General features: G+C 40.6%; 2 protein-coding genes across 9 annotated transcripts; both read left to right on the forward strand.

The window, feature by feature from the left end:
- Positions 1 to 20,820: 20,820 nt before the first annotated feature.
- Positions 20,821 to 96,029, forward strand: ANO1 (anoctamin 1). Of its 7 annotated transcripts, none has more exons than XM_032188865.1 (27): positions 20,821 to 20,956; positions 54,651 to 54,829; positions 57,940 to 58,266; positions 60,260 to 60,358; positions 61,447 to 61,598; positions 62,917 to 62,971; positions 65,363 to 65,414; positions 68,489 to 68,544; positions 70,229 to 70,270; positions 73,418 to 73,482; positions 74,081 to 74,215; positions 75,288 to 75,448; positions 79,550 to 79,632; positions 81,361 to 81,372; positions 82,206 to 82,277; positions 84,092 to 84,160; positions 85,253 to 85,327; positions 86,196 to 86,397; positions 87,072 to 87,183; positions 87,881 to 87,938; positions 88,047 to 88,147; positions 88,603 to 88,748; positions 90,058 to 90,210; positions 90,948 to 91,000; positions 92,489 to 92,673; positions 94,496 to 94,601; positions 95,593 to 96,029. In XM_032188865.1, exons 1-27 carry the CDS (start codon positions 20,899 to 20,901, stop codon positions 95,851 to 95,853), a joined length of 3,069 nt encoding a protein of 1,022 aa, XP_032044756.1. In that variant the 5' UTR covers positions 20,821 to 20,898; the 3' UTR covers positions 95,854 to 96,029. The 7 variants fall into 7 exon arrangements, with proteins under 7 accessions (XP_032044756.1, XP_032044760.1, XP_032044758.1 ...); XM_032188869.1 differs by having other exon boundaries at positions 84,092 to 84,139; XM_032188867.1 differs by having other exon boundaries at positions 84,095 to 84,160.
- Positions 96,030 to 110,364: 14,335 nt separating this feature from the next.
- FADD (Fas associated via death domain) lies at positions 110,365 to 112,860 on the forward strand. 2 transcript variants are annotated; one of them, XM_032188669.1, is made up of 3 exons: positions 110,365 to 110,400; positions 110,927 to 111,357; positions 111,776 to 112,860. In XM_032188669.1, exons 2-3 carry the CDS (start codon positions 111,057 to 111,059, stop codon positions 112,060 to 112,062), a joined length of 588 nt encoding a protein of 195 aa, XP_032044560.1. In that variant the 5' UTR covers positions 110,365 to 110,400; positions 110,927 to 111,056; the 3' UTR covers positions 112,063 to 112,860. The 2 variants fall into 2 exon arrangements, with proteins under 2 accessions (XP_032044560.1, XP_032044559.1); XM_032188668.1 differs by lacking the exon at positions 110,365 to 110,400 and having other exon boundaries at positions 110,857 to 111,357.
- Positions 112,861 to 130,302: the final 17,442 nt, after the last annotated feature.

Here is a 130,302-nt window from a genome sequence, read left to right on the forward strand (position 1 = left end):
TCCATATGTATGTTTCTTCCCCAGTTGAAAATCTTTGATAGAGATTTTGTTTGCATGTTTTCTTTGTGTCTGTGCATTAAGTCATCATACGAAGTTTAGAAATAGGTAATATGAAAGAGATTTTTAGGACATTTCATAGTTGGCAATGATTGAACCAAGATCTGTGTTTCACTTTAGTATCAGAGATATCTCATCCTTGCTAAATAAACTACAAAGCAGCCAAGAAACCAATCCTACTCCTGTGTGGTCACGCACCCTTTTATTTTAAGGCACCCCTTCTCCCCCAGTCATCTTCAGTGAACTGAGATTAGCACAAATATAGGTGCATTTCAGCTGTTTACCCCTTATCTGCTCTCAACAATTACAATATGCTAGCTGTGTTTATCCAATATTCCCCTTATATCAAAAAGCCTCAGTGTCTTTATTTTGGTTTGAAATTTATTAAATTTTGATCTTGCTAAAGCAGGCAGTTAATTTCCCCATTACTTTAAAAGGCTGCCACAGGTGTTTCAATTTTTGGTGAGACCAATTCACATTAAAATCAAATGAAACTCAGCTGTCTGCTGGGGGTGGAAAGACCTGACTGAACCTTTCTGTGCTGAAGGTATGTTGATCCTTTCTGAAGGTGATCTGGCTGATTGAAAGAGGGCATGTTTACTTTGTCATACTATAATGTTTTATTTATTCTACTAGAAAGTTTCTTCAATTTTAATAGCAAGTTTTATTTAAGGAAAAAAAAATGCCAATAAGAATTTTAGTTTCCTTTTGGACCTGAAGACACCTGCCCTTCACAAAGTAGAAGGTAGGTAAGAATTCACTGAGCAGAGAGGCTGTTAGGCTGGATTAAGGATGGTTTTCTGAACATGTGGGTTTCTTTTTATTACTGCCTGTAGTTTGGAGCAGTTACTGACTGTGAAGAATGAAAATGATAATGTAGAGCTGTATACATGTGAAATAAGTAAAAACAAACATTTTTCTCTGTCAGCCTGTAGGCACCAAGTGTTGTCTTGTATAGGCTTTGGAAGAGTAGTTACTGGGCACCTCTAGGCAGTAACTGAAATAACTTCTTTCCTTTCTGAGGGTAAGTTTGCCTTAGTGTGTCTATTCCTGGTGTGACTCAGCTGAAAGCTGTAGACTCTTACCTAAGGAGTCTGTAGCCTCTGTTTATGCCTTTGAATGTTTATGCATTAGTCCTCTAAGAGTGCAAATCCACTTGGAGAGCAAAGAGTGTCAGCAAATACTTTTGTTTGTTTTGGTATGGTGTCTGCAGCATAGTAAGAATGACAGTGGCTCATCAGATTTAAAAATTTCCAAAACATAGTTATATTCGGTCTTTTAAAATTAAATATGCGTATGTTCTCATTTCCTTAGGGAAATGCTCTTAAAAGGAGGCTTCTTTGCAGTGGGAAGAGAAAGCTAATTTCTAAGGCACAGTAAATACTGAAGAGGGAACAGTAACTGTCACCTAAACTTCAGACAATATTCCTGTATAGCAGTTTGATATTAGATTTATTAATATCCCAAATTCTGCTTATGAGCAGTCGGACTGACTGAAGGAAGTATGGGATTATTTTGGGAAACACACAATGCCAGTATCTCCTTCTGACTATATTATGTGTGCAACAATGATGCTTCCAAATTTAAGACTGAGCAAAGACTGAGTATAGGAATCCATGCTTGGGCAACTCTTCTGCCAATGTGAATACATTTTAACTTAATAAGGATTTCAGATTTGGGTTTGGGGAATTATTGACCTAGAATAGAAAATTCTTTGAGCTGTAGTTGATTTAAAGTTGTTGGTGGTTGTTGTTGTTGTTGTTGTTGTTTTTTAAAAAAAAGAGAGAAAACATTTGAGCTGTGTGAAGTTCAGATAGCAAAATATGAAAATATATTCAGTTCATCTAGTTCTGCAGTTTATGACTATCAGAAGATGCAGACTTACTAGGTAGTTTAGAGGAGTTAGTGAACCTCAAAATAATCTAAATTCAATTTTGAGTTCTAAAGCTGATTTGTCTCCCAGTCTTGGAAGGACTGAACAGAACAAGAATAGAAAAAGATACAGGCAGGGAGAAATACTGAAAGTTGTATATTATGTGAATAACAAACCATGTCCTCTGAGTGTTACCCTGCTCTCCCTTTCCCTGAAAACTTTGCTGTACTCTTAAGATCCCTTTGAGACTCAGGATATGGAAACTCCCATGGACTTGCACTCAGAGACAAGAATAAGAATCTTGAGTAGTTTGTGAACAAAAAGGCCAGGCTTCTTTCTTAGCTTCATTCTAAATAATGATCACATTTTAAACCTACTTCATGCAAATTCAATTTCTTTAATTCAGGCCTAATCATGCTGTAATGAAAGCTTTTCAGATGCGCTGTTTCCTGCAGTGTGGATGTTGTCATCTGCTGTTGATAGAACTCATGAAAATGAACATGCAATATTTTGATGCCTTTGGCTAAAGGTCTTAACGTTGTTTGTCTGTAGCTTGAATTGACTGGAAATGTTCCTGGGCTCTCAATTAACTACTGCATAGCAACTGTTGTGACTAACATATGATAACATCCTTATCTAGGGTGATACAGGTGGTCCTCCCTGGTGTGTGTGGTACAGCAAGAGTAAAATTCACCTACGTAATCAGCAAAGCTACCTTGCCCATCACACCAGTTCATGAAATGGTTTCTCAAGGGACTGGTGACCATCCTAATTGTCCTGACCTTCCAAAGTACAGGGAACTTATCTTGGATGTTGATTTTGTTCTAATTTGCGTTCATAGCTCTGTGTGCTTCTATATGTATGTTTGTGAATGTGTGTGCATATTATAAAATATACTGTTATACATTCTTCTCCCACTGGGAAGATGATGAGAGAACAAGTGTGTGACAGATGTTAATCGTGTTGCTTAATTGCTGCTGAAAAGCATTTGAATAAAGCAGCAATGAATGGGGTACAAGAGCCTAGGGAAAAGATGCACTTCTGTGTTAGACCAGTCTATGATGTGCTAAACCCCGCTATTGCCACTGACTCACACTCCCAGGCAGAAGCTATCCAGAAGGAAAATGAGAAAGAAGAGACCTCAGAAGGAAATGTCAGGGTAGTCATTTTCTCATAGGACTCTTCTTGGCAGCTGGAGATAGTGACTCTATAATAACATGTTAGTCTTGAAGGGGGATTCCTCCAGAACGGAAATGTCCTTACAAGGACCATTGCCCTAACTGTATTCAAGCCTGTGGGAAACAGTTACCCTATGACGAGTTCTTCTAAACTAGATAGGATTTATATTTATTCTTAAATTATGGTTTATTTTTGGTAACTCCCCCACTGTGACTTGACATCCCAGAAACAAGACCCTTCAGATTCTCACAAGCCAGTAGTAACACTGCTGACAAAACTTGTTCAGAGTTGTCTTTGTTAGCTCTACTCACTTGATAACTTTCCATTCTGCCGTTCCCTTCTGTTAATTCGGAAATGGCTGCTACATATATCAAAAAGGTTAAAACCGTCTTGTTGGAGATGTATTATCTAAATCAAGAGAAACAAGGGAAAGAGCTATCTGCTTACTCTGATTATATTTCTATTTTATGAGGCTTGGATTTTGCAGACTGAGACAGGTGTTGAGTAAAAGTATCTTGAAAAACAGACCCAGATTGTGGATGTAATTCTGAGTGCACAATATAAGTTTTGGGGGTACTTGTTTTGCCTAGAAGCAATTCACTCCCCCAAACTTCAATTGTAACTGTCCTTAGCAATGTGATGGTAATAGCTAATATTGTATGGAGCTGATTACTATGTTTTTTCCTTCCTCTGCAGACCTTGCAATCACAGTTTGAGATCTAAGAATGAGATCAGATTAATTTCTAATTGCACACTTGCACAAGAAACAACAGTTTGCCTTTAGTGATATTTCTTAATCTCATTGACCCCTGGAACTCTATTAATGCGAAGCATACTCATGTAATGGACCATTCTGCTGATTATGTGTAATGTACAAGCAGATGCTAGCTCAATATTTCAGTTGTACTGCCTGTTCGGATTTGGCAGTAACAAGTGGTAAAATCTGCTGCTATTAGATGAAGAGTGATTCCAAGCACACACTGAGAAGCTGACACTTTTCTAGGCATTCAAAACAGAAGCACAGTTTAATATTGTGTTCAGTACTTGCCCTATAACTTTTCCAGTTCTCACAGAAGGGTAGAAATTTGGTGACTCCTGGTGTTACATTTCTCACCGGACTCATTTGTTGTATACACTCTTGGAAAAGCTGATAAATGAACAACTTGGGAGCCTTTTTTCTTTAACTGATGAAATGAAATTCTCTCCCAAGCAAGGGACATGCTGGGTTAGGTACTTATCTGCACCTTCTTTGAGATCCAAGCAGGAACAAGAGTGATCCTCTGCCAGCCCTCTGCTAAGCAAAGGGAAGTACTCCAGGGAGATGCTTCATAAATGATGTGTTCTGATGCCTGTCCCAGTATGCAGGCCAGAGATTGCAAAGCCTTAGATAAGCAATTTGGATTCCATTGCAATCGTAATAGGCACACATCCTAGAGGAAAATGCTCCCACATCTCGAGTTTTGTATCTGAATTCAGGTATTATTACTGTCCCTTATGTCTGAACTTAGTGGCTGCAGGACTAGCTCCTGTACTCTACCACCACAACAAATAATTGCATTTCAATAACCATATTTTTCAGAAACAAAACTGAAAATCTTTCTGAAATGAAACCAAACCATATGCTTTAATGCTTGCATTTGGTTTGGAATCTAGAGTTCAAATTCATACTAATAGCCAGGTAATCTTCAGGTTTATTGTTATAGACATGTTTTTGCATCCCTGTAAGCAAGAACAATTAAAGCAAGTTAAAATCACTGAACTCCCTTTGTTATTGGAATTTAAATAAACAAAACAAAACAAAAAAAAAACACACACCTTGTTGAATTTTAAATTTTCAAAAAGGGGAAAAAAGGGAGGAGAGGGGGCATTTTACATCTAAGGACACTGTTTTTTTCCTAATCCTGAATTACTTGCCTGGTAATTATACAGTCATTTATAGAGCCAGGTGATGTCAACTATTAGCAACCTATTGATAGACTTGATCCTTTATGCAAAACAGCAAAAATACCTACAAGTTTCAATGGAAAGGCCTGAGTTTTTTACTTGGTCAGAGCATGCCAGAATGATGATTCTCTAGATGGTCTCTGGCAAGATTCCAGATCTGTGTTTGTGTATGTTAAGCTCAGATGTCAGTGCCTTAATGCAGGGGTCTGGAGATGAACTTTGACAGTGTTTTTGTACAGGTACAGTCTCTGTTTTGAAATAAAATACCTTATTGTCCTGTAAAATCCAGTGAGAATCATGCTAGAGAGTTATTTTTGCTGCCCCTAAAATACTGTGCTTTGCATGAACCTTGAATGAGCAAGGTCTTATTGGGTGAATTCTTTCCTCAAGCTTCCACAATTGTTTTTCATTCCATTTTTACATTTATGGTATATTCATATAAAAATATTCATACATTTTGTTGTTTAACACTGCTAGAAACCAGACCTGACATCCAACACATGGACAAGCACTGACGCGTGTCTTGTGAGATCAGCTTCTTCCTTTTGAATAAATGCCATTAATGTGTTGGGAGTCACGCAGTGATTCCTGTCTGAACACTGGAGAAAAGGACAGAACTTTTAAATGCTATATCTGTGTCTAGGCACAGATTGCAACAGATAACTAACCTAGAAAATGGGATGCAAACATCTTACACAGACTAGCCTAGTCACTGAAAATTGCCTAATCTGAGATAAATCGAAATCTTGGTTACAAAGCTTAAAAAAAACTCAGGAAGGAATGCCTGTTGGACATAATACTGTCTAATTTCTCCTTTGCCAGCTGTGAAATTCATCTCCTTATTAAAAAAGTCAAAGCAAAGTTTATGGAATAAGTTTGCATTTAAAGCTGTTTTTCTGTTCATTTTCAGATGCATTTGGAGACATGACCTGTTATAATACCACTTCCATTAAACATTGGAAGCTTGAATTTTTGGAGAAAAAAAATCACACAAACATACTGCTCCTAATCCAAACAGAGGGGTTATGAACTGAACCTTCAAACAGAAACTTTCAATATTTGGCTTCTCAGCTCAGTAGCACCAATATAGTATGCCAACCATCATGTACTGTAATTAATAATTGTTGTAAAAAAAGGTCTTTAAGGCAGAATACCCACTGCATATAGCTTGACTGCTTTTTTAACCAAATAAGGTAATAGGGCATTTCACTGTTTATAATAGCTACATGAAATACGATGTTTCAAACTGTTAAAGAAAACACATTTAAACTTTTCCTGCCCATTTCCAAGTTTCTCTAACTTCTTAAAAAAACTGTCTACGAGACTCTGGCAGATTTATAGAAACCTCCATTTTTTACTTTTCAAAACACTTTAACAAAGCTTCAGAGATGAGCAACATATCACCCAAGTTCTGGCACTTATACAAGGATTGTACACACTGAAGTTCAGAAAGAGTAAACATGCAGAAATCAATTCCAGAGACTGACAGAAAGCGGAACTAATTAAAGAGGCCCAAGCAAAAGAGATCATTTTTGAAGACAAACAAGTCAATATTTATCACATAAATAAAGTCGGTGCTGCAGTGAATCCGGTGATATTTATAAATATACATCTGGCACAATAACATTTTAGTAATTATGAAATGACTGCTAATAAAATATGTGTAAATACTTGAGCCCTACAGTAGATGACTCTCAAACTACTTTAGGATCATATCAAAATTTAAACATTATATTATCTGACATCATCCCGAAGTTCCTTAATGACCAAACATTTGTTATTATTCCCACTTACCATTGTAACTTTATTGTCTTAACTGGAATTAATTTCATTATATCAGTGAAAGGAGACAGATTCAGGCCATGAACTCCTCATTAAATGTTTTCTTTTCCTATGTTTCCCTTACCCTGCAAGCCCAGTAGCTATTTAACAGAGCTACTTTGGGCTCTCCTGGTTGTCATGCCAGTGCTATCTGGTGCTGATTACCCCTTCATTTTGCTGGAAGTGTTCTTGGCATCAGACCCAGGCCAAATCCCCAGGATTTTATTCTCTGCTACCAGTTCACATTATTTTCTGAACAGGAAATTTGTCAGGGGTTTTTCACTTTCACTGAGCAAGGTCAATGAAGTGCTTACAAGATGAAAGGGCGTCTTTTTCAATCATGACAGAAATCCCAAGAGGTATAATTTTTAAATCTTTGCATCACTGAGGGTGATGCTGATATAGTTCTGCCAGCTCAGGTTGTTCCCATCAGCTGAGTGTTTGATGTTCAATAGCAGCAAAGCCGTGAACCCTCAGAATGGTGAAATTACCACTGGCCCATCCTTTTTTTTTTTTTTTTTTCTTCCACATACAGGTTCATTGAAGGAAAGGAGTACAAGTTTATTACTGTTTGAAGAGGAGGCAAATATTGTCTCTGTCACTGGAAATGGACTTCTGCATATTAGTGCCAAACACAGAGGGTGGGAAAGTGTGTTTGTATAGGGGAAGTGGGAAGGGGAGAATGTATGCTTGTGTATGACTTGCACGAGCTCTGTGTGTTTCTGTATTTACTTTTATTACCTTTCCCTGGTATATCCCTGGTATATTTTGGAGTTCATTTTATTTGAGGTCTCTAAGTGCTTTTGACTTTTGCACATACCAAATGCATTCAGGAAATGCTGATTCCTTTTAAACTACATCTCTAGAGCTCATGAGTAGAATTCAGGTCTGCAGGTCAAGGTTCCTTTTGCCATCAATACGAATTCAGTATGCAAAATGGGAAATCTGCAGCAAACCTCCAGAGTATAGGATTGGCAATGTTAAGGTACTTTGCTTTAGCAGCATTATCTTTATCACATCAACAGCATCTTTTCATTAGTTCAGTTGTCTTGGGTAGAAATTTAAATATAACAGAAAGAAAACTATGTTGTTGTCGTCATTTGACTTTATTTCTATTTGGTTAGTAACAGAATTTCTCATCTGCAGGAAAGCTCCATGCCCGAAAACTTGACATCCAAGATGTCAGAAGCATCAGTATTTACAGCAGGGCATTTTCTAACTTTTCTGACTGATTCCCATTTGGGCTCTAGTGCAACCTTTTCAGTTTTGTCCTAAATGGACAAGTAGAGCTGCCTCCCACTCCAGACTATCACTAGCATGTGTGCTGTCTGTGGTGAGATGGTTTCATCTAATTCAGATGAAAACACACATGCACACACACAAAATAATTAAAACAACAACAAGAAGAAACCACAACACTTTTTCTTTTTCCTTCAGCTGATTTAGCTGAGTAGTTTCTCAAATGCTTGGGGAACTTAGTACAGGGGAAGGAGCAAGTGCAGCAATAAAAGGCCCAGAGTGTACAGACAAAGCCAGTGTTGCCACTGAGAAGTATCCATGTGGAGCCATAATCATGATATCATTTCAATATCATGTATGTCATGTATGGACTCACCTGCTTTCCTTAAACAATGTATTCAAATGTCCAAAGTGTTGATTCATATGCCTGATGAAGATCTATTAAGTACTACACATGGATGAGAAACAGATGTTTTATGTGAATGTTAAAAATTCCAGGACAGCTTTTGCAATGACAGAGATTGCTCTGGTGTCCCTGGCTAGCTTCCCTGGTGTTGTCACATGTATTGTGTATTGTTTGGATATGCTGCAGAGATGGATGCTTCGGTCATGTTTAATGTAAGGCACCTTTCAAAGGTAAGATACACGTGTAAAATATCCGTAGATACTAGAGGGAAAGAACATGAATGAAAGGAAAGCAAAAAGAATGAAATGTATTTATCTACAGGAAGAAGAGGAGGTAAATATGAAAACAACTGAAAGAACAATGACTTTTTAAAAGTAAGGAAAACACAAAGAAGTCAGTGAATATTGATTATTAAAGCCCTGAACAAAAGCTTCAGGTGATATTTAACTGGCAGTAGCAGTGAGTGAGATGACTGTCAAATATTCAAGCAACATAACGCAGGAGCAGTTCTGTTTGAAGAGATGATATGGAGTTCAGCACAAGTAAAACTTGAGCTTTTGTTAGTCCAGGAATTAACACTGCTACTAGCAGTCACAGAAGAAGGAAAAGGAAAAAAAAAAAAAAAAAGTATCATAACCAGTTGGAGATGCACAGTGAATACACCACTATTTTCAAAATCGAGTAAAAAAATAAAATAAAATAAAAGGTGTGTGTGTGGGGGGGGAATTTGGCTTACACAACATTTAGACACTCCAAAACTCCTCTCATTGTCTCCAACCTACCAACTGGTTCAGGTTAAGTGGCTGATGAAAAAGCCCCCTCTTGCACGCCTACAAAGTTTATTAAGCCTAAGACATCCCTGATTTAAGGGGCTGGTAAGAGCAGTTGGATGTCACTGTTCTAAAGTTGGGAAAACACAGCTTCAGTCTCAGGTTTGCTGGAGTGATGGTCTTTTTTTTTTTTTTCCTGGTAACTGGGCCTGTTGTCAGTAATGTCCAGGGTAAACGTTTAGACATGAGAACTAAAACAGACAAGTTAGCTGACTCATATCCACAAGCAAGGTAGTTAATGGTGTGAAAAGGATTCACATCTCTTGACTCCCTCTTCTGTGTTTTATCCACAAAACCATTTTTAAGTCACAGGATACTTCTGAGTTTACAATGAGTTTAAAGAATACATTACTACTTCTTTTCAGGACATCTATATTTACAAAGCCAAAAGAGCTTTCTCAATCTGGAAACCATTAATTAGCAGTTCCACCTACGTGAAGTAGGAAAGAAATAAGAAACAATATTTCCATGTCTACAGAGTGGAGGTTATCAGGGCAAAGAAACCTGAGATATGTGATTATGCTGCAGTCATGTTTATACCTGTATGCAGTTAATGCAGAGGGAATTCTAGTAAAGATCCCCCTTGCCCAGCAGCACCCTGCCCCTGGCCTCCCCAGCCCTTCTGCCTCTGGTTCTGCACAGACACCTCTAGCTTGGTTTGGGGAGAGGTAATTTGGAAGAACCAGTTATTCCATCTGCAGATCTCATGAGTTGAAATCTGCTAATAAATCCATCTTAAATGTGGCAGCCAGATGAACATTGAGTGTGAAGAGGCAGTTTGTAAGCTATCTGAACAGAGAGAATGGGGAAAACAATTCTGTGCAGGTCCAAACATGGTGAATTATCAGGAAAATCTTAATAGAGAGATCTGTGTCATTGTAGAACCATTTTCCCAGGCAGAATAATAGAAGATTAAAACCTTCATGATTGGATCATCATCATATGAATGGTATGATTGTCCTAGGTATGGTATGACTACATTACTAGCCCATTTTAACTCTATACAGGATTGTGCAGGACTCAGCTGTGATTTAAAATGAGCAAAACCAGGTTGTTGCCTGAAAACAACATATTTCCTCCTTGTGACTGTTATCTGCTTAACTGAGGATTCTGTCCAAGTGAGCTCGTACTTAAGGAAGTTTGCTTTGAGACCTCAAGTTCACCTGGAAAGTGTTAATTCCTTTGAAAACCAGTTCTACCTCTGTTTGTTTGGGCTGGGAAGAGGGAATGGCTAGCTAGATGATTACCTTGAGAATGAGAACATAAAATCCAGGAAGAATGTGAGTCCACCTAACAAAACGGGAAACACCTAGGGAGGAAACCTGCAGTGTCTGAAGTCAAGAAAGAAAAAAATGAAAAAGTCAGAAAGAAAGGTACTCTGTCAGAACCATTCACTGAAGTCCCAGAAGAGTTGTGCACTAAAACATCATGTTCCTTTGAATTTAGCTATATTTTATGAGCAATAGTTGAAAAATGAGTAGCAACTGATCTTTCACATATGTAACCTTACGACCTGACATGGGATATTTCAGTGGGGCTGGAAAGCACAGCAGAAATTCAGCAGTTTGAAACGTGAGCACTTGGATTTTAAATTGCCCTTTTGTCACATCACAGTTCTGCTCTCAGGATTTGCATCGTGTTGGGTCTCCAGCTCACCCTCTGCATGGGGGTAAATTCCACTTTTTTTTGTATGTGCAGATGTGTGTACTTCAACTGATGATATTATGCTACTTTATTCATATCTTAATTTGTATTTCAAGACCTCCTCTTTAGTCATTTTTACTGAGCAAATACAAAGAAATCAAAAGGGGACTAGAAATTTGAATAATGCAAACATCACAGATATTTCAATGTTAAAAAAAATGCTAGTGGTTCTTTGGCTCAACTTTGCCTTTTTTGGGGGTGGGGTGGGGTGTATTCCATATTTTTTTCTTCTTAGAAGCTGAATTACCTCTTTATAAGACAAAGGAAACAGTATTCCATTTTATGAGTGACCCATCTGTGGTGGGAAATAATCCACTGTCTAGCTAGGAAAAGAAATGAGGCAGCATAATATGCACATGCCAGGAATTTACTTTCCAAATCATTTCAGCTGAAGGAATGACAAAGTATTGCATTTCTTCCATTTAATTTCAAAATATATCTCATTTGAAAAAAACAAAACAAGAAAAAAAAACCACTATTGAGTTGTAACAGTTTCCTTTAATTTACTGTATGTGAACAGTTTATTTCTTGCTCTACTAGCTTGTTGGTGCCCCCTTGTGTTTAAAAGAACATGATAAATATCTATTGTATTTGTCAATCTTTTAAGACACAAGATTCCTCCTGAAGAAGAACTCAAATAACTATAACTGATCAAGGTATGGATACTAGTGCAGAAGAAAAAACAAAACACAAACAAACAAAAAAACCTTTCAATTCTTAGGAATTGAAAACAGACTTTTAGCTTGCATTTCTTTTTTCAGAATAATTTTTAGATATTTTCAGATGTTTCAAAACCACTGATAAAATAAAGATATTGATAAGTTTATAACAACTGTATTTTTAAAGTATTTAAACAAATGACCAAAAAAAAAAAATGGGATTTTTTCTCTTTATTCTGTTCAGGTACATTGTTCTCATGTATACAATCAATGAATTAATTGATACTCTTTATTATATGATGGTGAAAGACATCTGAGGACTTGTTTTCAGATGCCATTATTGTAAGGCATATGGGTTTTTCGGTGTGCAACAAGAAGAACAACTATGTCTTTCAACCCCAGAATGAACACAGATGGATTCGGATCAGCAGGCATGCTGCCAAATATGTGTTTTGCTGGGGTCCTGGTTAATGGCAGAAAATAGCATTCATCTAGTCTGTTGTGATTTAGGAGCATAGGATGAGGCACGTCAGCAAGCCAGGAGCCGGAAGAAAACTACCAGACTGTGGCATGAAGTTATTAGAAGAGCAGTGACCAGACACAGGGTAAGTGGGTGGCAACCATCCTAGCAGAGTACAAGAATCCAGAAAACTTGTGAGCTGTTAAAGGAAAACCCTGTGTTTTGAGAGGAAATATTCAAAAGCTGGTTTTGAGATGTTTATGAATCACCAGAAATTTTTGTACCTGCTTCCCATTTTGATCTACATAAGCAACGAACTTCCTAAAACCTCTCAAATTCAATTTTCACCTGTGGTCAGCATGAGGCTGCTGTGCTTTGAATTCTGGGGGGCAGCTCACCTCTGAAAGAAAATGACTGCCTCTGGTACCTCTTGGATTCCAACCCTGACAAAAATAGTATTGATCCATTAATTGCAGGTGCATTCTGTTTGACAGTCTTGAAGATGATCTACAAAAATTCTCAAATGACATATTAACTCTATTAACTCCTGAGTGGTGCAATTAAAGGGATTTATTAAGATTAGGTGGAGAAGGTAGCATTAAAGCCAGAGAAGTGGCCTGGACGTCACACCTACTCTGACAAGCAGCAACAGCTGATCGGTGATGTTCTACCTCAGCTTAGTCATGGTGAATAAGACGCCATGAGTGTACGAAGACTTACTTCTACCCATTCTCATCCAACCCTCTCCTCTTGTCACCCAGCCTAGCCCATACTTACTAGCTCCGGTGTCACTTTGGTTTTGCTGTCCCTTCCTGCTTTGCTGGACTTCCCACCCTGACTTATGCTGACGGTGTTTTGAGGAGTAGCAGCGGGAAAGCACCAGACCCAGCATCGCCCATGTGCTCTTAACACACCAGTGTGTGCTGAGGGCTGTCAGAGATGCACTTTGTGTACAATAACAAGTGACGTGACTTTGTTACTCTTAATTATCTGCCCGGACATAGACAAGCTATCTATATTTACAGATGTATTGCTGGAAAGTATGCTGTGTTCAGTCTGACCAGGAAACAATCACTGCCGCATTATTTTATTTATATGGATTTGAAGCACAACATAAAAATGTCCATATTCTTTCTTGTATTCATTTATGTTCAAAACTATGTACATGAACATAAGCCAGTTCTCAAAGATCAACCAAAATTCACAACAACAAAATTGACAGCCATACCTAATTAACAAGGTAAGCACTCATCTACTGTGTGTTATGTTCTGTCTTGCTAAGATCTGCAAACCCTGCCCAGGATAAATACATGTGAAAAATACTCTTTTTTAAAGTTTTCCGATATATGTTTCTCTCAGTACCTGTACTACAGAAACACAGAAGCTGAAGGCTGAAGAAGTGAGCACAACCGTTTCTCTAACTAGCTCATCATCTTTGATTTTTTTCATGGAGGTCCTTGGATATTTGTGTTATGGAAAATACTGGTGAATCTCTCTGAATTTGCATTTGACTCACAGCCCTGGGATGGACCCTGAGCATGTTGTTCTCCTGTTTCCAGGGAATCTTCAGAGGGCCTGGCTGAATTCATGATTCATGTGTTTAAAACACAAGTTCCTTGGAAATAGAATGAGGATATTAAAATAGATAATGTAACCAATTAAAACAACAACAGTAGCAAAAGCCTAGCAAACACCTGTGACCAGCAGTTGTAACTGAGTATATGTAAGTGCATAATTTAAATGTACAATTCAGTGATAGTCCTATGTGTAAGTTCAGTGTTGATGAAAGGACCTTCTAAGGTCTGTATGCTACCTGGGAAATAATTGCTAGTCATAGACCAGTGAGACTTGTGCTAAGTAATCAGATTCTGAAAAAGCAACCATGTGACATTGAGGTGCTTGAGCGAGTCCAGAGAAGGGCGACGAAGCTGGTGAGAGGTCTGGAGAACAAGTCCTACAAGGAGCAGCTTAGGGAGCTGGGCTTGTTTAGCCTGGAGAAAAGGATGCTCAGGGGCGACCTTATTGCTCTCTACAGGTACCTTAAAGGAGGCTGTAGCGAGGTGGGGGTTGGTCTGTTCTCCCACGTGCTTGCTGACAGGACGAGGGGGAATGGGCTAAAGTTGCGCCAGGGAAGTTTTAGGTTGGATATTAGGAAGACCTTCTTTACCGAAAGGGTTGTTAGGCATTGGAACAGGCTGCCCAGGGAAGTGGTGGAGTCACCATCCCTAGAGGTCTTTAAAAGATGTTTAGATGTAGAGCTTAGCGATATGGGTTAATGGAGGACTGTTAGTGTTAGGTCAGAGGTTGGACTCGATGATCTTGAGGTCTTTTCCAACCTTGAAATTCTGTGATTCTGTGATAATGTTATCCAAATATTAGTTGTATATGACCTGGTACTGTTATAACTGCCCTTAACTCATTCACACAAGTCCTAACCTACTACTTTTTGTGAAGTATTGCTGTAAAATAATGGTCTTAAATTACCAGTTGCCACAGCATAAAACCCTCTTGTGATGGGATCAGGTACGCAGCAATGGCAGCAGCTGGGGCAGAACTAAGGGAGGCCCCAGCATCCTCCCAGCTGTGGAAGCAGCTGGGTAGAGAGGGGCAGCCCTGTTCTGCAGGGAGATGGGAGCCATAGGAAGGATATCAGCAGGGAACAAGGAGGCTTCTGGCTGCTTCTCCTGTGGCACCTGGGCTGGCTGCAGGAAGGGGAAGTTGGTCTGGGCTCCTGGCTGCCTGGGAGGTGAGTGCTGGGGGGCACAGGTACCGGGACTATAGGGGCAATCTCTGTTCCTCCAGGGAGTAAGTGCCTCATGGAGTTGTGAGAGGAGCCCTGGGAGGGCAGGTGGCTGTGAGGAGGGGCTGGAAGCAGCAGCAGGTCCTTCTAGAAGCATTATCAGATCTCTGAGCTCTCATTGTTATAACATAATGTCAAAAATGTGCCTTGTAGTGGGCCATCAGCCTATGCAGGGTACTACTTCTACTGCTTCTCTGCCCTGTAGATGTCTTGAATAACACAGGAGCTATGGTCTTCTAGTGTCCAAGCTACTTAAAGAGTGTTAGTTCGAATCATTGTTAAGTGTCTCATTGCATCTCAAAAGAAAAAAAAAAAAAACTTTGCTGCTTCCTCTACAGATGGTACAACTGTGGCAGGCTCACAGAAGTTGGAGTGGATCACAAATACTAAATGCATGTCAAGGGAGATGCTGGCTCCTATAAATGTAGAGTGACATGTCGAGTCACAGGTAAATATGTCACCCTTCTTCCTCTGTATGATTCAAATGGCAGTTAAGCTATGAGACTCACTTCTAGGAAGCAATTTTCTACTTTTTAAACTTCATTGCTTAAGACCAAAGATATTGAGGCAGGTCATAGCACGCAACTGCAGATTGCACAAAAACATTTTAGGCTGATTCTTTTGCTTTGGACTGTACACCACAAAAAGGAAACAAGAAAGATCCATGAAAATTCTTCTTAATCTTCCTATATCAGTTACTTCAAGCTTCAGTTCAAGAAGGTAATCAATAGCTGCTGTTAACTGTTAGCCACAGAGATCAAAGAGAAGGGAATGTACATCTTCATGTCAATTGCAAATGGCTATGGATCGATGGACTTGTGCTACAGAGGAAGGGATGGAGATGAGAAACTGATGCAAGGATCATTATATGTACATCACTAGATTTCCCGGAAGCTTAAAACAGATGATGGAGATCTCATAAAAATGAACCAGGAAAACTAAGATCAGAAGTAGCTTGAGTCCATTTGAATCTCTCTTGGGATAGAGACGGACTGAACCCAAAGACAAAGGGTTAAAGAAAATGGAGTGGGCTCTGCTTTGCTTCCCCACCCCTTCGGGCAGTGCAGCTGGGATAGTGCCACAGCTGTCATAATTTCCTTCCATCAGTAGCAAGGGGAGAATTTGAGACCGACTGTGACTCACATGGTCTGAATCAAATCTTTTCCCTTGCTGTTTCTGTGAACACGGTTTACAGCATCTTCTAATTTAATTTCAAAGTCCTGGCCAGGATCTTGGGTGGTGTTGCCTCCAACTGTAAATTGCAGAGGGAAGCAGTGGGAGGTTCCTCAAACTTTTGTAAAATGACACTTGGAAACTTCAGCAGCATTAATGGGAAAACCCTGCATGTATCCATAATGGCTAAGAGCAACTAGTGAAAGCGTTTCATGGGGAAATGGCAAAGGGAGTAGTTCTCACATGCAGAAGCAGGGTGTTTTGTCTAGAAGTTTTTTCTGCTCTTGTGCAGAAGAACTTAATTTTTCATTTTGCTTATATTGTCTAAAATTGCAGGAATTGGTCATCCCAAATGTATATTCTTGACTTAGGGAATGTGTGGGGACCCTGAATGTGCTTCTGCTGTTGGCATAGGCAAAAAGCTATGACGTAGTGGATGACTTCTGCTACAGACACATTGTTTAATTCAGTCCTTAAACTGCATTCAGATTTGACCATACATTTGGCATACCAGATATTACCACTTACAAACCATAATACTGTTCTCACTCACCTTTGGCAAAATGTTAAAACAAAACAAAAAGCCGGGAGTATTGAATATAACGTTTAATATAAGCATGTACAGAAGCACTAGGAAGATTGAGGCATTGATAAAATAATGGTTTAGCAGTATTTGCTTAATTCCAACACAACTACGCCTGACTTAAATGAGATCATAACAAATTATTTGTGTTTTAGGTGCATGAGCTCTATATAAAGGCAAAGCGTTATATAATCAAGAGACTTGCCATACTCTGTCAGATCCGAGGTCCATCCAGCCCAGGACCCAGTGTCTGTCAATGGTAAGTAGCACGGAAAGGAGATAAGAAACAGAACATCCTTCCCCACAAATGCCTTTCCAACAACCAGGGGCTTAAGAGCTTACACGGCTGAAAATTATATCCAGACTGCTTTGTACAGTAGACACCACTGAACCTATTTTTCATGAATGTTTCACATCCTTTAGAAAAAAAAAAAAAAAAAAAAAAAAAAAAAGCTATGCTTCTGGCCACACTTGTACTGCATGAAAATCTCACAATGCTTGGCATCCATAGTTTTGCTGTATTTAATGTTATTGAATAATTTATGTAATAACACTATGCACTCAATATGTTAGATGGAAAAAATACTACCTCCTGATCGTCTTAACCTTGCCACCTGCTAATTTCTCTGGGTATGCCTTAGCTTTTATAGTATGACTCATCATTCCCCCTTTTCCGCCTTGCCTGTGATTTTAGGGCTCTCTAGAACCTCATTCTCTACCACACCCACAGCATGTCCATTAACTTGTTTTTTTCTCTTGTACGTGTGGATGACGGGCAGGGATCATGCTGTGTAGGGTGCAAAAGGGAAGGGGCAAGGGTACGCTGGTGCAGGAGCTTTTTCCACCATCATGTGATTGTGCTCGCGCCTTTTCAGGCGGCTGCCAGGGATGTGGGCTCTTATCTCCGGGTGCTCCAGCCGAAAGGAGAGCTGGAGCATTTCCCTGCCTTCACTGCGCGCCCCACAAAGGTGTAAGAGAGTACACAAAAATAGTTTGGAGGCAGAGAGGGGCTGGTGGGCTGCCATTTGGGCCGGCAGGGCTGGTGTTACGCACAAGCATTTCTCCAGTGAACAAGCACCCGGAGCCTTTGCTTGTCTCCGGATCACAGGAGGTGAGAACTGAATTATTATTGTTATGAAGGTACACAGTACATTCTGCAGGAGCAAACTATAAATATTTCCAGCAAATGCACTTACTATAGGTGTGGGTGCCAAGTAGCACTGTCTCCTTCCTAATTGTTAAGAAAGAATTTTTGTTTTATTGCATAGACAAGTAGATCCTCTGTCTCTTTGCCATCCTTCTCACAAGTATGCGTTGAGATGGCACAATGGGTTTATCACACACTAAGGAAGAAAACTGTAGCTGGAGCCTCTGTCTCCTATCAGCCCAGCAGCCTATTTTAGCTCATGGGGCTCTTGAGAAGACAAATCGTGTTTCCTCTGCTCTCGCACATGGTCTGAGTGGTCCCACTGCTCGATTGTCACCTCCAGTGAAGGAGTGGTCCAACTGATGTCAGTCCAATGCCGACATCCCTGCACTGCACAGGGAGGAGCCCAGGGATTCGTGGCAGGTCCATGACATGGTGTGTGGACATCTGGAGGAATGAACATTGGGCAGCCTCCATCCAAGGAGGCTTCCCCTTTCTCCTTACTGTGTGTCCAGCCATAGGCTTCTCCAAAGCATTCAAAGGACCTGCTTGAGCTTCTCCATTGGGGTTGGAAGGAAAATTCTCCTGCCTGGTATTACGGCTGGCTGTGGTGTAGCCTCTGCAACACATGGAGGTTGTCCATTTCCATGCAAATCTGTGCCAGACCAGCCCAGGACCTTCTAAACTAAGGGCAGGCAATCACTGTGTTTTGATTTTCAGGACGCTTTTTAGACAGTAAATGATCATTAACACATAAACACCTGCAGTGAGGCAGTAGTGTTAGGTCTACTGCTTTTTTTTTTTTTTTTTTTTTTTTCTCCATGCATGTGGCTGAAGTATAAATTTAATTTCTGAAATGCTCCCTAAACCCTGTTACTAAATGAGGTCATTGATCAGCTGGCCTGCCTTTGGCTGGGCTTGCTGTGGAGAGTGGTGGGAAGAAAAGGCCACTTTCTGATGAGGACGTGGGCTCTGTGACCAAAGCCTGCTGTGCCTGCCCTGAGGTGTGTGTGTCCAGGCTGGGTTCCTAGCCCAGCTGTAGCCAGTGGCTGCTGACAGAGCCTGGGATCATTGGGAGATAGGATGGTGGAATCCAGCATTGTTTCCAGCTTTCTTTGTGTTTCACGTTCATAAGACAAATATATATGTTGGGCTTGTGCCCACATTTGGTTCTGCTGCAAATCTCCGTCCAAAATAAATTAATTGTAAGCAAAGGAAAAAGAGCACTCTCTCAAATGCCTTTGATCTCCAGTTAAGCAAGCCAGTAAGCGAGGCTTCATACAACACGATTCACTCATCTGCTCTTCTGCTAATAATAAAATGAGTAAAGCGCATTTTAAAAATAGTCTAAATCCATACTTTCTCAAAAAAGCACAAAAGTTAAGAAGGAGTAAAAAGATGTGAAATCTAGACTAAAAGCATCCTGGCTTGGCTTCAGAGCCTCTGGGGATTATAGCCCATGAAGAAGAAATCTATATGTGTAAATTCCCTTGTTTATGTGTTTATCTCAGCATGTTTTCTACCTGTCATGTCAAATCTCCAACATTCCCAGGAAAGATTATTTCACAACTTGAAAAATGCAGTCCCATGGAGATACTGGAGCTGCAACTTGCTACGTTTTGGGTAACAAAGGAGAGTAGAGAGTGGATCGAGGACCGCAGCCTGAGCAGGAGCTGTGTCCGGTCCCGGTTGTGCCTTGCGCAGCCCCCCAGGGGCTCCTTTCTCAGGAAGGCAAGAAGAGATTGCTCGGCTCCACAGGCCAGCACAGCTCTCTTGTAGCCTGGGTCAGAGAACCACCAGCAAGATGTGGCTCAGCCGTGTCCCTTCTGGGGCTGCCCCAGGGAGCGGGAGCACAGTGCTGATAGATGCCAAGGGGTTTGTGCCCTGGGAGATGAAGAAGTCTGGGATCTGGGATTTTTCCTGGTCTTGTGCAAATCCCATGGCTATCCAGCCAGAGGTGTAAAAAGTGAGTGGCAGCTATTCTACATCCTGCACTTAAAAATAAGTAAATAAATAAATGAAGAGTAGGAAGATGGTATTTTGTGAGGTCCCAAGTTTGCTGGTGTGTACCGTGATATTCCCAACACCCCTTGCACGCTGGGTCTGGGGAGGGGAGGCAGCTGGATGCTGCCAGCAGGTGCTGTCCCACCGGGAAACGCGTCCCGTGCGGCTGTATGAGCACGGACAGACGGAGGTGAATGCCACCACACGTGAGGCAGTGGGAAGGGGCGCGGGAGCGAGCTGGGGAGAGACCCAGCTGTGCCTTGGGCGGGGGGAGACCTGTCAGCGCGGCAGCCCCAAATGACGGCATCTCTTTGGCAGGACACCGAGCCATACTTTCCCCCCCACACTTTTTTTTTCCCTAACAGCAAAGCGCACGAGCTTTTACCACGGTAAGAAACGGGCCGGGGTGGGTGTACCCAGCTCCGCTTCAGGCAGCGCAGGGACGAGGGACTCAGCCCCGGGACTCCCCAGCGCCGCGCCCGGGGCGCGCTGACCTTTGGCGGCCGCGCTGCCCCCGCCCGGCCGCAGCAGCAGCAGCAGGAGCAGGAGCAGCAGGAGCAGGAGCACGACCGGCACCGGCAGCACCGCCAGCAGCTGCCGCCGTCGCTCCGGCGCCCGGTGCCCAAGGTCAGGGCGGCAGCGGCGGCCGCTCCGCAGGTAGGCGCGGAGCCCTGCGCGGGCGGAGCGGGGAGGAAGCACAGCGGCGGTGTGAGGCGGGGTGCCGGAGGGCTGGAGGCCGGCCGGAGGGCTGGAGGGCCGGCCGGCTCCCTCCCCGCCGCTCCCACCCCGCGGAGGGCCGCGCCGCGCTCCCGCCGCCCGTATTTAAAGGCGGCCGGGGGGCGCTGCGCCCTGCGGTGCCGCTCGGCGGGGGAGCGAGCCCTGCCCGCAAAAAAGAGAGGGAGGGGGGAGGAAAGGGGGGGAAAAAAAAATAGAGGGAGGAGGAGGAAGAAGAAGAGGAGGGAGCCTGGGAAGTTGAGTTTGGTACCAAGCGGCAGCTGGGCTGCGGGGCTCGGCGGGCGATGGATAAGGATGAGATCCACCTGCGCAGGCTGCCGGCCGCCGCGCCCTGGGGACCACGTAAGTCCGCGGCGGGAACGGGGTGTAGGGAACCCGGGGGGCCGTGGGGAACGGGGCGCCCCGTTGTCCATCTCTCGCCAGCCTTTCGGAGGGGAGCGGGGGTTACAAATCCCGGAGTAACCTCAGCCAAGTAGCAGGGAAGTAAGACAGCTGTCTCCCCGCCCCGACCCCTGAAAGCGTATAACAGCATAAAGTCCCCTTTACCTACATTCATGTAGCAATTAACAGCTCATCTGCCCCGGGATGCCAGTCTAATTATGAAAAACTGCTGGGATGCGAAGTAGATGAGATAAAACCTCGATTTGATGATTGCTCTTAATTCACACTGTGCCGCGGAAGACCGGCAAAGAAAGGTCTTAACCAACTGAAACGGGTCTGTCTCAGGTTGTCAGTAATGTTTTTACAGAACTGGCTAAATCGTGTATCTCTATCATTAACTAATGTGTGCAGCAAAATAAATTATATATATTGGAAAGGGAAAATACATTCCTTGGCTGAGAAGTTACAGAATGTTTAGAGCCAAAGAGCAGATCGTTTAAATGGTAGGGGGTGGGAATTTCCTTGGCTTCCCTCTAGAAATAAATCACAGCTCGGTGTCTGCGTGCATGCATGTGCACCCACATATGCATTTATATAAAATCTTCACGCACACGGACTGTGTATATAAAATCTTCATGTGCATTGGAACACAGATTTTTACAAGCGCTATTTACTGAACACATTTTTCTACTAGTTTAGAGACTATAAAACTAGAACTGAGATGCTAACCAGGAACATGCTGTAACACACTTGATTATCCAGCTGAATTGTATACAAATGAAGTAAATTTAGCATGGCACCATTTATAAATTCCATGCTTTACAATCAAAATTCCAAATCTAACTATTTGCAGCTAAGAATAGCATGGGGAGCCCTTTTCTTTACTCCCTCTTTTTTGGATTCCCATGAAAACCGTTATCCTAGAGTCTACTCATTAAATGGCCAAATATTTAACTGGACTTCAGCCCACTTCTAAAAGAAATGCTGTACACTCATCAAACCGTAGGGTTTCCAGAGTGCTCAGAATGAAAAGAGAACTATTTCTTTAATGTCTGACATGAAACAGCTGGGTTTTGTATCTCTGTACCGGGGACGGGGTTTCTGACTGCCACTGCCTGTCCCATGTTAACTTATTAGTTAAATTAAGGAGTTTGAACTCTTCAAAGCCGACCATAGGGTAGATTCTGAAATTGAGAGCCGGGAAAGCCCAAGGTGCTGAGGTGTTATCGCAGTACATTAAAGGAGGTATCAGCAAGAGGGCTGAAAGATAGAAATGGCACTAGAAAGCTCTACCATTACTCATGGGGCAGGTGGCAATTTATCATGAGGCAATCACGGCGATAGGACAGGAGTCCTGGGAAGTTGTTGGAGTGACGTTTTATCTGCGAGAAACTTTACAGAATGGTTTGCAGTGATATTCTCTATTTAATTTACTGAATCACCTATTAGCAGCACAAACACTGTGTACCAGCTTCGTTAGTAAGTTCAAGGAGCAGTTTTGTTCTCGGAAGCGTGTATTTGTTTTTCTGGTGATAACTTATCCAAAAAAGCTTGTTTGTAAAAGCCATTTATAAGATGAAACTCTTGTCTAATTACATAATGGATCCATGCATTGCAGCATAATCAATTAGCCCCAGCTAGTTCTTGGGCAAATTTTGCATGTATTGCTGGAGAGGCATGTGGACACCCATCCTTGATGTTTTTACATGGTCTTTATACTCAGAAAGCCCTGCTGCAGACAGCTGAGGAAACCTGATGGAATGAGGAGCTGGGGAAAAGCTGGATTCAGTGAGAGGGTGACAGAAGGGAGGAAGGTGAAGGGGAATCTGTAGCCCCCTTACTCCAGATAAATACTTGGAGTTAGCTACAGCCAAAACACTGTTTTGCATTTTGCTAGCAATAATTGGCCACAGTAACCTTGGTACATTATTTTTGGCTCTATTGGTGGCATGAAAGGACAGGTGTGCTTGGATACATCCCTGCCCTATAGACCCAGACATCACTGTTGATGTCTCCCAGCTTATTTGATGCTAGTTCCTTCCTCACATCCTGGGTCAGGGAGTATGTGTGACGATGAAGGGGAAAGGGTCAAAATTGGGGTGAGCTGGGGAAAGGTACTGGCATGCTGGCTGCTGGAAGGGCCACGGACATAGCCTGTCACTTCAGGGAGGGTGCGGAGGCGCTGGGACTGGTGCTCACGACGCAGCGTGGCATCAGCAGGCACATCTTCACTCCCTGCATTTCAGCAGTTAAAAATTCCCCGAGCGAACACTTGACCCCTTTGAAAAACAATGGGATTTTTTATGTAGTCATGCTATTGTCCCAAAAAGTGAAGCATTTTCCTCTTTTTTTTCTTCATGAGACATCACCTCTGAGCAGGGACTTCCAGCACAGCTCCATAGCTTCTCCTATGCATCGCCCAGCTTCCCGTGGTAGCACTGCAGCTATTTCCATTACCAGTGAAAATGATTAAGCATATTAAGCTAATAATTAATCAGAGATGACAAGGGACTAATAACTGTATTGATTTAATTAGGACTTCTTTTCCAGCTCTGTAACTCGCAGTCACGCACATCATTAACTTAATATTTTAATTTGTAGTAATAACTTATTAATTTCTGTGGATGAGTGCAGGCGCTGGGGAGGTCACGCTTGTGTGGTTGGGATGTGCAACGTGGTGCCAAAGTAGGGTGCCAAAACAGAAGGCAGGAGAGTGACCCTGGGAAGTAACAGTGTTTATTGGCATTGAGGAGGGAAAAATGTCCCTTTTGACTTTAATTGTACCCTTTGGCTTTTGGTGATTTTGAGAAAAGGAAATGCTTAGGGATGTGCTGTGGTTGGAAAATCCGGTTTGCTTTAAATTAGCATCACTTTGGGGAGAGGGAAGAGCAGAGGGGACTGGTGGACAGGACAGATTTCAGGACTTTCCTGTGTGAAAAGCTGAGGGGTGCTGAACTTGTTCATCTCTGCCCCCTGTTTTAGTGTTAGTGGGGATGTGCAGCACCCACTGGGGTACACTTGGCATCTTTCACAGTTGGGTCCCCAGCAAGCCACCCTCTGGCCCCTGCCTGGTCCAGGAGGCAGCCCTAAATACCCGGCTGTCCCATGCCACACAGCTTTGTGGGGAGGGTTCCAGAGAGCCTTTGCAGGGGGCTCAGAACTCTGCTCCTGGTACTGAGTCTCCTGTCCATCCGTTCACCATTCTGTCAAAGGGCTGAGCCCTGCATGCTTAAGCTCTGTGTGCTGCAGCGGGGTGAGAAGATCTGGGCAGGCACTGAGAGGCTTCGGAGAAGAGGCTGCTCAAAGCACCCAGCCCCATATTTCGGCATGGCACTGGGAGTCTGGAGCACTTCACTTCACGTAGTTCGGTCACTGTACAAGTGAACCATCAGCCTGGTGAGCTCCGTGAACAGAAGCCACCACTTCTTTTCTTATTTTTTGGGATCACTGTCAGGGATTCTGATAAAGTACCTCTGCATACGCCATAGTGTTTTAGTACATGAGCCCAGTTAGGTGTGAAATAGTTCTGCTTGCTTTCAGAGGTCACAGAGCAATTCCTCTGGAGGGTGCTGGTAAGGGATTATTTGCCTTCCTAACCTCACCCACATTTGCTGCGAGGCTTCACATTACAGCAGGGCTCACAGCTCCCTCGCAGGTAGAGTTGACCCCCAGGAGTGGCAGCACAAGTGAGCAGCTTTGGGGACCGGGCAGCCTGCGTGCCGTGGTGGGACCCCTCACACCGCTAGGCTCAGCGGTGCAAAGTCACCCCGTGCCAGCTGCTGGATCGAAGTCACGGAGCGGGGTGATGTCAGTGGTGGTGTGCAGCTTTTTTACAGTACTTTGAAGAGCAAAAAGGCAGCGGTGCCTCGGTTGTCACCATGAGGTAATTTATGGCCCACGCAGGCCTGTTAGAGACCGCTGACCTGCCCTGCAGGCGCAGGAAGCAAATCTGCCCGCGCTGAGCTGCATTAGTCACAGCCCCCAGCCTGCGTGCTGCCAAGGGAAGCAGATTTGTATTTATTTGGCTTAGCCTTTGGTTTCCTATCTCTCGCCCCTCTATTTCTGAGAGCAGTGCCGCATCCCGGTGGGAGGCAAGCCCGTCCCCGTGCCCCCTCGCCTTCCTCCAGCCGCTATCTGAGGACAGCTGAGCTGTATCTCTGACGGCATCCCTGCTCCTTGCTCACCCCATGTCCTGCTCTGCCACGCCAACTTGCTTTGCTGCCTGTGGTGGCTTGTCCTCAAAGCTGCGCTGCCCCCCCTGCTGCCCCATGTGCCGCTGTTTTCCCTCTTCTTCCAGCTCCCCCAGTTCCTCTCTCGGAGCCTTCTCCTGGCAGTCTGTTCTTCCAGACACTACAAAAACTATTTCCAGACTTGACCCGATGAAAAGATAGCAGTACCGCTAGATCCCATGCCATCTCCTTGCAGTATCTTTGCCTGCTTGTCTTATCTGCATACCTGATTTGTTCTTGGCAGCTCTGCGTCTGTGCTAGAGCCTGTTTGTGCGTTCTTTCTCCTATGAGAGGAATATTAATAATATACTTAATCACTGAATTTGTCCTCTCCGACTGCAGTCCAGAAGACACAACCTCTTTTTTGGTGAACTGGCATGCACCTATGACTTTTTATTCATGATTGTAAGTGTTCTGAGGGAGTTTAAAAATATGAAATCTGTTATGAAAAGGTTAAGTACTTTACAGGCATTAACTGCTCTTTTTACATTTTATAAACTATTTAACTTATATCTTGGCATCAGTGGTTACAAGTTCTATGCTTCTGGTTCCTGGTCCTGCTGTCTCACCTCACCTGCTATTTGTATCCTGCTTAGGGGGAAACTTGATGAGTATACAGAGGAGAAAGAACTTTGTTTTCTAAACACATTGCAAATATTTGTTGCCTCTTGTACATCTTCATTGACGTCAGGTGATGTCCTGCTTGCAGAACAAACTTGGAATATGCAGTAGGCATCCGTGTATTGATAAGGAAGGTTCACCATGGAAAAGTGTCCAGGGAGAGAAAAACACGTTTTACAACACTCAGTTATTTAAAAAAAAAAAAAAAAAAAAGGCTGGCAATTGAATTACGTTTCCAGTGCACATTCAGGATGCATTTTGAAAAAGTAAATAGGGAAACTGAGCAGTTACTGACTTCAGCAACATCCTGGAGGTGAAAGTCATGAACACTGAGTCTTCTGAGCTCACTTGAGAACTCTTCTTTTGAAACATGATGCTGTGGGAGTTCGGTGGTTGCTCTAAAGAAGAGTAACAGGAGCCAAGGTGGAAGTTCTGGGGTGAAGGAAGCATCACTCAAAATTTTAGCTTTTTACTCTTTGGTGTAAAAAAAGTGGCAGAAAGGGGTCCAGTGCAGTGTTAACAATCAAAGAAAAAAACCTGTGCTGTTATTTATGTCTGCTCATTTGTAGTATAGCATCTTGGCTGGCGATGTACCGCAAGATATGTCAATGAGTGTGCTTTGCGATTCTTCCCGGATTTTGGCAGGCAGGGATTCAAAATATGGTATGACTTTATGCTTCTGGTATGATTGCCCAGAAGAAATCTACTGCAGACTGCAAAAGATGGAAGCTTTTATGCAAATACCATTAAATTCATCTTGCTGTTTTGCTGCACTATTGTCTTGAAAAGGTTTTTTAATGATGTATGCATGCTATTTTGGCAACCCAGCAATAGGAGGATAAAGAAGGGTTGTGTGGGCGTACTGCATTTGCTGCTAGGTTTTTTGGAGTCAAGCATCCAGCTCCACATTAAATCATATATTTGTTTTTGTTTAGCATTGGCATGGTCTACTTCTATGGAGAAACTGGCCCAAGGCTCAAGACCTATTCCCTTGTGTTTAATGCTGTTGATGGATGGCATGGGTATAGTAGTATGGGATGTACCAGAGGGTACCAAGATGTATCCAAGGGGAATTAGCAGCTGTGGAGCCACTTGAAGGACAAGATGAACCAGACCATGTCTGAGCAGCCGTACTGTGTGCGGTGGAGGCGCCCATTCCCCAGCCTCGCTAGTGGAAACTACTACATGATTGTCTGTATCCTGTGTTCTCTGGCACTGGCACTGAGCCTGGTCTAAAGAAGGAAAACGTCTTTCTGTGTGTAGTCTGAACACTGGTATGTGGTCAGCGAACCTCATCCAGATGCTTGTATCTTGCTGCATACTTTTGAATGTTCTTTTTTTTTTTGATGAATGGCAAGAACAGGTTTCTAAAAATAAATTAATGGTTTTCCCTTTTTACTTCCTGTGACTTAATATACTTTATTTATCTATATAGCCACTAGTCATCATCGTTCTTCAGCTCACAGGAGTATAAACAGAGATGAGCCTGCGACACAAATGAGGACATGGGGCTGGGTTTCCCAGGTTCCCAGCCAGGTGCAGGAGTTGCAGCTGCAGCCTGGGGATGGAGTGGGCTGGCTCCAGGCTGATGCCGCGGGGCTCTCGCGGGAAGCCTGCAGCAGGGAGGTGAGACACTGCCTGAAGCAATAAAACCCGAGTGAGACTCCAGTTTATTCCCCCAGCACTGCCCCTGCTGTTGATCAGGCCAGCATCCAAACCAATGGTTACTTGTCACTTAATCAGCTTGAGCAACATACTTTACATTTAGACTCCCAGGGCATGTATTCAATTCATCATGCTGCTGATACCGTGTCCCAAACAAATCATACATTTTCATCAAACAGATCTGAAAATCAATTAATGTTATTGGGGTTTTCGGGAAATGATCACCTTTCTGTGGTGATTGCCTACTAAAACTGAAGGCTGCTCTGTGCTATAGTAACATAACACAGTAATTCTGTTTACTTGTGAGAAATTGCAGTATCTCACTACATATATACATGAACACTACTGTATATAAAACATGCTGAGCATCATCTTCCTTCCCAGAACGTACTTCGGTTGTGCCTCTTTTTGTTGCAAAGCAGCACATCTGTATGTTAAATATTTGTTAAATGTTAAAGACACCTTGTGAGGTGTACAGGACAACTTCAATCTGTGCTGTCTTGAAGTTGTGTGTATACACGTAATGCAGTGTGTAGGTATGGCTCGTAGGACTGACATGGTGTCCTGTGCAAGAAGTGCACTTGCTAGCAGGCAGAATAATGCAGGGTGAATGTCAAAATATTCCACTTCTGTGCTCTTTTATCAGAATTACAGGTTGTACAGAGAATGTGAATCTAGTAATCGTTCATTTTCATTTCAAATGATTAAATACATTTAGTTTAGCTCTACTCAAAGTCCATGCAGCATATTGGGATGCAACATTTGACCTTCTATGTAGTAGAAAAGAACATTTATCCTCCTTCACTCCCCTGCTCTCCCCTTCCCCTCCCTCCCATGTATCTTTTCTGATCTTGCCAATACACGCATTTTTGTGTGTTTTGTATGTCTGTATCACTTCTTCTGGGTAGTTTTGCTTCCTTCCCTTCTCTTCTCAGTAACCATGCTTATCTAGCTTCACCCACTGCTGCCCTTGGAGTCGCTGTGGGACTGCTTGCTGAACATGAAAGCTTCTCTGGGGACTGTTATGTGGGATATTGCAAAAGCTTTCTGTGCATCTATCTTAACTGTTAATTAAAAGGACACAAAGCTTCAGAAAACAGCAAGCTTCCCCCTGGATCCATGTTTGCAGTTCCTCTAAGTTAAACCAAAGTGTTTCATAAGAAGACGAGGGTTCTGAGCAGCCTGGTCTATTGGAAGGTGTCCCTGGCCATGGCAGGGGGGTTGGAGCTGGATCACCTTTTGGGTCCCGTCCAGCCCAAACCATTCTGTGATTCTGTCAGTACTGAGTCCAGAGTACACTGCTGCAAGGTCACAAGTTTCTAGGGATATGGGGATCAGAGCAGGGTTGTGTTTGCCAGCTCCTTGAGTCCACAAGTGAACAGTCTGCCAGGGTTTAGCATTGACACTGGTGGGGGCATGGATTTGAAGTGTTATTTTGAAGTGTTTGAAGTGTGTATTTCTCTTTACAATTGCTGTCAATAACCCCTTTGGCAGATAGCTGAGACTGGCTAAAAGGCCAGAGAGAACAGCTTCAGGTACATTATGAGGACATACCTCAACTACAAGGACAACTACCGCAGGCTGGTGTTTCAAATTCAGTCACTTTGTAGAAATATTTCATTCCGCGTGCCCCAAGACACAAGAGTACATTTGGGCTCTCAGAATAGGAACAGATCCTGTTTCTGAACAATTGTGAGGGAGGATGTTCAGCATGTCCTCCTTTAGCTCACATGGTAGGGAAGCCAGGCTGAGAGGCAAAGGCTGCACACAGACACCCTGTCCTAGCACTTTTGTACGTCCTTTAAAAGTGCAGAGTATTTCTTTACCCACTGATCTTAAAGGACTTCGTAACCTTCAGTGAGCCTTTGGGAGAGCCCATTGCCTTCTTTCTCATCACTTTCATTTGCTGTGGCAGAACTTTTGTTATATGCCAGGAAAGAGTATGTTGAATTTAGGGGTTTGGCAGGTAGCAAAAAACAAGAATAGTTATTTTAGTTCACTTGAAATGGACTCATCTAAGAGAAGTAATGCTTGCCCAGGACACAGCCACATGAGTTGTGTGGGTGGGAGTGGGAGAAATGGAGCAGTGTGGGTCTGCGTGGATCAAATGGGATCAGATTGTCCTGGGTGCTCCTGTGCTAAGAACTGGATTTTAGTCTGTTGGGCCGTGCTTGGTCACTCAGCTGTTTGTTCTGTAGGGGGCTGCTGAATGTCAGCCTAGATAAAATAATTTAATTTTTAAACATAGAGTCTAGAGCTTTTCTTCAAGAATGAATGACTAAGAGTCTAAGGTCATTAGTGGCCAGAGAAATCATGCACATTGGTGGCATTCTTACATGGCCGTAATAGCCTGTCTTTTGTGTGCCGCAGTTACAGTATTATTAATTAAATATGAGCAATTTAAGTTTATCTGGCAATATAACTGAGTAGTTGGATAATAACAAAACCCACGTACTGATTACCAATGGAAGCAGAAACAGATTTTAGTTTAGATTTTAAACATCCTGGTATCATACCAGGGGCATAGAAATCAAATCTGAGCCTTTTAAAGCTAATAGTTTCTAAATGGCAGATGAATTAATTTATTTTCTAAACTTTCTCCTTGTAGCATCTTGTTAACAAACTTCCAGTTAAAACAGCAAGACTCATTTCCAAAACAAAATCTTTGTTGTCTTTATAATAGAAATTAATGAAGGCTTTTCCTTTTCTCTTTCTCTTCAGTATGTTTTCTCAGAATAGTTCATAGGGACTATATCCTGCAATTTGCTGTGCCCTCTGGCCCTCATCCAGTGAAGCACTTAAGCATACAAATAGCCCTGGTTTTGGTGGAAAGCAGGCAACTGAAAGACCCTCCTGTGTGTCCTGATGGCATCCGTGCCCCTGGATTTTTGAGGGAAATCTGCATTGTGCTTACCACTCTGCATGGTGTTTTCTCCACCAACCAGTAGCAATATTTTATCATACAGTCCTGCCTCTTCATTCAGTCATCTCTCTAAGGGATTTTAATAATTACTTAGCTGAAGAAAGACATGGGAGATCTTCAAAGGTTGAGCACAGTGAAGCACAGGGCCCCTTGCCTCTCTGGGAGCTTCTCATGAGCTCTGCTCTAGGCCTTAGGGGCTTTGCTGTTCATCTTCATTTTGGAAAGGAGGAGGGGTAGTTGTGGAGTGCAGTATCTCACTTGTTATGGCAGTAAATCTTTAAAGTAAAATCCAGTCGAAGCAGTTCTTGGGAGCTTGCAATTGATTCCAGTCCAGCAATTACTCTGTATTGACTGGCTTGAGCACGCACTCTGTCAGCAGCAAGAGTTTTGTACAGACTCACTTGCGGGAAGCTTTCACATTTTGCAGGTGGAAAATAAATTCAGGGACTATTTCAACCTTTGTGTGAACAACCAATTTATTTTTTTATTTTTTAAAGAAAAGTCATTTAAGTCTCAGGCACTGTGTGAAGGGTGTGCAGAGGCTGTCGTTTAGTAATTGAAGGAGGAAAATAATGATTTCTCATAGCTAGATAATTGCAGAGGAGGGGCCCTTCTCTTGAGTTTGGTATTGCTGTTGGACTAACGTGGGGAGCTAACTTCAGCTTTTAACAGGTTTGATACCGTTGCTCTTCTTACTGCTTTGCACCACATCCTTTTCCCAGCTGCTTTCCTTTTTATTCTTTTTATTTTTAAGATTCCAAAGGGGGAGAAAAGAGGTCACAGAAATGGAGACTGAACTGGGGAAGGAAAGTGTTTCAGATGTCCACAGGCAGGAAATTTGAACTCCTCTGGAACCTGAATGAGTTCTGGAGCAGTCTCGTTATTTTTATATATTTATTTCCCTGTTTGGCTGTTCAGCCTGCTTTTCCCACGTTATCATCAAAGTGGCCCCAGAAGGGACAGTTGTGAAACAGAAACTATCTATGAGTAGAGAAACAAAAACAGAGCTTTTGTTAAGCTACAGATGCCTCGGTTTTAGCAAAAACAAACAACTTTAATTGCTGTAAGTATTTGCAAATGCTGCTGCTCTCCTCCAGAAGTGTTTTAATATGGGGAAAGTGGGGAAAGGCAAGAAGAGATGTCAGGGACTGCTCTGTCTTGTTGAAACTTGGGTTCAGCCAGTGCACTGATGGTGGTTTCTCTCTCTCCCTACTCTCTGCCCTGGCCTGAATGCAGATAGGTTTGTTGCAGTGGAACTAAAAGAAAAAATAGTTTCTTCCCCTGGTTCACATGAACTGCTTTGAACTGGAACAGATGTGGATGTACAGAACTATCTGCTTACAGCAACTGTTCCATTTATAACCACAGATTTTCTATTCAGGTCTCTTTATCATTTTAATTTATTTTGTGTTTCCACATCCTTTTCCACAATAAAATATTCTTAACTAAATGGGTTTTCAGTTCACATCCAAAGCCCTTGCAAGCACTCTTCCTTGTGTGAACTTTCTATGCCAGTGTTATTCTTCCATGACTTTTTGCTCATAATGTTGGCCTCTGGAGGCCAGGTCAAGTTTGGATTTGTGGTATTTGTAAGATGTGGTTGAGATTACTGGTTTGTTACCAGATTAGGATAGAATCTGGAGTCTGATGTAATGGTGATAAAATCTCACAAAAGGTGTTTTTTGTAATATCTAACTTTAATGTGACATTTCCATTAGGTTTCTGCTTTAGGTTTTCTATTAGATTTCTTTTTTTGAGCACAAAAGTGTGCATGCAACCCAGACCAAAATTGTTTCAGTGAGTACAGATAAGAGATTCAAGTTCAACCACAAAAGTTCAGGCAATGGCATTGTTTTCATTTGGTGTTTCTCATGATCTCCTGCTTTGGAGCAAGTTCCTTCACTGTTCGATCTGATTAAGTGTTCAATAATTAATTCCCCATCCATTCCATCAAGTAAGGAGGGGAGCCCTGCAGTTCCCATTCACTGAGACCCAGGAACGTGTCCTGAGATGGAGAAAAACTACATAGCCACGGGCAAAATCAATAGTGAGATTTGGTTAAAACTAAGCGGTAATGCTTCTCAAGTTCTGCACTCAGTGGAGCAGACCATGTGGCCTTTATTACAAAATTAGGGATTCATTTTTTTAGAGTTACTTCAGTTTCTCTGTTCTCTAATTTTCTATGGAAACAACCGGTTGTTTGCATATTGGAGACTGTACGTGTCAAGTTCTTTGTTTTAATTTGACGGTTTCGGCCTTGACGCAGAAAACAAAAATTTCATCAAAGTCGTGGAGGCAGATAGGATTTTAATCTAAACCATATTAAAAGCTAAAACTCTCCACGAGCACAGAGTTTTTTTTCCAGCCATGAACTGAGTTCTGTGCTACCTTGGAGGATGCTGGAGGTTTTTCTTCATAATCTGAAGACACTTTTCTCTTCTGGTTGACTCCATACCAGATGTGAAGCTGAACGGCATGGTCCCATTAAGCAATGTTTTGGTGCTTGGGTACTCTGAGGAGCTGTTGAGAAAGGCAGGGTGTCCTAGGCAGGGTGTCTGTTACAGCAGTGGGTAAGAAGCATGTGGCTTTTGCCTGGTTACCTTTGCAGCACTTGAGTTGCATTAACTTAAACAGAAGCTGATGTGGTGTAGACAGGTTTCTCATGCTCATCTTGCGGTTGCTCAGCCTTGCTCACACTTCACGTGGTTTCTTCCAGTCTCAACTCTCCTTCCATCTATCCTTACGTTTTATTTCTGTTTGCATACAAAAACCTACATGTAATGGGGAGCATGAAGTGGGCGGTAGGCAGACCTGCTAGAGCTGTATTGTCCCCGGCATTTGTCTGCTGGGGACTTGGGAGCTGTGCATGGATGTGGGAATTATCCTCCATCAGTAGTGAAGGGTGTCCTTCTGTGGTCCTCTGATGGCACAGGGCTGCAGGGTCTGGCGGTGGGCCTTCTCGAGAAGAAATGGAGATAAGATCATGGTGATGTTGCATGCTACTCTTGTTTGTTATGTCAAAAGCTATGCGATTTGGTTTGGTCCCATCTGTCCAATAGTTGTAGCTCGCTTTATTTACTTTTTTTCAATTTTCATGTAAAGTCTCTTCTAACAAAAAAAAAAAAATACAGCTCTTCAACTGCATGTATTTTTTTAATCTCTTTGAATGTTTTTGTTTATACAATGTATGGGCATCACATAGAAAACCCCTTCCATATTGCCCTCACAGCAGATCCTTCCTCCTGAAGCATCCTTGTGCCACCCTTTTGCAGCTTTAACGAGAATTAAAACTTCATGGGAGTGTACCCATTCCCCAACCACATCAAAGCTGTGGTTGAAGTCCAGTTTTCAAACAACCCTCAAAGTTGGCCAGGTCTGAATTTTCGGTTTTGATTTGATATGTTATACAGAGACCCTACTTGCAACATTCCGTGAGGGATGAGGAGCAGACACAAAGCTCCCAAAAGCTATTTGCTGTCTGGACTGAGGCAAGATCTTGTTTATCCATTCCTGTAACTTGTCCACATGGGTTGTTTTATCCCCTCTTTCACCAAAGCACCATGTAATTTGTCTGGTTTTAATATTGACCAGTAGTAATTTTTTAATGTGAAGAATGTGCAGTGAAGGAAGACCAGTTTACAATTATTTGATAGATTGGTTCCATTTTTGTTTGCATCTGCTAGTTTTATTGACTCTATTTTTAAGGAAAAATAATTATGTGGAGTCTGGTTTTAGTCGAGGGCTTTTCTGTTTTATGTGAGGAACAAAAACCTGCAGCATCAAAAGAATAAAATTAGGTGGGAAAAAAAGTGTTATTTTCCCTTCAACAAATAAATCAAGTGCTTCCACCATACAAGAACATACAGCAGTGTAACAAGTGTGGGCACTAAGGATAAGCAGACACATCAACAGAGGGAAATCTCTGACAAGTTTTAGGTATGTCACTTGGACATGGGATGTATCTTAGGAGACAGTCTGTCACTTTTATTCCCTAATAACTTTTGACAAGAGACAGATAATACCGCAGAGTTTATTTTAAGGTAGATTGTTTAATTTTGTGTCTGTTCTCTTTCTTTTTCTTTCCTCTGGATATTTTTCCTTTTTCATTAAAACACACATGCACACTAAACAACAAAAAAAACACCCCACCCTGGCTCTGTGAGCTCAGAGGCTGTACAATCTCTGTCTGCAGGAGAGAGATGACATTCCTGACCTGTTCCTGAGGTTCACATAAAGGTTTTCCTTTTCTTGTCCTTTCTCTTTCCTTCTTCGGCCAGTTGAGTGTGGGGGTGAATACCCCTCTGCAGAGCTGTGTGCTGCTGGGGCCAGCTGCAGCCCTCATGCTCCTGTGAGCCCCAAGCCATCCCTGAGCGGTTTTGTCTCAGCTCAGCAGGGTCCCAAACCAAGCGGTTGTTCCACGGTGGACCGGATGCTTAAAAACATAGATTATCCAAAGGGTGCTTGTGAAAAGGAGACTTAAACATTCAAACTGAGTGCGCTGAGTGCAGCCAGCATGTTGCCATCGGCCTGTGTGGGGCTACTCCAGCCCCACACACGGAAAACCCCGAGGGGTGCTGGGTGCCCTCATCCATCGCTTCCCACGGCCTCAGGGCGCCCGGGGGGCAGTGAGTCAGAGGCAGGGCCAGGCAGCTGTGCTGCAGCAGCAGCTCACTGCCCTGCTTGGGTCGAGCACTCAGGACCAGAAGAAACCTAAGAGTCCTCTGGGGACCAACACAGGAATGTAAGGGCCATCCAGAGAGGCTGCACCTGGGAAGAAGGGTTTTGTTTCTTTGTTTTTTTTTTTTTTTTTAAGGTTTTGAAGTAGGTAAATGTGGATGATATTACTCTGTCTCTTCTAGGTTCCCATCTTACACAGACTGATGTGTTATGCATCCATGGCACTGCAGGTAGTTAATTAATACTCACTGAATTTGAAGGGTGCAGAAACTGACGTGTTCCTGCAGGCTGGAGGATCCCCAGATGATGAACTTGGGCCATAACGGTTGTAACTGTAGTGTTTCTGAGCCAGTATATTAATCAAGTGTCTTGGTTCCCATTGTCTGTGGCTTGAGAAGCAGGGCTCTTACCAGCCTCAGCTCACCCTGGCCACGTGGCCAGCCCCGGTGGGTTTGCCTCTCACAGCTCTGCATAGATTATACTCTGTTCTCACCATCCTGGTTGGTCTAGATGACCTTAAAGGTCCCTTCCAACACAAACCATTCCATGATCCTCTTGCAGAAGCAAATGATTGTTTCTGGCTCTGGGACGTGCAGCTTTCTCCTGTCCTCGGGCTTGGTGGCATTATTGCTTTTGACACTAACTTAAATAATATTCTTACAGTTTAAAAGAACTATCCCGTCATTCCTTGCTAGCCACATGTAAAACTTAAACCCAACCAAAAAGTTGGGATAAAAGTAAACAGATGGGTGTGTAACGGGCAATTGCAGAAAGCTCATTTGTTATTTAAGGTAGTTCAAATGACCCAGGAAGGCTGCAAAGGCCTTCTAGCTTGAGCAAGTGCTCTCCATTTGAGCCTATTGATGTTTTACAGCTTCACCAACATGGGGAGACAGGTGTCTTGTCGTCTTCACTTCTACCCCTTCTTTTTGTTTCACAGCTCTCTGTAGTGTCTTCTCTAATAGCCTCCTGTAGTCCAGTTACCCCCATCCAAAAGGTGGATCATGCTACGTGAACATCTAAAACCTGCTGCTGTACTAAACCTTTCCAAAAGCAGCGAGGAGAAGGTCATCGTTGAAACTTGCTTTACAGTGCTTTATGAGGGAAAACTTGTCGACTGTTCACTTTTATTTTTCTAGTGAAGGGAAAAAGTCAAGTAAAGACCTGTCTGCAGCAAGTGTAACTGATAGTCACCAAAGCATGTGTTACAGTTTGGAAATGTCTGTGAGAGGCTGTCACTGAGAACGGGCCTAAAAGGGGAGCCTGAAAGAAAAATTAGAAAGAGGGTGGAATGTTATTAAAGCTATAATTATAAACATAGGAGGCGCCCTGATTTTTTATTTTATTTTATTTTTTCAAACTCCCCAGTGAGCAGGGCTTGCTGCCTGTGAGTCTGCAGCAGGGGATCCAAGAATTGTTTGTTAGGGAAGAGAGGAAGATGCATGTTCTCTCACCAGATTTACACACTGAGATAATGAATTTGGACAATAAGAGTTATAAACTGTAGGATTTTGTAAACCCTCCTGTTAGTGTTTTCCATTGACTGAAGTTGAGTGAAAGCACGCAGGTAATAGAAGGAAACACCAGCTGCCCCTTCGCTGGAAAGTGTTTGACTCCTGACTCGTCCTGAAATGAGAAATCCTTCTCCTACTCCCTGCGTCACATAGCGTGTGAACGTGTTCTGTCATCCAGGATGTGGATGCAAATGTTTTGGAAAGGGCTTTAGAAAAGTATTTCCACCTCTGTTTTCCTTGGTACCAGCTGCTGTTGCACCCTGAAAAGGAATATGAGAGCTGATTCCTTTGCCTCTTAAGGCAAGGGCATGTTAAACCAATGTTTGTGGTGGTATGTGTTCAAATCTCATATGCCACTTGTTTGGGTGGCTTCAGAAACTTTGTGTGTGCAGATTGGCAGAAAGGCTTCACCGAGGTCAAGGGATGGGCCCCAGCAGTCAGGAAGATGTCCCTGTGCCAGGAAAGGGCTTCACACAGACCTGCACTGCATGCGATTGCCACCATCTACATCCTGCCATTGGGGCTGAGAGGCTGGGACCTGTGATGTGACTCGAGTATTCCAGCGTTGGTGCCAATCCTTGCACTTGCACAAACACACCCCTTCTCCAGGAGAAAGCTGGAGGGTGCAGGTGCCTCCATGTGAAGCAGAAGCAGCAGCGGGCTCGCAACGGTCGCTCCATATAATAAAACACTTGGGCAGCACTGGTGTGCAGCAGCTGTTTCGAGAATAACATGATGGAAATGTGTGGGGACGTTTTGGTGGCAGTAAGCCCATGTGTGCTTGCAACTGAGAGTGCCCTATCTCCTCTTTGACACCCCGCCCTGTGCCCTCGTTTCAAATGTCCTTAAGGTTGGCTACATTAAAGAGCGCCGCTGGTTAATTTGCTTTACTTTTACAAGCTGCAGTTTGTGGAGCACGTATGTAATGCAGGGCACGTGAGAAGGCTGGGTCTGCTCATGTCCTGTGCTTGTCCCTCGGGCAGTTACGTGTCCGCTTGGTCTCTGCTCAGCAGTGTAATTAAATACTTTCTTGCGGATGGCTTTTGTGCTCACTTATTTAACTCAGTTGTTGTCTTAGAAAAACTTATGATATCTTTTTAGTTAAGTCAAATGTGACGTTCTGGTGAAGGGTGTTAAAGAATAATTTAGTTGCTAGATGGGAGTATAATAACTTACATTTACAGGATATGTTTAGAGTAGCTCGCATGACTCCAAATTTCTGTCCTTTTGTGTTGTGGTGTTCCTCACCTTTGCTGTTACTGGAACGTGGATGCTTTGGGAACGCTTTTTCAGCTTGGTCCTACAAGTTAGTTGTTAAAGAACCACACCTCTCCAGTCTGAGAGGTCTTCATGTAGCTTCAGCAAGGCAAATGGTCTGCTGAAACATGCCCAGGTTTGTGTTTTCCTTCATGAGGCTAGGTGTGCTTTGTCCTTAATTTTACTTACTTTCAGCTTTTGTATAAGGAAGGCCTTGTGGTCAAGTGGACAGAGCAGGAACCAGCAGTCTCATCTGGGTTGCACCCATGACACAAATTGCACTGAATCAACATGCATCTCAGCCAATCCACGCTGCAAACTGAATGGTTAAGGATGACTTCTGCAGAGTTTTGCATTTGGACTGAGCTTACTTGAAGTGCAAGTGGTTTTAAAGCTGTTTGAACAGGGGGAGTCCTAACTGAAGAGGGCTTTTTTTTTATTTAATCTGTGTTTGTGTTCTGCTCCACCATGTATTTATTTTAAAATCTGGTTGTGCATCAACACATTCTCAATCTGAAATGTAGATCTCGGACTGAGATGTTTTAAATGTTTGAACTGAATCCAGTTTTAAAGTACCACAGTTATCTAAGAAGTACATCGAAATTTCCTTCAGTATTCATTTCTCATTATTATCTGTTCTGTAGTGCTGACTGTTTTTCAGTATAATTAGCCTATGTGTCACTGTAAGTTCTCTTTCTTATCTTGTATCAGATGTGCTGTCATGTTTACAGAGAAGAATATCATCCAGTATCTACGAAGCTAAGTTTTACTATGTCAAAAATGAACTTTTGCCCTGCTTCCATGATTTTAGATGTTGAATCTATGTACTATCAAGTCACACAAAGTACTGGTGCAATTTTATTTGAACATGTGCACATGTGGTTTGCGCTTCTATCATATTCAGCAAAGCACCCAACAAAGAGCTAACAGTAGCTCTACTCTTTTATGTCAAAATTAGGCTGACTGTAGCAGGACAGTTAGTAAAAGATCTGCACTAAAGCCTGCTGATATCGTACTGCCCAGAAAAAAATTAAAAAAAAATCTCTTTGAAAGACCTAATATGAGTATATTTTACAATTCTACGTTTTGTGTTATGTGACTGTGGAGTTTTGGATCTGGTACTAGCAGCCTTACACTTTATATTGTTAAATTGCAGACTTCTTGTTGCTTATATTCCTCCCATGGGTTGGGCTGGGAACCAGACAACTGCAAACTATTCCATCTGGGTAGGAATAATTAGCAGATTAACTAGCAGTTCCTCAGAAAAAGGTTTAGGAGTCACAAACCAAATATAAATCCGCATTTATTTTTTTATTTTTATGGTGGAGGAGATTGAATGATGTAGGCAAGAGATGATATAATTCTTCTGAGGGATGAAAAAGCATCAGCTGGAGTTATGTACACAGTTTGGGGCATCTTTTTGTGAAAAAAGTGTGGATCATACAGCCTAAAGCTGAGAGAAGAGCAGCAAAAAATAAAAAACAAACAAACAAAAAACAACAACAAGAAAATACATCTCAAAAGACAATAGTGCAAGAGCAGCATTTGTCACTGGTTGCACAAACTTCCATTTGGTTTTCTAGGTAGAATTGTTGTATGTAGGGGAATATTCATTATTCTTGTCCTATTCTGAGGTGCTGTATGTTAATGCTGACATTTGTTTGGAACTTGTAGGGAAAAGTCCATGTTACAGGAGGGGAAAGGAAGCAGCGGGAAACCCTGTGTGCACACATGACGGCCTGCATGCCAGCTACTTCAGGAACTCCTAGGTCATCATGTCCAAATCTTTGCTATTTCGGGCAACCACATCACAGAATCCCATTCATAAATTTCTCAAGTACCATTATAAAAATAGTTTGATTTTTTTTTTTTTTTTTTTTGCCTCCATTGCTCTGACTTGAACCTCATGCATGTTTGTGATTCAGAACCTCATCTCTGGACCATCTTTGAGTGTTTTAAACATTACTGTAGCCATACGTGTACTTTATTTGTTCTTCATTTCTCTTTGGCTGCCTGACCATCTGGGGGGGAGGGGGAGGGAAATGAGGGTGATGCATGGAATCCATCTAGATAGTTTTCTAGCTTAACATATACAACTTCTTTCATCATCTTCTGCAAAGACAAGCTTCTCCCTCCATCACTGCCACTCAGTCATTTTTGCATCCATTTAAATTTGAATTTGTGTTTCTGGAATAGGGGTGATGAGAGCTGCAAGCAGTATCCCAGAGGAACACTGCTGTTGCTCTTTCATCTTTAACAGAAATATTTCGTTCAATACAGTGCAAATTGTCATTTGCCTTTTTTTCTGAGCTGTGCCTCACAGAAGGATTAGTTGTGCTGTGATTTACTAACTTATAAGGAAGGAGTCCCAAAGTATCTGCAGTGATAGACAGAGCTTCCATGTGATACCCCTGGAGAAGATTAGGAACAGCCTGTGATTGAGCAGAATCCACATACCACTGTCCTGAGAGCCCTGATGGATTTGTAAAGGAATTAGTCACAGGAAAGATATTTTTGTGGGTGTTCACTGAAACTAAGTCCTGTTGCTTTTGGGTGCTGGGTGACCAGGCAGTGGATGTGCAGTTTGATCACAAAGTGTTAGCCGTGGGTTGTTTTGACAGTGTTTGTATACATGCTATTCTATTCTGAGAGCACTCCTGTGACCACCAGATGTTCTCAACATTGTCTCCCAAGAACAATACAGAGGTGGCTGTGGGAGCAGAGGAGTATTGTGTCGGCAGTCTTACACCATCATGAGGAGTCTCAAGCCATCCAGCAACCTGAAGTTGCTCTTGTGGTAAAACCAATCCCTGCTTGGTTTACAAAGACAAATAGGTTTGGAAGGTTGTCTCCTGGTAGGTGAGAAAGGAGCTGATGTAGCAGGTGAGATTTTCTAGAGACTGAGTAAGAAAAATCTGAATTGGGTTTTGGAGGTGAACATCATAAGGCCGCAGTATAAAGACTCGGAGGATTCACAGCTAATAAACCTCACTTGTTTCAGTAGGGGGAATCACACATCCGTGTTGTGAACAGTAAGTTCAGTTTCTGAGAGGAGGTGTTACTTATAGGAGGTTAGGCAAGAGATCAGATTTAGAAAAATGAAGAACTGCTTGATCATGTATAGCTTATCTCATAAGTGGTTGTATTTCATGCACTCTGAAAAGTTTAAGAAATGCAGTGTCCCAATGGACCTGGGCGCTACCAGTGTGCCTAGTTTGGACCCATTCAGTTCCTGATGAAGCAACAGGGCTCTGCTCTGAAGGGCAGAGTTTTAAGAGGTCATTGCTAGATGGAAATTTTTATTTGCTGAATTGAATCAATATTTTGCAATTTGTAAATTTTACAACTGTTCGATGTGGCTGGATTAATGACATACAAATGGGTATCTGCATGAGAACATCTCCTTCCCTCTCTCTCTCTCCCCTCCCACTCCCCCCCCCCCCCCCCCCCGCCCCATTTTCCTAAGGCATACCTTCACTTTGGTTGTGCTGCTGTGAAGCATTTCCATATTTAAACAGTACTCCAGATTGTTTATTGAAGTGGGTAAGCGATATACCATCCAAACTTCTGGGAATTACACCACAGATTTCCAAAATAAACAGGCATAAGGAGAGAAGCCAAACGGGATACAAGTACTAAAAATCCTCAAGATTAGCAAGATATGCCCCTATCTGTCAAACAAGCAAGTAATTGTTTTGGTATGAAAAACAGCATTTCAGATACAGATTTTTCTATTGTTGGCTGATACTGGTGTTTGGCTTAAATCTTGTTTAAAATATCACAGGATCAGCTTCTAAGAGCCTAAGGCCTGATTAGCAAGTTTAGAGATTATTTTAGGAAGCACTTGATATTTTCTTGTCCAAGGAGATCCTGATAGGGTGCTGTAAGACTTTCTGAATAGACTGGAGTAGGTGCTATGCATCATTTACGCGATGAACATTATGTTCTGCAGTGACAGCATTAGTATGTAGATACATTTGTATGTGAGAGCTAGCACTCCACAGCTTTGGGTCTGGTCAAGTCATTCCTAAATGTAATCTTGTTCCAATTTTCATTAGAATTAGAGCATCTAGCTTTCTATGTAACACAGTTTTGTTGTGGATTTTAAGCCTCTACTATTGCCTCTACTAATCAGGAAGACTTTGTGTTCTCTGAAGTTTCCTTGAATCATCTTGTTGGACAGCATTGTCTGGAGTTGCCTTGTAGTGGCATTTACTGTCCTTCCTGTCTGCGGTCACTAGGGCATCACAGGCAAGAACCAGCCCTGCAGGTAGGCAAGGAATAATGAATATAAATTGTTGATCTGAGTTATAAATACTTCCTGGAAGAATGCAATTAGAGATGAATGATATCAGGAAATAAGTCTTAATTTCATGTAAACAGAAGTCAGCCTCATGTCAAAATTAGGTCAAGAAAATAGACTCTAAAACCTTACACGTGCTGTAATGCTGAAATTTTTCTTCAGGTAAGTATGTGTAGCTATTGATAGAGGTGCAGGCACTGTCCACTGTTTCAGAGCACTGATGTCCTAGATATACATGTATATTGGTGGTAGGCAAAGCTCTTAAATTCCTTCTTCCTCTGTAGAGTGCTGCTCAAGGAGTTTCTTGGAAGGATGTTATTCCTCAGGAAGATCTGACTTAGCTTTCTCTAACCGAGTCCCCTCTGATTTCTACCATGTATGGTCTTTTAGAGGCTACAAAGACAGGGAAATCAGCAGCACACACATTTTGTCCCACACATTGCTGCTGCTTTTTGATTGCTCCTGCATTGGCAGGAAAAGAATTTCCATCACTTGGAGGGTTGTCTTATTTTTCATGGTCTTGGGGGCCAAATGGGCCCATATTCTGGTGTAAAATCTGTATGACTTCTGAGGGCATCTAGTGTGCTTTGGTCTTGAGCTGGGATGAAGAGTGACTGTGAAAATAACAGTTTGTGCTTAACCACTTGGATTTTTTTTTCAACTGCTACAACTGGTTTAAATGTTTTAAATATCATATGACTCCCAAATTAATGCTTTGTGCAATAGCTGATCCAGCGTTATGACACCTGTTCCACTGTAACCACTGTTGCTCTATGCCATCACTTCACAGAATATTAGCCACTAGTAATAAAAAATAGCAACAGTTATGGGTTCCAGAAATCCAAGAGGTTAGTGAAGCAAACAGTTGAAGGACACTACTAGCGAGCTATCTCCATTAGATTTGAAATCAGTTAGAATTGCATCGTGTTCATTTATATTTACTTAGTTGCCCTCTATTCCTTTAAATACCAGTATTTACATAATTAGTGTGGTCAGGGAGAGGAACTTTTTTTTCCTCTTAATCAACAACAAATGCATTTTGGGTTTAAAAGCAGTTACTTCCCAGTCACTTCTACAGAGAATTAATAATTTCATTTAAAAAAATAAAAATTGAATATTCATAAGACTTGAAACCTACCTGGCAAAAATGCATCATGCTTTTTGTAAACTGGTTGAACTTATCAAACAATTTATAGTATGTGTTATTAAAGAGTGATAAAGTTTACAAATAGCAATTTAGAATATATTTTTTTAAAAGTTCACAGAATATTAGGTATGCTAAAGGATAGTTTCCAAATAAAATATTGTTCCAAATATTTTGGTAAAACAAAAACACTTTTTTATAAGGAATATTGTTTTTAAATGTTTCAATGCCTGAAGATAAGCAATATATTAAACTTTAATTATGTTTTATTCCATTGTTTAGTTTTTTTCACTGATCTGATAAACATTTACCAGATAAATGAGCAGAACATTTTCCTTTTCTTAAAAAAAAAAAAAAAAAAAAAAAAAAAAAAAAAAGGCAAGTGAATTGCTTTTCTGTAAACCAAAACAGAAAAACACAATAAAATTGCCTTACGCTTATAAACTTAATCACACATCAGAGGAAAAGAGATTCCTCTTTTAAATTCTATAATGAAACCTTGGCCTTCTACAAATAATAAAGTTACAACATTGCTAATGTCTTTGTCAGGAAATATGAAAACAAATAATGTTTTCTCTCTTTCTCTATATCTGCCTTTATGCCAAATGCCGGCTCTTGGCAGGAGCTGCCATTTCATTTCTTACCCAGAGTAACTTCAGACAGACCATCACGGGCTATGGGGGTGTGATACGGTTTGTCTGCCTTGTGGTTATGTTTCACTAATGTCTCTTCTCTGAAGGCTTGTGGTGGTTCAAATACTTTTTGATCATTAATTTTGTTAGCTAGTCCTTGTTCTTTAACAAGGAGCAGTACATTTTATGTGCACAGTAAACATTGTTTGAATGCCTTGTGTCAGAGATGCAGAAATTAAATTTTATCATTTGTTGATGGAGCCTTACATTGTACCGTCCAGGAGAGACTCATACCGTTCCCTTTCTGAACCATAATAGGACTGCTAAAATTTGGGAATCAACTGAATATTTGTTTACAAAAGAGAGGTACTGTTTGAAATTGTATCAGTTCCAGTTTCTGTTTGGGTGGGTCTAACCTTTATGGTGTTCAGAGCTGTTTCCTAAAGAAAAGACAGTTTGTACACAGTTCTGAAGACACAGGGTATGTCACGGGAAGACTGATGACTACCTGCTGGTTGTTGGTTGTTGACCCAGCTGTTGGTCTCTTTCTTTGCATAATTTCTCAAAGAACAATGAATAAGATAGAAACAGATTTCTCTTTTGCTATTTATCTCTCACTTCTTGAGATAAAGTACTGGACTACAGTTGCCCTTCATTAGTTCTGGTTTCATTACTGCATATTGTATAGTGTGTGGCATTCAAACGGTTCTTTTTTTGGAGTGTGTCTTTTTGCTTCTGCCAAGATGTCCTTGTTTATACACAGGTCGAACATAGTCTTTCAAAATATCTTAGGTTATGATATGAATTCATAGGGTTTTGTGTCTTTTTTTTTTTTTTTTTTTTTTTCTGGGGTGGGGGGGGGGAGGAGGGAGCGTTATGTGCCCATACAGCGGCCATGGAAAAGACTGCCTTCAAGCAGAAATATGCTTCTTCAAGGCACATATCTTTGATATGGATTCTCATCTCCCTTTGGAAAAGTACTGCTGCAGAACAAACAAATAAGAGTAAGCTGGGAATTAAACCTAAGATTTGGGATATTTTGGCCTAGCTGATTTGACCACCTGCAGCACTCACAGTTTCCTCCACACTCTTCTGACTCTGTTTCTTACCATTTTATAGTCAAAATGAATTTACTGGCAGTTTCCTCTTCTTCATTCTTCTGTAGCAAATGTAGATTGACTGGTGTCCCTTTAGGTTAGACTTTAATCAGTCTGTCTCCTGTTACAAAATCTACAGTGCGGTGTTTTACACTTAGATGGGGTATTGACTGCTTGTTTGATATAGACATGTAACAGATAGCAAAGACTGTCAAAAGCTTGTTAAGGGTGAAAAGGTTGTCAAAAGCTTGGTGAGTCTAGGCTTGGTGCTGCTGTCATTACCAGCTTCCCTGCTGATGGCCAAACTGCGAGGAATGTGTGTCTCTGCTCAAACATTTCAAGTGTGCCTTTCATCTGGGGGTCTCAACATGCCTTACCAAGGGCCCTGGCCCAATTCTTGCTTTTGCCGGCACCCAAGAGAAGCTGGCTTCACTCACGGGTTAGTTCTGTGCTCCAAGAATTTTGCAACCCAAGATGGGACCACCGGAAGTCCTAAACAGAAGTATCTTGCATTCCTGTAGCATGTCTGCATCCTCAAGCACTGGGCAAGCTAGCTGACTGGCGTGTGGCATCTTCCTGGGATATCACCTTCTTTGTGGCAGCCACATCTCTGCTCTTTCTTAAAAGCATGAAAGAGACTACTTGGTTGCATAGTCACTTCTTAGGTCTTGTGTCTCCGGCACGCCTAGGCTTGGTGGATTAAGACGGAGGAATACACAGAATGGCATTCTCTCAGATAGGCAAGAGTTAATAGAGCTTTTTCCCCCTCACTCATTCATGCTTACCTGCTCAGTGAGAGATAAACTATTTCAATTGCCAGTGAAATTTTGCAGTGTGTTATTGCACAGAAGTTCTTCTCTGCATCCTAGTTAAAACTGCAGCACTTTGAAGAATACTTGCGAAAAGCTGAGTAGCATAGCTTCAGGCTTTGCCCATCTCAGGATTTTAGTTTGATTTCCTGTGGAAAGACACCTCAAATAGCACAGAACTGAAGGCTGCAGTGGACCTCGGTTAAAAATCGCTTACTACCATCTCACTATCAAATCAGCTCCACCTGTTTTGGCACACCCAAATAACATACATTAAGTGGAGCTCTGCCATGCAAAACCTGACCCCACCCAGGCTGACTCAGATGGAGAGTATTGGCTCTTTCACTGCAAATGTAGGAGAGCTCCAGTTACTGAATGTAGTGACTGTAGTCAAAAACATCTTTATTGGACTAGCCAAAACCTTCCATAACATTTAGACTCATGATGAGGTCCAAGGAACTGTAGCATTTCAAGAAGTGTCCTGGATATTTCTGAATATCATAAAAGTTTGTGTCCTATAAGCCTGCTGACGTGAGTCTAAGGCCTAAGTCTATGTTATCTGAACACCCTTGTGACTTTGATGAATAGAAATTTAAACGTAAGTGCCAATATTTAAAGATTAGAAAATAGAAACACTTTGGGTCATGAGCAGGTTTACCAGTCGGTATAGGCTATGACCTTGGTCCCAGACTGTCATGTATATCTCATATTTTAACAGTAAAACTTTGGATCCTCATTTTTGTATATTCAGTGTAATGAGCTATTTGTAATAGTCTGGTAAAGGAAAATATGTTTAATACTTTAAATGTATTTAGATATCTTTAAAAGTGACAAGAGTTTAGATATACATTGTCCTAATGCTCACCAACGCTCTTCTCACAGTATCTTCTCTAGTAATTGTTTCCTTTCATTATACTGCTCCCTTTAATAACACTTGCCTTCTGTTGGAACATACAAACAAAAATGATTAGCATCATAACCTTTCAAAACGTGCCTACTGGGATCCATAGGATAAAGATGCAGTCTTCCTTCCCTATTGCACCTGCCCATTCCCATGAGATGCATAACAACACAACATCGCAAAGTGCATTCGAGGAAGTCAGCAGTAGGTGCATTGGAAGGCAGCTGTAACTTGTGTAAGAATGGTACAGCCTTCAGTTCCAGGGCATCTCAGTGAATCACACTGGTGCTTCTGTTCTCATTAAAACTAGTTGAAATGCAAAAAAATGTTGCAAGGATTATTCTGTACATGTATGAAAGTAACTGGGAGAAGAATTTTGCTTATTTTGTCTACTTTTCTGTAAAGTGCTATCAAATTACAGAAGTATGTAAATAATTTATAAAACTGTAATTACGAAGAACAGTCTGCAGTGGACTTGAAAGTGGTCTCAAATGCTACTTTTATTGGAATAACAAAAGTAGCAAAACTAAAATATTTTTCCAGCGTCTGGTGGTAGAAGAGTAAGTGTGCTTGAATTTTCCTATTTTAGAAATATATCTGAGAAGAGATGTATTTAATAAATAGTGCAATAACTGTTGGTAATTGGAAGAAAAAAAGTGCACTTTGTCTTAGGCAGGGGATGTGGGGAGGAGGCTTTGCATGTTGTTTTTTTTGTTTGTTTGTTTTTATGAAACGTGGGATTTTCCAGGGTCGACATAAATTGGTAGGATGAATTTCATTACTTGTGATAGAATTGATATTCACTGGTCTTTTATGTGCTGTTGAAAATTCCATTTCACCCCCAAATGTTCATTTTTACTATCATTACATATTTTAAGTAATATGCTCTTTGTTTTCAGATTTCACAAGGGCAATGTCAGGTCAGAAGTGTACAAACCTAGGCCTGCATATTACAAAGAGGGTAAATTAATCTTTAAAAGCAAAAATAGAAGGGCAGAAATAGAAATGATGCCATAGTTGTCTGTCCTTCTAGCCACCTCTTAACATGTTGCTGATAATAATAGATCAATAACTTTAAAGCTGTGGACAGCCTTCCAGGAAAGCTCCAGCCCCACTCTGGAGACCCACTGTTGATATGTCTGTACTGAGAAACATACCTAAGCTGCTGTTTCAAATAATCCTGCCAGGATCTGAATTTTCTCCACCCATGTGACAGGGGTTGGTTTTCAGACTCCCAAATACTGGATATAAACAAAGTCTTTAAATGAGCTCCACAGTTCAGTGTAATTGGAAGTGCTAATGAAGTTGTCAGCTTCATATGTATGAAGATTGTTCTGCTTTAGATATATTTCTATTCTGCAAAGGAAACTCTTCTTGCAACCCTGTTTTACTTATTTTTTTTTATTTTCTAAATGAATTGGATCATACCCTCTTCTCTGTTTGCTTCATTAAAGTAATGCTCTGTACAGACCCAGGCCACAGCCAAGTTTTAAAATAAATGCAGAAGCAAGGAGATGGGCAAGTTCCAGGGTGTCCTATTTAGCAGGCTGCCACAGAAGATGAAAGGGAGAGCGAGTCACGTCTCTGTGGTCAGGTCGAGAAGATGTTGACATCACCAAAAGCATTCATCTCATCCAAGGATAGGTCAGTTGCCTTTTACAGCAGCCCTTTGCCTGTTGAAGGTATTGGTGCAGCCTCCTGCACCTACAGAAGTGGTCCAGCCAGAGGCAGTGGCTGGTTGCCAGTGGCTGGAGATGCAAGGGAAGGTTTAAATCAGAGGGTCCCAGATGTGGATCTAATCAGTTCTCAACTCCCAGCCTTTGAACAGAACAAAAGTTCAGGACATGTACGAGTGCTCCTTGGAGAGCACAGTGGTTCCTGACCGGGACATTGGTCTCCAGCCAGCGCCTCGTAAACAGGTGTCAGCCTCCCAAAAAAGAACTGCCCCTGTGCCAGCAGCGGGTATCCTCGCTGGCATGCTTGCAGCAGGATTTAGTGGGTCAGGAGGGGTGACCCATAGGTCAGAAATGAGACACACGGGTGGGATGGGATGTTTGAGGCTTCCTTGACATTTGCTTTGCCTTATTTTTTGTGAGGATGAAGCAGAGATTTCAGGCTCCAAATCTGGCAGCCAAAGCCTTTTAATGAATCAGGAGGGGGAAGGAAGGAGGAAGGGAGAATAATATGCGAGTCAGTTGTGGGATTTTTTTTTTCCCTCCTTCCTTGCCCAAGTATTAACCTGTAGCTTTGAATTTGGAGGATACAGGAAGTAAAGAAACGGGTAAGACTTTGCTAAAGGAGGATTCTGCTGCTAGGGGGCAATATATATTAAGCAAAAACATGCTGAAGAGTTTTCACTTTGTATCTGTTGAAGTTTAAAAAAAATTATTCAAAAACTAAAAAAAAAAATCCCTGACAGTTTGTTACGTTAGTATTTCTTCTGCAGAAAAAGCATAGCATAAACAAAATATGCAACCTATATATGTGTAGATGTGTCTGTTGTATTTTGTTTTAACATGCGTGTGTGTCTTCCTTAATGTGTTTTCTCCCCATCACAGTAGGATCACTGTCAATATCAGGGCATATGCACAGCATTTTTCCATCATAATTCATATGAAAGTAATGTCTTCAGTTTAAGGAATCTAAAAATAATGTGCTGGTGTTTCAGAACTCCTGTTGTGGCTCCTTTAAAATGACTAGTTCGAGGAACCTATCCTGAATAATTTTTGAATTTTCCTTCCTAATTCTGTCACTGTTTATATAAGGCAAAAAGATAACAATCTGGACATTAGAAAGTCTTAAATCACATGGTCTTACAACTGTCCTGCTTCTTCCTTGTTGAGAACAACTGGGACAGCTAGCTTAGATGTCTTTTATGACTTTTTTGTTCTAGCCACTTTATTAAACATACTCCCTAAAAAAAGAAAACAAGGATATGAGAAGCCAGTTTCAGCTACATTATGAGTTTCAGGCTGAGTAGTGAAATAGTTGCCTGGTTGTTTATATATGCTTATGCTTGTTTTAGAACAAGGGCAGGATGTTTCTATAAAACTACATTGTGTTAATGCAATTTTCCATTTATTTTAATGAAAAAAATCTTTTTTTTTTTTTTTTTTCCCAGAGAATATTTAGTAGTTGTAAGAGAGGATATTGAGAAGGTAGTCGATCAAGGCTGCAGCTAGTAGTGAAAAAAAATCATCTATTTCTAGAGTGAATTATCAGCTCTTGTTCACTTAGTCACTAAAGTCCAATGAAGAAGCATTGTCTAGATATCTGCAGCTTGCAGCATAATGTGCCACATTTCTGTGGTAGAAAATTTGTTGTTAATTAGTGTTAATTTTTGCAAAACTTGAGAGGAGTTTGCTCATCGATGTTCTGCAGCTGAAGTTTGCACAAAGAAGCAGATGTTTGTGATTATTTTTTAGAAATCAAGTCTTGTTTCCAGTGTTCAGAGTGAAAGACTTATTGGAGATTCAAGGGAAGAATTAGGTGGACCAAAGATGCAGGACATGCACAAGTCCACTGTCTTTTCTGATCGTGTTCACCAGCTTTTGTCCTCCTGCTTTCATCTCTGTGCTCCATACAAGTTTATCTACTTCAGCTGGATGTAGTGCTTGCTTACATTGTACTGGAAACAGCACAGAGCCCATTGTGTCCATTCTTCTGAACCACGTGTGAAAAATACGGTCAGCAGCAACAAATACAGGAATTGCCCTTCAGTGCCTGTGGTAAGGAAAGGAGAAGTTCTATACATGTACACATGCACCGTTGACCAAATACTTTCTCAAACTTGGTTCAGGGATAGATTGAAATTGGTATCAAGTCTTATCAAAATGGCTTTTCAACATTCTGCTCCCGTACAGCATGTGTGTGTTTGGAGACAGGCAAGGAATACTTTAAAATATTTCATTATATAGTGTATACTTGGCAGGGTTTTCTGAGATTCATACCAAACATTAAGAAATGACAAAGCAATGCATAATAAAGTGTAGGAGAAGCACTGAGTGGGTCTGATTTTATAATATTAGGGACTCCTGCTGTCTTGAAATCCATGGGTTTCTGAACAATGTCAACTGTGGAAAGGGGAGGGTAAATGTCTGACTGGTTATATGGCTATGCTGAAATATGTCAAATGTTTCTTCAGGTCTTTGCTGTAGAATTTTCTGGTTATTAAATAGAAAAGAGTGGGTTAGTCAATGCTAGAAGGCTGCAAAGCTAACAATTTTCACAGTACTCCTCCTATTTCAGCTCCCAACAAATAGATTAAGATGTGACTGTAGCTGTATTACGATGTTAATATGCTTTGTGCTCTTCATATCATGTCTACTATATTGTTCTAACTAATTATGAACATAAATTTATTTTTAGATTAAATTATTGTCCTTGTGTAATATGATCAATGCAAAATAGAGATTTATAAGTCTTTAAAATATTCTGTTCCATACCAAAAGAGGTTTTGTATTCTGCAACAGAATGCTTCGACCTCTGCCAAATCAGCATATGTGAAATAGTTATAATCCCTGTGCGTTTGTAATTACCAAAGTGGTTTGGATGGCTTTACTTAGCATTAAATCCTGACATCATCTTTAAGTGCACAAATCAAACTTCTTGTAATTAAGATGGTATCAATAAAGTTCTCACATTTTGCATCGTTTTTCAGTAGTCATAATAAAACAAAATTTTATGATTCATTGCCTATCTTAAGCACTTGTTCTTTCAGATATTGCCAGGCTACTGATGTGTAAACAGAAATGTAAATATATGCTTGCGGATGGGTGATTGTTTGGACTTGCACAATAGTACTGAATCACTAGAGCAGGTCTCCTTGCTCTGTACTGTATACTTAACAAATGCAGTTGAGAAGTGCAAGAGAGCACAGGCTGCTCATTTGGGCTCATTGAAGCTTGTGGTTTTCCATTCTAAACATTTTTCATCCTAACTGTGATTTCTAAACTAGCACTTTTCAGTTCACAGACCTATTATAAGGTAGGAAAAATGTTCAGATTCGTGAGTCAGTAATTGGTGCTTCTCTTCTAACGTTCGTTGCAGTCCACTTGAGTACCTGGGTTTTATTTTGTACTCGTGAGAGGAGGAGGAAGGAAAGAGGAGTTTTATAGCACTTGAGGTATTTTTTTCCTAGGTATTTTTCAGGCATACTTCCAAATATAAGCATAGGTTGTTATGTGTAAGAAGTTCCAAAAGTTGCTGTATTATTATATGAGTATTTTACAGCTATGGAACAAAGGCACGAATGCATAGGATGCTGTGGCTGATGAAGTATGTGTAAGTTCTTAAGTGTTCAGGGAGTCAGTGTGTGTATGCGTGTATATGTTGGGAAAAACAGGGCATAGATGCATAGGGAATTGTTACAAACGTGCTGGTTGCTCCCTAAAATATATAGCTTTCTGGATGCATTTCTGTATTACTCCATAAAAAAGGTTATTTAACTATTATAAATTGTTATTCAAATGATTTGCTGAGTTTGAACATCCTGCTGCAAGATCACAAGGAGGGTGTCAGAATTAAAATTCCATGCCTGGTCCAGGAGTGATTTGCTCTATTTATGAAGTTACACAGACTTCAGAAGTGTGTGGCAGACATCAGATTTGTGTGCTGCAGTTTCTAGGAATGCCTCAGCCCTCCAAGGGAAACTGTGGAGCTTGTAGAAAGTCACTTAAGTCACTTGGGCAGCAGATTTCCCAATAAAAGGGGCTGAAATGAAGATCCACAAACTCGTGGGACTTGCAAATTCCAGAGAAATGGGTCTGACAGTGCCAGATAAGCATGACTTTCTTACCAAGAATACTTTCCTTGAAATGATAAGCCCAAAAAGCACCACACCTTCCTCCTCTGCTGCCGCAGGTGCTGTCCATACTAAGCCCTGCATATCACTAAGAAGCACCTGGGCTGCAGATTGATGCAATGCCCAACCCCACAGTGTTAAAGTTGGTCAGGTCACTCAAGGCCCTGTGCGGTCAAGCTGTGACTGTCTCCAGGGGTGGATAGAGATTTGCAGCTTTGCTGGGCACCTTTCCCATCATATTGTTGCCCTTATTGTTAAAAAATTAATGATTTTTTTTAATGTCCTGTCACAATGTCCCTTGTGCACCTGTGCGAAGAATCTGGTCCTGCTATGCCTGTAACTGCTCAGTGGGTAGCTGAGGGCAGGAGTGGGGCCCCAACCCTTACCTTCTCTTCTTTGCACTGTGTAAGTGCCTCTCCTCATATATTGAGGGCTTGACACCCCTGACCACCTTGGTGGCCTTCTACTGGACTTGCTCAAGCTTGTCAATGTCCTTCTTGTGCTGGGAAGCCAAAACTGGGCACAGCACTCAAGCTGTGGTCTGACAGGTACCAAACAGGAAAATCACTTCCCTGGACTTGCTGGCTTTGCTGTCCTACTAGTGCAGTCCAGTCTGCAGTTATCCCTCTCCCAGTTATCCCTCTCCACTGTAGGCCTGATGACTCACTTTGTACTCAACTGCCAGGTCTGCAGAGCCACCTTTCATCCACTCAGCTCCTTGCATGGGACTGGTCTGTCCAAGCGCAGGGCTTCCCAGTTGACTTTGTTGAGCTTCATGAGGCTGCTCTCAGCCCATTTCTCCAGCCTGTTGAGACCCTGCTAAGTGGCAGCCCTACATTCCAGCTTACCAACCCTTCTCCTGAGTTCTATGTCATCTGCAAGCTTGCTGGGGCCTGAGATCTTCCCTGTCTGTCCTTGTTATGTCATCCCTGAAGCTCCACCAAAACCAGATGGGTGGTTTGGTGAAGAGGAGTAGCATTCCTCTTAGGCTAAGAAATAGCTGGTTAAAATGTGATGTCTGTCTTCAGCTCTCCCTAAACTTAGTGGAAGCTCTAGGTATGAGGGGAATAGTTTTTCTAATAGGCTAAATCTGTGTAAGGCCCAGGGGCACTGTGTGTAATTTGTTCAGTTCCTGCAGATCCCTGTTCCAGAGATTGAGCACTGGGCTAGCTACAGCGAGACTGTTGCAGTCTAGCTGCTAGCTTGTGCTCCTCCGCATGTTTTTGTTTTTTTGAGGGGGAAAGTTAATTTAGTATCCACTCAAGGCTAAATTCTAAAATTCCTGCTTTATCTCCACTCCTCAGACAAGCAAATTCTGCTCCCAAACAGTTTGAAAAAATGCATAGTGCTGCAGTATTCCAGTTCAGCATCAAAATGAGTCAAATCTTAGAAAACTCAGCCTTTTGTTGCATGCAGAAATTCACACATGCAAGCAATGGTTTGTATTTCATTAATTATCTGGTTGCTTAGTTTGTACTTAAATTTTTATGTGAGATTCTTTAGCCCGTCTATATAGTTAAATACTAAACAGGAACAGTAAGAGTCTCTGGCAGGGCAAGAGGGAAGAAACCTGATATTCAGAAGACCCTTAAGACTCCTTAAATAGGAAAGGTTCAGCACATCCTATGCAGTACATAGGTACTTAAGGGGAAGCATGCTTACTTTTTCAGCATAAACAAGTGAAATTGCGTATTGAACAAGAACATGCATACTGTAAAAGGAGGAAAACACCATGCTCCCTTATTCACTAGCTGATTCTCAGACTACTCTTCTTTTTCCCCCTTTTTCACTCTCTTGCCAACAGAGAAAATCAAATCTTCGCGAGGCAAAGAGGCTGCATGGTAACCTAATCATGGGACAGCACTGTGGCATAGGTGTAGGGGGAGCACTCCTGCTGAGGAGGAGGAGGTAGGGCTCAGGGCTGTGGGCTCGCTGAGACTGAGGCAAGGGGTGGGAGCCCCGCATGGAGGCTCATTGGCAGACAAGGGCAGGAACAGGATACGTTTCAGCTTGGGTGGCTCTGGGAGGAGCAAGTGTTGGGATTAAAGAGTCTTGATGAAGTTGTTCCTTTTCCTTGCAGACGGAGACAGTGAGTTTCATGGGGTGGATTTTCTGCCAGACGACCTCAGCGAGGCTCCAGACGAGACAGGAATGAGGGTGAACAAGAAATACTCCTGCCTACCTGCTGAGGAGAAGGGGATTCACATCATCAACATCCGAGCTATTGAGGATATAGGATATGACCAGCACGAAAGCACAGTGAGTAGAGGACTTGCCAAAAGTGTAACAGCTGGCATGCTGCTCTTTACTCTTTACCTTATTTCCAAGTGTTTCCTTTCCCTGGAGGCTCTGCAGGTTTCTCCCTCTCCTTTCTGAGGTTTTGAGGAGGATTACTGTCAGCCACAGCACATGCTGATTTGGTGGGATTTGTACTTTGGTGTGTGGGCTGAAGAAGGGAAGCAAGGGATCCTTTTTTTAACCTGTAGCCTAAAAAGGGGTTGGTTATTCTCAGAGTAAGTAATCTGGCACTAAGGCTGTGGTAACCTTTAAATCTCTTTGCCTGTATTGAGCAGAACAAAAAAGTGCCTAAAACTGCGTTGAAAAGCTATTGTTAGTAGCAGTAACCCTAAACAAATAGTCTGTAGCACACAACAGAGGTTTTTCCACTGGACGGGTTTCTAGTGTCCTTAATTGTGCCTTAGTTAAATTCTTTATATCTTTATCAGCAGTTTTAAAGGAAGTTAGTAACATGAATACATAATAGGATTAGGAGTTGGCTATGTCATAAATGCACAAAAATAGGTTTATTCAGGTCAAGAAATTGAGGTGGAGTGAGCTATACAACAGATCTTGCTGGAGAAAGGTGCACCATAAAAAGCAATGCTTGATTCATTGTGCTTGTGCTTAATTAGGGTTTAGTGTGGTAGAATAATTGTGTCAAGGCACACATACCCCTTCTGCTGGTTTAAAACTGAGATGCCCTTTCTGCACCTCGCTTGGAACCAGAGGCACATGGCCCATGCATGGTCTTGGCCAATGCATCTCTCTCCTTCAGTGCAACAGCACTGCAAGAAAGGATGTGGCCTCCTGAGTGCTTTTCAGCACATCCTTACAAGACTCTATTTATTTCTTTAAATGAGGACCAACAGGCTCCTTTGGATTCCTTTGGGTGCATCCCTTTTGTAGTGTGAGGTAACTATTCTTTTCATTAGTAAATGTATTGAGGCATTCATATCCACAGCGCAGCAGGCTCACCCATACTACCAGCGAATCCCCAGGAGGGTCAGCTTTTCAACAACAAAGTTTGAAGAAATGGGAAGCAGCTCATTCAGATTCTGCACCGTGGCCTGATCCCTTCCTGGTGGTGGTGGCACAAAGAAACTAGTGAAATCGGCATTTTCAGTGCCACTTTCCTCAGCCTCCACCAGAAGGGCACTCCAGGGCACAAGGAGCATTGGGCAGGGTGTGCTGAGCAGTCTGTATTGCCCTGAGCAGCCAGAAACACCCAGTGCACTCACTGCTGTCACCTTCAGGAGCCATCTCCAGTCCTGCCTCTCTCCTGTATTTATTCCTCCCCAGACAGGCGGACAAATTGCTGCTGGCTGTCCCCAAAAAAGTCAGGCCAGTGAGGGTAGGAAGTGCTTGAGGTCTGAGTCTTTTCCTCATTTTATCTTCCTGCATTTACCTGGACATCTATGGGCTCAGCCCAATTTTTCAGTAAGTGATGTTTAGTTAATTGATACAATCAAGAAATCTTTAAAAAGTAATACAATTAGTTATCTTGAAAGAAAACCCAGTGATCCTGTATCTTGTTTACAGCAACGATATTTTGAAGAGACTATCCTGAAAACATAGTTAGTTTATATTTCTTACTATTCTGTTCCTATAGAAGATTGCATCCCTGAGTTGCTGGCCACAAACACTCAGCTTGCTTTAAAAAAAATAATCTGGATTAATGCGTGCATGCCATTAATCATGAAGCAATCAGAAAGCAATAGTGATTAGTGATCTGTACTGCAGTTATGTTTAAGAACTAAAGACTGGTGTCTTGATGTGGCACAAACGCAGGCAGCTTTTCCACGCAGCTGGGGTCAAGCGGCAGAATAACATTGATCAGCCCTCCACAGCTCAGTCCCTCCAATGAGTATGTGGGATCTGCCAAGTAAGTGGCTGTTTGCATGAAGTTTCAGGTGTGTTGGCTGTGATGAGTTCACAGGCTACTGTTTTTGTCTGTGGCTTAGAAGTTGGGCTTGAAGATAATTGGTTGCAGATCTGTTACATTCCCAGTTTTCTTTATGAAATAAGCAAAAGGAGTGCACATCCCAAGCAGATTTTGACCAGTATGATTTGTAACTGAGAGCTGATTGCTGTCATTTGGAGCAGGAGTCCTTACCCTGCATGAAGGTTAATGCTCTCCTGTAAAGTTAGGAGCTTGAAAATGTCCCTGGTCCTTGGAAAGCCACTCCTGAGATTAGTGTTTTTTGTAAAAATACATGGCAATTGTGTTTTCACTTTTTAAATGATCCGAGGGTAGAATTATGCATGAGCATTATGCTGTTGCAAGCAGAAATTAGTAATTGTTAGTACTTTGGTATGTTTCTACAGTTGTCTGGTGCAAATTTCAGAAAAATACCTGAACATGGGGTTGTGTTTTGAGACTTAGATTTCTGGCGTCCCGCACCACTGCAGAGCAAATTTGCACAGTATTAATTCAGAGCAGGAATAAAGCCTTTGCCACCCGCGGACTGCAAAGTTGCATGGGTTTTATAAGCGGGGAGAAAGGTGATGAACTTGGTCACAACGAACTTGCTTCCCTGGCTGCAGTCCACGTGCATTGTTGGCTGTGCTTGGCGACCAGCTGGCTCCCTTCAGTCTGTATCTGGGATGATCTCTTTCTCAGATGATACAAACTCACAGAGATAGATAAGAGAAGTGAGAAGTGTTTGCACATGATATTAACCTGTTTGTCAGAACCGAAACACAGATGTCCTGGGTGGAAAAGGACAGATGATCTTAGTGGCAATTAACCCTCAACGGAGACAACCAAATCCACCCAGTAGCTAAATTATGAACTAGCATGCTGGGAATTAGATTAAATCCCAGTCATTTTATCTATTTATTTCTGGCCAATGAAATCCCAGCTGGCTACCAGGAAAATTGCAAGTGTTAACTTGCAAAATTGTTTTGTGTAAGTAGCATGTGGGGGCTCCTTCTATGGGCTTGCTGTTTGAAGTTAAGTCCTTGCGTGCTCTGGGCAGCTAGGAGGGGTGCTTGATATGAGGATGTAGTCTGCTTGGTGCCCATGTCAGCTCTCTGATGATTATTCCTCTCCTCTCCTTCTCTCCACACCCCCCTTTCCCTACTTCTAGCTCTTGAACTCCCTATCCAAAAATCCAGATGCTGACTGCAAATACGGACTTTACTTCAGAGATGGCAAGAGAAAGGTGGATTACATCCTAGTTTATCACTACAAGAAGTCCTCATCTGGGAGGGCACTCGCCAGGAGAACTCACCACAATGACACAAGTGCACGAAGCACCAAGCAGGACCACCCGCTTCCTGGGAAGAGCGTGCAGCTGGAGATGGGGGAGAGCGAACCCCCTGCAGATTCCCATGAAGACGACAAGAGATTTCGGAGGGAGGAGTATGAGGGAAACCTTGTGGAGGCTGGCCTGGAACTGGAACATGATGAGGATGTAAGGAGCTGCGTCAGATGTGTAAAGATAAGGAGCATGACTGGTGGTCGAGTCCAGGGAGGTGCTGAGCTTGCCTTGGGCAGCACTTGCTGTGGCGTGTGCTTTATTGCCACATAGCTTATGGATGTGTTATCATAGCTAGAGGCGAGGCTTAGGTGTCTGTAAACACTAATCAGTGGTTGGTGGGTTGACAATATGCCATGGGTTGGATCCTCTGGTAATTCTGGTTCTGATGAGAAATATCTGATGTAGACAGTGAAATTTTTACACCTTCAGCCTTCAGGAGAATCACATTTGTGCGGGGAGTTCTGGTAAATGCTCTGGTTCTAGCACATGGCTCCATGTTACAGTCTTGCTCTTTCCATTCTCAGCTGTGAACAGTACAGCTTGTAATGCCTTTCACCTGTACTCTGAAAACAGCATATTCTATTAAAAGACCATTAGACTACATAAAAAAATCATGTTTTTGAAGCACTGCCAGTGTGTGATTAGTAGAAATAGCCACAGCCATATTAATTTCAAAGAAAGCTATTACAATTAACTGATCCAACCAATAAGCCTGAAATTCCTGTGAGGGAGGGTGAACGTTCATGTTGGTTTTATTCACAGGATGTAAAAACTGAGGTTAAGCAGTTAGACCTGTGGTCAGAGTGTTAAATACATAAATAAACCACATGCAATTCACAAATTCTAGGGAAGGGTGATGGCACAGCATGACAAATCTTCCTTTTCTCCATCCTCAGGTGAAAAAACAGATTGCTTTCTGTCAGGTTGTTGTAGTGAACTGGAAACCTGCCTGTGCCAAGTCCTAGATACTGAAAATCCTAAGCGGGCTGGGAGGTCCGCTCCCATGACATGTAATATGATTTCAAACGAAGCAGAAGGCTTGGCATTCAAGCCAGGGCACCACGAAGAAGGAGAGCATGTATCTCTTGGTACAAGGTATCAGATCAGAAACATATAGAGATGAAAGGGAAGGGGATTTACAGCAGCTTCCATATCCAGCACATCAGAGAAGGGGAAAACCTGCAGTCACCAGAGCTTGACGAATGCCTGGGAGTTGTGTAGGTGGCCTTACTAACTGCAAAAAGAACAAGGGTTTTGTTCACAGATGATGTTTATTATGTCACTTAAATGCTCTTCTGTGAAATAAATTCAAGGATGGTTTGGAAGCGATGCCTAATTAGAAGGCTGGCAGTTAGTTATGCCCTCTGAGTAATTAATGGATTTCTAGAAGGCAGGTAGGGAATATAGCTGTGTGAAAACCAGCTGTTAAAACTGCCTGAATGTGCAAAGCAGCAGCATTAGAAAGATTCATTAATGTTTCTTTCTCTTCTCCCCTGCTGGTTTGACATCATTTGTCCAGGGTCTTGGAGGTGGTTTCTTTGGTGGGGCTGGCAGGCACCTGTGGATGCAGGGGTGGGCAGGAGCAAACCGCAGCTGGGGTAACTGCTGGGATCCACATGTACTACTAGTGTCATCCCTGATATTTCTGTTGGTGGTGGTGGTCAATTTTTCCAACCAAGTTTCCTAATTAAAATGGTTGGTGTTTTAACATAGATCTTGATGTCTGCATCTGCAGCCTCTGCTCTCTTTTCATGCTGAAGCTGTGACCCTTACATTACAACGCACTCAAGAAATTGTAGAATTTGGCTGGGTGCCTGTGAATCAAATTTAACTGGCTTAGTCTGTATTTGTGTCATAGTCATTAGCTTTTATTTCCCAAACAGTTTTTATCTTCTTATCTGTTTAACCTAGTGGTGATTGTTCTAGAAGACAATAGCATTTCTGAGTCACGTTTTATATCGGCTCCGCACAGAGAGGTGCCCAGTGATTGTCCTGTTGTTAGAAACTGGTCGTCTCAAACAAATGAGGTTTACAGTGTTGGCTGTAATGGACTGTTCCTTAAATGTGGATGAAACACAAGGGGAAAAGTATCTAATTTCCTCTCACTGGTAACCTTTTCTCTTGCTTTCTTTTTTTTTTTTTAAAGACAAAAATCCATGGGGTTGGATTTGTAAAAATACATGCACCATGGAATGTATTGTGTCGAGAGGCAGAGTTTCTTAAGCTCAAGATGCCCACAAAGAAGGTAAGCCACATTTTTCTTTTTCCTTTCCCCCAAGAAGGCATGGTTTAAACACATTCTCATCTTTGTGCACCTTATAAATGTAGACTTCTCTTCCCACAAGCATTTTTAAAATAGTTTAATCTGCACAGCCCGGCAAAGAGGCTGGTATTCCCCTTGTATTTAACAGGAAAAGCAAGAGAGTCATGAACTTTCTTGCTTAGGACAACAGAAAGAATAAATGGAAGGAGGAATGGAAATCACAAATTCCTATCTCCTGCCTTTATCCGTGTACGATGTGAGTGATCTCATAGAGTCTCATCATCTCAGTGTGTTTTAAAAGAGGTTGCAATTGATAATGAAACTTACTTGGAGTTTTCTTTCTCACCTGAATGGATGGGCTGCTAAAAAGTGAATGTAATACTCTGTGTGCAGCAGTCTCGCTGGGTTTAGGTGACTACTTACACATCATCAGTCATGTTTGCAGGAGTTGGGACTACTCTACCACAAAATAAATTACCTCTCAGAATAATTGAAATATCATTAGAGATATCATGGTGTATTTTCATTATGAGCTAAGTTCTAAATCATCCATGATAGATAGCTACCTGGTCAGTGCGCATAGCTTAGAGGTAGATTAATATTTAAACATACTAAGTGCATGTCGCAGACTGCAGCGGAAAGTCTGTAATGGAACAAGAGACAGTCTCAAAGCTCAGCATCACTTAGTACAAAACTAAAACTACACGTTTGGTTTGGATTTTTTATTAATCCCCATTATTGCCTCACTTACCACCAGTTTTAATCAGAAGCATAATCAAATCAAAAGAGAACTGCAATGGACTTAGTGACTTCACTGTTGTGGAAGCAAAGTATCTTGAATATTCTTCATTTATAAAGAAGGTGGGAAGTCTTGGAAGCTGCAAGACTCTTCTTGCCTTGCTTTGACTTTTCCATCTATCTATGTGTTCTTAGATGTTTTCAAGAAGGTAAGCTGTGTTCCTCGATAGTTTAGGCAGATGTAATTATCTAATTCATTTTTTACGGTTCAGTCTCTCTGTGGATAACCAGAAAGTGATGACATTTTATTGTCTTTCTGTTTGCCCCCGCAGATGTATCAGATCAATCAGACCCATGGGCTTCTGAAAAAGATCAACTCTGTAATCCAGAAGATAACAGAGCCCATCCAGCCCAAAGTGGCCGAACACAAGCCGCAGACAGTGAAGCGCCTCTCTTACCCCTTCTCCAGGGAGAAGCAGCACTTGTAAGTGACCATGTGGTGCCAGCAGCCATGCCAACAGGTTTGGGTTTTTCTGATAGCATCTGGAAAAGTGAAAAGAAAACAAATGCCGATGCTTTGTTAGTGGTTACTGTAAAAACATTTCCATTTCCATCTTGCAGTAAATTTACTTTTTTTTTTTTTTTTTGTGTGCAATCCCTGTGCATTTTAACTCTTGTTAAGATATATGTTACATATCTATATAAGCATATACTTAAACTTTTAGACTGCCAAACAAAACTTAGTGTGGTTTACAGTAGTCTTTTTCCGTTTAAAATAAAATGCTCAGTAAAATTTCTGGACAGAGATATGGGTTGAAAACAGTAAGGGTAACTCCATTCATCTGGTATGGGCAGCTCACTCATGTACTACAAACCAGGTCTTGACTTGTAAATGGTATGAAGCCAGTGGCAGCTCTGCCTTCGGTTTTAGATTGGTAAGAACAGCTGTAGACGTGGGTGGAGGAAAAAATCGCAAGGTGGGGCCCAGCTTAAGTTTTGGCTGCCCTGGATTGCTTTGCTGCTGCTCTTCCTTGGCCAGCATCCCGGAGGAGAAGCTTTGAAGACCATGTTTATGTGTGTGCCAGCTGGAACAAATACCAGTCCTAGAGCAGGATTTCTTCACTCTAGATATGTATATTTTTGTGTTTAATAAAGAGATGCAGAACACTAATGGAGTTCTGTATTAGATTCACATACCTGATGGTGGGGCTAGTCAATGTATGTGACATTTGATGTCACAGATCAGACTTGCAGGAACTGTATTTATACAGGTATTGCATGTGGGATGTTCCTACAGAAAAGGAGCCTCATGGCTCAGAGAAAGACCAAAAGATGGTACTTAGCTTGTGTTTGAAAGTGCCTTACACTGCTTGCAATGGTGGTTTTTTTTCAGTGAGGCCATCTGGGTATTTGCTGAATAAGGGAGCACAGAGTGCTCTTAGGGCTTTGCAGGTTCAGCCCAAATGTAAATTATTAGGAGAAACCCTAGACCAGTAGTGGGCAGGAATTCAACTTTGATGAGCATCAACAGCCTTTTTTTTTTTTTTTTTTTGTGTGTGTGTGTGTGTGTAAAAACCTATAAATATATAAAATGAGTGAAACATATAACAGCCTCTCTAAAATGTGAGAGTTATGTTTGACTTTATTTTAATGAGGTTTCTACAAGCTATTCTTTAATGTTAGCTATGAGAGATCCCCAGGAGAAAATATAATATTGAAGGGGTCAGCAAGAACAGGAAATTACTGGCTTTTTTTTTTTTTTTTTTTTTAAACTAATGGGCTTCCTTCTAATCTTTTAACAGATTTGATTTGTCTGACAGAGATTCCTTCTTTGACAGCAAAACAAGAAGTACTATAGTAAGTACTGTATGTAAATAATTTATGGTGGATAGTGCCTCGGTCCTTGTGTTAAGAGCCCCTTTGCCAGCTTTGGGGCAAAGCCTACTGCAAGTCTGTCTGTCTGTACCAAATGCCAGGGAACGCCTGTGACATCAATTATTTAACCAATAAATTAAGCATTTCCAGCTTTAGCTTGTACAATGAATAGCATTTGATGCTAACAGGTTGCTACCTCTAGACAGTAATTTGGATCTTCTTTTTGGTTCAAGGTGAATGCAGGACATGGTTTCCTAGCAGCCATATAACCAGAAACGAACAGATTTAGACTCTGCCACTGGCTAGCCACCTGGACCTCTGTGTCTAATTTCCCTTTCCCTAACCATACATTTTTGTGCTGTAACTATACAAGTTTCTGCAGATCCCTTATGGAAATGAAGCTTAACGCAGGAATAAGATAGTGCAAGCTACATCCGAGTATTTCCTTGTGACTCATAGAACATAAAATAGAAAGGGGAGAAGGTGCAGTCTCCTCTATAGCCACTGAAGGGGAATTTAAATGGAAAGCCCACACGGTATCCAGGGCAGTCAGAAGGACCGTGCCATGCAGCATTTGCTGCAGCACTTCTTCAAAGTACAGTGCAGACTCCTTGCCCCCTTTCAGGGCTGCTAATCAGCCCACTGGAATGTGACCATAAGCATGCTTTTATCTTGTATTTAACGTTAGCCTTTTGGATGCCAAGTGGTTTTGAAAAGAGCTTATATCACGTTATAGCTGCCCTTTATTGCTGCAGTGATAAGGGGCGTAAGATATCTGACTTTCCCTTCCTGCCATGAAATTCCAGTGTGCAGCCCCCTGGGATGCAGTGCCCCTGCAGCCTGGTGTGCAGAGATTTATCTGAGCACAGGTTGTGAGGGCTTGGGGAGTCTGACCAAGGCAGGCAGATGCAGCATCGCAGAAATGGAAAGGAAAATATGATAATCAAATTTTATTTGCAAAAAACCATTTCATTTGAGATTGGGGAGAAAAATACATAGTTTTTGTTTTCAGACTTTCTTGGTATGTTTACACATAGAGTTAAAAAACCCTTGTAGGTTCAGGTAAGAAACTTAAGGGAGCAGGTGAAGAGTTAAAATTCATGACAAAAATGCCTGAGAAAGGCAGCCAGCCAAAATGACCCTGTAGAACAAGGTGAACCAGAGGGTCAGCCTTGGTGGCTAACGTGGCAATGGGCTGAAGCAAGCAGAGCTAATGGCAGAGGCTGGGAGGAAGAGGAGGATGGGATGTTTTTTTAAAAACCACTCAAGAAACGCTGGGCATATAACAATAATGCTGATAGTATGTTGCTTTGTTTGAAATCCCTGCAAATAACCTGGTAATAAAAGACATATTGAGCAGTGCCCAGCATCATCTTATCCTGCATGCATTTCTCTTTGTATTCTTGTTTCTTAAAGTTCCCTGCTGCCTTTCCCATATGTATTTTTAAACCACAGTGCAAATATTGACCCTCCCGCCTACTGCAAAATGAACAGGAATCCAGTCACTCCCTGTGAGGCTTTGATGAATAGAAACTAAGCCAAGGACCTTTTACTTACTAAAATAAAATAAAATAAAAACTATGTTATATAACTGGTAGTCTCTCTGTGACAGCCCTTCAGCTGGCTGGAGCTGAAAGACAGCACAGGGCAGAGAAACAGTCTCGTGTGCCCTCCATAAACCTCCATGGCAGGCAGTGGCTGTGTTGCTTGCCCCTCCTGAGCCATGTGCAGCCCTGGACATCCCTGGGACAGTGGCCACAGGTCCCCAGGCAGGTCAGGCAATGGGCAGGATATGCCTCTGCTCCTGCTGAAAAGTCCGAGGCTGCCTTCCGCTGCTGTCCCGGCCTTGCGCCAACGTGCAAAGGTTATTTAACAATAAATGAAAATAAATTGTAAAGCAAATACACCTGTTTTGCCACCAAGATCGTGCAAGCTCTGAAGTTTTAAGGTCAAGCTGTTTTGTTTGGCCTGGTTTCTGATAAGCTGCCGCGTGCCGTGCAAGCACCACGGGGCTGGAGGGTGGGCAGCGAGGGCACAGCCAGGTGCAGCGCGGGTGGCGAGGGAAGGTGGTCAACATGAGGGGGAACAGCTGTTCTGTGGCAGAAATGCTTGAATATGATCCCCTTCCCCTCAAACCAACAGCAGTCATAGTAACTGGCTAGCGAGCTCAGCCTTCCTCTCTTGTACATGTAGCTGTGTAAGGAAATCTTTAACTCTGCTGTCCTGAATGCAACCACTTTTATTACAGAATGGTGACCTCATCAGCATCTCAGTTTTGCCAATACTTATGTTTGAGCTGTGCACAGAAAGATTATGCTTTTCGCTGGCCATATCCAAAGTAACCCTTTCCTTTCTTTTACTTTGTTTCTGTAGGTTTATGAAATATTGAAAAGAACGACATGTACCAAAGCAAAATATAGCATGGGTAAGGAATTTTATTTAGGTTTAAGATCGATATCATTTTCAGGTATTGAAAATAATTGCATGCTGTAACTGGATGTGGCGTTTAGGTTTTTCCTCTGCTCTCTGATTTGATGTATATAGATATAATTATTTTATTCGGAAATTTAATGTAATTAATGTAGCTATTCATATTTTTTTTTCAAATGTGAATATATAGATTCAATTATAAATTAAATGATAGGTGACCATATGGCCCCTACAGATGTTAGTTATGTTCTTTATGGCAGGGATGGAAGATGATCTGATGCCATGGGAACATGTGCTCTGCATTAGTTCAGTTTTTCACTCTCACCAGTGGATGAGAGCATTACTGTGCACTTCCAAAACTGCTGTGAGAGTCTGTGGGCTGCTCTGCTCCCTTTAAGTGGTGACCTCAATTTTTTATGGTGGGATGGCTTTTCAATGACTTGAGTGAAATGCTCTTAACTGGTGATGGCCCAAAGCACTGTCATAAGTGGAAGATTAACCCCGTGGCCAAGGGCTGTGGTGTGCACTGGAAGCTGACCCTTCCCTTGGTCCTCAAAACAGCTGCTGCAGGTGAAGTTTATTCTGCCACAACCAGTGGTTTTAGGATTTCAGCCCTAGGGATGGTGTTCTAAGAACTAAATTCCTAATACAGGTAAATATGAATTCAAATATTGTGAGGCAGAGGTTTATACTTGACTGGGGGACCAAAGGTAAGAAGTGGTTGGTACACCAAATTATGTAAGGTGGAAGGCTGAATTCCTTCAGATGACCAAAAGAAACATATATGGATAAGAAAAATGCATGAACATGGGAGAAGGTGTTTGATAACTGTTGGAATCTGTTATAACATTTATTTGTCTATAAGCAGTTAAGTAAAACAACGAGAACTTGAATTACAGGTAGTTCTGTTCAATGTTGACCCATCAGCCATTTAGAAGTCCATCAAATAATAGAAGAATAATTATGCCAGAAATGATTTCCCTGCTTTGACTTTTCTGTTGAAGTGAGAACATACAATGTACAATTGTTGAGTCCTTATATACACTAAATTTACTTGGTGTTCAGCCAATATTAACAGAAGTTCTGTTTCCCTTTAGCATGGGAAATCCAAATTCATCTGTGACTTTCAGGACTCTTTTGAGTCTGATGTCATTTTTGTTGGAAATTATGTATTTGCACTCTTGAAAGGGGAAGATCATATAGTTCAGTTTGAATTCTTGCCTTAGAGTTGGTTGCGCACTTGATTTTTTTTTCCTTTTTTTATTTTTTTTTATTTTTTGGGGGTCCAAAAATGGGAAACAAATTAGAGATGGTTTGAAAAGGCAGAGGAAGGTAAAGTGTTAGGATTCCTGGATTGTTCTTCTTCCATAGACTGGCAAGGTCACAAAGTATACCTAATAAAAATGTCATTAGCCTGGCATGTCCGAGGGTACAATCAGCATAACTCAATCAGGTCCTTTGTGTTACAGCACTGGAATGCTGGGTTACAACCCAGCAAAGGTTGCAAACGGATTTGAGCAAACACAGATAATGCTGCAACACTTCTGTCCAGCAGGAAAAAGGCAGCAGCACAGCAAACACTGCAGTCTTTGTTATTTATTTTGCAAATTTGTGAAAATGTGAACGTATCATAGTTGCTAAATGCTGATATGTGCAAGTATATTGTGTAGCTATTTGGTAACGCAGCCTTGGAAGGATAACTCATCTGTTCCCTAGTTGTTTCTGCCAGAAGCATGGAGATATTTGCAGAAAATTCATAGCACTGTATAATCTTAAATAGCACTTTGAAAAAATAATGATACAGCATACCGAGCACTGCTGGAGCAGTTCTTGCAGCAGGTGCTCAGTAAAAATATGAGTGAATATAAAAATATTAGTGAGCGTGAAAAATTCTTCTTTCAAGAACAATTGAAAATGTCTCCTGAACCTGCAGTGATCTGCTTCCTGGTTCATGCTCACTGTCCCACACTCGTGGTAGAAATGGACAGGCAGCATGGAGCACACTGTAGCACATCATTTTTCTTTGTTTGAAGTCCTTTGAAATTCTCCACAATGCCAGATTTTCTTTTTAGTTAGCCTTGCACAAAGAGAACTGCTTGGCTTTGCACTGACTGACCTGAACAGGCTGTGACTCCAAACCAGTTAGTCGGATGACCAACCTATCTTCACAGATAACGCATTCAGACACGGGTACTGCTCCATCACTGGGAGTAGCTATATGAATGCCAGCAGAGGCAGCAGCGTGTGAGAGGATGTGACCTACAGCCCTCAGAGGTCCAGGTCTGGCCAGGTGACTTCTGGAAGAGGTGCACCACGGGCATGCCCTTGGCCCCGTGCCTTCTCCCATCCTTCTGTCGCTGTTGTGCTCTGGCTCTGGTGAAGGAGCGGAGCCGCACCTGAGAGGGCAGGACCTCAGAGTCCCACATGCCACATACAGTGTGTAGATGAAGCATTAACTGCTTTCAGGCTCATGCATGTAACTAATAAACGGATGTGTAAACAGGGAAAGGAGAGGGAAGAAAGAAGGAAACTACCCTTTTAAATAAAAGACGAAAATGTGGTAAATATGGTAAGTATTACGCCAAGGTCTTTGCAAAGGCTTTCCCTACAATTTCTCTAATCAATCTGAAATCTAAATTCAAAACTCTGTGTGTATGGCAAGTGCGTATGCGTGTTCCCGTATGCCATCAATTCCAGTTGTATTCTTCTTGTGATCGAGCCTTCTGCTACACACTTTCAAATCTGCAGGCTTGCCCTTAAATCAAACTGACTTTTCAGAAAATGCGGTTTATTATAATGACTAATTTCAAGTCATTGGCTTCTAATTCTTGATTCTCAAATATATATGTGACTTCTTCTTGCTCTCTGCAGTTTTCCGTTTCATAAAATGAGTTATGTTTAATAACCTATATGATTAAAAATGAAAGTACATGAAAAGGAATGAGATGACAGAAAAATCATTATCTGAGCAGATGACTGTTATTCTGAGGGAAACCTCCAGGAAGGATGATGAAGCGAGACTGTCTGGCCTTGAAATTGTAAATAACTATTAAGTCTTTATTTTTCAAGGGATCACCAGCCTGCTTGCCAATGGAGTTTACAGTGCCGCATATCCTTTGCATGATGTAAGTGATATTGGAATATATTTTACATGTCTACTGTCTGACACAAATAGTCCTTATTGTGTTATGTATTAATGGCATCATCCCAAACATTGTTGCTCAGGACCCTGACTTCCTGCTTGCTTGTAGGATGGATGACTCTAGTAACCTCTGCAGGTTGCTTCCTTCACTGTGGTCGCTTTTAATGAATTCCCCGCCTCTGTCTTACTTTTGGTGATCATAGATGATGTCTTAAAATGATATTAGAGGAGTTGCTTTGGTGGCTTGGGAAATGGAATGGTTCTGTTACTTTCTGGCCTGTTCCCAAGGTCTCTGGCATCATTGCTGAGATGCATATGTGTTCCTCGGGCACCAAGGGGCTCACTCCCATATCTAAACCTCCCTGGCATTCCCCTCAGGAGAGGCTGAGAGAGCTGAGACTGCTCAGCCTGGAGAGGAAAAGGTAGAGGGGGATCTTATCAATGTCTATAAATACCTGAAGGAAGGGTGCAAAGAAGGCAGAACCAGGCTCTTTTCAGCGGTGCACAGTGCCAGGACCAGAGGCAGCGGGCACAAAATGGGACACAGGAGGTTCTGTCTGAGCACCAGGGAGCACTGCTATGCTCTGTGGGTGACAGAGCAGTTGCACAGGTTGTTCAGAGAGGAGGTGGCATCTCCTCCTTGGAGATCTTCAAAAGCCACCTGGACATGGTCCTGAGCACCCTGCTCTGGGTGTCCCTGCTTGAGCAGGGGACTTAGACCAGTGACCCCCAGAGGTCCTTGCCAACCTCAGCCATCCTGTGATTCCCTGAGTGGGAGGCATGCAACAGCTGGGTGCTAGTGTCACCTTAACTTGGGGGGTTCACAGCACAACTAGAACTGACAAACACACACCCTTAGCTAGAGCCTTGCAAAAAAGGCCTGGCAGATGTCAAGGGGACATTGCAGAAATACTGCTCGTGATGTGCTGGCTGTGTAAGCATCCAGAGAGTACTGAGCCCAGTGCAGATTTCCCCATGGGGAACGTGCGGATGAAGTGTGCCATCTTAGTTTTCTGCCCTGCTCATTTTGTCTTGAGTGTTTTATTTCTGGGTAACAGTGATCACAACAGGCTCGTCATCTGTCCGATGCTTATCACAAACATCAGGCACTTGCAAGCTACAGTGATATCACTTAGAAATCCAAAAAGGTTAAATAAACTTCTCTGCATGTACTGGCCTCACATCTTTAGACAGCTACTGATAGGCTCTGTTGTAAGTAATTTATTTGTTGTCTTCATTTACTCCTTTATCGTATTTAAAAATAGCTCCATATTAAAACCTCAGATCTAATCAGCCCTGAGTGTTTGGAGAGTCTGGATACAGATCAGCTCTCTCAGCTGCTCTCTCCTCTGTCAAGTGGACTGAGATGAACCCCAAACACCGTGGAAATACCACATCCTTTCCCTTGACATTTCTAGGCCACCTTTATCACTTATTCATTCCTTGTACCCTGGTGACAGACATCATTACTCTTTCTTAATGTGCCCAACGACAGGAGACAAAGTGTGCTATGACAAATGAACTCCTAAAATACAGCATTATTTTACAGATTGCATTTCTGTTTTCGATGCATTAAGTGAGCAGGATACACGGGCATTGCAGGAGGCATAGCAGCTCTGGGTGCGACTCTCTGAATGACACACGTTTTCTTTTTTTTTTTTTTAAAGGGTGACTATGAAGGTGAAAACGTCGAACCCAATGACAGAAAAGTAAGTGGATGTAACGGGGTTTAACAGGTTTTTGCCAGAGTCGCAGCCTGAAGTCACCCACTGGGATCTGGGCGTTGCCAGGATTTCACACAAAATACCATGAAAATGCCACGCAGTAGAAGTACATAAATACTTCCTAACGTTTCAATTTGCCTTAATGTGGAGCACGATGTGGCTATGTATAAAGTACCAGGTTGGTGGTAATGCATTATTTGCTGTGTTGGCAAGTATTGACAACATTTAGATGTGGATCCTAAAGTTGCGGTGATGTGATGTCAGGCCTGCACTGATGAGAATATGCTCAGCCATCTTCTGATATCCATACCTGAAACAAACCCTGCTTCATGCCACAGAGACCTGTGCAAAAAGCATTGCAGTCTCTGGTGAGTTAATGTGCTGCTGCTCTGGACAGAGGAGGGGACCAACCAAAACATGAATGTGATGGTGATGGCTATTGGGAAGGGTAAAGAATGGCACATTCCTGATAAATTCTCATTTGCATCTAAGTTTTACTGTGGAGTTAAGCCAGAGATGGTCTTATGGTTGTATGCTGATGCCCTGTATCACTTTCCACATAAGTCTGTGGCTTAAATTGTTTTTAGTGTCTGTATACTCAAAAGCATTTGTTTAGGAACAATTCTGAGGGAATACTTCTCATCAGAAAATGCAATTTTTTTCTACACTGTGCAGAAATGTCAGCTTTTTAAATTCAGAATGGAAGCGCTGCATACTTGTGACCACACTTCTCTAAAGCAAATTCTCATTTTCAGTGTGGCAGATTAGAGCTTAAGTCTACTCATAACCTCCCAGCTTTCAGGAAGAGTTTCTGAATTTGGTGCCACATACATTGGGCTTCCAGACTAGCAGCACCACCACCTTGCCTTTGCCTTTCTGACTTGTTTCATGATCACATCCCCAGAAAGATTCTGTGGAAAAGCATGGCTCAGGGCATGGGAGAAGCAGATCTCAGGCCCTCAAGGGTGGCCATATGAAAATAGGTACCCAAAATTAGAGGTCTGCTGCGCCTCAGTGTGCAAGTGTCTCACCAAGGGACAGCTGCTGTTGATTCCCTCCCTCCTACCCATCCACCCCCATTGATTTGTGTTAAAAATACCACATGGTTGTCATGTCATCATTGAGCAATACATCTCTCAAACAAAAACAGGATGAAAGTCCGCATTTTGTAGTGTCTGGATTATTATCTTTACTACTAACCTCACAAATGCACTTATTTCACAAGTTCACTGTCTGTTTTGAAATGTTTACCTTTGCTTCAGCTTCCAGTTCCTTCAAATAATACTTTGGTGTGCTTTGGCATGTCTCTTCTGCTTTCTTGAAGTTTTCTTTAATCTAATCCAGTGCTAGGCCAGGTTGTGCCCTTTTTACAACAGAATTAAATTTGAGCATAGAAATGAAGTAAATATTTAGGACTAGCAAACTGATCTTCGATTATCATGTCTTTGAAGCTGTGCTTTGAATAACAGGCTGGTAAATGTCAGGATAAATGAGATAATTCATTTGTATTATAAATGCAAATTCTGTTTGAAGTGCCGTCCAAAAGTGAAAAATGACACTGATGCAAAATCTCCTCAGTTTAGTGTTACCTGATAGGCTTGACCAGTGTATCTCACCGAGGAATTATCTTGTTTCCAGCACTGACTTAGCTTATTAAAAGGAAGTGAAAAAATAATAAAAAGAAATATCTCTGCTCATACGCATGAATGTTGAGGTGCCTGAATCATTGCATGTTTTCCAGACAGAGGCAGCCAACCTTAAATTTTTGGAAACATGGTTGAAAGAAACCTAGAACAGAATTCAAATCACACTTGCGAGAATGTTGATATTTAATAGAAGTCTGCCTTTCAGGTTTCAGTTTCTGCCCTTGCGGTTGTAAGGAAACTAATAAAGATGAATTATTTGGGGCAAGGAGGGGAAGATCTGCAGTCCACCTGTATTTTTGACATCACATTCCCATAGAAGGAAGGCTGTATTTTGGAATGGTTTGAAGGTGTGGTACCGCTGTTTAGCTTGGAAGGTTTGTACTTATAAATTGGCAGAAGAATTGCAGAGCTGGTCTAGAAACCGTGCTGGCTGTGTGTGGCAGAGGCTGGAGCACCAGCCTGCCTGACCTTGCTTTGCTGTGCGTCACTGAAGGAGCACAGCCACATATGCCAAGCTTCTCCCTGCTGCAATAACATCGCGTATGGACTTGAGCAGTGGCATCCTGCTTGGGCTGGTCTCCTAAGAAGTGGTCTCAGAAATTATCATCCGAACATCTCCTTGAAATATTAGTAATTAGTTCAGGAACATCCTGCTCCCTAGCTCTTGTAACTGGGTTGAAGCAAGGAAAGAAGTAGAGAAGATGCGAATTCACAAGCAGATGGTGAGAAGCCAGTACCCTTGTCCCAGGGAAGGTGATGGCAACAGGTGGCCAATGAGCACAGTTATTTCATCCACTATTTTTTGGATACACACACAGATTTCTTGTTCACTGTGATAGTTGAACTATATTTTAAAAATCAGATCATAGATATACTATTTTTGTGTTTTAGAAAGGAAAGGGTAAGTTGAAGATCTTGTAGGAAACTATTTTTTGTGAGGGATTTAATTTTATAAATCACTAGTGGGGAATCATTGTTTTCCTTGGCTTATATTCCAACCAGAAGGATGGGTGGAAATCATCACATTCTTCTAGTTTAAAGCTGAACTCCTATTAAATGGAGCCTTCCAGGCACTTCTGTGCAGCTCCTCTTGATGAATGCTGAATATTCACGCTATTGAAAACAAACCCACTTATGCTAGTTTTCTCCATCTTGTAATTCAAAGCATGTTCATCTTTTGCGTCTATTCTGCTAGATACTTTCTGCAGATCATAAAATCAGGACTGCTCTCCCTATCTCTGCTGTAGTTATCCATCAATCCCATTGCTGAAGAGCCTTTTAATGTACTAGAATTCATCACTGTGTTATAGCATGCCAGATCACCGAATTTGTATTTAATGCTTAATGCAGACTGTGTGTATTGGCAGATCTGAGTTATGTTTTGAAATTGAAGAGAGGTGAGACCGGATCACAGCATGAGCACTGCAAAGGAGAAGTAAGCCATGTATGTGTTGCTTCTGTTTTGACCTTCTTTTCTCTTTTACAGCTGCTGTGCGAGGAGTGGGCGAGCTATGGAGTCTTCTATAAATACCAGCCCATTGACCTGGTGAGGTGAGAGCTCAGCCCCAAGGTCGGGTTCCCGCGCCGCAGCCCTTCCCACCCATGCTCTGCAGCACGTGCAGGTCCCTCGGTGCCCATCCTCCTGAGGATGGACGACTGTGAGCTTGCAGTGCTGTGCCCAGGAATAGTCCCACATCTGCACCTCTGGCTAGCCTGGTGGAAACAAGGGGAGCAGGGCTGGGTAGGGAGGAAGTTTGTGCAGGGCTTCAATGCTCTCAATGAGTTTTTTTTGCTCTGGGTGAGAGTAGAGACTCTATGGAGCAACTAAGTTACAGAAAATGCAGGGCTTTTGTAAGATGAATAGCTCTCAGGTGGTCCAAAGATACCAGTTTACACGGCAGAAAGACGGGAAAAAAATGACCAGTTGGACTGACTGGCTTTCATGGTGCCTGCATCACTGGATTAACTCCAAGCATCATGAGAAAGAGAGTCCTCTGAGGGGAAAACATTCCCACAGGTCATCGGATCTTACTTTCTCCATGCTAAATCCAGCTGTGATTCATAATTTTATCCATGATATATTTTAAGAAATAGGAAACATTTTTTTTTTTCTCTCTCTCTCTCTCTTTAAATCTTTAATGTCTTTCAGAAAATACTTTGGAGAGAAGATTGGACTATATTTTGCCTGGCTGGGAGTTTATACACAAATGCTTATTCCAGCTTCCATTGTAGGGATTATTGTTTTCCTATACGGCTGTGCAACTGTGGATGAGAATATACCAAGGTAAAAACGAACAAAGAGGAAAAAAACAGATTTGTCTTCCTTTGCATGCTTCATCTTTTGGGAGGTGTGCTTGAGGTGAGGGCAAGTTCCCCAGGCCAGGGGAGCCTACAGTCTCACCAATTCCTGTTTCCAATAAGCAATATGGAGACTTAGCAGCAGCTGAGCGCAGGCACCAGAAATAAAGTGTATTTTAAAATCATTAGCAATTATTGTTAATATTATTTGTTGAGTTGCATTGATGTACTAAAAATAATTCTTGGCTGTTTGCTCAGGTATTTTTTTTTCTAACTCAGATCATTATGTTAAAACAAACCAACAAAATGCTGCTAATGATAGCTTTTAGTGCTTTCCATCTTAAAATGCTGACAAGTGTGCTGTGCGGCATGAAGATAAATAAAGAATATACACGTCTAAACTAAGCAATTGTGGTCAGATTAACAAAATCTTGATGTCATACTATTTTTAAATTTTACTAAGTTTTGTATTATAATAATTTTTAAAGCCTTATGATTTTGCATTATGCATCATCAGCTGTGTATGAAAATTACGTTCTTTGTGCAGCAACCATAAGCAGTGATTAACAAAGCAGATTAATAGATATAAAAAATATATTTATTTTTGTTTGTTAATATTCCTTTGTACTTTTTCCAACTGTGGAAGAAAGTCAAGGAGAGCATCACTATTGCTATTTCAGAGATGGAGTGCAGAGAGGTTAAATTCATTAACTCATCTCTTAATACTCAACGTTTCCCTTGTTACCTTACCTATTACTGTCGTTAGCATTTTAAAACTAGAATTATTTATTTATTTATTATGTTTTTAGCTTTAAGTTTCTGTAATAAAAAGCATAGACCTTTATGCATCTATTTCAGCCCCTGTATCAGTGTATGTTACGGACAGAGCTACTCACTGGGCCAGGAGAGAGAATCACTACAAGAGTAGCATTTAATGGTCCTACAGATCAGAAATAGATGCTGTGCCAAAGAGAATGGCCCATCAAAAAATATTGTCAGATAATGGAAGATGAGCTGTACTGACATTGCTTTTCACACGTGTTGTTGTTTCCTTGCAGTATGGAAATGTGTGACCAGAGAAACAATATCACCATGTGTCCCTTGTGTGACAGAACATGCAGTTACTGGAAGATGAGCTCTGCTTGTGCAACTGCTCGTGCAAGTCATCTTTTTGATAACCCTGCAACTGTCTTCTTCTCAGTCTTCATGGCTCTCTGGGGTAAGAAGATAAATGCCTTGATGTTAAGTTTTTAATTATTTAAAACACAACAGGAAGAAACAGAAGAGATAAAGTGGTATATTTATACCCAGACAGTTAATTATATAAAAAACTCTCCCCCCCCCAACATGAAACTGTCACCCCAAAATTTATATTCTGGACTGAAAGCTAAAATTCAAAAAGTTGCTCAAGATGAATATCAAATGAGATTGTTAAGCATCTGTCATAAAACTGCAGCATGGTATGTCAAAATTTCATTAACTGGATTGCATAGCTTGCCAAAAAAAAAATCTATTTGCAGAGCCAGCTTCCACTTTAGAACATTACAGAAGAAATGTATTGATGTACTTTGGGGTTGAGGGGAGGGCTCCGCAGGGAAGTGTAATGGCCTTTAAACATCTCCGGACAAACCAAGATTGATTCTTGAGTGTGCTCTGAGAAGCAATTAAGTTTATCAGCAAGCAGACATCATGCGTGTGGACCAGCAACAGTGTTATAGGTATTTTTTCTGATGCTGACTGGCCCTGTATTTGAGCCAGTCACTTAACCTTTCTTTTCTTATCTGGGAAACTTATTTAAAAGCATTGTGAAACCTTTGTGAGAGTGGTTCAAGGGTGGTTAAGAGGGTTGTGTGAGCCATGGTCATCCCTGCTGCAAGACAATGGGGCCTGTTTAGATAAATGGGAACTGTTGGGTGCAGAACACGTGGTTTTTTAGCCAGGGGAGTTTTAGGTTAGATGTTAGGAAGAACTTCTTTACTGAAAGGGTTGTGAGGCATTGGAACAGGCTGCCCAGGGAAGTGGTGGAGTCACCATCCCTGGAAGTCTTCAAAAGACGTTTAGATGTAGAGCTTAGGGATATGGTTTAGTGGGGACTGCTAGCGTTAGGTCAGAGGTTGGACTCGATGATCTTGAGGTCTCTTCCAACCTAGAAATTCTGTGATTCTGTGATTAACTGGGAGCGCTGTACAGAGATATGATTGAGTCACCATCCCTGGAGGTCTTTGAAAGATATTTAGATGTAGAGCTTAGTGATACGGTTTAGTGGAGGACTGGTTAGTGTTAGGTCAGAAGTTGGGCTAGGTGATCTTGGAGGTCTCTTCCAACCGAGACAATTCTGTGATTCTGTGAGATGCTGCAAGAGAACAGGGATGTGTGCTTTACTCCCCTCAGCTATGAAGTTCAACAGCCACATGTTCCCAGTGTTGGCGAGGGGCACAGGACATTAGCCCCTCCTGTCAACCTTGTTGTGAGCTACCCAAGAAACTGTTCTGGGTGATATTTAATCCTAAAAACCCAATATGGACTTTTATTTGTTCTAGTATGTAATGAACCATTTTTTACATTCGCACTCACTGGAACTGATTTCAGCATACATCAGTGTAAGTCCACTTACTAAGAGCTCATTGTCAATGACTGCAAGGAAAAGGACAGACCTGCAGATAGATTGAAGGGGTAGTGGGGTGTTGGGAGTGCAACAGGTTGAGAGGGAAAGCTGGAGAGTTGGGGAGGTTGAACTGAACTACTTTACAGCAGGGAGGAGTGACTGTGATCTTCAGGATCATCTGGGCGTGTAACATACAGGGAGAAATGTGATACACCCCAAAGCAGGGTGCCATGTCAGAGGCTTTAAATAGTCTGATGCTGTCATGTGGAGAGTCAAGTATCAGTTTCGGTCTCTTTCGTTTACTGTTATCGTGACCCACGCACAGTTCTTGGCACATAATGCTCGATTATCCAGAGTGAGGCTGTCTACCTCCCTTTCTTTAGCAAAAAGCTGTGGGTTCCTCCATCCATTTTTAACCTTCTTGGGCAAAGGCAGGAATATTGGCAGAAACCAGTTTCTGTGCTCTGTACAAAATGAGGCTTAATATCAGAGAGAGTGTTGGAGTGGAGTGTGAAACTTCCTGAGTTGTTCTGGGTCAGCATAAAATTTTATTTCAGAGTAATACCATGTAAAATAAATGTTTGTTTTTTCAAAAATGTCATTTTGAATTGAGAAGTCTGAACTTTTTCCACAAGGTTATGAATTTGCATTACTGCAGTTTCTAAAGGATTTGTCAAAGTATTTATTTTTTTTAATGAAAGGAACACTTTTTTTAGAAAATAGTTTCAACAGAAATTGTCTGTAAGTGTAGGTACACACACAGTCTTCAGTGTCATCCATTTGTGAGCACCTCTGCCTGTAAGGAGAAGGTTTATTAGGCTGATGTGCAGCTGAAGAACCGAGGCAGGGGGAAGCTAACTGACCTGCTCGGGTGACACAGGGTCTCCTTAGCATAGCAAAAGAGAAATTATTTCAAGTTTGGAGGTATCCCTCTGAGCAATCACTTAGCCAAGCTTTCTTTCTGTGGTGTTATTACAACAACCCGGAGAACTCTACTCGTGGGAGTTACAGCAGCTACAGCACTGAGCTGGGCTTCTGTCACAGATTCAGCATTAAATATTGACCATAGCACAGTGCTGCTCCCCAAAATAGCAGGCTCTCCTTGGCCCAGCCCTGAATCTTACCTTGTACTGAGTGATACTGGCTTTTTTCCAAAGGAGTAAACCTGAAGCTGTGGTCTGAAATGTCATTAAAAATCTGAGAAAATAAGAGTATCTGGGTGGTAACCTTTGGGAACTGTTGAGCTCCATTTATGCTGGTGGGCCCAGATGAAATATGAAAATGCAAGTATGCCTGGTGAAGAGGCAGTGCTCTGCTACTGCATCCTACAAGGCACGTGCACCCACTGCTTTTGAAATGAGCTGGCTGCATTTCAGATGCATTATTTTCATTTTGCATCGTTGCAAGGCAGTGCCATGAAATGATTCCTAGTAGCACTAAGAAATGATGCGTTACTCGTTTTCCATATTCCTGACTGTGGATGGAAACTGCAAATCCCAGGGCAGGAGCTGCAGCAGCATGGGATGGGGAGGGAGCCCTGCGACCATGTCGTGGTCTCTCTTAAGAGATACTTATGTTGATACAGATTTACAGGAAGCATATGGCTTGTGCAGGGACTCAGTTGTAAGTTTGGCAGGTGGGAGTTTCACTTAGAAGATGAATGAGTGTCATGACCATAGCCAGGCTCCAGTCACAAGGGTGTCCTTTCCTCTGTATTCAACCTTCTTGCCCTCTCCCTGCCTCTGTTTTTCCTGAATGTGGGGGGTGAATGTTTCTGAGCACATCTGTTAATGCTCACTGCGGGAAGCTCCCCTGGGAACACCACTTCTGGGTAGACTTGCCTCTTTCATAATCACTTATTTATTATACGGTACTGGTGTATTCCCAGCATCTAAATATGTCCTCTGAGAACTTGCTCTGTCTCAGAGGCAGATAGACTGATATAGACCAGGATCTTTTACTGTGACTCAAGAACTGCATTAATGAGGTTTCTTTTCTGGAATTCTTCCCCATCAAAAAGAAAATTCTAGTTCTTCTAATGATAAAAATATATACATATATTAAAGGCTTCTTTAACAGCCTGCCTACCTGCAGCTTTTACACTGGCATGAATATTTTGGTTTGGGTGTGATTATAAGAGCTAACAGTACTATTATGACTACTAGATGGATGGAATTATAATACGAAAATGGTTTATTTTGATATCTTTGAGGGAATAACTATATTAACAGTACTAGACTAGTTAAATCAGTCATATTTTGTAGAGATGAAACACAGATTTGTTTGGGCTTACAGACAGAATTACATACAGATGAAGACAAGCAGTATCATTAGTCACGCACAAATATTTAAATAAGTTTAGGAGTCTGACTTGCTTAGACCCCTTAAAAAATTGCATGCATCGTTCTGCATGTAGCCATGTGGGTACAGCAAATGCCCTTTCTTTTAGCTCATGTAGAAAAGTTGGCTGCTAGCACCGATTACCGGCACTTCCCAGGCAGACATTACCGCTGAAGGAGCGAGCAGCCACAGAGGAGTCAGGCCGGCTGGGTGTGCTGTGTAATGCTGCACCTGCTGGGACCTCCTGGTGGCAACAGGGAGTGTGCCCACAGGCATCTTCCTGGCAGGTGCAGCTTCAAGGCATGTCCCTGAGGCTGATACGACTTCCGAAGCTTTTTGTGAAACGCCCAAATAATTGTCAACCTGTCGTTTCAGCTGCTACCTTTATGGAACACTGGAAGAGAAAGCAGATGCGCCTCAACTACAGGTGGGACCTGACTGGGTTTGAAGAGGAGGAGGTTTGTCCCTTCCTTTCTGACTTTCTGCTTTCCGCCGCGGCATTACAAGTCTCTCCTTGCCCTGAGCTGCCAGACGTTGGCTCATGGGGTGCTTAAAAGACAGGAAAATCCCATGCATTAACTGTTTGAGGTTTTTATAGCACGGGTATGACTAGTACGTATTGTTGCCATAGGAACATAATTGTATAGCTACAAAATCTGGTGGTGATTTTTTTTTTTTTTTTTTTTTTTTTTTTGTGAATGTGCAGCCAGGTCACACCTAGCAGCGCATGCATGGAATATATGGCTCACATGTTACTCCCTGCCTGGTTTCAGGGTGCTAACAACCACAGACCTTATTCATCTCACAGGGCTGTAAATCAGAAGCGAATGTATGGAACTTGATAGCTACAGCATTGTGTAAAATAAAATAAAACAAAATGGCACTGAAAAATTCCTATAAACTTTAGCGATGCAGGATCAAGCTCTGACTTGGCAAATACCTGAGAAAATACTGCCAGATATGTGGACTTTGGACACTAGGAAGAACATAAATGTTGAGGCATATTTTTTTTCGTATACAAAAAATAAAAAATAAAAATCCTTACCCAGGTTTATAATAAATACACTAAATAGCTTGAAAGGGGAAAGGGTCAAATTTGTATGAAAAAGGATATTAAAAAATCATTGAAGTTCTAGAAGGAAAGGAGAGACAGTGCTCACACCTTTTTGTTTCTAATATCACACTTTACAAAAAGTGCTCACCTGCCCCGCTCCCAGCACAGTGACAGCCGAGGCAGTCTCAGGTACAGGCTGGGGTCATGGGTCTCCCGTGTCACCCCACTGCCCTTGGCATGTGGCATGGTGGCTGCAGCACCCCAGTTGGCACAGAGCCGCTGCCCAGCTGCCCGCATGTCCAGATATTTTGCTGTTGTTGTTTTTAAGAGGAGCATGGCTGCACTTGTCATATCACAAGCTGTCCTGAGTAGGTACACAACAAATATTGTTCCCTCGTAACAAAAACCTCGTGGGCTTTACAGGGTGCCATGCAGCTTGCTGAGCCTTGGGCAGTTATTGCTTCCTTCACGCCCAAAATGTTTCTGCTTGAATTATCTCCTCTTAATATATTAACTCCTCCTTAATATATTTAGGCGTACTATGCAAGCAGCCTCTGTGCCATGCACTTTGCTAGAGCATACCTAGCTGGGAGAGAATACGGGGATTTATTTTCTGGATACTATACTGCCCTTTTATTTTTGGCAACTTGCTGTTAGTCTACATGAAAGGAGAAAGGATTAACTGTATCTTTCCGACAGCTATCTCCTTCATGTTCGGGTTCATAGCTCTACAGCCTAAAACCTTGTGTAACCAAAGGCAGCAGCTGTTTTAAAAAAAAAAAAAAAAAAAAAAGTATATTTTATTCTTTGTTTTGTATAGGTAATTCTAGATAATACAGTCATGAGGTAAAGAGCCAGGGTCTTAAGTGATACACTAAAATAAAAAGTGTTTCATCTTCCGGTGCTTTTCAGGGACACCTATATCATACAGTATGAACAGTGATGTTAACAGATATTGTAGAACATGTGTGGACTGATTTTCTCTGTTAGTGTCTGCCATCCACTGCGCTTATGATTGTTTCATGTAATTTTAAAAATATAAATCCAAGATAATCTGCAACAGTTTAGTAATCAAATTTTTGTTTTCTTTTTTTTTTTTTTTTATTTTTATTTTTTTTCTGGTTCCCTGAAGGAGGCAGTCAAGGTTTGGAAAACATCTTTTTTTTTTATTGCTCCTGCCTTTTTTATTACATGTCCACCGATGAATGCCATCTTTTAATCTCCTCCTCTTCTTTTTCGAGCATCAAATTTTCCAATTTTCCTTAAAACTCCCACTGATTGCTTTTCCTTTACATCTTCCCCCTCTCCACTTGTTCGGACTTTTTTCAGATCTGTTCTGTTTTCCATCCAATGCATAACTGTGAATTCTGCATCTTTCATGAATGCATAATTATTTTGAATTCTAAAGCTGTGAATCTTTCTAAATCTTTTGGCTGTCTCTTACTTTTGAGCATTTCCTACACCCTCTCCTGCAATGCACATGGGTAATTGTGTGGATTTTGTCAAAGACAGGATTAGGGGAAGGCCCCAGTTGACAGTTTTCTGGGATCCCAAAGCAACGTGTTTTTCATATTTACAGCAAATAAGTATTTCCTTCAAGAGTTGAGTGTCACTGAAATTACAGTTAATGCAAAATCTAATTTTTATGAGAAAGGCAGATCAAGAATATCCAAGCATAATGTCAAGTGGTTTGAACCTGCCTGCAGGATGTGCTGTATACTCTTAGGTATTAAATTTAAATGTATGTAGGGTTTCTGCTGGGTGTCTGATAGCAAAACACTCTACGTTTGCTGCTGTAGTACTGAGAATGATATGGTATGTGACATTTTGTTAAATGTACAGTTGACCATCAATTGACATAAATGATGTATTGAGTTAGTTAGAAACTTGGAGTTTATCAGCAAATTGACCTGCAAATGATTCATGTGATACAGAAAACAGATGACTGCTTTTTATTAAATGTGACTTATTTTACAGGATCATCCAAGAGCAGAATATGAAGCAAAGGTTTTAGAAAAATCACTAAGAAAAGAACACAAACATAAAGAGGTATGGTAAAAATATTAATTTATTTCACCTTAAAAAAAAATAAATAACACATTGAAAAAGAAGGTCATTTATAGTAGGTGCTGACCCAAGACTATGGGAAAAAGAATGGAAATGGGTTAAAAAAAAAAAAAAAAAAAGAGAGAGAGACACTGCATAATGTGTTTAAATTCCAGTTGTTTTCAGTCCTGGCATACATGTGGTACTTTGTCCATTCTCTTACTCAAGACCTGATTAAGTCTAGAGATGTCCTCAATGATATTGTCAGATACAGAGGTGTGGTTTAAGAAAGCTCATCAAGTCTGATGGAAGGGGTGTTCCTGTTGGGCTAACAAATCAAGTTTGAGAAAAAAAATATAGCAAAACATCTTGTTCTGTGCTATTATAAGTAAAGCATCTCAGGAGAGGTTCTCTGTCATGCCAGCAGGTTAACCCATGGGGCCAAAATCTGTGTTGCTTTACATATTGAGGTTTTGGCTGTGCTGGGTGGCCTGTGGTGGTGTCGTGGCTGTCCCAGGGAGCCCTAACACCTGCTTTTGCCTTTTTGCTGGGAGCATAGATCAAGCACTGGGCACTGCTTTAACACAGCTGTAGAAGATGAGCGTCCTGCTGCTGAGCTGGGTCTGACTTTTTATGCTTAGGTCTTGGGACTGTTCTGTAAAATATCTTCTAAAATATTACTAGAGCATAATTAAGAACACTAACACCAGTTTTCTTGCCCAATTCCAGCTTTGATAATAACTTTCTGCCTTTTAAAAGCATAACTTCCATTATATTTCACCGGGTAAGGTATTGCTCACTTCTGCTTTTAACTTGCTCTTTCCGGGGATATGATAAAGGTGCTGCTGGTCCCAGGAGCACACACATCTCACCCTCAGCCAGTGCAGTTCCTCTGACCAGTTTGAGTACTGCTGGGCCCCCTTTTCAGGATGCCACGAGGCTGATGCCAATACCATCTAGCTACTTTAGGCATTGAATTTTGCAAGCCACTTGGTGCATTGTGGAATACCAGACTTGCAGCACATTAAAATCCCTTACAGGACAAAAAGAATTTGTGTTGCTGCTCTCTTATATAAACGAGGTTTGAACACAGACTTTGTTGTATACTAAAAATTTGCAGCTTGCTGTGCCTTTTGGTGTATTAAGAATTCAGTTCTTAAATGTAGAAGGTTGAGATAATCAGACAATTAATGAATGGTAACCTCAAAATATCAGCGTATGAAAGCTGAGCAATAAAGGGAGGGGTTTTTTTTAAACTTGACTATTTATAACTTTTTGGGCTGTGTTCAATTTGGATGTTACTAATTTGGGAAACGTGAGAAAAGGAGTTTTTCTGAAAGACTTAGTAATTATCTTTCATTGGGATCTAGAGTGTTCAAGTTCAAATTCAACATTAGACTTCTGAGTTGTCATACAACTTAAAGGAAAACTGTCTAAAGCCAACCCAGAAATTGCTCGTATTTTTTTTTCAAAAGAAGTCTGATTGAAAAAATATATATATACTTTTAAAGGAATGACCAAAGCGTTCCTCCTTTACACATCATAAAGGAATAAGAATGGCACAATCCTAAATTAAAAACAGGAAATTCTTTGCAGGACAGTTTGACCTATTCCAAGATTTGGGGCAACAGTTTGTCTTCTGTTATTTTTTATTAACCTAAAGCCGTAGCATACAGCATTGAGCAAACTAACAGAGTATTGACTTATGGCTGAAATGCTGGGTATGTGGAGTCAGTAGAGAGTATGTAGATTAATTTATCATCACTTTGTAATGCTATGTTGCCCGATCCTTTTTTGTTTCCTTTGATTGCCATCAGAAGCATCGGTATTTTCCAGAAGAGGCAGCAAACAAATGGAGACAAAGAGTTAAGACAGTCATGGCTGGGGTGAAATTGGTTCTTTTTATTCAAACTTAGGAGGAAACTCAAATTATGAGTAATTATGGAAGACACAAATCAATTGTTTTTGGCTGTTGAACCCTTGTTTAATATTCACATTCAGTTTTGGGTTTCTTCCCCTTCCTTGTTTCTTCGGCACTCTTTTAGCCAACGTTTCTTGCATCTGGAATGGCACTGCATGGCTAATCTTAGGTGTACATGATGGATTGATGTTATGTTTTGCAGTCAAGCATGGCCTGTGTGTTGGAAGAGCTGCTTGCACTTCCCTGAGGCAACGTGCATGTGATAAAAATAGGATTTTGAGTAATATTTTTATGTTCATTATAACATGTGCGTCATCTTCAGTAATGCTACTTTGTTGTTTATTTTCTGGTGTTTAGAAACAATTCCCGGCATGAGAGTTCAGGAAAGACTCTAGATGAGCAATACTGCTCTAAATGAAATCTTAATTCCCCAAATTCAGCGTGGTAGAGTCACTGGATGGTTGACTGGGTTTAGGATAGCCTACAAACTGTTACTACACAGGTGTATCTTAACTCCCATTGACATGGTCCATCACATACCATGTGGGTAGTCAGGTAGTCAAAACTTACTCCCATTGAAGCACTTTGAAGGGGATTGCACTGCAAAACAAGGTCTTCCATCAACTGTACGCTCATCCTGAAGTTTTTTGATTTCAGTGGCACCAGTTGTGTAATTGCAAAGCTGCAAATACTGACTGGGGTGCGACAAGGGAAGAAGAGGAAGAATTTTTCCAGGGAAAGCAAAATAAAATATTTAACAGTGGGAGAGATCTTACTTCATGGTTTATGACAGGCTATTTGCATGTTTCCTTCAAAAAGTATACAGAAAAATCTGTTTTATTTATACTTGCAGTGCAGGCTCTTGACAAATTTGAACCTAGATTTGGAGTAAACAATTTGCCTGTGTGGAATTGTAACTGTAAACACTGTGTCTTTGCATCTGCTAACTGGGTGTGTGTTTGTTAGCCTTTTGTTCCCCTCTGTGTTTTTGTCACATGTACAAAATCACATGCTTCATATTTAGTAAATGTGCCTTTTTTCCCCCAAAAAAATTTAGACAGATAAAGAAAAGCTGACATGGAAGGATCGTTTTCCAGCCTATTTGACCAATTTTGTTGGCATTATCTTCATGGTAAGCATCACCTGGGGAAAACCTGAAATTTATGTTACTGAATGACTGTATAGAACAGAAGTAATATACTGTGACAGATTTATTTATTAATTGCCATAGTTTGCAATGACTTTTTCCCAGTTAAAAAATTAAAATGTTTTATTAGTTTTATAATGTAAAAACTTTTAAAGAAATTGGAATACTACTTTGCCATCTCATTCCAGTAAAGAATAAGCACACCTGAACATGGCAGTGGAAAAATGAGGGCACAGAAGTGGAGGTTACCACCATCACTCATGGGACAAAGCTTAAAACATATGCAGAGTGCTCTTGAGAAGTACTCAGGAAGTAGAGAATGGCATAATTCTTATGCCAAACATTTTTGAAAGAATTGATGTGGAAATTACAATCCTTTTTGCCAACATTTTTAATTATATCAAATTTGGGGTTCTACCATACAACAGGAGAATAGCAAACAGAATGTTTAATTTGAAAAAAAATAAATAAAGAAAATGAGGAAAAATAATTATTAGAACAGTCTTTTTTTTCCATTTGCTTATAAAACATCAACATATAAAATAAACGTTGAAGGAAATAATTCCAGACGTAGATCACAGTGGCAGCTGGATAAAAAAGATTAAGCCCTTTCCAAAGGTATAAAACCCCATGTTAACTTCGTTCATGTGTTTTTGGGGGATTGTGATGATCAAATTACCAGCAAAAAAGGATCTGTTCTACAGTTGATCACAGTGACTGGGAGCCTTAATGCAGAATTTGGTGGGCTTGGGATGTGGCTCAGAGATCACATTTTTTAAGGTCACAGCTAAGTCCCATGCGAAGTATTTATAGTTAAATCTCTGATAAGAGGCTGTGCTGCTCTTACTTGCAGGTGGGGCTGACATTTGCTATAGTGTTTGGAGTCATAATATACAGAATCTCCACTGCAGCAGCACTGGCAATCAGCTCAACTCCGTCAGGCCGGTCCAGCGTCAGGGTCACTGTCACTGCCACTGCTGTCATCATCAATTTGGTTGTCATCATCATCCTGGATGAAGTATACGGCTGCATAGCAAGGTGGCTAACTCAGATCGGTAGGTGCAGATCAAGTGGTATTTGTTGGAGCAATTATAAATGAGAGTACCAAAAGGACTGTCTTTCATTGTTAACTTTAAAATGGTGAGCAAACCCAGGAAATTCAAATGGGTGGCTAGAAGTCTCACCAGTAACTTACAAATATCAAAGTGCACGTGGATTCAGCTTTATTTTTAAAGTCTATCTTTCAGCAGTGATGGTACTAATCACTTACCAGTTATGTGTGACAGGGTTACAGCAGACTTTCCTGTACCTATTCTTGACCTTGACTTGTCTATATCAGAAAATTACTGCTTTCATTTTCTGCCATTGTTTACTTGGCATAAGAGATGTAAAACTGTAGAGGTGGAAAACTGTAAGAGGAAAAAAAAAAGTACAGGAAAAAAAAAATCCCCAAAACATCAGAATCATCAGTGATGAAAGGTCCAGAAATCTTTTCAGTTCAGTCAGTTCTTTGTCCAGTCTGCAAATGATTGTCATGGAGATCTGCCAGATGTGGAGTGACACTGGAGTTGCTGCTGTAATGGAGCTGAACAATAGGATCCTCAGCAGATTTACCACTGACTTCTGTGAGGCCATGTTACTTTACCAAAGTCCACATTTTTAACACCTTGAAATGTTCCAGATAAGAATAAATCCTCAATGTTTCTTACCCATGTCCCATTGGTTCCAGAGGTGCCAAAAACTGACAAGAATTTTGAAGAGCGTCTGATTTTTAAGGCTTTCCTTCTGAAATTTGTCAATGCTTACACACCCATCTTCTATGTCGCTTTTTTCAAAGGCCGGTGAGTAACGTAAAATGCTGTTCGGTGTTTCAGTTCGTTGCTTGAGATGGTGGTAGTGGTGTTAAACCACATCTGGGTGATAAAGAAGACACCTTGAGATGGGTGACAATAGACTCCATGGGGCATGGTCTGGCTAATGCAACAGAAATGAGGTTGAGTTCCCGTATGTAGTCCAAGCCAGATTCTGGCTCTGGAGTGATTTCTGAGTGATAGGATGGTGCTCAGGCATACTCCTAAGGATCGTGGAGCATGCAGCTAGCCTGGGAAACTGGGCTGAGGTTGACAGCTAGTGGTCAGCCTGGGCAGCTTACTACCTCTGCTCTTCTAAGCATGCCCCAATAATTTATTTCCCAGCTGTTCTTTCCCATCTGTCTTATTTTATTTTATGTTTCAGTTTGGGATTTTTTTCCCTGTTTTTTGCACCTTAGAGGATTTCTTTCAAGATGTGCCTATACTATGTAGGGCACATGGCTTGCAGTTTTTACTAAGTTGCTTACTCAATAAACAGGACTTAGTCTTTAAAACAAAACAAAAACACAGCAAACTTCCAAGTTAATTGCTCACCTTCCCTTTTTCAGGGCTAAGTATTAGGTGATTCCACCCACAGGTATAGAATTTCACATAAATGGCTTTAGGAATCAAGTACTAAAAGAATAAAATCTCTATGAACTTTACATTTCTACCCATTGTGTCCTAGATTTGTTGGACGTCCAGGAGACTACGTTTACATTTTCCATTCTTTCCGAATGGAAGAGGTAATTGCATTTTACCATGCCCGTGCTCACAGCACATGTGAGCAGCCTCTTCCCCTGTTGGCAAGGTGCAGCAAATGTCCTGACTTCCCTTTCCTCTGTCCGCTGCAGTGCGCACCAGGCGGTTGCCTGATGGAGCTGTGCATACAGCTCAGTATCATCATGTTGGGCAAGCAGCTGATTCAGAACAATTTATTTGAGATTGGCATCCCGTAAGTAGTAACTTTTTTTTCTCAAACACGTGGTTTTTATGATGTGTACAACACACTGTGTATTTATGGCCCCTTGATATGAAGATGGTACCTGCAAAACCCTTGCAGTGAGCCTCTGTCTGCCGTATAGCAAATAATTCATCCTTGCTGTTTTGCAGATGCACCAATGTCACTGCAATTACATCCAGCAATGCATGTGTCTGAAAAGAGTTAGGAAATCTACAGTTTTCCTACTTGCTAGTAGTAGGTATAATTCTGAACATGTGATTCAACCATAACCACGTTTCACTGATACTTCCTTTTAGCATATCATGGCACTCATACAGTTTTTATGAAAGTAGATACAGAGCTCAGTGTGTCTGTTGACATAGTGTACTTGTCACTCCTTATCCATCTGAAAAATAGGCACTGTGACCAGAGTGGCGTGCTAACTGGATCACTTCCACTTCCCTCAGGAAAATGAAGAAATTTATACGATACATGAAACTAAAGCGCCGGCGTTCCTTAGACCATGAGGAGCACGTCAAAAAAAAGCAGCGCTATGAAGTGGACTACAACCTGGAGCCTTTCGCTGGACTTACCCCTGAATATATGGAAATGAGTGAGTGAGGTGGAAAGAAGGCATTTCAGGCAGAATTATTCTGACTAAATGGGTTGGAGAGCTGAGGTTTTCAAACTGTTGATTTGGAAGACAGTGGATATGGTGCAGAATTTAATTATTAAAGTGTATAGTCTAAGAATGTAGAATATTTCAGCCAGTCAAGGGCTACTTCAGAGGTGACTTATGCTATCTGGTGAACGTGATCTTTATCTCTAGCACTTATTTTAGGTACTTTCTTTTGAGCTACGTGTTATGTTACTGTCAAGTTTTAAATACAAATGATAAATAGAGTAAACCTGAGATTGTGAGCCAGATTGCATCATCCATTACGCCCTACAAGGGGAAAAAGTTATTTAATTCAGATTTGACAGTTCCCACTGTATATTCCCACAGCAGATTGTTCCTGTTTTGTAAAATCTGGACTTAATCTTCTCAGAGATGTGCCTGTAGACCAGGTTGTACTTGACATATTACATAGATTGTGTTGCAAGTAATGTATCATCTTGAGTGATTGATATGGCATTTAAGTGCTGGATGTCAGGTCTGCATTACTGAGGTCCTAAGACTACATTTCTTTTCCGCCATGCCATCTTGAAAAAGCAGAGGAGACTGCTCCATATAATGTTTTTTCTGATAGTATCCAAGGTTCGTGAAGGGTCAGTCCTAGAAGAACAATCTTGTTTAGTGTTTTCAGGAACGACTAGGCAAAAATATTGGAAAAGAATAATGAAATACACTAATATCCAAAGTGGGCGTGCCTGGCAAATACAGAGGTGAATTAGAATATCTTGGTGCCCAGAGTGGTTGAAACAGATTGAAATTTAGTACTGCAGACTGCAAGGCTATGTTACCAGCAGCTAACAATTAGAAAATGTGCAGTTAGTGAGTTCAGGAGGGTAAGTAGCAGAAGAAGAAAGATGTGACTAAAGCAGTAATGGGATGAGTATGACATGAGCGTGATTAGTCCTGCTGCAGCTGGTGGCACAGTGTTCCCTTGCCCCTGCACTGCCAGAGGCGCATACAGGCTGTGCCAGCATTGCCCACAGGGAAGCTGTGTTAGGAGCTTCCCTGTCTTTCTGGTCACTTTTCAGGTCTTGCCTCACCAGTCCTGGCTTTTGCAGGAGAGACAGCTGACCCTTAAGTGGCTGAATGGAGCAGCAGCTAGGCAAAAGTGCCTCATGCAGAAAATGCAATCTAGTCTCCCAGCAAGTGTCATTTTGTTAGAATTTGGGGGAATGGCGCTGACATGATGCATTTGACAAATACAGACCAAATCCATTGAAATTCTCCCTTTTTTTTTTCTTCTCAGTTATTCAGTTTGGATTTGTAACCTTGTTTGTTGCATCCTTCCCACTGGCGCCTCTGTTTGCTTTGTTGAACAACATCATTGAAATCCGTTTAGATGCAAAAAAATTTGTTACAGAGCTGAGGAGACCGGTAGCAGTCAGAGCGAAGGATATAGGTAAGTGCACATTGCTGCAGTGACTCCCTGCTTGTTTGTTCCTGGATTGATGGCAGGATATTATTATGCTGAGTTAGTCTCATTAACAGGAAGACATTTATAGGACAATTCAAAACATTAGACTGTGGCTTAACTGTGAACTGTCATAACTTATCAAGACTTTACTTTCAAAATAGAAAGACCAGTGCTTTAAATTCAGATTAATATTTTATTAGGTAAATATCATTTTTCAAATCAAAGTGATCAATACAATAGTGAAATATCTTGCATGGTTCTGCACACCAGCTGTTCTTCCTAGCAGTGCAGTTTTCTTGCAGAAGCAAAAATTTCTGCATTTAAAAGCTCTGGACTGGGCTGGAGAAACACAGGGGAAAGAAAGAAGGTATCTGTGGGTAAACATGGCTCTTCGTCCCCACTCAAATGACATTTATCTCTTGAAGCTGGAAAGCTGTGGGTGAGGCCAGCCAGAAGCTGGCTCTGCAGTCACAAGACAGCAGCAGACCAGTCCTCCCCTTCCCTCAAAACCTATATTAAAAAAAAAGTGTTTAAGTATAGCTCTGGAAGACAGAGTTGGACTCACTTTGCTTACAGGTCTTTTAATTAATCTCTTATAAATTTCTATTTTTTATTTAATGTATAACTCAAGTTTGGCACGGTCCTAGCACTGTTAACTGAAAATGTAATTTATCTAAGTTTAATGACTAGCACAATATTCATAAGTTTGTTTCCTCCCTTAGGAATCTGGTATAATATCCTCCGGGGTATAGGAAAGCTTGCTGTCATAATAAATGTAAGTAATTCTGCACAAATGCAATTTTACTTCAGTAGGCTGGCTTTTCCATTTGGCTCCATTAGTTTAATTTCAGCTTAAATCCCTCAAATTCAGTGAAAGTATATGATTTAGAAATTTGCTAAAATATTAGAGAATCAGATCCAGTGTTTACTTTAAGGTTGTGACAGTCTTGCTCTTACTCAGCTCTGAAAATCAATGAAGATATTTTTGGTTAATTCCACATTGAATGTCCTATCCCTTAGAAAATTTTGAGACTACCTTAATATCAGCATTTCTTGCACCGTCTTGATTCTTCAGAAAAGTTGTATTTTGTGGCTATAAGAACAGATTCTCTCTTGCTTTCTTTCCATTATATTCATTTCTATTATCGTAGATAAATATACATCTACTTTCATCATCCTCATTGCACCATGCCTGGGGAAAGTTGAAAAATAAAGAATGGCAAGCTGAAAACATGTTTGTAATAGCAGCCACTCAGGGCTTATCACCATGTGTGGACGTGCCCTCTCATTTTCTCTATATTGTCCAGAGTGGAAATCCCTTAGCTTTGCCAGCAGGTGTTTGGTCTTCTACGGCCGAACCATTCTGGTGGTTATTTAGGATGCTGCCTTACTTGTCTTTACCATTTCTTCTCTTTTCCTTTGGAAATAATTTCTCTATTTTTCTCTTTTCTTCCTTGTAATCTCTCTTCATCATTATCCAGTGTTATTTTCTCTTTGATCTGTGTACTATCCCTCTTTATCATAAAATTAGTAAAACATTTTGTACTGTGTTTGTTCCACGTGTACATGAGACTTATACCAATGAGAATGTTTCACAGTAATGATAAACAAGAACAGCTAGAGTTGTGAACAAATCCTCTGACTTGGCTGTTCTGCTTTTTGTGTATGACATCTTTGTAAAACCTTTTTAAATAACCAAACATGGAACTTTTGTGACCATAAAATAAAACTGTCTCAGTCTGCTCATCTTTTTAACTTGGTAGAGCTAAAGAACACACAAAGTGAATGGGCTTTTGCGATGCAATGAGAATTTAAAGATTCGACTGACTATAAGTTGTTTGCAGAAAAGCAAAACAGACCATGTAAATCAATCAGTTAGGCTTTATACAATGCGTGAGGGTCAAGTCGTGGTTGGGGCATAGGGAAACAGCAGATTATTTTGCTTTTCTCTGATGCTGGGGGTGCGACAGCTTCATGCTCCAGAGAGTTCGGGTTGTTAACACATAGAAATCTCGATCAACATGAAACTGCTCCATGTTGTGTCCTGCAGCTCAAAATTGTCAACAGTAAATACCACCTTGTTCCTGCAGTAAATACTCCATTTTTAGGGACCTGTGGGCTGCACTCCCCCTTTTGTTTTCTGCAGCATCCCCTATCTGACCATCCTGATTTGTGCAAGCTGTGTGGGCAAGAGATACTTGAGTGTATTATTAACTTAAACAGTGCCTGAATATTGCGCTCGTTCTCTACTCTTATGGCTTAGGCATTTGTGATCTCATTCACATCCGACTTCATTCCACGCCTCGTGTACCTGTATATGTACAGTGAGAATGGCACCATGCATGGCTTCGTGAACCATACACTATCCTCTTTTAATGTCAGCGATTTTCAAGCAGGAACAGCTCCAAATGACCCCATGGATCTTGGCTACGAGGTTCAGATATGCAGGTACTCTCTTGAATGATAACTCATTTTAAGTGTTTTCCCAGCTGGTTAAGAACATGACAAATTCTTACATTCCTGGGATAAACCTTGGTCCCTTGTACTTTCAGTACCTTTTGAGCACCTTGGTGGGGTTTTCTATCAGGTAGAGCTATTGCTTTACAGATTAAGCAACTACAAACCCTGAATATGAAGTACTGCTTATTTTGGGAAATAAAGAGTAGCATTATTAAATTCAGTGTTTATCAGTGTAAAGATTTTTACAATTATGTATTCCCTTTTCCAGGAAAGGAGATAAATAACTATAACCAGTTTAATGATACTTTAAGGGAACAAAATAGTATTTGTCTGATGTCGTGGTGTTGTATGGTACTGATACAATGACTGTGACTTCATAGTATACCACCTCTTCTCCAATTTCTGTAGAAATTCCTGATGACAATAACAGCAGCCTTATCTGCACTGGAACTTAAGACCCACTTAAAGTGTGATTGTACAGGAAATGTGTCTGCCTGTAACAATTTCTACATATTATTTTAATTGTCAAAGACAAATTATTGTTTGCATATTTCAGTTTATCAAGTAATCTAAGTCAGTACTGAAATGCATGCTTTGCCCGGGCCTTCATAGATACACGTCATCTTCAAAGCAAATGTTTTCAAGCTTATAACTGGGGACCAAAGCCAAATGTAACAGTGGAAGCACTTGGAACAGCAAAACCTAAAAGACTAAATAATACAGGGAAATGGGAGCAAGAAGGGGAAGAAGAGAACAAGGGTGGAAGAGACACACCAACAGAGAAAAAGATAAAAAGAAAGATTATTAGGTACACATACGCTGAAAAATTACACAGACTGACCAAGAAAAAGAACACCTCTATAGTTGTATTACTTTAAAATTTATATTTCTTAGAAATTGTCATAGGCTGAAATTACTGCTAAGCTGAAAAATCACTCTGAGATAAAAGACAAAAACAACCAAAATTGTACATGTATTAGCTTTGTTTGCTTTTAATTTCTCCTGATTTCCTTCTCATGATCTTTGGACAGAGGATAAATTAGGTTGGCAAACATGCTTCTAGCACAAAACTTACAGAAGGGAAGTGTTAGTGGCAAAGTCCTTTGTTAAAAGAGCAGCTTTATCTGCATTCTAGTCACAGCCTTTCCTCTTCTCATTTCATCATTTCTCCCATATTCCAGAGAGTTTTAGATCATTTGAAAATATGAAGCCCAAATTCTTGCAAAGTACTGACAGGATGCTGTGGTTTCTATGTAATAGTTGGTGGTGGTGGTGGTGGTTTTGGTCCCATTCCTAACAGGTTATTGTTGATTAGCTCACAGATTTTCCGGAAACCACAGCTAAGGCAAAATTCTCATATTCTCTCTATACAGCAGAATTTGGTGGTGGTCTTTTGTGAGTCATAAACTACACAGAACACCATATAGCATAGCATACATTATGAACCTGAATCTGTATTTTCATCTTTAATGTTAGTCTGAAAAATATGTTAATTTGTTTTCATTGAAAGTTGATTTTAAAACCAAGAAACAATTTGAGTTGTGTAGTTTACTCTGTCTTTATGCAGAGTTTATATTATCTGTATTAATCAGAGAGTATTAAGATTGCAGACCTTTAATTTTGACTAAAACTTGAAGGCTATGGGTGGCTTTCAGCTGTAACTTATTTGTGAGAGGTTAGTATAGAGCAATGCTTTAATAGCAAACTCACTTTTAGATGGTTTGATCTACTGTTCAACCATTTGGTGTTAATTCCTCATTGTGCTAAAATGTTTGAATGACATCACTATCTACTGAGTCTTGTTTTGCAGATACAAAGATTACCGAGAACCCCCCTGGTCTGAAAACAAATATGACATTTCAAAGGATTTCTGGGCTGTCCTAGCTGCAAGATTAGCATTTGTGATAGTTTTCCAGGTATGTTATACTGCATGCACTTTTTATGTGAAAAACAAAAAGTTACCATATCTCTTCAGCTAACTAGAGCAAGCCACCTTTGGAAATAAGTTACTAGGCCAAAGAAAGTATCTTCTTTCACAGCTCTTTCCTGCAAAATCAAAGGAATTTGCCCGTCCTTGTTTACCTTCCTGCTGCTTTCCATACAATCCAGATGTATCCCCAGTGAATTACTTTGTCCCCAATGATTCCCTGAACTGGTTTGATCCAGAAGCAACTTAATGACCTTAGTGAGTAGGAAAGCACAAGACTGATGCTAATTAGGTCCCACCAGTTTCTCCAATAAGACATCAACATGTATAGTGAAGAAGCATAAATTTATTCCAAAATAATGTCTAGACCTAGCCCAGAAGTGGAATTTCTAAAATTTTCCAGTTGTATTTTATCTCACCTCTGAACAAGAAGGCAAAATCTTGCAGTTATTTACTGTGACATTGTTCAGTCACAACAGTGATGCTAGTTAGTGTGATACAGATGTTTAATTGTGTCTTATGTAAACAACTTATTTCAAAACTTTTATTCCTTTTTCAACAAAATACATATTTTTATTTAAAACATTTCCCCTTCATGAAACCGAGATTTTAAATCAGAAACATTGAATTGGAATGTTTTTTTTTTTTGCCAGCTTTCATTTTACCACTTGCTATGAGCTTCTGCCTTGCTGATGTTAATCTTTATTTACCAGTTACAGTATTTCCTTTTGATTTCCAAATAGCTATGATAGTATTTGTACTTAAATCATAGAGATCTGTGCCTGCCATTTTTGTCTACTTCTAGTATGAACAGGAAGTCGAGGTAAATTTGGCTCAGTATCACATTTGTGACATGCATTTGAGCCCAACTCAAATATTGTCTTTTCTTCTTCTTCTCAAATACACTGAAAATGGCCCCTTTCCCCACAGTCATCCTTGCATTTGACCTTGCTGATGTTTTCTCACAATTTACTTTTCAGAACTTGGTCATGTTTATGAGTGACTTTGTTGACTGGATTATCCCAGACATTCCCAAGGACATTAGTCAGCAGATTCATAAAGAGAAGGTTCTCATGGTCGAGGTCTTCATGAGAGAAGAGCAAGGGAAGCTGCAAATGCTGGAAACCTGGAAAGACAAGGACAAGAAAAAAGGTGAAAACTGTAACAATCACAGCCCCAGACTCTCCAGGAGCCACAGTGGGAGCTTGTCCTCCTGCCACTCGTATCCTCTTGACGTATAGAAGAGGCGGCAGTTGAGCATGTTGGGGCATTCCACTGGTACATAAGCCATCACATAAAGGGCAGGACTTGACAAATGGACAACCTGGTGCATGTTGAAGGATGTGCTGCCATTTTACTCCCATTTTTGTGAGAAATGCTCTTCTTACAAATGGGGAGGACCATGATCTATTTCTGATAATATGTTGTGGTTTTTTTTTTTTTTTTTTGCACAAGCAGTAATGCAGGGAATTTTTGTATGTCATCATTAGATAACACTGTAGACATTGACGTGCATTAATAAATGCGCTTAGTACTTAGTACATCTTGACAGAGATATTCTCTAAGAATTTGAACCTAGACAATTAAATAATTAAAGGTAAATTTTAAGTAATAATAATAATACTAATTTAAAATATTTTTGGAGCCCTTGGCTTGCAGGTCTGTGGGACAACTTTGTATGCAAAATCAGCTTTAGAGTGTGCCCTAGTATTCCTTTTGGCAGGAGAGGAACCATGCAAAGTTTACCAGACTTACTTGCTTTCAAAGATACAGTTTAGCTCTGCCAGCAGACATCTATAAACCTGCAGGTCTGAAACAAAGCTCCCATTGAGCTTTAGAGTCAAAGACATGCCTGAGGCACGTGTGGCATTCTGCTGCATGCCTGACACCTCCACTGAGCACTGCTCTCTTCACAAGCATCAGAAAAGTGGATCTGGAAGAGTCCTTCTTACCAATGAACAACCGATGTGGTGGAAGCTACCTTGGTGCCCCAGACTGCATCATGTGTGTTTGAGCTGTCCCCCAGAGGCTCCTAGGTCATAGCAAGGTGACAGCAGCACAATCTGGGAGATCTTCCCAGCAGGTTGATTACCATGGAGTATTTTGGTAAATGCCCTGAATTAATGAGCACATGTAGAGCTACAGTGAGTCACACTGCCCTGCCTAGCACTCAGACACCATTCTTGCTGAGGAGAGTCCCTTTTTCCTGTTGTTTTAGCACATCCCTTTCTTAGCCAGGTTTTTCTCTGTAGCCCTCTATGCTCTGCAGGAGAAGGGAGTCTGCACGCATCTTTCACAGCCAGTTTACCCTGCAGACTTTGTACTGCTGAATGGCATTTCCCAGAGGCTATGCCAGAGGAGTAAATCCAAAACATGTACCACTTACTGTCTTTAATGGAAGTTTTGCCTGCAATGGGGCTACAGGACCAGACCTTCAGTTAGTTACAGGACTTTTCTTTTGTCTTAAAATACCCTGTCTTTTATATAAGAGCTTCCTTAAAGTACAAGTCTGAAATCGTTACTTAAGAAGCCTATCTAAATCCCATCAGTTCAACTCTTTTTAAATATAGTACATTTTAATTTTGCTTTGTCAAATGATAAACTGCACTTCCAAATAATATTGGTGCAATTAACCTAATTTCTTTTATCGCTTTGTCTTGTCCATGGCACTTGCATTATGAATATAAAACTGAATAAAATAAAATGTAAAGATTTCTTTAAAGTCTAACTACTGTATGGTTTGTTACAAAACCAAACGACATCAAGACTGTTTTCAGCTACTTGTTTCTTTTTCTTTTTTTTTTTTCCTTTGCCAAACTAATTTAAAGATTAATACTAGAACTTAAAAAAAAAAAGCCATATCTAGCTTTTGATATATTTATTTGTTTAAAAGTATGTGATAAACTTGATATTTTTCTGTAGTCTGTCCAAAGAAGATACCAGAAAAGATATTATGTGGAAGAAAGAAAATGGTATTAACCAAATATTCTTGAAACTTATTTAAAATATTGATTCAACCAAAGATTTTTATTAATAAAGGGCTTATATTTTGTTAACTCTTGTTTCTGTTGTATTTTGACTTGCAGGAATGTCACTATTTTTAAAATTTGTAATTTATGGTATCTTACAACTACAGGGCCAAATCCTGCCTGGTATATTCACACAATAAGCATTGTTCCTGGCAGTAAGCATTTACAAGATCAGACCCATGGACTGCAGTAGAAATATGAGTGCAAATAAATTAGGTAAATCCTGTTGAAGAAGTGTTCTTTTTCTCATCATATGGTAGCCCAAAAGATCCAGAAGAAAGCCAAACATGAACTACCTATTCTGAAGAGACATCATAGGGAACTTCCTCTAGGGGAATTTCATCTGTAAATACTTATCTGAAAGTGTTCCCAGCTTAATACTGACATTCCTGTAAATGGTAGAGCTTTATCCTGAACACATACTTATCAGAATTTTTCATTGTTTGCTGAAATCATGAAATAGTAACAGTGGCTTATACTTTCTTTTGTACAGTAAATTGTTTGAAATGGAATTTTGTATATAAAAACTGTATTACTACTTAGATAACTATAAAACTCTTTCATGGAATCATTTTTTAAGAAAAGTAAATATCTACTAAATCTCTTTTAGTTCGTTTTTTTATTTTTTTTTTTTTTTTGTTTGTTTGAACATTTATTTGAAATAAACTTAAATCTGCTAGAGCTTCTTCTGTGGGACAGCTTCTGTTCCCAATCCTCTTTGTGCTCTGTGTGCAACTATGAGTACTATTAGACTGGAGAAATACAGTAACTTACATTATAGTTTGCCTAAAACTGGATCTTTGATGCCTTTTGCAGTCAGTGCTCCTTGTGTACTCAGCCAACAGAGACCAGAATAGAAATGGGTTTATTATTATTTGATTTTTATCAGGTATTAACTACGTGATTTATAGACATCTTACTAACAACTCAGATTTCAAATCTTGTGTTGTAGTTGCTCTAGATTTGAGGGATCAAGTGGGATCAAATAACACTTTGAGATTCAATGCATCCCACCTTAGATGTTTCCATCTCCATGAGCACAAAGGGGGATTTGGCTTCTAGCACAAATATAGATGGTGCATACTCTCAACATTCAGTGAAGAATTATATCCTGGGAGCTTTCATTTTCTTTTTACGTTGGTCTTAGGTATTTAGCTGAATATGGTGTGTAAGAGTATTCACTAAGACATTTGAAGTAGGCTTATAACAAGGAAGAATACTGCTTGGTTTGTCTGTTTAAAATGAAAAATGTATTCATTACAAGGAGAAAAAAAAAAAAAAGTATGAATGGTAAAACTAAAGTAACAAAACTCAGTGATTCCCTTGACCACACGCTGCTGAATGACAGCCCTGAAGTGACACAGCACAGGAAGCAGAAAAGCTGCGCTGAGTTTTTCACATTTTTATTGCACTGTGAGACCTGTACAAGCAGAGTTGGACACAGAGCCTGGCTTGCAGTTTCCTTTTTTTTTTTTTTTTTTTTTTTGGAACTGTTGTTAGAAGGCTAAGAGTGAAGCTTCATGCCAATTTTTCCTTTCTTACTAGAAAATACTAATACCTCTAGCTGTAACTGAATTTAATTTAGAAGGTGGGAATTCTGTTTGGAGATAATGTCAATGAAAATCTATTCCTAGACTACTCTCAAGATCTTTCAGCTGTTAAATTGTAGGAGCTAGGTACAACATATCAGGCAAAATACTTCCTTTGGAGTGTGAGTAATCTCACTTCAGTCGGTTTATGTCATGCTTTGATTTGTTTGCTATCCAAACAAAGGTAAGACTTCAGTTTTCTACAAAAGATGAGTCATTGAGTTAAGCAATAATCCATATCAAACACAAAATTCTGCACCAAAATACTTTTCATCATTCTGTGTAACTTTTGTAGGAGCGGGTAAATCACTGCCTATTTGGAAATGGGTTTGGTTTTCTCAGTTCTTAAAGACAAATCTATCGAGTTGAGTTCATGAGATATAAGGCAATATCTTCCATAAAGAGATTTGTGCTGTTGTGTTACTTTTCATGAAAGTATTTTTTTTCATATTTGTGATGCAAGCAGAAACAAACTTTGTTATTACCAATAGCAAATTTGAGTAAAAATTATGCGGGGGGCAAGAAAAATAGGGAATGGAAAATAACCAATAATTAACTGAAAACAGCGGTTTTCATGGTGACTTGCATCTACCATATGGGACAGGCTTTAAGAAAGATAGTGATATTGTATCCATCTCATCAGTGGAATTCAGTATTGATTTGATGACATCTCCGTGACTTGTATGCAACCTGTTTTTGACATGCTTCTGACAAAAAAGTTGTAAGTACAAAACCCCATATCCCAGCTCCCTTGCTTCCTTCATTAAATAAATAAATAAATAAATAAATATTAAACAGGGAAATAATTATAGTGGTTTACTTAATTATAGAGTGGAGGTCTTCATGAGAAGATGCAGATACAGACAATAGTAGGAAATATTACAGTTGGAAGTGGCTATGTAGAATATTTTTTTTCAACCATTGGTAAAATACAGTGTTTGCTTTTTGCTACCCAAAGTTTGTAGAAAAGGCAGAATTCCAGTTGGTACATCTGAGGAAATCACATGCACCCTATTGTGTTGACAGTACAAGTCTGAATCTTCTGAATTTCAATGTCATTGTGTTTCTAAGAGACTGTATTACAAATATTTTGCAGTCTTAAATAGCTTAAGGGTGAATAAGTCTCAAGTCAAGGCACAGATACATTTCTATTTTTAAACCCTCAGTGCTCTCTGGTGCTGAGCTGTTAATGATCACTTTGGCTGTTCTGATTTCCAATAAAAGATAATGAAACAATTTACTATTCATCTTGTTCCCTCAGGAGTCCAAACTCTCCTAAGTTTTGTAGATCACTTTAGCACAATTATATTTTCCTATGAAGTTTTCAAAGTAAACAATTGTTTTTCCTTTTGCAACTGAAGAAAACATACCCTAAAATTTATGTGGATTCCATTCAAGCTGATTCAATTCTTTTCACACACAAGTACAATTTATTCCATGACCAAATACATTATGCCATTTTTAGTACAGCACAGAAAAAATATTGTTCCTTTTTTTCCCCCCTTCTTTTTTTAGCTGAACAGGCCTTCCTGAAGAAAAAACTATCAAAGTGGCTTTTTAATTTTAAGCTCTTCCTTAATTTCTAATGCCATGCATGCAGCCTTATTCAGGGCCACTTGAAGCCAAGGAAAATGTTTTCTTTGACTCCCTTTGACTTCAGTATACTCCATGCAAGATTAAGCATGGCTTATTGAATGATTGGTTCCACTTGAAATAAAAATTCTTAGTACTCACTTTATGGTACTATCATAACCCAGAGGGTCAGCTAAAGCCAAAATATATTGATGCACATGAGTTGTGTAAGCAGTAGAGTTCTACATACCGTTGTGTTAGTTTCCAAAAGGAAAGGGGCTCCGAAAATATAAGGCATTGTATGGTCATGTTAACTTAGCTAGTTACACAAGTATGAAGGTTTTTGAGGCCACAGCCTTCATCTTGCTTAGTACCACATGTATGAGAAAATTGGTGCCAAAATGGGAAATGTAATAATCAAGATTCTCATGAGAAAAAGAATCAAAACATAAAGTATTGTGCAGATAAATTTAAAAGCTTAAAAAATCCCATTTTTTAAAGCAAGAGTTAAAATTTTATGGTGAAGCCAACTTTCTTAGAATGGAAGAGAAGATTATTCCATATTTTTACTTCTAAATGAAAGAAGAATAGCCATCTTTCCTAGCTGAAGTTTAGAGGCTGGGGAAAAATGGCAGATAGGGAAGCGAGGAAGAAAAGACTTGATTGATGTTTTTAAATCCAAGCGAGTTGCAGATCAGTTACAGAGGCTGTATTGCTGAAACGAGGATTGCTTCCTAAGGCAAGTCCGTCTTGTATGTAGGTTATCAGGGAATCCTTTGCCAGTCTTTTCTGAGCAACGTACAGTCACATTGTGCCAAGCAGTGCAGTACTGTTGATCTTATGTTCAGGTGAAAGTTGGAAGGTGATGAGAAATGGAACACAAACACAGTAAGAATGGGGAGACCTCTCAGGCTTCAGTGAAACCTTGGTGACTGTGTTCTCCACTGACTGTATTGTATTGCAAATAATACTGAGAGCCTTGGCAATTGAAAATAAGCAGGTGCAGTGAAACAAGTGCTTTTCACTGAGAGCATGCCAGACAACTTTTCTGCTCAAAAAAGCATCTCTTTTCAGGAGCCTAGAAAGAGAGACGATCACCCAAATAGCACCATCTTTCATTTTGTTTGCAGATTAATCCCAGATTTGGCACACCAGTTTTGAGTCCTTAGTGTTAAACCAGAGCAATCATTGTGTTTCTCACGTGTTCCTCTAGGAACACACTTATTTTTAACATTGCTCAGAATGATTTATGAACTCTCATGCCATTTCCAGCATTGAAGTCAGACCCCAGTTACTGCAGCCCCTTCAGCAGCTAAGTCTCTCAAGCCTCACAGACAACGTGCACATGAGTGGCTTCTGCTTGTGCCGACAGCCTCAAGCCAAGCTGGCAGCATTGCATCATTGCTTTGCTGTGCTCACAGGTATAGAATTGCCATCTGTTCTGGTAGGAGCATATAATTAGCTGAGCTGCTCACATTTATTAATGTATTAATCTTCCAAACATATCTGTACATAAAGAAATATAATTACTCACAAGTAATTAACCATCAAGTGGGAAAGTAATAAATCTCAGCAGACTAGCCTGCTCCAGGTTTACTGATAAAAAAGGCTTAGTCCAGTGGAGAAATTGAGCTTTCAGGCCTGTCTGAAGCTTAAAGGTTGAGAAAGTTGGTTAGAGGCCAAAGTTTCTCTCAAAGTGTGGGTTCCTAAAGAAAAAATTTCATTCAATTTAAAATTGGGACACCTGCCTTTTATTGGTTAGATCGCATATCAGGGAGTTGGAGGCCTGAAGTATAAGCCGTTTTTACCTTGAAAGAGTTCAAAATCATGTTTCCCTGCAGTGACTTTTCCTGAAGTGAAGATCAAATTACAGAGTGATCCTCACCTACTGCTCTCCTTCTTCTGCTGAGCCCCTGTGCCACCAAGAAAGCACAAATCCTCAGGTCACAAAGAGACAATGTGCATAACGAAGTGGCTCTGCAAGCTGGTGGACTCCAGGCTACGCTCCTACAAGTGGTCAGGTATTTTACTTTACATAAAGGTTGTTGGGAAAGAGAGGGACTTGTAACAGGGAAAGGAACAATAGAAGTCCTTAGAGTAAACGGATGTGAATTTTAGCTGCATCTTCTTCCTGGTTTCAGGGAATGAAAGAAGTAAAGCTGAGAGCCCCAAAATTTTACTGAATCTCTCCATTTCTATCTTTTTGAATTCTACTTTTGAAATCAAATTTCTCCACATCTTTACAATGTGTTTCTTTTAGATCTGACCAAAGAGAGTTGGAGAGCTAAGCTGGTAGCCATCTCTGGGGCATCTTGTGGAGCTTAATCTAATCCAGGATCAGATACTTGGTAAAGATGTAATAAGTGCAACTTCTGCTCAAAAAAAATCACTCAAACTCAAACACTGGTGAAAAACAACAAATGTGTATGTGTATATGTGTATTCAAGAGAGAGTGTGAACATGGGTTTGATCTCACATTGTCACTTTATTTTGGTTGTGCCTCTGAAAAAGAGCTTTTCAGGAAAATAAGAAAATGCAGTATACACATTTTGAGGGTAGGCAGACAAAGCTGTGGTATGTGCAACTTTTATTTCTTTATATACCGTAATGTATACTGACTGTAGGTGAAGTATATATACATAAATACACATACCTGTGTATTGTATGATATTAATATGTTCTCTCAGCATGCTATGTTCCTTTATAGACTTTCCATTTCTAGGAAAAAACAACAATTTTCTGTTGTGTTTGTGTATGAAAATTAATTCCAAGTTGTGGGTTAAGCCTAACTTGGATGTGGTTGTGCCTACAATGCTGAGGACTAGCTCAAATTGACGCGTTTCTTTAGGGAACAGAAAATAATCCTTTTTACTCCCCCTCTCCTAAGAATCAAGGGAGGGGCATGATGAAACCAGATTTGCTTTCTTATTTATTATTTCTAAATTCCTGTGAGTAACTAACCTAGTCATATCCTGTGTCACTTAATGGCTGCATAAAACTATTCACGTTTTAAAAGGAAATGACTGCTCCAGATAATAAACGCACTGTGTTCGAGCAGACAAGGCACTCCCTCTTTAATCGGATTTGAAAAAAAACTTGCACCTTCCAACTTCAATGACGGTGAGATAATGACTCAGACGGAAAACACTGTATTGGCACATTCTTGAAGGGAAGAACCCAAACTCACCAATCTTTCCTTCAGTTGGTAGTTCTGTTGCCAGTCATGGTATTTAAGGTAATACTTGTTTTTAAGAAATGTATCCCCCTCTTGGTTTGTTGCAGTCAACATAGGGAGCTCACAAAATGCAAGTTTCACACATTCAAGCAAGTGTGGCCAGGCTCATTCTTTTATTTTTATTCAGGTGAAATTTTAGTAACTCCGACAGAAATTTTCTGGTCTGTGAACAGGCAGGATGAATGCAGAAACCTGTCTGGGAAAAAGGTTGCATTTTTCATGACACTTTCTGCAGTCAATATGCAGAATAACAATGAGTAGCTCCAATTCAGAAGAGATTAAAACAGGAATATTCACAGACAAAAACTGTGCAGTGCTGTACTCAATAAGGAAGGGGGAAGAACCCCCTTTCCTTAAGGGGAAGGATGAAATCCTAGGACTGTTTGCGTGCTTATAAGAGATACTTCCAAGTGGTGCAATCTAGTGAAAAATTGATTGATTTTCTCTAAAGTAGTTAATTTTAAGCTAAGCTAACATGATACTCAGAATGTTGTACTTTCCAAAGCAAAAGAGACCAAAGACAAATTCCTCCAGTTATTTTATATCCACGAAAATAAATCTTAACATGGTAAGTATTTACCTTTTCGTGCTATTTTTGGGCTTGGGAACCTGCAATACAGTTGCCCAGGAGTATAAAGAACAAATGTATACACTCTTCTGAAATTAATTAATATTATTTTAGGAGTCTGGCAATCAGAACTGCTGGATTATTTCCCTGGATTCATAGCAACCTCGAGATCATACCTTAATTTCATTTGCTTCATTCTCAGTCAGTCATGGAGCACACCACTGCGCAATGGAGCAGTCTCCAGTAGATACAAGGTAGGTACGAGAGCCATTGGCTCTGAGCTAGTGTTGGACACACAAATGACTTAAGTACAATGGCTCTTCACCACCCTAATGGAGATATTTTGCCTTCAGACCCACACTAATATCTCTGCACTGCACTGCGGAAGACAGGCATGTGAACAGCCTTTGGCATAGATTAACACGAGCTTTGGCATCTCTGTATCATATTCAGCTATAGGTTCATCTTCATGAGGAAGTTGCTCAAAATACCTACCTCCCATAGCTATTCTATGCTGCTGAGGTAACGCTCTGAGCATGGGCACTTCCAGTGTTGTACAGGTAAGCTTAGTCTAGTTCCCCAAAAGAGATATAATGATAATTCACTACTATTCAGACAAGTTTTTTGTTTGTTTGTTTGTTTGTTTTTGTTTTATTTATTATTATTATTAATTCCTCCCTGGCTTATTTTACAATTACATTCCTGTGTAGACAACCCTCATTTTCTGTTTTCTCTGTTCTGTTTTTCAAAGTGCTAAATTAATGTTACATAGCCTAAATAATAAATAGAGTTTAGAGGAATGAAACATTCTAGTCTAGTATATACACATAGTTTTACTGACATGTGAAATGTTTGTCTGAATGATTTCATACTTACACAGTAAGATGAAAAGTCCCTACAAAAATAGGTAAAAAGTCAAGTCAGAGATTTTTAGTTGGAGAAAACAAACAAAAGTCTAGGATTTACCCTTCCCCTAAAGTTAAACTAACGTCTTCTGCCAACAATAACACAAAAGAATTATATCAACAGAATTATATCAACGCTTCTTCTGTTTCAATATTAAGTTCAAGCATCTGTTAACAACTTATTGCTTGTTGTTGTTGTTACTTGGCCAGATCTTCTATCTGTATACAACCTATTCATGCTGGAGTTCACTTTCTTTTCAATACTTATTTGCTTTTCCCACAGTCTGCTTCTGATTTTCTCTCCTTCAACCTACATTAATTTGACATTTCCTATAGTCCCTTTTATCATGGGCAGTTTTCTCCTAGAAGTCTAAGTCTCTTCACAAACAGTTTCTGTACTAGAGAGCATTTCCTTCTAAGTGAGACAGCACAGCAACAAAGAGGTAATCTCTGACAAGGAAATATGGACAGTTCAATTCATTCACCATAAATATATATATATTTTTTTTTCTTTGCTGGAAACATGTTTTATGATTTTGCAGACAATAGATGTGAGGCATTGAATAGGTTGGTTAAGATATTTTAGGGAAGTCAGTTTATTTACCACAGAGTAAAAAACAAGCAAATATACAAAAAAAAAAAAAAAAAAAAAAGCCTAATTAAATTAGTAGGGAGTGCTTTGCATTTTTTTATTACTGCTCTTAACCTGAAAACAATAAAGAGAAACTGAGATGCTCTTAAGTCCCTTGAGAGATAATGGAAGTTATAATAAAAGAAACGTACAAATGACTGAACCTCAAGAGATAGACAATTTCTCAGTACTGAGACAAGATTAAATATATCTAGTCTATACCAAGAAGTTTGTCCAACCTGTTTTTCAATACTGTCCGAGATGAGAATTTTAAATTCTCCCTGGGATGTTACAGAATTGTCTGTTATGTTAGGAAAGTTACCAAAGCTGCTTCATTCATAAAGAGGATATCACCTAAGTACTCTGATTTCTGTGGATGCGGGAACTAGGAACTGCATCCCACCATGTTTTTCATTACCTAGTCAAAAAAGCTAGGGTGCTCCCCTCTCTAGCAGCAGGGCTTTCCAAAGCACTATGCCATCCACCTGTAAGGCATCCAGCAGAACACAAATTTATCTTATAATGATGGAATGCTTTGGATTTTGATGTCACGCCCACCATATCGATATTCACCTTTTTGCTTCCATTTGCTAAAAAGTAAAACAAATATGCCTTTGGCAATTCTACCTCACCCCCAACAGTCATCCCAGACAATTTAGCAAGTACCTACAAGCAGCTTGTAAACAGCAGTAGAACATCAAGCTTTCCTTAATTAGATTACAGTTTTCAGATCTGAAAACACCTGTTGACCATCTTGTCATCCTGCATATTATTCAAATCAATTACAATATCAGTAATAGTCCTTCACAAGTCTGTAAAGATATAGTCATGATCCATGGAGACTTTCACATCCCTCTGCTCTGAAAAAACAGATTGTAGGAATTCCTACAGAAGCACATCGTTTGCATCTTACAGGCCCAGGAGCTGAGCTTTGCTCTGATGGGACAGGACTGAACTGATAGCAGTGATATAAAGTCCAAACTTACCAAAACTAAGCAAAATACATACAAAGCAGCAGGTATGTAGCTCAAAACAAAAGCAAAGCAATAAATAAATAAAAATAAATAGAACACTGGAAACTGTACCTCTGTGTGTAACCCTTGCTGTGGGCCTCAAAAAGGAGAGTCATTTCTTTGAATATCTGTGCTACTATCTCTGATTTGACCACACTATTTAGTGTGCTGAAATAGCTATGTTGCAACCAGCACCCAAAATAGCTGGTTTAAAAGTAGTTCTTCTGTGTCAACAGTACACTACATGCACATCCCTTGTTACAGAAGAGGGACTGGCTGAAAAGAGAGGGCAAGCTATTAATATGTACAGAAAGCTATTTGTCATATCAAGAATAAGTTGCTTGACAGTACTATTCCTGAGAAAACAGAGTCATCAAAGCTGGACTCAAACACTCATATACTTGCTAATGAGCACTAATAGCAAATCAGATTACATTGGATCAGATTAGAGCTCCTGGAGAAACTGTCAAACATTTCCACAGCTGTGTAGAAGATTACACTGATTCTAGAATAAAGAAGAAGGGCAACCAAAAATTTAATTTGCCTTGGCTGGAAAGCACAAAGCATCTTCCAAAAATTCTACGCAAATTGATGTAAATCACCTACAGTCAGGACAGCCACAAACATTTTGTCACAACATTCTTACTCTTCAAGACATGTAGACTAACTCACTGCTTTTTAAAGCAGTTTAATAAATCGTGAACACTTGCAAGCAACCCAAGAGTTGTCAGCTACTCGATGCATATTCACACACTGTGGCTGTGCACAGCCCCTGGGAAAGGCAGCCCCCTGCTTTGCTGCTTCACTTCCACACTCCCTAAATGTGTGTTTGTTCCTGTATGTCCTGGTGACCGACACCTTTATGAAGAATCGGCAGAAATGAATCATTTTGTTCTCGTTGTCCTGCTCTTTCAGTGGAAATCAAGTCAAAAAGCTCAGCAGTGAGCACTCCAAAGCCTCGAGCTCCCTCTGCAGCATTTTGGAACGAATCGTCTTGCCTCAAGGAACCTATAAATTACGTGGTGAGGAACTGGATCATTCATAGCACTCAATTTCTGGGAAAATCGCACTGAAATCTGAGCTGGTCTACTAAATCATTTGTATTAAATTTTATTCTAATGTGGAACCGTTATGATCTGTTGACCCTGGCAAATATTTTCTTTGCCGACCCTGCCCCAAATCGCTTTCAAAGGAAATAACTGGAGGAAAGCACATTCCTTTGGTATTTTCATCTGTGAATGTGTAGAGTTAACAGGCCAGATTCAGATATAACAAAAGGGGCCACTAAATCACTATGCCAGACATTAGAAGTGAATTTAAAAGCATTTAAGTGGTGATTTATATCTTAACTAAATGATGATTTATATCTTTTAGTTCCATGTTTGTTATTAATTTAGACTCCCTGAGAATTACATTGATATATAGGATTAATTTCACACATCTTCCTACAGCAGTGCTGAATGTGACCACTAAGTTCATACAAACCTCAGCTGATGCTTGTCAAGTGACAGAGAATAAATTATGCTGATTTAGACATCCTTCATGTAGACTTGTCTCTGAATTTGGCCTGCTAATATCACCAGGCACAAGCTAGGAGCCAAGTGATTTGGTTCCACCTCACACTTTGTTTTGAAGTTATTTTTCTTGGCAATATTAAAACGAGATTTTAAACTGAATTTTATACTTTTTATGCTGTTATTAGGATTTACATCTGCTTTCTAAGTTAATTCACACACTGCAACTATATTTCTTCTTGGCATCATACTACACTTTTTTATTCATGCTCATTCCTCCACATTAAAGAATCTTCAGGACTGCAGAGAGAAAATACAACCCTCAATACAGGCACAGCTCATCCTAGTTTATGTGACCCTGCAACAAGCTAATTCCCTCCAATTTGCAACAATTAGGGACTCAAAAAAAATAATATCTGCTTTAAACTTGTTTAGTCCACAAATGGCTTTCATCCATGTAGCTAGTTCCACTTACTGGCTTTCTTGATCATGGGCAAGACTGGCTCTGTGTAACAGACCGAAACAGGATGCTGAAAATCTAGCAATTTTATCTAAGGAGGGCTTGTGCCTGTGGGAGTTTTAGAAATGTTTTGGGAGTAGGAGTTGTTCCTCAAGTTGGAATGTGAGACTGGAGAAGGAGATGAGGAAAATGATAACTCCCAAGTTTGTGTATCTGAGACTGCAATCTCTTTATGGCATGGACCAAAGTTCTGTTTGTGTGTTGCAACAATAATAAATTAAAGGATGCACTGGGAACAACTTAGTAATGGGATAGTTTCGGGAATAATCCAAAGGTAGTTCAGGACTTTCCTTGTTCCTATCTATGCTGTGCAGTAAACCTCTATGGTTGCTCTGAACTTTGGAGACCTACAAAACAATGTCATGAACTTGAACTTTCCCTTTCAAGAAAAGTTCACAACCTTTAACCTTCTAAAAAAAATGACTTTAAGACATGAAGACTTAAAATTTGCTCTACTTCAGTTTTAAAGGTCAGAAGTTATTTCATGTCACAATTAACCTTTGTGAGCAACAAGGCCCACATGCCAAGTCCGGTATTTCTAGGTTAAGGCTTGGGTCTCTGGGGGTAGCAGAGGCAGTGCGTGGAGGGCAGAAACTGCTTTCCCAGGTGGCTGCCAGAGATGCCATGGCAATAGCAGTGTCTCTTTGGGAAAGGGTCTCTGGTGCTGCATTTCTTGGTCTGTCAAGTCTGTTCATCAATAATTGGTCTCCTTTCCCCCATTTGCAAAAAGAAAATAAAAAAAGAAAAGAAAAGAAAAGAAAAGAAAAGAAAAGAAAAGAAAAGAAAAGAAAAGAAAAGAAAAGAAAAGAAAAGAAAAGAAAAGAAAAGAAAAGAAAAGGAAAGGAAAGGAAAGGAAAGAAAAGGAAAGAAAAGGAAAGAAAAGGAAAGAAAAGGAAAGAAAAGGAAAGAAAAGGAAAGAAAAGGAAAGAAAAGGAAAGAAAAGAAAAAGAAAAAAGCTTCCAAAATAACCCTTGTAGATTTAGGTGGTAGGTAAAAAAAAATAAGTGATAACTCTCACGAAAAGGCTAATAATTCTGTGTTTAATGGGGAATCCCCCAGCCTGGGCACAAACACATTACGATTACAGCTTAACCGAAACCAGGACGCAGGGAGCTGGCTCTACTTGTGCAGCAGGCGGCGGGCAGCGTCAAACCTGGCTCCAAGCACACATTTTTAATTCAGTACCACATAACAAGGCAGTTAATCTCCGAGGTATTTAGAGCACTGTGCGGCTCCTAATAACAGACCAGCTGGCAGCGAGCACGGCGACCAGCATTTCGGTGCTGTCAGCGCCTCGGGCACTACCGGGTGGCAGGGAGCTCAGCAGGCTGCTGCCTGCCTCTGACACCTCAGCGGGGCGACTCGGCAGCAGGAGCCGCAGCCCAAACACCCCACATGGAGCCTGCTGACACCCGTGGGCTGAGGTGTCCGGGCACCCGCAGGCGATGGGGGCGCTTCCTCGTAATTCTTTATTTTAAAACACGCGGGGCCCTTTGCTGCCAGACGCCGCCAGCAGGGCCCGCCTGAGGGGCGGAACCGCCCGGCACCAAGGCGGCGGCCGCCATCTTCTAGGGCTGACAGGGAGCCCGCTGCTGCCATCTCGTGGCTGCCGGCGGGCGGGAGCAGGGCCGGGGCAGCAGCGCTCCGCCATCGCGGCGGGGCGGGGACTGGGCTTTGCTTCGCTTCGTTTCTTTTCGTTTCGTTTCGTTTCGTTTCGTTTCATTTCTCGTCCCTGCAGTGCCCGGCCTCCCCGCGTAGCCGCTCAGCGGAAACAGGAACGAAAGCCGCCCGCGGAGGCGGGACTCCGCCAGTCTTCCCCTGCCGCCCGCGTCTCGCCCGGCGCCGGTCCCCCTCTAGGCCTCGGCACCATGGACCCGTTTCTGACCCTGCTGCATTCCTTTTCCTCGAGCCTGTCGGCCGCGGAGCTGCGAGACCTGAAATTCCTCTGCCAGGACAAGATTGGGAAGAGGAAGCTCGAGTCTGTCCAAAGCGGCGCGGAGCTCTTCAACTTCCTCCTCGAGCAGCAGGTGATATCAAGCCACAATGTGGACTGTCTCAAAACGATGCTGAAGGTCATTAAAAGAGAAGATTTGGTTACGCGGCTAGAGCATTTTGTAGAGGAAGGAGAAGCTAATGTACCTGAAGATCAACCAGATATGAATGAAAAACGTAGGTGGATTTTTTTATTCGTTTTATTTTTATTTTTTTCCAAAATAATCACAATAACTACATACACATCCTCAAGACTGCTTGGAGCACGGTTGCCTGCTGTGGATGAATCCGCTGCTAACAGTGCTTCTGCTACTTAATTGCTCCAGAGGACAGTGTTATGTCCTGCAAGAGTACCATGAGGGCAGCATATGCTGCAAACAGCTTGCTGGAGTGGAAATTACTTCTCTGTTACGCCTGATGGTCACTTGGATGTTTGCTATATACCTGGACCTCCTGGCATATGCAGTGGCTTTTCAGACATGATGTGACATACAGCGTGTGTAATACAGCAACAGTAGTAGCATTTTGCTTAATAAAAATCTTATCTAATGTTACTTTTGGAAATCCATCATTAACATTGTTTTTGCTATTTCAGGTCTGCAGAAGGTAGCTATTGAAGTCATATGTGAAAATGTTGGGAAAGAATGGAAAATGCTGATGCGGAAACTTGGCTTTTCTGAAGTGAAAATGGACAGAATAATAGCAGCCAATCCCCTTAATTTGAAGGAACAATTGGTTCAGTCACTTCGAGAGTGGCAGAAATGGAAGGGGAAAGATGCAAAGGTGACTGACTTAATAAAAGGTCTTCGAGACTGTAACATGAACTTGGTGGCAGACGTAGTTGAACAGAAGCTCGTGCAACTGAACATTGAAACCAAATGAAATCAGTGTAAAAACTCATTCACATCTGTGATGTGAAAGTTAAAAAGCAGAAGTGCCTTCCCATGTTCAAAACCAAAATCACTGTCATTGGTTCTGTTAATTCTGCAATTCATTCATGTGCCTTAAATTAATAGCTTAATTTGTGGTCAGATTAAGACTAACATAAAAAAAAAATCGTTTCATATAGTGCTTTGTAGCTGATGCTTCCCTTTAAGTGATATTAACATTCAGAATAACTAAACTACCCTGTGTAAAAATTCTTACACTTTAGTTCAGCCTCTCACCTGAAAATATTACTAGCTTTATTGCAAGTACTTTTCAGATAACATCTCTGTGAATACATCCATGGAACACTTGTGAGGGAGCTGTAATCTAAAACTTGATAGCTTTTCTTTTGTTTGTTTGTTTTTGTTTTGTTTGTTTGTTTTTTTAAAGTGGCCTGTTTGTAGTGTGAAAGGGGTAAGGAGGTAGAGCTCTTTGCTGTGTAGCGGTTCTTTTTTGTTTTAGGTGGCATAAGATAATATAGTCCATAATCTGTTGAATACGTTTGCTATCAGTAGAAGGATACTAAGAAGACTGTAACCTCACTCTGTAAGATGGCAGTGCAAAAGGCGTAATAACTATTTTAGTGGTGCTTTTTTTGGCAGAAAATATGCCCAGTTTGAAAATAAACATGTTGAAATCAACTGTATCAAGTGCCTTCATACACAGAATCAGAATGGTAGAGGTTGGAAGGGACCTACAGAGGTCACCTTATCCAGCTCTTTTGCTCAAGCAGCAGCACCACCTAGAGCAGGTTGCCCAGGACCTTGAAAATCTCCAAGAATGGAGGCTCCTCAGCCTCTCTGGGCAACCTGTGCCAGTGCTCTGTCACCTGCAGCAAATAAAAATCTTAAAGTGCTTCCTGATGTTTAGATGGAAAACATCACCCTGAGGGAAATGTTCTCCTGAAAGTACCGAAGAAATTTTAAGCATCTCACAAATGTTTACAACAGACTTGTTTGGTTTTTTTTTTTTTTTTTTTTAAAGCCTTGAATGTTTTAAGATTCTTCACATCAAGTCATCTTGAAGTAGGATTTTTAACTGCAAATATCTAACTACATAGATAGATACCTGAAGGGAGAGGCTTTATTTTTGCTACTGTACCTGTGTGACTTAGCCCCTTTCAAGTTCTCATTACACGGTGCTATTATGAAGGCTGGGCGTCAGAATGTAATACATCACTACTCTTTCTGACACTCACAATTTTCAAGTTTTTCTTGAATTTGGTGATTCTAGTGTAGAAGGGAAGCTGCTGAAATGTGAACTTTTTATTAGAGTTTTTTATGGAAAAATGCATGTGAGAATCATTTTAATTCTAGTGTGCTCACTATCAGTGATGATATACAAGCAAAGGAGCAATGGGTAACACAAGTTTCCATGTCTGTTTTTTTGGCATGTGCAGTTCTTTAAGTACTCCCTTCAATACTTTGTCAGCATCAGTTGTCAATTCCAAAGTTGTGGTAGGAGATGAAATGCTGCACTTCAATTAGATGACTAGCTCAAAAGTTTTAGTGACTGCTAATAGGCTTGGTCTTTGTTCTATGGTATTTAAATAAAATTTTCAGACTTTTTTCTTCCAGCATCTAAGCTATCTTTCTGAGCAGAATAGAGGATAAATTAGCAAAATAAGTTATGTTTGTGATGAAGCAGCTCTGCAACAGTTCCAAGTTCAATCTGTCCAGTGTTTTCCTTACCTACTTGACCTAAGTTTTCTGGTTCACAGAAGATAAACATAGCAGGAATATTAAAAACTATACTGCCTACTACATATTATCAGGATATTTTAAGAATCAATAGGAACAGCTGTTGTAGCCAAGTGCTCATCTGCAAGAAATGTTCTGCCTCAAGATGCGAAACTCAAGGATTTGTACATAATGGATGTTTGAAAACAAAGACCTAGACTGCAGCCATCTCTTAGTACTTCAGGACCAATTAAAAACTATTTTTATTAAAGATTGAAAAGGTGATTGTGAGAGGAACAAAATTAAGTGGAACAAAAATTTTTTATTGGGAGGGAGGGAAGGAGTGTAATTCATAAAGAAATGTGTTATTATCTGGTCAGCAATCTTTATTTTCAAAATCACTATTTTGGACTCACTTTTATAGCTAGAATTAAAGTTTTATACTGTATAATTTTGTGCATATTTCATTAAAACTATTTATTTAAATTAAATGGAACTGTTTCTTTGTTTTATAGAATTGCTGTCTATGAAATGAATCTCTAATTAGGAGAAAATAAATGCTAAGGACACTTATAAAGAAAGGAGTGGTGCTAACCAGGCCTTATATTATCATGTCACTCTCGGAACATCAAAAAGGAGAAGGGGAGAAAAAGGAGAAAAAAAATATTAATGAATGCAGGAATAGCTTTCAAATGCTGTTGCTTGGGAAAAATTTTCTGCCAGCCCTTAGGAGCCTAAAATTGAGCATGATGTATGCATGGGAGACAGGCCTTCCATGAATAACTATTAAAATTGTTTTCTTTATTTTTCTCCACTAGTCATGCTCTGGTAAGGGTGTTGTAGTTGTTTTATAATTAATTAAAATTACACTTTATGCCTCTTTTCTAAACCTGCAGGGTTCTACAGGATGTGTTCAGAAGTTAAATTGATAGATGCTTTGTTGTTCCCTGAAGTCTGTGCTAGCACTAGAGTGTTAGCGTGTACTTAAAACTCTGAATGCATAAGGCAAATGACTTTGCCCATTTTATCAAATTCTTTCTTCAGTACTCTGCAATAATGCCTGCCTGCATATCTGCTTTTTTTTTTATTATTTTTTTTCCTAATTTCTCATGAGAGCCTTTGTTTCCTCATAGCCTTCAAAAGACAGCACATCAAAACATGCTGACAGTGAAAACTACTCTCTCAGGAGAACTCTTATTTTGGTGGATTGTTTTTTTGGGTACCTTTGCAATCTCTGAGTACTTGCTTGCCATTTCCCATGATGCTTGAAAATATCACTAATTATATACTGCACATTGTGATGGCATTTTTTTTCAGAAGTCGCTTGTTTTCATGACAGAAGTAAAAGAAATTTTCTAGACTTTTAATTAAAATTACTCATACAAATTGGTTGCTGTGAATATTTCGAATGCAATGTTTTATATTCCTTCTTCTCCATTCCCAAAACACAGGCAGCTGTACTTCCTCCAGCCTTTGTTTCAGTCCTAAAGTAATTGGCTACTTTATGAAATCTAATTGCTTCGTTTAATTGTCTAGCACAAAAAACTGGGTAACGCATGCTGTATCTGTATCTCAGAGCTCTCTCTAGCACTCAGCATGTCCTTAATTCAGACTCTGGCTGAGTGGTTTTCAATTTGAATTTAATTTCTAATCACTGTCTTTGTCTCTTCCATAATTACTAAAAGTTAGTTTGCACTATTCTTCCCGTCCCCTGCATAGATCACCTATGTTCTTAAAATATGTTCCAGCATGGAAAACACATTTCCAAGTTGTTTTCCCCCTTTGATTTATTACTTCTTTCCTCTGCCAATGTTTTTATCGCAAGTTTTAAGGCTGCACTGGAATTATTATTAAGGAATTATGGGGGTCAGATGAGAGATGTGGGGTTTTGATGTCTGCAAGCAATGAAAGTTCAAGGACTTTGGAAGAACCTTTGTTTTTATAACAATTTTCCTAGCTGAGGATTACTTAATGTTGAGAGGGTATGTTGCAATGGGTTCTGGGAACTGTAGGTTTAGAAGAAAGGAAGCACAGCTTTGCTCAGCTGCCAGGAAAGTTCAGAATGAAAAGACAGGCTCATGGGGGGCGGATCTCTGTGGAATAAACTCACGGGCACTCTTAATAAGTGCATAGGCATAAGTTTCTTCCGCAGAACTATTTCTCCCACTGTTTCTTCTCAAGAACGTTACTCATGATTTCTTGAAACAGTTGGGTTTAAAATAACAGACATCTGTTCTTGTAAAATTTCGTGTAATACACAGTATTTTACTATGTTAAGTTGGTATTGCTGGTCGAGTTTAAAGTCAGCAGTTCCTGTGACTGGATAAGCATTGGAGGTTGAGATTTTTTTCATTGTTATCCAAATAGGCCATGTGCACAGTCCTAGTTGTTGATGGTGACACAGTTTTCCTTTCTTTCAGCTTGGAGTTTATCAAAGGGAAGGGTTTCTCTGTTTCTCGCAGCTTACAACATTTTGGACAGCTTTCAGTCTACAGAATAACCAGCTGTTGTAGCAAAGTTAAGGTCTTGGAAAGCATTCTCCAAGACTCTGAAGAGATCAGTATATAAAAATACATCTATAAAGCCCTTCCTGAGGACTACATTTCTAATATAGCATAATATGTACTTTTGCTAAGGATAGCAGCTTAATTTCAACTTTGTATGTCTCAGGTCTCAAGAAGGTCTGAAACTGGCATTTTTACTTCATGGCATTCAAGCCTTCAGGACCAGGCTATTCTGCTGTGTAAAACTATAGGGGGATAAATATGGAGCATTGTCATGGAGATGTATAAAGCCTTAAACAGGACTTTCCTGTTGTTAGCTACACATTTACAGGTGACCACTTGTACAGAACTTTTATGCAAAGCAATAACCTTGCAATTAAAAATGTTCTCAATTTTTATAATGTTTGCATTTCTGCTTCTTAATTCCGTTATTCCTAATGATCTCAGCAGCACTATTAGCTTTAGAAAATAATTTTCAGAATTTAATGTCAGTACTTCTGATTATGATCTAACATCTTATATGACTTTAAAACTTTTTCTGTGAGTGTACACACACAACCTGTGGCAAAGATTTGCCCAAAGTGGTATATGGGGACCACATTTCAATACACAAGTGGGTAAGTGATTTTTTTTGCAAACCTGGTACCAGATATATGTACAGTGAATATATAAACAATAACGAGGGTTTTGTATAAAAATTCAGCTACTATTATTGTCATTAACCTTTTCAATTTTTGAGTATTAATGGTTTTTCTTTAGCTCTACTCAATAAGAACCTCATCTTTTTTCCCATTCTTTTTCAGAATTTGTATTTTTTTTTTTATGAAATAGGATCCCACACCTATATCCATCTGTTAAATAAAAAAGAAGTTAGTATCTGAACAATAGAGCTAAATGCTTATCTTTTTTTTCCCAACTAGTAGTCTCCCTGAGAGGCACTTCCTGTAGTTTCTAGGCATATTGCCAAATTTTGAAAAAAAAATACAGGGCAAATGGGAATGAAAAGGGTGCAGCACCTGGCAGGTCTGGGCTATGGTTTCTGGGATCGAACTCCTGTATTTTTCTTGATGCTCTGCTAAGTGGGGACAGAATTTAGTCACGACTTCCTGTCTGTAAAGTCCCTAGTGTGTGAAACCCTGGTTGGCTGGAATTGCCCTCAAAGCCATTATTCCAATGGCAACTGCTTTGTGCTGGAGTGCACTGGGCATGTGGCTGCAGCGTGCTACCACCTTCTGGCTATCCCAGCTAGCTGAATAATGTTTGGAAGCTGTTACTAATTGGGAGACTTGCTGCCATCTCCAGTTATTGACCATGTCAATAATCCCAGCTCCAAGTGCAGGAACATAAAGCAGAATTCCTGACTTATTTTTCTCCCTTCACTGCCCCACTGGAACAAGACACATGAGAGAGCATGGGCATAGGATTAAGGAATTGACTTTTGACATTTTTCTAAACACCAGCTGAGCATATGGTGCTTCCATTTCTATATCTAACTTGGGCTGTAAAATTCAGACTTGTGTGTCTAACTGCATGTTTGTGCATGAAGTAACTAATATGTATGCAGATGAATGAAAACTAATGAGAGCTAAAAACAACAAAGCATACATTTCTAGCTAACGGCTACTTGCAGCCCTGTTATATGCTACCTAAATAAGTGGACTTGATTATTTATATTTTTCTTTATAACATTTTCACAAAAATAAAGTCACTTTGAATGCTAAAGAATGTCATGTCTCCATATGTGAAACGTGTGATTCATTACATCAAAATGGTAAATGTCTCACCTGGGCTGTGAATGTCAAGGGATATTAAATGTTATAGTATGTTATAGATAACTGTTTGTAAGCCCTTTTGTTCTGTACAGTGTGTTTTTTTTCCTTTCATTTCCTGGAACTTCATTGTTACCAGCACTCCAGCCCTTACTCACTCCGAGCTTTTACTCACACGACTGAATGAGACCACTGAGGCGAGTCAGAATTTGAACCCGGTAGTCCGGGGTTGGCAGTATATTATGCTAGTCTAACATGAGTACCTGACTGTGAATAGGAGACACCTGCAAACGGTGGATTTGGCTGTAAGAGTGATGCTGTAGATGAGGCCCTCCTTTCCATCTTGGTTCGGCATGGCAGGATGGTGTCCAGCTGCTTCTGTGCCTCCCACCTCCTGCACTAGCCAAGATCCCAAACAGCCCCTGAGCTCCTCATCCGTGTAGGTAACTGATGCCATGCTCCCTGCAGCCTCAGTGGGTAACTAGAAGCAGCTGGAGCATGGCATAGTACACTCTGGCCATCATTTTCTCCCTAGGAATGCCTCCTACTTTCTCCTCATGTTGCTTAAAGTGGGAACAGGTGCAGGGATCTTCGTCAGGGTGAGAGATCCTCAGCCCTGGGAATTCCTGATTCTTGAGTAGTCATTCCTTCTGGATAAGCTACTAAGTAGTGCGAAAGGAGCAGGTCATTCTGGAGACTGAAAGCCTGAGACAGATTTTGCCTCTCTCTTCTCTGTCATGTGAATTAAGGCTTGCAGAAGCATCTAGGCCAACAGCCTCAAAGTAGATTCCACCGCAAAAACAGCTGGAATGCTTACCTATTTTTAGTGTCAATCAACACCTTTGAAAGCTCTGACTTCTCTTTCACACATAATGTAATGTAATACTATTGCTAATGCATTTCCTAGATTAGTATTCTTACAGCTTTGTAGAGGATTATTGTTATTAGGGATGTATTTAGGTCGGCCTGCATTTTAAGGGGGACTGTTCTAGTAACCAGAGACTCCAGCACTGCAGAGCCCTGCCTCCTGTGCAGGACTTGCCTGCGAGGTGAGATGTCTGCTGCTCGGGTTTGACCTGTGGGGAGCTCAATTTGTTTTATGAGGTCTGAGAACTTCCCATGGGCTAATTCAGGTGAATTAGAGAAAGAATTATGGATAAATTAGATCACAGTTTCTTTTGCTTAAATGGCACCTAAAGTGCCTCATGGGCACTATTCTATTTTCTCCTTTAAAAGGTTACTTTCATCCCTTATCTCCCTCCCGCAAACTCATATCCCCCCCCCCCACACACACACACATCATTAAAAGTTGAATAATTATAACACAGAGGCCTGGGGGAGGACAAACACTGGTTTTCTTGGTGGTTTGAAGACGACTTTGACATTGCTTGAATCATCCCTAGTTATTCAGACAGCCTGATCCAGTGGTTTTCAATGTTTTCAGATATGATTACGACAGACTCAACTAGGGGAAAATGGGCACCAGTAGAAATGCCACGGTACCTGCAAGCAGGTCAGGGAATATCCTGTTTTTTTGAAACGTTATCACATCACATGTTACAGCAGGAGTGGCAGCTTCCTGTTTTTCCATGCAAAGAGAATCAATGGGCTGTTGCTGGCTGAAAAATGCTGCCAGCTTCTTTTGGTCATGTGTTTTGGTATTAGAGGTGACGTTCTTGAAGGCAGGCAAAACTGTTTCTAATAATGCAACCAAACTGAGCCATAGGAGCTGAAAACAAAACTCTGTGCACTGATAAACCTTGTGAAGAACTACTTGGTGTATGTGTATGTAGGCTTTTCTGCTGCAGTTTGGCTACAGACTGATATAGGTAAGAGATGCTGTCTCTATGAGCACTTAAAATTGGCAGTCCCTTCCCTGTTGCAGCTACCATACATCTTGACCTTTCTGCAGAAGGTATGATAAAAGAACCCGGTCCGGCAAAGTATCACTGCATTTGTTACCTGAAACTTTAAACTGGCACTGTAGACTTTGGTTGGTATGAAATTTGACGGATCTTGTTACAGCATAAATTTGGTACTGAAGAATGTTTTTTGGTTGGATAACTTCTACTGAATATTCCCCTTACTAGCTGATCTATAGCAGGTAAGTGCAGTACATAACTGCCAACTTTTCATGCAGGGAACATAACTGTTTGTACATGGCTTAAAGATACATTACAATCCAACTTGTGCTGGGCTATCTTGGTGAAAGAAAATTGTATGATTTATCATGAGACAAAGAAAGTGTTAGACACGAAAATGTTGTGCCTCCCCAATCCTGATATGCTTGTGTATGTGTATATATACATCTCCATGTATATATGTGTATATATAGCGTGTGTATGCATATGCATACATGCACACACCCTTAAATAAAGTTATTTGATACAATCTGGAAAACAAGACTTTCCTGACAGGGCTATTTCTCAATACTGTTTCTCAGACTTATGTCTACCACTTGTAAGCTGTATACTACTTCTGCTAGAAACAATTGTGTTGTATTTTTGGACCAACGCTAAATATGAAGTACAAATGCAGGGCAAGCTGCTGCATCTTCAAGATTAGGCAGAGCAAAAGTGATTTTAAAACAGTTTCATTCTCACAGATTTAAATGCAAAAGTTGGTTTAATTCCTAGTATACATTAGAGCAGTGATTGTTTACTGTTATGTTCAGCATTTTCCCTCAGTGTAATACTTTAGGCCAATAGAAATTTGTGATGCTGACATTAACCCTCTGTTCTTTCCCCTCTTGCTCTTGCAGGCAGCAGCTGTAGACACTAGAGAAATTCTTCAGTAAGCACTGCGCATTTTAGAAGCAGCATACATGACCAAAGTGAACACAAAAATCCCTCCTTCTTCTGCACACTTTAAATTGGGTTGTCCATGGCACACGTGCCGTTCACCCCTGAGCTGCAAGCAGCACAGCTCAGCAGCAGTGCTGCTTCACAGCCTGTCAGTAAATGATTAAGGCAGAAGATAGGTGAGTCTCAGCCACTTCAGTCTTTGGATTCACTGATAAAGAGTACAAAGAACAATTTAGCACCAAGTTTCTTGATGGATTTTGTGATGAGGGCAACAGTTCACTGAACTGAAACTGCCAAATTATTCTCACCTTGTCTAGACTTAATATTTTGTGTTGGTATATGAAGAAATGTTAACAATTCCCAGAAGTTTTAGGCATTATCATCTAAAATTGTTTAAGGGACAAAAGGGAGTTATGTTTATTTGGATTTGCAAGAGGATCTGACCTGTGTTTGGAGTGCTGGCTGGCTGACTGTGTGCAATGCACAAAAGCAAAGAGCAACGTTCTCTACCTCTTTGCACAAACGCTCAGGTGTGTTGTGGCAGCTTAATTTACAGACCGAAGCTAGAACCTGTTCATAGGTAAATATTTATGTTGACTCTTTTAAACGTGAATTACAATACAAACATATGGTATGGTCAAAGTGTCTTTAATATGAACTGTGTTCGGGAGAACAAGGAATTTAGCTCTGAAATAAATCATTTGCCCTGCTTGTTACAGCATAGATGAGCTATGTCAGGACTGCTGTTTTTTCTATTATGTGTTATTCCTAATTATATCTTACCCAGGATGGCTTTCAGCCATTTTCTACATGTTTTTTATTATTCTCCCTTTGTTTAAGGATTAACTAATCGATGTGGCTTAGAGACAAGACAATGACAGGGCTTTTTCAGCTTTTGTCCAACTTCCTAAAAATAATGATCTTTTAACCAAGAGCTGAGAGAGGGTTACATTTCATATCTTTGTCTCTTATTTATTTTGCAAGCTACACACCATGTAATCTTTCAGCAGCTAGATTGCAAGTGCCTTTTTACCTAATAACTGCTATTAATTAATTATTTGATAAAAGCTGTGTAAATAGCTCTACACAAAGGAACACTCAGGCAAACAGAAGAAGGCAAAATGAAAACCGAGTGACTAAGAGTATTATCTGACAAAACACAGGGGCAAATCTTTTGTTGGTAGCTAAGGTGAGTCAAGAGACTACCCATTAAGACCTTGAAGGCAACTGACTTGAAGGCACGCTGCATCAGACCTCAAGTGCAGATAAATGCACTCTGGTAAGATGCCTGAACTGAAGGGAGTGACCCACAGAGACCAACCAGTCAAGGACCACATTCTGTTTCTATAAACTCTGACTGCAGTTAGAGCAGGCAAAACTGTTCATATCAGGGTGTGTGTGGCGGGAGCCCTGTTTCACTGTTAGCCCAAAATCACCGTTGCCAGCTCCGCAGGATGCTGCTCAGCAGGGAGTTTTGGTACACACCACTGATGTCTACACCCCTGTACCGTGCCTACTGCTGTATGCATACAGCCTTATCTGGGACATAGCACTTTGTCTTTGGGACAGACAGAAAGCTATATTATGCCAATATCAAATCAGAGGTTATTATAATTAATTATGGCAAAATTAGCTTCAGTTTCCTATGTAAGAGTTGCTCACCAGAACAGAGAATGGACTCGTTAAGTAAAAAGTTACCTATGAAAACCAAGGAGCATACTACCAGTGGTCCAAAATGTGCAGGTCCCATAGCTATCTGAAGCTGCATATGCTTTCCTCCGTTCTTAACAGCTTCTCGGTGAGGCCCTGTGGAGTCTCCTCCCCACTGCACACCTCACCCAGGTCGTGTTGTGCATACTGTGGGTTTATGTTGCTCAAAATCATGGCATTTCTTCAAAAGAAAAGGATGAGAGCCACTTGCAAGTATTTTAGCTTATATATTGACAGGCACATGCCATCTTTCATTTATTTGCTAATTAACTTAAACATCAGACATACAGTTTATGGTGCTGGTACACCACCAGACGGTATGGACAGACCAATATAGAAGCAAGCAGGGAAGGAATTTATGTTAAAAACACAATGAAAAAAAATCAGAAGCGAAGCACCATTTACTGTATTTCCATTAATTTTTTCTAACTATTTATTTCAAATTGACTTGAGCACTGTTCCCAAAGGTCTTGTTTTGTTCCACTTGCAAAAGTAGAGCTGCTTTTTCTAAAATATTGTCTGTTTTCCCTGAAGGTTCTCTTCTGACTCTGATTCCTTTTAAATGTCATTCTGCTGCTTAAGGCTACTAGTAGGTGGTCTGAGCTGAATGTTTACTATTATATGGCTTATACCTATACTTATTTTCCATGTCAGATTCTGACCTAGTAACCTTCTTCCCCAAATGCTAAAGCTGAAATTTAGTTTTAAATGACTTGGCTGGCTAGGCAGAGTTGCTGTTAATCAGAACAGAAAAATAAGGTTGGGAAATGAACTTTCTTCAATAGCAGTTTTATACACCATACCTATTGGCAGATAATTTCATCTGAGCCTTGGGATCACCTTGAAAATGGAAATATTTCAGGGCAAAACACCTTGGTGCCATTGTAAATTTCCATAATTGTTAGTTTTCTGTCTGTTGCAGTTTTATTTGTGAATTCATTTTGAGGCTGTGTTGTTTTTTACTCACCATTTCAGCCAATTAATTTTAGCAAATGAATATTTTTAGTAAACATTTTGAAGACTGCAGGGAATCATAAAATGGTGAAAATAAACATTTAACTCCTGTGTATATAAACTGATGATTCACTGAAAACATTGTTTACATTTCCATTTGCCTATAAGCTGAAGCTGGTTGCACAGATAAGTTTTGTCTGGTTTATACACATACCATTTGTGAATAATACCTTACAAACTTTATTACCTTCACATACACAGGTGAATGTTTCAATTCAGTGTGCATCTGAATAATGAAGATAGTGATTGCTGCTTGCAGTTTCATGCAGGCAATGTGCACATAATGAAAGGTATGTTGGCAACTTGAAATCTAGTCAGTTAAGGATTAGAAAGAGGCTTAAGTACTATACAAGATCTCTATATTTGTTTTTTAAATGCTTTTATCTACTTTACTACAATATGGAGGGTAATAATAGAAGATGCTGAGTACATAGAAATCATGGTCCAGTTTGTTTAGTGCCCACTCCAAAGCCACTTGAAGCACTAGGAGCCTTTGCATAGCAGACAAACTGAAAAGATGTTGTTTTTTTCCTTTCAAACTCTAACTTACAGGAGCAGAAGTGTTAGCTTACATGCAAATCCTTTTTACTCTAGTCAGACTATTTATAAAACTCTTTGCATACATTATTAAAATAATATAATCTTTTAAATATTTTGTGTCTCCTAACAGGTCTCAAAATATTTAAAAGCTGAAGCCTCAATTTTGAAATAATTTTCATAGAAATCAACTCCCATTCTTCCTTGGAGTCTTCAGAAATAAACAGCTGAGATGCCACGTGTAGAGAGCTCACCCTGAGAGCAGTGCATGGGTATACACAGTATTTTGGATTTTTTTTTTTTTTTAAAGCATTTTTCTTTTTTTTTTTTTTTTTTTTTTTTTTTGTGGTAATTGAGTTTGTATATATCCTGAGAGATTGCCATGGCTCTGAATTTGTTATGCCCTGGTCTTGCAAATAGTATCATTTAATTCCAAACCAGTTAAAAAAATTAGCAAGTCAGGTAGGCAAGCCTTAGGCTGCTAAACCCAAAGCAACAAAGCCAGAAGCTGCACTGCTTATTCTGATGGACCTTCACATTCATTTTACTTGCTTTTCTACAAACAAGCTGTGCTATTTCTTGCACGTATCCAGCATCCCAGCCCAGATTCGTGTCTCAGGCTGCTTCAGACACCTAACTGCAGCTCCCACAGCCAGAGTCCAGCTGCCCTAGGCTCCCTCTGCAGTCAATGAGAAGAGACAAGCATCCTCAGAGGGTGATTCATGGACCACACCAAAGATCTGGATCTCTTGCTCCACTGATTACAGAGGCAAGCAAGGGTAAATGGGTTCAGCGTGTAGGTGGTCAGCCAGGTGGAATGTATCCAGACCTGTTCCAGTGAGTCAGGAGCCACCGTATTACAGCTGTTCCTGAATTCTTGACTCCAGACATTTCTGCTTCAACTATGCCACATGAATTTATTGAAAGTTTTATTATTATTATTTTTAATAAAGTGTAACTAAGTAATGGAGAACCATATTGCCCTTAACTTGTAACTGAAAGCACTATTTGGTAGATGTCTTTTATTATATTAAAAAAGAGAGAGATTTGAAGATGTGCTGAAATCAGTATATTCACTTAGTATAGAATACATTTGCATTTGATTTTAGGGATATGTTTCACTTAAGATTGAAATAATTGGTATTTTGTCTTTCTGCCTCAGGGGGATTTCTGCCATAGTAAATCCATTCAAAAAAGACAACAGCTGCCACAATTCTGTGCTGCAAAGTGAACAACTGAAGCTGAAGGTAATCTGAAAACCTTTTTGAGTTCAGTGGGTTTGTACTTGAGAGAGAATATGCATTTTTGATTGCAGGAATAGCAGCTAAATTTGGAAAACATTTATGGTATTTATATAGGTATGATTCCCATTAAAATAAATACTGCAAGTTCATCTACTCTTGTAAGACTCTTCTACACATCTTCAGAGTTTTCTGTGTGTCTCGTGGAGACTGTTCTTTCTGCAAGATGAAGTAAATCCATCTGAAAATCCTCTGAGATTTCAGAGAAGCTAACTGATCTGATTTACACCTGCATAAATCAGACATAAATCCATTTAAATCCAGATTATATAAATAAAATGTCAATGTAAAGAAGAACTGTGGCAAGCTGTGGTTTCTAGCAATCCTGGCTTCTGTCGCCAAAGGGCTGATACATTTACTAGTGCACGTATCTTTACACATGAGCATAACCATTAATTACCTCCATCCTCTTCACTATAGGCCACCGTGCAGATTCTTCCACTCTTGTTCTTTCTCCCCCAGGCAAAGAGGCTCTTCTGCTCGGCAACCTCTGGATGCATTTGTTATGGTAAAATAATATTGAAGCATCTGCTGACAGAAGAATAATCAGTGCTATTGGCAAAAATCCTATCTTTTCAGTATGAAATGAGTAAGATGTGTTCAAAATGCATTTTTTGTCAGTCAGGCATCTAAAGAGTAAGCAAGGTGCTGCAGGCTCAGCTCAGAAGGGAAAAACCCATGGGCCCTGATCTCCTGCGGGGATGTGGTGTGGGAAGGGGCTGCTGCATTGCGCAGCTGGGATAAACATCAGGACCTTGTCTACAATGTGACAGAAAAGATAACCTTTTTCCCCGCCCTTCTTGTCCTCCCTGTTTTGACCATCTTTTGTTTGAATTTCGTCATGTGGTTTTGAGGCGTGAGGAGTGGATGGTTATCTAACCTGGGTTTCTGAAACGATGCCTTTGCTGCCGGCTGATTTAGTGCATGGCTCTTTCTGGACGCGTCTCCAAGCGCAGCACCTTGTTAAATGAGGCAGGCAGGGAGCCAGCCTTCTTTCTGAACTATTAAAGGAGTCACCGTGCTCATTCAGTGAAAATATCTGAGTTGCTCATGCTCTTGATGTTGTACGGTGTGTCTTGGGGTGCGTGCCCAGACGGAAGGAAAAAGGAAACTGTTTTTCTGGTACTACAAATAAATGGGAACTCCAATAAATATTTTGGTGTTGTACAGGAAATACCTGGGAGTTCTCCTGACTTTATATCCTGGGTATTTCAAGTGTATTATGTGCAACACAGAGAGTTACAGAAGATCTGATGATTCAGTCACACTTGCAGCATATGAAGCACTGAAACTACACTCATATGCTCTGGGCTACAGTGGGCTCCATGCAGGGATAGTGATATGGCTTTGGAATCAACCCTTTCTGAGATTTTTGAGGTGTCTTCAAAATTTCTGCTGTATCTAAGGTCTAGGCTTTGAGAGCAGCATTCACAAAGCAGAGTGCCTGACAAGGATATTCACAGTATGGCATGTGGGAGGCACATTCCTACAATAGGATAGTCTGGATTCAAGTTCCATCCTGGACTAAGCCATCCTTTTGGGCATAAACAAATGCCCAGCTCTTTATACATGAGGAGACAGTGCTTCCCTTTTGTATAAGACATTTATATGTCATGTGAACTCTGTTTCCACCTGAGGCTCTGAAACCCATTTCCAAGAAAGTGCCTAACTGCTAACATTTCCATCTCTCCTCTGTAAGTTGTGTACAGAGTAATACAAGACTTGGAGGTGACAGAGATCAAGGAGACAACTCCTTTAGGCTGAGGAGGGTCTACAGGCAACACTCTTGCTTCCTAAATGGGAAGTCTGACCACAGATGAGACAAGCTGGGAAAGCTGAATGCGAGAGTGCCTGTGCCTTGTCAACCGACTGGTTGAAGATTAATATATGAATTTCATTCATAGTTATTCCCCCATTCAGAACTGTGTGCTATGTTCTTTCCTTTGCTTTCATCATGAAGCATGATTATAGATGGTAGTTGGTAGGATGGTTTAGTTTTCAGTTTAATCACTTAAAGACAAAACAAAACTTAATTTCAAAGGCAAAAATAACCACATTCCAGGTCATCCCAAACTGAGAGAAAATGTAATGACATCTTTTAGGATCTCTGTGAACACAGAGGTTCACTTATGAATTTATTCCTTGTAACCTGGGTCTGAGAGCAGTTAGTATGACTGGCTGGAGTGCAGTGTCCGAGTTCATAGAGGTTGTTCTATGTCTACTGTGTTCAACCTTTTGTCCTTACATTCACAAACTCTCAATTTGACTCATATATGAAACAAGAAACAAATCAGGCCAGATTCTTTCTATGAACTGTATTAGTTTTTTTTTTTTTTTTTTTTTTTAATGTATCACAAGTTGAAGTGAAGTAGTTGTTGTTCATACAGCTATAAATTCCACTTTCTTTTTCAGTTTTGTTTTGCTTTTGCATGAAAACATAATTTTGAAAATGCTTCTTGACAGCTCCTTAGACAGAAGTCCTCTTTGTCAACAGAACTAGCACAGCAGAATTAATCAAAACAACGGGTAAGGATTTTGCCTTTGCTGGCATGCACTGTCCCCCTGAATTCTCACCTGGAAAGACTTTCTAGACTTGCAACACAGACCAGGCCACGCCAGGACAAACACCTTCAGTGCATTTGAACTCTGACTCCCCAAGGATGAGGACAAAATAATGAGCACTGTCCTATCGGCAAAGGTATTCCATGACTCCATCGCCCTCACCATCCCAGCTGACACACCTGAGGAGCAGGTACATTTTCACAGGGTACAAAAATTCAGACCTCTGCGTAGGAAGGGGCAGGGCACAACCTATAAGGCTGTGAAACAGGGAAGATATCAGTGCTGGGCACCAGTTGGCTCATATTTGGATCACTGGCAATAAGATAATCCCCTTAAATACTTGGAAATCTTTTTAAGTTTGTAGTTTTGTAGTTGTTGTACTTCTTCAATTTATTTTCCAAAAGTAATTATGGTCCCAATCCTAGAAATTGCTCCCTTCTGAATAGGTAAATCTCCAGATTTGTTGAAGCAACTGCAGTGTGGAAGCATTGGCTAGGATGAAATGTTCCTTGTTGTCAGTGGAGAAATTATGATTTTCTAGTAATAAAGAAACCTAAGAAATACTTGATGGCAATCAGTTGATGGTAGCTTAACTTAGCATACAGTAATTGTTTTACCTGCACATTTTATTTAAAAATTCCACTATTCATCATGTGATGTTAGTTCAGGCACAATAGTTCAGCTAGAGAGGTCCGTATCTAGCAACATTTGGTGAATGACAGAAAAAATGATATTTTTTTCATATATCCGTTTCACCACTAGAGGTGAAAAAATTCCCTGTGGAGCATTATTTGAAGAGTTGGTGTCTAGATTTTTATTTGGAAATGATTTCACAATGAAATCAGTAATTTTCAATACTGAGGGCTTTCTGCTAAAAATCAAGCAGTGTGTTACTCTTATATTAGACATTTGGTAAAAGTGACAGCAGAATGAAGACAGTAGAGAAAATACCCTTCACTCTTTCAAAAACTTATCATAAATATTTTTTTAATAATGAGCAAGATTAATTTATTTGATTTCAAAATGCTTTGCAGTTTTTGAAGTTTCACTTTACAAGACTGGTATCAATCAGATTTATTTACATTTTTATATTTCCTTCCTAAATATTGCATTACAGAGGAAGGAAAGAGTCATAATCTGAGAGGTAAGGAAATCCCACCTCTCCTCTTCCCACAGTATGTTTTCATTCTGTGTTTGTATCCATGCTTAGAAAACTGGGTTAGATTTTCACTTGCATTTGAATAGCTTAAGTATTCTTACTAGTGCTTTGCTTAATTTTTCAAAAAGCATGTCAATCTGGCAGGCAGGGTATTTTTGTTTTCATTAAAGAATAAAAGTAATCTCCTGTGGTGTATAAGTAATATAATAATTGATAAATTGCATGCAGTTTATGGGAGACAGTTTTGTTAATGCAGGTAAAGAGAGTTTGGGGCAATGGAATAGAAGCATTTTTCTGTAGAAATGTGCTTAGAACTAAAAAGTTGATTACTTTCAAGGAAATCTTCAGGACCTAGTTTTAAGTATTAAGTAACTACCTTTGTTGAAATGTATTGCTGTGCTTCATAACCATGGCTCAGATTCTGTGGTTAGTTTTACGAATGTGAATTACGTGAAAGAAACCCTCGGAGTGGGCTGAAACTCTTAGTAACAGGCTGAAAAAGAAGGACAAATGAAGAATGCCTTCTTTCCTCCCCTCCCATGATCATTTTAAGCAACTTGTTAGAATCAAAGCTTACAAGTTTCCACATTATATATTTATTATTATTTTTTAACATATATTTTTTGATACAGATATATCAAGGCTTATAAATAATAGCTTTGTTTCATACTGAGACTATTTGACAATACAGGCTAATTCATAGCATTTGGCAGTTTCCTCTGAAATAGAACAGTTGATTTTAGCTTGAATATTTTTTCTTTGCTACCACTCCTATAATGAAGTCACATCTGGTTTTTGGTACAATTACACTTCAGTTGTGTCTTAACTCAGTGTTAAATCTGTGCTAACCAGTATTTGGCGGAACTCGTGATTTGAATGTGCCTCGTAATATTTGGCGTTTTCCTTAAACTTCCAGCTCCCAGAGTCATGTGAGAACATGAGGAACTTCAAGAGAAAAAAAAATAAAAATCTAGACCTCATGGCTTTGGAGGAAAGCTTAAAAATGTGACCTGAATTCACCCTAAAGACTCAAATACCAAAGGGGAATATGAAGAGCACAGTGCAGTAAGTTTGTAATAGTAGTGATTTTTGTACTTTGGGGAAGGAATAGTGACTTATTAATGATTCTTTCTTTTCAGTGGTTGATATGTTGCGT

The sequence above is a fragment of the Aythya fuligula genome, chromosome 5, assembly GCF_009819795.1.
Source record: "Aythya fuligula isolate bAytFul2 chromosome 5, bAytFul2.pri, whole genome shotgun sequence".
In the NCBI taxonomy this organism is placed as follows: Eukaryota; Metazoa; Chordata; class Aves; order Anseriformes; family Anatidae; genus Aythya; species Aythya fuligula.

Coding starts and splice junctions, on each gene's coding strand:
- ANO1 (XM_032188865.1), top strand. CDS start 20,899: ATGGATAAGGATGAGATCCACCTGCGCAGGCTGCCGGCCGCCGCGCCC. Junction 65,415..68,488: donor CAAAGCAAAATATAGCATGG/GTAAGGAATTTT, acceptor TTATTTTTCAAG/GGATCACCAGCCTGCTTGCC. Junction 94,602..95,592: donor CATTTGTGATAGTTTTCCAG/GTATGTTATACT, acceptor TTTACTTTTCAG/AACTTGGTCATGTTTATGAG.
- FADD (XM_032188669.1), top strand. CDS start 111,057: ATGGACCCGTTTCTGACCCTGCTGCATTCCTTTTCCTCGAGCCTGTCG. Junction 111,358..111,775: donor ACCAGATATGAATGAAAAAC/GTAGGTGGATTT, acceptor TTGCTATTTCAG/GTCTGCAGAAGGTAGCTATT.